The 114477-nt window shown below is 38.8% G+C and overlaps 1 protein-coding gene across 2 annotated transcripts; it reads right to left on the bottom strand.

The window, feature by feature from the left end:
* Window positions 1–37903: 37903 nt before the first annotated feature.
* On the bottom strand, window positions 37904–112109 carry IRF3 (interferon regulatory factor 3). Of its 2 annotated transcripts, XM_053690845.1 has the most exons (11): window positions 112049–112109; window positions 110223–110292; window positions 103379–103544; window positions 93514–93697; window positions 92883–92983; window positions 90745–90808; window positions 88631–88807; window positions 71490–71561; window positions 55464–55829; window positions 40805–40923; window positions 37904–40717 (listed from the first exon to the last, which is right to left on the bottom strand). In XM_053690845.1, exons 3-11 carry the CDS (start codon window positions 103541–103543, stop codon window positions 40550–40552), a joined length of 1416 nt encoding a protein of 471 aa, XP_053546820.1. In that variant the 5' UTR covers window position 103544; window positions 110223–110292; window positions 112049–112109; the 3' UTR covers window positions 37904–40549. The 2 variants fall into 2 exon arrangements, with proteins under 2 accessions (XP_053546820.1, XP_053546821.1); XM_053690846.1 differs by lacking the exon at window positions 110223–110292 and having other exon boundaries at window positions 112049–112103.
* Window positions 112110–114477: the final 2368 nt, after the last annotated feature.

The following is a 114477-nucleotide window of genomic DNA, read 5'->3' as shown; positions in this document are numbered from 1 at the left end:
TCCCCTTTGAAGGAGAAGCAATGCACTGCTGGTAGCTAACAGAACACATTGGGTGAGCCAATGACAAGAGGTATACATATGTGCAGCCTCCAATTAGCAGCGAGCTCCCAGCAGTGCGTTGCTGTTCTTGAGCCTACCAAGGCACACTTTTAAGCAAAGAATACCAAGACAATTAAACACATTTGATAATAGAATTTAGTTGGTAAGTTGTTTTGTTTTTAATTGCATGCTATCTCACTGGTTTTCAAACCTGTCCTCAAGCCTGCCCAATAGGGTCCACATGGATGAGAGCAGGTAAAATAACCATGTTCACTAATCAGCTGATTGTTTCACTTTTGCTCTAGTTCAGAAATCCTCAAAATCTGGCCTGTTGGGGAGGCCTGAGCCCAGGTTTGAAAACCCATATACTCTATCTGAAGCATGAAAGTTTAATTTTGACATTACTGTCCCTTTAAAATAAGAAAAGAGGGCTGTGCCGTCAGAAGTAGATGTGATTTGTTCATAGTGCATTGCAAGTAGAAAGGCTCTCAAGGTTACACTCTAAAAAGGAAATTGGTACTAATATAATGTGACTTGAAAGACAAGAATAAACAATTATGATTCTGATAGAGTATGTAATGGTACTTTATTATAAATAACGTGTTGTAAACATATCTCTCAAATATGATGCACCTCCTCTTGATGCTAGAAGAATTGGCAGCTATCTACCTTGCTGGTACATGTCTCAGTATGTATGGTCAATCTAAAAAGATGATGCACCTCTTCTTGGTGCTAGAATTGGCAGCTATCCACTTTCCTGGTCCATGACTCAGTATGTAAGGTCAATCCACAAAGATGAGTCCCAATAACATAAATATACATAAACCAAAGGGCACATGTTGCAGTTTCCGTTCCATAAACCAACTCTAGAGCACAAGCTGTTAATAAAACCACAAAGTTGTCCTCTATAAATTAGCTTCACAGAGCAGCTATAAAACTCAGATAGACAAGCGTCACAATAATGGCAAGGTCACTCTGTTAACACCTAGCTGAATCACAATAACAAATATGGTAGAGGCCTTTTTTTCTGTTTATATCTGTTTTGAAAATCTTACCTATGTAGTACGCTTAGGAGCTGGTGCTTGGTGGCTACACACATATGCCTCTTGGCATTGGCTCACCAGATGTGCTCAGCTAGCTCCCAGAAATAAATTGCTGCTCTGTAACTGACTTTATTATGAATTTAAACCCTTTGAAGGGGTTAAACACGGTTATATACAAGCAAACAGAGCATTTTCTTTGTGTTTCAAATGCTTTTAAAACCTTGAATATACACTTACCGGCCACTTTATTAAGTACACCTTGCTAGTACCGGGTTGGACCCCCTTTTGCCTTCAGAACTGCCTTAATTCGTCGTGGCATAGATTCAGCAAGGTGTTGGAAACATTCCTCAGAGATTTTGGTCTATATTGACATGACAGGATCACGCTGTTGTTGCAGATTTGTCGGCTGCACAACCATGATGCAAATCTCCTGTTCCACCACATCCCAAAGGTGCTCTATTCGTTTGAGTTCTGGTGACTGTGGAGGCCATTGAAGTACAGTGAACTCATTGTCATTTTTAAGAAACCAGTTTGAGATGATTTGAGCTTTGTGACATGGTGCATTATCCTGTTGGAAGTAGCCATCAGAAGATGGGTATACTGTAGTCATAAAGGGATGGACATGGTCAGCAACACTACTTAGGTAGGCTATGGCGTTTGAACAATGCTCAATTGGTACTAAGGGGCCCAAAGTGTGCCAAGAAAATATCCCCCACACTGTTACACCACCACTAGCCTGAACCATTGATTCAAGGTAGGATGGATCCATGCTTTCATGTTGTTTACGCCAAATTCTGACCCTACCATCTCAATGTCGCAGCTGAAATCAAGACTCATCAGACCAGGCAACGTTTTTCCAATCTTCTGTTGCCCAATTTTTGTGAGCCTGTGTGAATTGTAGCCTCAGTTTCCTGTTCTTAGCTGACAGGAGTGGCATTTGGTGTGGTCTGCTGCTGCTGTAGGCCATCTGCTTCAAGGTTCGAGGTGTTGTGCGTTCAGAGATGGTATTCTGCATACCTTGGTTGTAACTGTCAGTATATGGCCGGGTTATAATACAATTTATTTAAACATTATTCTTTAAAACAAACCCCCAATAAAATGCATATATGAAACAATTACAATTAATATAAATTTCTAAATTCTTTATATTACTTAAATTTATAAACACATTGAATTATATTTATAGAAAACCAGGTATGAATCAAACTATACATGCTTAAATTGTTACAATATTCTTTACAAAGCAAACCAAATGTACCTTTATAATTAAACTTATTCACAATTGAATTGCATTACATCACCACAATGAAATACTAAAGTATGGGCCACAAACTTTCAGACAAGTACAACTAAACTACTTAGCCTACAATTGATCCTATATAACTCTAATTTAAAACAGAAATTATATATAAAATATATTTCTCTGAGCTGAAATAAACTCTTTAGCAGCAATAAGGCAAATTCTAAAATATATATATATATATATATATATATATATATATATATATATATATATATATATATATATATATATATATATAGCAAATAACTTAATACACCCCAGAGAGAATTTTCTCCTAATAATAATAAGCCTGCCTTAGAAATATGCAACACAAAGGAGCTTTGTTTGGCAAATAAATTATTTAGCAATAGTGACTAGTTAAGACTACACAGGACTATGGATATAACTTAAAATACAAATTGTGCCCTTTTAAAATTACTAACTGCAATCTAGTTATAGTTACTAAATACCTTTGATTTAAATATTTTATATATATAAATATATATATATATATATATATATATTTATATTTATCAATCGCGTATACTTCACAAAAAATAACCAAATAAACCAAATCGATATTTCAGCTTCCAGAACTTCTTGTTTCACCTCATATGCATAAGGGTATTGCAATATGGATAATAAAAGGTAGCCCAGTTTTGCTTATAGTGACTGTGTTCCAAAGCCGCAAAATTATCAGTCAAAAGTTCAGCAAATAGTCAGCCAGCTATCCCATCCTCTTGTATTGAGGTTATATCACGTGCTAATCCCCTCCCTTTATTATTCTAATCATCGATGAAACAATATGATAGGCCCTTCGGAGCTTGTCTCTGATTTGCCCTTGCAGAGCTTGTCTCTGATTCGCCCTTGGATCTGAACATCTCATAGGTTATTTTGGGAAACGCCTCCCTGAGCAGCCAAATGCCTTTTGGCTGTAATACCGTTTCTGATCTATATGTGACAGCAGACACCCAGGAATGTAGCCCCACCATGAAATATTGCTAACAGTCTAATTATTTAACCTTTAAAATGTTTATACAACATATTATAACCTCTTGTATTAATAAATCATATGTTTCATATATGGTCCGCACAGTGTCATTTTCTCTGATCATTTTAAGACCAAAAGTGAAAATATTCCACTTATAATATATTAAAATGCGTTTAAAAATATTTTCTATGAAACAATTTAAAAAGATTATAATACCTTCATCATGGATTCAATTACTTTCTCAGTTATCATCTTAATATGACATACATACCTTCAGATCAGCAAACATATGTGGTTTCATTTATTTCTATTCCATATAAATATTTCATACCTGCATATTTCTTGCTGAGAGTGTAAAACACATGACACTATTTAAAACACATACCACATATGTACTTATTAGATGCCTGAAAAATATAAGAATAGGCTATCCATTAAATCTATTACAAAACTGAAATGCATTTCTCAGATCCATGGAGTTGTACATTTTTATACAGTATTAAAAATTATCCCAGTTGTATTCTAAAATTAATTTAACAGCCACAATGCAATATATGTTTCTGCTGGCTAAATTTTCATCTAGACGTAACTTAGAATTCAACATAACAGGAACAATTTAACACCTAGGTGATATTTAGTAATTTCTTCAGCTAAACTGGTTTTCTCTGAATCTAATTAAGCTTCAAAAGAAATCCTCAAACATCATGTCTCTTGACATATGCTTCTCTCAGATCAGAAAGAAATGGTGAGGAACTTCAAAAGGGCTTCTTGTGTCTGATCTAAGATTTGCAATACACAGCCATATGGATGACCATCTCTTTGAAATAACTTGCCTTTTCCTAATTGAACCAAATGTTTATTCCTTTGTTCTCATTTGGATGTATTGTAATCAGGAAAAAGGGGGCTGTTTCACCCAGCCAAGACCATCTCATATCACATTGGATTTTTAGCTACAAAATGAAATATTAGATATCTATGATACATCTGTAGTTTATTTAATGTTACTCACAGATACCCTGACATAATTCCCCCTTCCAATTTTCAATGGATGTAGGATACATGTATTGGAATTGGCTTACAGTCCGTGGTATTTGGTGAGTGTATTGACAGTATGCATCATAGACAGCCTTCTATGAAGAGAGTTCGCTCATTGGCTAGGTATCTTTAAACTACAATATTTCTTTAGTGCATTTGGGGATATGACATTTCATTCTCCCTCTATGATTTGTAGTTGGGATCTAGGATGGCACACTCGCAACTGATTAATATGGACCTATTTATCCATAAAATTATCATTTTTAGGGATTCTAATTTTATAGGCGACTGGAGATATTTTGTCAGTAACGACAAAAGGACCCTTCCATGATGGAAGAAATTTCTTCTCCTTAACCTGATCTCTTCCAAAGTTATAAAGATAAACTTTATCATTTATTTCATATTCCTTTTTGGACGTTTTGAGATCATAATAAATTTTAGTGGCAGTTGCAGCTTTCTCTAAGTTCCTTTGAGCAAATGCAAAGGCATATTGCAGGTGCTTTCTTAGGTTCTCCACACATTGATGTGTATTGGCAGCGTTTATCAAGTTCTGGTCTGATGTACAGTATAGTAGATGCTGAGGGAGAACCATTCTTCTACCAGTCATCAACTCAAAAGGTGACATCTTAGTAGCACTTCTTGGAGTTGCTCTTAATGCCATTAGGACTAGAGGCAATTTTACATCCCAGTCTTTACCCGTTTCACTCACAAACTTTTTGAGGATTTTCACAATGGACTGGTTGTAACGCTCTACACCACCACTTGAGGCAGCTTTATATGCAATATGGAGCTTTCTTTTGACCCCTAGTATTTTCCACATTTTGGTCATTACTTCGCCAGTGAAGTGGGTTCCCCGATCGTATTCGATTCTCTGGGGTAAACCAAATCTGGAAAACACGTGGTTGATGAGCAAAGCTGCGCATGTTTCAGCACTATTGTTAGGTGCACTGATGCACTCTACCCATTTAGTGAATAGGCATGTTACTGTTAGCATGTATTTGTTACCTCTAGATGACCTTGTTACTGGACCAATAAAATCAATTTGCATATCTGACCATGGCATTACCATTCCCCTTTTCTACAATGGCGCTCAATGCGTGGGTGCAGTGGGTTGGAACTGTGGACAGATTAAACAACCTTGACAGTAGGTTTGAACATCCTTCAACATATATGGCCAAAAGGCGTAATCACACAATATCTCATACGTGAGTTTGGCATCACGGTGGCCAGACATGGGAGCATCATGGGCATGTTGAAGCATGAGACCTCTGAACTTTGCCGGTACCACCCATTGCTGGTTACTATTTTTGGAGGTTCTAATTAACAAACCATCCTGTAACTTGAATTGTGACCTGGATTTCATTAAAGATTCTAAGCACTTCCTTGCCAATACAATCATCTTTTGAGATGGGGTTGCTTTCAGGATCTTCTATGTGTTTATAGAAGATGCCTACAATGGGGTCTTCTTTTTGACTAGTGATCAGGTCCTCACTAGGAGAATCCTGACTCCATTGTACCAGGTTAGGCTCACTCTGTTGTTTAGCCTGGTTTCGGGTAATGGCTTCTACCTGAATTGCACCCATTAAAGGGACACTGAACCCTTTTGTGTGATTCAGATAGAGCATGCAATTTTAAGCAACTTTCTAATTTACTCCTATTAGCAAATGTTCTTCATTCTCTTGGTATCTTTATTTGAAAAGCAAGAATATAAATTTAGATGCCGGCCCATTTTGGTGAACAACTTGGGTTGTCCTTGCTGATTGGTGGATACATTCATCCACCAATAAACAAGTGCTGTCCAAGGTACTGAACTTTCTTTTTTAAATAAAGATAGCAAGAGAACAAAGAAAAATTGATAATAGTAGTAAATTAGAAAGTTGCTTAAAATTGCATGCTCTATCTGAATCACGGAACAAAAAATTTGGGTTCAGTGTCCCTTTAAGTGGTCGATATTAAGGAGTTCTCCAGTTATGGCTCCTTGTTTGGCTAATGAATCCGCAAGATCATTGCCTTCCTTATCAGGACCTAGAATCCTGGAATGACCCTTGGTCTTTTTCCAGTGTATGGTTAACCCATTGGAAACCACTAGATTATCAATTTCGCAGAACAACATGCCATGCTTGACTGGTTTGTTGTTAGTTTTCTGCATGCCATTTCTTTTCCAAGTTGGCAGGTATTCAACAAAACTGTCACGCACATACTTTGAGTCAGAAATGATCACAAATTCATGAATATCGTGTTCAATAGCCATCTCAATGTTTTTTAGAACAGCAGATAGTTCTGCAACACGAATGGATCTTGGTCCAATGTTGAAACCTACAGAAATGTTTGGGAATCCATTTGCCCAAGTTATACCAATGCCAGCGACTAATCTGCGCTCATTATCAATAGTGGCATGATAAGAACAACCATCAACATATACCCAAGGTAATGTTTGACAATGGTCCTCATTATATATTTTATATGGGGAAAGCAATTGTTCCTCCAGAAAATCATCTTTTAATAACTCTTCCCCATGATCCTTAGCAGTACAGTCGTGGAGCTCAGCAAGCCCCTGTGCAACTGGATTCTTTTTATTCTGCTTGTAGCGAATTTCTAAAGGCCAGCCTTGTAAGGAAAAAGTCCAAGCTGTTATGCGGCTATTAGACAAATTCCCATCTCTTATTCTCTCACTTCAGATATAGCAAAGGCTGGTGATCTGTTTCAACAATAATTTTCTCGCCCTGTATATAGCTGCGGAAATTTTGCAGAGCCCATACAGTAGATAAGAGGGCTTTTTCGCAATCGCTAAATTTTATTTCTACTGGGGATAAAGTTTAAATTCATGTCCTGAATTTATGTATCCAAATGGGAGTCTCTGGAATGCATACTGGACCTTTTGGAACGAGAATGCCAGCTTTTACTGGTCCTCCTCATGTACCTTTATGGTCCAATATCCCTGTGCACAATCAATGACAGTGAATATTTTGGATCCTTGCATCTGCGCTAGGCACTGGTCAATATATGGCACAGGCCAGCCAGACATGTACACTAGCTTGTTTAGCTGTCTTAAGTCGGCACACAAACGCCATTGTCCATTGGGCTTAAGAACACCTAGAATAGGATTGTTATAAGAGCTGTGCACCTGTCGGATAATACCCCTTTCTTCCAGGTTCCTTATGATTTCTGCAAGAGAATCATATGAGGCTAAAGGAAGTCTGTATTGTTTGACAAAGACAGGTGGTGCATTGGGATATGTTTGGATTCTTCCAATGTGCAAGTCTGTAGTCCCACAGTCATAAGAATCCCTAGCAAAAATATCCTTGTACTCTATCAGGAGTTCTCGTAGCTGTCAGCGTTCATCATCACTGGAATAGCCATTAGCTAAAGATATTTGCTCTTCGACTATTTGCTGAAATCCTGGAAAGATTTCAGGCTGTCCTATTTCATAGGCTTCTTCTAACCTACTAGTGAGATCCCCTTGATTATAATTTCTATCGCCCCAATGACTCTGCGTATTGGGGTATATTTGTTCTTTGATTGGCTGATCAAATACTAGAGAGGCTTCTTCAATTTTACAGATGCCTTCCTCTGAGCTGAAGGGATAAATAGACTGAATTGTAAATAGTCCCTCTGGCATAGATGCAAAGGATTGTTCTATTAGTTGTTCTTCAGTTAAATATCCTTCAGGTATTATCCCAATTACAATATTCTGGAATCCAAAAGTGTATTAACTTGATTCCAGTGCATATCCTATGGTAGTTCCCTTGGATAAGGTGATATCCTGTGGGGTCATGTTATGCACAATAACATGTAGTGGAATAGTTGCAATATTTACCATAGTAGTATGGGTCATTGTTATACCCAGATTTTGTATTCTATGGGAGAGGCAAATTAGTGTTTCAGAAGTTTTTAATTTCTGACCTCTCTTTACCTTTAAGGATAAGAGGAATTTGATTTCAGGGCTGCATTTTCATCCTGAAATACTTCAGGGTCCCCCTTTAACCTGCTCCAGAGGCAAGAGTTAATCAAATCTATTTGTATGGCATATCTATGTAAGAGATCATTGCCAATGTATATTTGATTATGGGGAGTATTTGAAACTAAAAACAGGTGCTTTGCTGATTTATTACTTATAGAGATAGATAATAAACATTTAGCTGTGATGTTATAACTTTCACACCTGTCATCTAGGTCCTGGACCCAGAGATCTTGGGGAGAAAGATATTTAATCATTTTAGGTTCAGCTATTTGCGGCAATAAGCCTTCGCTTATGTAGCTAGCTTCCTGTTTTAAGTTCAGTTTAGCATATTTGGTTTTACCAAGGTCATGCACTAGTATAGGGATAAATAGATCCTCTTTAACTCTCTCAATTCCTGCGAGGTATTGAGCGTGGCCTCCCCCTTTAGGGAACTTAGCACCCCCCTTGTGGAGAGATATGGTTAATACATCGCCGTCTAAGGAAATATTTGCTATCTTTCCAGGCGAAATTTTAAAAGTATTACCATCAGAGCCACTTAAAGGAGTCTGATCATCTTTTTGTAGGATAGTGATTTCAGGTATAGAGTTATTCCTGAAAGTAATCTCCACAGCATCTGGCTTCTCTTCCACCACGTGACAGTTATGTCGGGTGTGAGATATACCGGATCGCTCATAATAGGCCTTTTTACTTGTGACCAGATTACATTATTTATGCAATCAATTATGGTGCTTAATCACTTCAGGAGATCACTACCAATAATTTAACGATCAGTTGGCAGATCCACTATAATGACAGGGAGTCTTATTACCCTGTTCCCCAGACTTAGTTTTAACCATGCAGTACAGTAGACTTTTAGAGAGTCACCCCCAACACCTATTAGTAAAACCATCAAATTCTTTTATTTTAGGTTTGTGGGGTGTTAGCTCATTAAGCTGTGTGTAGTAGCTGTGGGATAAAATAGTTGCCTGAGATCCAGTATCAATTAATCCCATGATAGTGTTGGAGACTGAATCCTGGAGCTCAGCTAATACATAATATCTCCCTGCAGTTTCTACCATTTCACACATAAAATTGGCATTATAACACATCTGTGGGTTTCGCCACGTGTTACCTGAATCTGCCACGTTACCTGATGCAGAAGAAACTTCATTCTTACCAGTCCATCCCTCTGTAATAGGATCAACAGGGTTCCTGTGTACTGCATCTGTGGAAATAAGGTTAAGAGAATGATGCAAAGGAAGAGATTTGTTAGAGTTTCCAGGCTGAGGTTGCTCGTCATCACAGCTAAATCATCCATTTCCGGTCTGTAGGGAGAGAACAAGATTAGTACCATTATTGATATTTATCACTTTATTTGGTATATCTCTCCCCCTTCTCTCAGGTAATACTGCAGTATTTATGACTGTGCCTGTGGCCCACTGCTGGCCACTGGCTGTACCCCTAAAAAGGATTATTAGGGTTCTGAGCCGTCAAAACTTGACTCATATTAGTAAATAGTGTACATAATTTACTAACTTGTGTGCTGAGTTGACCCACTTGAATGGACAAGCTATCTTTACCCATGGACCAATTTTTTTTATGTCCCAGGGTATTGATTCCTGGATCCTTGGGATCCCTCAGAATCATAGCTATTGTTCCTAATTTGACGTGGTTGTCTTTGGGGTTCAACTTGTTCAGCGCTAATATTTTGGGGAGCACTATTTACTTGGGGTGTCTGGTTACCCTGAGAGAATTTTCGACACTTTTGGTATTTACTTTTACGGGGATGCCGATAACCTTGTGGGTTTTCATCTCTTTGGGGATAATTATTTACCTGGGTATGCCCCCCATCTTGAGCATAATCTCTCTGTGCCTCAGCCCGTGTTGGGGGAGGGGCAGAGTAAAAACATTGTGGGGATAGCCTGTTTTCTCGGGCCACCTCCGCATAGGTTTTCCTTTTAGACTCCAAATTGAGGGGGCTAGGCGAGACCCTAGTTTCTGCCACAATTTTGGGGTTGGGCTTTGGTTCACTTTTAACCCCCTTTTCACTGGACTGCCGAATAGAGTATAACTTTGTAGGGAGAGAACAAGATTAGTACCATTATTGACATTTATCACTTTATTTGGTATATCTCTCCCCCCTCTCTCAGGTAATACTGCAGTATTTATGACTGTGCCTGTGGCCCACTGCTGGCCACTGGCTGTACCCCTAAAAAGGATTATTAGGGTTGTGAGCCGTCAAAACTTGACTCATATTAGTAAATAGTGTACATAATTTACTAATTTGTGTGCTGAGTTGACCCACTTGAATGGACAAGCTATCTTTACCCATGGACCGATTTTTTTATGTCCCAGGGTATTGATTCCTGGATCCTTGGGATCCCTCAGAATCATAGCTATTGTTCCTATTTTGACGTGGTTGTCTTTGGGGTTCAACTTGTTCAGCGCTAATATTTTGGGGAGCACTATTTACTTGGGGTGTCTGGTTATCCTGAGGGATTTTTCTTCACTTTTGGTATTTACTTTTACGGGGATACCGATAACCTTGTGGGTTTTCATCTCTTTGGGGATAATTATTTACCTGGATATGCCCCCCATCTTGAGCATAATCTCTCTGTGCCTCAGCCCATGTTGGGGGAGGGGCAGAGTAAAAACATTGTGGGGATGGCCTGTTTTCTCGGGCCACCTCCGCATAGACTTTCCTTTTAGACTCCAAATTGAGGGGGCTAGGTGACACCCTAGTTTCTGCCACAATTTTGGGGTTGGGCTTTGGTTCACTTTTAAGCCCCTGTTCACCGAATTGCCAAATAGAGTATAACTTTGTACTCTATTTGATCAGCCAGTCCAATGAGCAGTGCTCATCAAAATCTCTAGCTAAATTAACTTTTATGTGCGGGGGCAATGCTTCAAAAAATAAATTTAGAAATTCTGAGCTTTCAAATATGGGGTAGTCTTCAGGCAATACTGTACACACTTTTCAGTACAGAAAGGAACTCTATAGGGCTTTGATTCGCGCCACATTTTAAACTATATACAGCTATTTTTGCTGCTGTTTTGGTGCGATATTTCCCAAACTCCTTTTTGGACTGATTTTGCGTTTCATTCCAGGAATGAATATTCAAATCCTTTAGTGAAGCAAAGAATTTGTGATGTTTACCCTCAAATACCCTGGGCAGAAATTCAATTTTTGACCGCTCACTAGTAACGTTCATTATAGATAAAGCATTTTCAAAGGCCTCTAAGTGGTCAATTATAGAAGTGGTTCCGTTTTTGGAAAATTTATGTACTGCATCCTTTAAGAAAGTAATTATTTTAAGGGTTTCATATACCATATTAGACGTATCTTGGGCTCTCCTAGGGATCTTATTTTTGGGTCTGGAGTACCCCTTATCTGCCCTATATTCACTATGGGGAGACCCCTTACGTATATTACTCCGCCCTCTGACTCACTACTAGAGATGCCCTCCCCACCTCAGCTGAGTTATAACAGTTCCCTGAATTTATAACATGAGGTGACTGTCTATTTGGGAAGTTTATTAGAGATGTTCAGGTGATATTTTCTAGTCAGCTTTTTACAGCTATGCTGCATCACTTTCAAGTGTTTAAACATTTGGGTATTATGGCCCTTTAATTATAAGAGGTATGCTTGTAGCCACCAATCACAAGCTAGTACCCAGTAGTGCATTGCTGCTCCTTAGCCTACCTAGGTATGCTTTTCAAGAATAGACTCCAAGAGAACAAAGTAAATTTGATAACATAAGTAAACTGAAAAGTCTCAAAATTGCATTCTTGTTCCAGGTAGAGCGCTTCTCTTTCTGTATTTGCATAATGACCCTGAGGAAGTCTCCCTAAGGGTTATAGGGAAACCAGACGTGGACTTTTTGCCCAACGTGCTTAGAGCAAAATGACTGCACCTCACTGACATGGCCCAAAGAAAGCTGAAATGGTTGCCATGTTCTTTGTGCTGAGGATTGCCTGCTATTTTGGGGCTGGACTGACCTTGTTAGGCGAGATTAGACTGATATATTTCAGGAAAAATCCCTGTGAAAACCACAATTGGGCTAAAAGAGACTGCTCCCAGGTGGTAACTTGTCAAAGAACAATTTGCTGAGCTGTTGGTCATTCCTGGTAGAGTGCCTCTCTTTCTGTCTGATAATGTATTACTGTCAGTTCACTTAGCATTATTTTAATATTTAAAAAAATAGGTATCGAAGAACTTAAATAGCTCATCTAAATTGACTTTTTTTTTCTTCCAAACAAGCTTTATTGTAATAAATATTCTGCATAACAAACGCACGGCTATAGTCCTTGATAGGTTTATAGTAGTTCATTCAAAAATCTGTTGGTAAGAGTTGAGCTTGTATTTACATAAACATTGAGCTTGTTTGCTAACATTTTTCTTTTTATAACTTCAACATCATTGGCATTGTTTACATTGCTATGATGAAATAAAGAACATACCTATCACATCAGATTAGTATATGTAGTGCAGTAAGAGTTATAATCCTAATTCTCTTAACACATCTAAGAAGGCTCTAACAAAGAGCCTGATGCGTGTGCTTGAGGGGGGGGGTAGTTAATGATGTAGTGGGAAGCAGGTTAGGAGGATGAAGGAAGAAGGGAGGGGAGAAATAGGAGGGGAAAAAGGGGGGAGGGGGGAAGAGTGTTTGAATGCTTGCATGGAGGCGAGAGGGGGTGTGATTGGCAAGGAAAGACTGCATGGAACAGTTAAAAGGCAAGGGTAGACATAACACCAAGACTATGTTAAAGATCTATGCCCTCCCAGGTCAGTTGAATGATTTTATGAGTTCCAATTTTACCAATTTTCAGGTAGTGGTATTTTTCCAGTTGAAGCAGGTCTCCAACCAGACTCTTCCAGTATTTGGCGATTAATCCTTTTGCTCTACTTAGCATCAGGAGCAAAAGAAGGTATTTGGCTTTGCCAAATACCTTGGGTAGATCGAGGTAAATTAAATAATTTGGTTTGAGTGGGATGGCGATCCCTAGAACCCTGCCAATTTCCAGAAGGGACGGATGTGTGGGCAGTTCCACCAAACATGTAGTAGAGTGCCTTCTTCTCCGCAGCCTCTCCAGCACTCTCCATTAGTGTTTGGGTAAATTATCTTTACTCATAGTGGAGTCAGGTACCAATGGCTTAGAAATTTGTAATGCATTTATTGTATTCTAGCTGAAACCGAGGATTTTTTTAGCTTTCTCAATTATTTTTAACCATTCTTTGGGATCTATCTCCTGACCTAATTCACTATGTCAAGGGTGTGTAAGATGGGAGATTGGTACCCCCTTTCATGAGTAGGAGTTTGTAGAGTAGTGAGATCAGATGGCTTGAGATCCGAGGCTTTGTGCATAGGCTTTCGTATGGTGTTTTTTGTCTGTTAAATGAAGACTTGTCTTTGTGGGTAGTGTAATAGTGAGTTGCACTACACGATACCATAAGGAAAATGTCTGTCCGTCCCAGTCCGCTAACTCGGCCTGTGTTTTGATTTTCCCTTGACTTAGGGTATGAGCTATGGTGGTATCTGCTAGAGGATACAAGCATCCAAGTTTGTGTTTCTTACTCTCTAGCCCTACATCTGGGTTTTCTCTTACAGGTGTAACAGGTGAGCAAGGGGTGGAAATGTAACTCTCCAACCGTAGAAGTTTATCCCACATTGAAAACACATCGTCCAGCAACGGGTATTTTTTAATCAATTCATGGCGGCGGGCTGGTGAGACCCAGGTTAAGGAACTAACATTCCCTCTCAGGAGTATTTCATTGTTGTCATTGTATCATTTGTGTCCATACCTTGTTCGTGGGGCAGTGACACCATTCAGTCAACCTTTGTAGGTTTATGGCCTTTCGGTATTCTTCCAACTGGGGGACTCCCAATCCTCCCTTTTCCCTGGGCAAGTAGATTGTTATTCGTCTGATTCTGGGTTTTATTCCATTCCAAATGTATGCTTCCATTGCTACTTGCATTTGATGTAACAAGTGAGAGGAAGTGGAAATGGGAATTGTTTGCAAAATATATAAGACCCTGGGCAGGATGTTCATCTTAAAAATGTTAATACGGCCCATCCACAATATGCTCTTGTTTTTCCAGCTGGAAATATCTCGCAACACTGATATACTTATGTCACGCAGCTCTGTCTCGGCGGCGGCTCGGCACTCTCCTCCCACGGCTGTTGCCATGGTTGCAGCGGTTGTTGTGGTATGCGGCGATGACGTCATCACCACACGCCGGGTCTTGCCTCTGATGCCACTTACCTGTCTGCTATCCTTGGCGCAACCCTGTGCCTATGTAATTACCTCCTTACTTCCTATACCTTGCCCAAGCATAGGTTGTCTTGTGCTCCCTGGGTGTTACTTTCTATTACTCTGTTTGCTTATGCTGGATTGCCTTACAGTTGCTTAACTCTGCTTGTCTGTGACCACTCTACCGTTTAACCCTTGAACTGCTGGATTGCCTTACTGTTGCTGAACTCTGCTTGTCTGTGACCACTCTACCGTTTAAACCCTGAACTGCTGGATTGCCTTATTGTTGTTGAACTCTGTTTGTCTCTGACCACTCTTCTGATTAAACCCTGAACTGCTGGATTGCCTTATTGTTGCTAAACTCTGCTTGTCTCTGACCACTCTACTGATTAACCCCTGTACTGCTGGATTGCCTTATTGTTGCTGAACTTTGCTTGTCTCTGACCTCTCTCCTGTTTTAACTCCTGAACTGCTTCTTCCTTGGATTTCCTGCCTGTTGCTGGATTTTGCTTTATTCACCACTCTCTGCATCAACCTTTGGTACCCTGAAGGATTGGACTGTCTTCCTGGTGCCTTCCTCACCCTCTCTGGGACTACTTCTCTGTTTCCTCATCTCTACTGTGAGTATTGGATTGCATCCTCATTTATTATTTCTTCTTTGTTCTGGAATATTTCCTTATCTTGCCACGTGATGCTGGGATAAGAAGACTACTGGCCAGGATTGGTCTGATAGGGAAATATCCCATGAGTAGTACCTTATACTTGGGCCATGGACCTAAATGAGGTAGCTAGAGCAATCTCACTTCAAGGACAAATGCTGGGAACCCACGCCTCACACCTGCAAAGTCTGGATTCCAAATTGCAGACTATTACTACTATGCTGTCCTCACTTGTTGCAGACAAAAACACTGCTCTTGTTGTCACACAGCCTACCCCTGCTGCTAGTACCGCAACCTCCTCTCCTGCTTCTGGTAGCATACCCCGGATACCATTGCCAGACAAATATGATGGCACTACCGACTGTAGGGGTTTTCTCAACCATTGCACTGCATTTCCACAATGACCCTCATACCTTCCAGTCCCATCAGTCAAAGGTCCCCTTTATTATTTCCTTATTGAAGGATAAGGCCATAGCCTGGGTCTCCCTCCTATTGGAACAAAGTGCTAAAGTCCTGAATACCTTCGTTTCTGCATTGTCTTCCGTGTTTGGGACCTCTGGTCGCACTTCTGCTGCAGAACACTCTCTCTTGGATCTCCGCCAGAGTAATAGATCTGTGGCACAATATGCCATTGAGTTTCGCACCTTGGCACGAGACCAGCTTGGGACTGCAGTGCTCTCAGAGCAACCTTCCGGAGAGTTCTACATGAACGCATCAAGGATGAGCTCATTTATCGTGATGTTCCTTCTATCCTGGATGAATTTATAGAACTTTGCATCAATCTGGATTCACGCTTTCAGGAGCAACAAGCTGAAAGAGAAAGAACTCACAGAATCCTGCTTTCTCGTCCTCCTACCTGTCTACCCACTAAACTGTCCTTCACCCCTCCTGCACCTCCAGTTGCTTCTTAGGAGGAACCCATGGATCTCTCTTCCCTTAAGTCCTCTGAATCTGAAAAACAGAGGAGATTAAGACTATGCTTTTATTGTGGTTCTAATTCACACCAACTCAAGAATTGTGACATATGGCTGGGAAAAGCCAATGCTAAGAGGATAGAAGGGGGGTACCTCTAAGCATGGCCACTACCAATTCCCCTCACTCTTCTCAGATCCTGGTACCCATTACCCTTACCTTTCTCCAGAACTCTGTCCATGTTCAAGCCTTTGTTGATTCTGAAGCAGCTGGAAATTTCCTAGACCACATTCCATGATTCACGCAGGTTTGCCTCTTCTTCAGAAAAAAACAGTGTCTCAAAATAACCACTCTGGAGGGCACTCCCATTGGATCAGGCCTAATCCATTTTAAATCTGCACCCCTAACCATGACTGTGGGAGTCCTACATTTTGAACAATTGCAATTCAATGTTATTCATTCTCTTGCTCAACCAGTTATTCTTGTTTTTTCCTTGGCTACGCAAACACAATCCACAATTCGATTGGACTGAGGGACAGTTGGCCTCCTGGGGCAAATCCTGTTTTTACTCCTGCCTTGCAAAGGTTACTCCATTTTATCACACCCCTATAGCCAACCTTCAGACTTCTTCTACCTTTCCCTCGGTATATGCAGAATTTAGCTGATGTGCTACCACCTCACTGCCCTTACAACTGCAAAAGTGACCTGTTTCCCAGAGCCCCACTCCCTAAAGGAAGGTCTTATCCGCTGTCTAAGGCCGAGACTAGAGTCATGGAGGAATACATCAAAGAAAACTTAGCTAAAGGCTTTATTTACCCTTCCTCCTCTCCTACTGGGGCTGGTTTCTTTTTTGTTAGTAAAAAGGATGATGGTTTGAGACCCTGCATTGACTACAGGACCCTAAACAACATTACTATCAAAAACTGCTATCCTATTCCCCTAATCACAGATTTACATGATTCACTACAGAGTGCTTGTTACTTTATGAAATTTGATCTTCGTGGGGCATACAATCTCATTCTCATTTTTTCGGGTCATGAATGGAAAACTGCCTTAAACACTAGATCCGGGCATTATGAATACCTAGTAATGCCTTTTGGGCTGTGCAATGCCCCTGCTGTCTTTCAAGCTTTCATCAATGACATCTTCCATGACCTTCTTTATCGTACTTTCATTGTTTATTTGGATGACATCCTTAAATTTTCCTCAAACTTAGAGGAACACCATGAACATATGAAACAAGTGCTTCTCTGTCTCAGAAATAATGCTCTGGTAGCTAAGCTGGAGAAGTGTAAATTTGATCAAGATCCTTGGGTATGTTATCTCTAAGGAAGGTTTTGCCATGGACCCTACTAAGTTAACCACAGTCCTAGAATGGCCCCAACCTACCACACTGAAGGAACTACAGAGGTTCTTGGCATTCTCAAACTATTATTGCAAACTTATAAAGATCTGACTAAGCGAAACAGAGATTGTAAGAACTGGCCTCCTGAAGCTATGGACGCTTTTGCTCTCCTCAAGAAGGCCTTTTGTGCTGCTGCTGTACTACATTATCCCGACCCCGACATGCAGTTCACTCTAGAGGTGGATGCCTCTGAGATAGGAGCAGGTGCAGTCCTAACCAAAAGGAACCCCTTAACCTCCAAATTACATCCTGTAGCCTTTTTTCCCCAAGCAATTCTCCCCTGCAGAAAGGAACTACGATGTGGGTAATCGTGAACTCTTAGCCATCAAGATGGCCCTTACTGAATGGCGACATTGGCTAGAGGCAACAAATAATAGTAGTAGCCCAAGCGCTAAGAATAGTAGCCTAATGCTCACTGCCAAAAAGTCCCCTAGCGGACTTAGGAATAGTATTGTTTAAAAAGTAGGAGGAAGTGAGCGCTAAAAGCTTACTTGGCTGAGCATATGATACAATTCTAGACTTTAGTGAAAAGTGATCACAATTTAATAACATAAAATAAAAACACGATTAAAAGAGGTATATGTTAAAATTAAAACATATTAGATAATAGAAAACAGTAACCTAATACTAACATGGATCCATAAAAAAAGGTAGAGCTATAAAAAATACAGTAAAAATACAATTACAATATAATAAATACCAAATGTAAATAAAATAAATCCTATAAGAACTGATAGGGAATCTCTTCCCTAGATACACATAAAAAGGTGCAGATAGCGTTTCAGAGATCACAGTGTGTAGAGGTCACAGTGATCAGAATTTACAACAGTAAACATACATTTAGAACGGTTAGTAAATTAGAAAATACGTCCAAACGGTCCAATATCTGAAAATCCAAAAGTTCAAAGTCTAATAACCCAACAATATAAAATAACGATGATTCCAAACAAGTGTGTGAGTATAAAAATATGGGGTAACCAAATTAATAACGTCAATGTTCTTTATCGGATGTCACTTGTATTTCTCTAATTTTAGAATTTTGTGATACTCTCAAATCTATCACTTTGTTAATCCAAGCCGGTTAATGATGGTATTACATATGTGATTAGGGGGCCAATGTTCCATTGACACTGTCTAAGATATGTATAAAAAACAATCAATCTTTAAAATAATAAATATGTGCGATCAAAGGGTCTGCTAGAGTACCTAGTGTTCTAGTGGGGACAAATTGTAGATAAATGATCGTGTACAATAAAAATGGACACTTATGAGATCCTATTATAGTGAAAGCTAGACATGATTAAATACGGTTTTCCATATCATGATAAAAACGGTTTGTATATTTTTTCATCAATTTTTTCATTTATTTCTATTTTTGTTCACTCTGGTACTTTGACCCAACACCTCCCATATAATATTTTCACACATATTATCCTAATTTTTGGAGTTCTGTTTAACACCTTTTGGAGTTTTTGTCAATTTTGATTTTTTATTACACACTCTTTTCGCTCATTTACAACACGATTTTTTGATGTTTTGACACACCTGGATTCACTGGATTGTTGACACGTCACAGTTTGGATATAATTTGGTTACCCCATATTTTTATACTCACACACTTGTTTGGAATCATCTTTATTTTATATTTTTGAGTTATTAGACTTTGAACTTTTGGATGTTCAGATATTGGACCGTTTGGACGTATTTTCTAATTTACTAACCGTTCTAAATGTATGTTTACTGTTGTAAATTCTGATCACTGTGACCTCTACACACTGTGATCTCTGAAACGCTATCTGCACCTTTTTGTGTGTATCTAGGGAAGAGATTCCCTATCAGTTCTTATAGGATTTATTTTATTTACATTTGGTATTTATTATATTGTAATTGTATTTGTATTGTATTTTTTATAGCTCTACCTTTTTTCATGGATCCATGTTAGTATTAGGTTACTGTTTTCTATTATCTAATATTTTTTAATTTTAACATATACCTCTTTTAACCGTGTTTTTATTTTATGTTATTAAATTGTGATCACTTTTCACTGAAGTCTAGAATTGTATCATATGCTCAGCCTATTAAGCTTTTAGCGCTCACTTCCTCCTCCTTTTTAAACGACATTGGCTAGAGGGTATTGCCAACCCCATTCAGATCCTTACTGATAACAAAAACTTGACGTATTTAGAAACTGCTCACTGACTAAATCCTCGACAGGCCAGATGGGCCTTATTCTTTTCCCGTTTTAACTTCATAGTCTATTATCTTCCTGGGACTAAGAGCAAAAAGGCTGATGCACTTTCCCGTCAGTTTCCACAGTCTAGTGATTCCTCTGAAGTTCCTCCCGAACATATCATTCCTCCTTCCTGTGTACTTGCTCAGCTTAACACCTCTCTTCTTAAAAGACTGCAACATGCTCAGTCAAGAAAACCTCCTGAAGCCCCTGCGGCACCTAAGATCCTTTTTGTACCTCCCATTTTACACATTCCTGTGTTATCCTGGGCTCATGATAGCAAACTATCAGGACATCCTGGTTTGACAAGAACCTATAAACGTCTTTCCCAACATTGTATGGTGGCCTACCATTAAGTCTAACTCTCAAAAGTATGTCAAAAGCCTGTCTAACTTGTGCTGCTTATAACACTCCCCAATCTTAGCCTCATGGCTTACTTCAACTATTGTCTATTCCCAAACAATCTTGGACACACATAACCATGGATTTTGTTGTGGACCTGCCTCCTTCTGACCATCATACGGTTATCTGGGTTGAATCTATCTCAGAGCCTATGTCAATTCTCTATGTCCCTACTGGCAACAACAATCCTACAGACTCTCTGCAAACATACATTTTAAAGATCCATTTCTGCAAACAAACATTTGAAGACCTCATTGCAACAACAATTCTACAGACTCTGGGTTTTAACATTTCCCCTCTCCCAGCTAAACCTTCCCCCCTCATACACCTACCCTTTATTAACAGATAGTTTTTAATTTAAAACTCTCTTTCTCACACAGACCTCATTGCAACAACAATCCTACAGACTCTCTGCATGCACTAGCCTGCCAAGCCTCCCACCCTGGTTTTTACAGCAATTAGGTGCAGCTGTCACTAATGATCCAGGATAGAGACACTACTTCACACTCACAGCCTCTGAACTGACACTTTATCATATTCTGTTACACTTTCCCAACCCTCATTTACTCACCACACATTTCACTCACTCTGTTTACACTGCCTTATATCAGACATATTTCCCTTCTCCCTCACCTTTTGTGTCCAATCCCTCTCCTTTAGATTGTAAGCTTGAGAGCCTCTCTACCTGTAGGCCACTTTGTATTAAAAGTTAACTACTACTGATTGTGCTCAAGGGCAGGGCATTCCTCTCCTTTTGTATAACTCAATTATTTCACCTACAATTGTACTTGTTTGTGTATTTAATGCATCCCTGTAATGTTCCATTATTTCTTGTATAGCGCTACGTAATCTGCTGGCGCTTTATAAATACCTGATAATAATAATAATAATAATAATACCCGATCTGGCAAAGAACACCCACTGGCACTTTTCTTTGCAATGTTCTCTATTTCAAGTCGCAGCGGGATATCAGCCTCATGTCTTTCCTCTTTCCACTCAGTCTACATGGGTTCCTGCTGCAGAACATCACTTTACTGAACTCACTGCCTTTTCAGTAGGTTCACGCGTCTTGGCCTCTACCCGACAAGTTCAATTACGTCAACCCTGTCATAAATTAGGGCCTAGATATATCGGTCCTTACATGGTCCTTAAAAACATAAATTATGACTTAACAGATAATTTCCTTTCTTTCAATACAGGGAGAGTCCACAGCTGCATTGATTACTTGTTGGAATACAGAACCTGGCTACCAAGAGGAGGCAAAGACACCCCAGCCAAAGGCTTAAATATCTCCCCCACTTTCCTCATCACCCAGTCATTCTGCCGAGAGACCAAGGAACAGTCGGAGAAATATCAGGGTGAAAAAGGTGCCAGAAGAAAACAAAATAAATTTAGGGCCGCCCTTCAGAGAACACGGGCGGGAGCTGTGGACTCTCCCTGTATCAAAGGAAAGGAAATTATCTGGTAAGTCATAATTTGTTTTCCTTCTAAATACAGGGAGAGTCCACAGCTGCATTCATTACTTGTGGGAACTAATACCCAAGCTACAGAGGACACTGAATGCTAACGGGAGGGCAAAATGGAAGACGGCACAAGTCTGAGGGCACCACAGCCTGCAACCAACCCATTCTCCCGATGCTGCTGCAACAGAAGTAAAAAGGAAAAATAATGTTTGGAGGACCAGATAGCCGCCCAACAATCAGAACCATAAAGATCTAATTCCCAAAAACCAAGAAGCCATCACAGATCTTGAACTGAGCCATAACCTCTGAGGAAGCTAGAAACCCAATGATTCCCCGGTCAAGTGAAAAAAACATAAATTATGCTTATCTGATCATTTTCTTTTCTTTCGATGGAAAGAGTCCACAGCTGGGAAATAAGAACCTGGCCACCAGGAGGAGGCAAAGACACCCCAGCCAAAGGCTTAAATACTTCTCCCACTTCCCTCATCCCCCAGTCATTCTGCCGAGGAACAAGGAACAGTAGAAGAAATATCAGGGTGAAAAGGTGTCAGAAGAATAAAAAAAAAGACGCCCCACATAAAAAAGATGGGTGGGGAGCTATGGACTCTTTCAATCGGAAGAAAAGAAAATTATCAGGTAAGCATAATTTATGTTTTTCTTCCTAAATGGAAAGAGTCTACAGCTGCATTCATTACTTTTGGGAGAACAATACCCAAGCTATAGAGGACACTGAATGCCAAAACGGAAGGGTACAATAGGCGGCCCAATCTGAGGGCCCCAGGCCTGAAAGCCCTACCCAACAAAAAAAAAAAAATGCTACGTCCGAAGCCGAGAAAAACAGAAAGGGAAAAGGCCCCAAGGACACTGACCAGCAGATAGCCCGGAAGCCTAGCTAGAGACCACAACATCAGACTCAACTGAACCAAAATTCCTCCAGGAGACACCGTCGCCCAACAGTCGGTCCCCCACCACACACCCTTTACTAGCGAAGGGAACCCCAGTCGAAACTCCCGAAGGAATAAGGCAAGGAAGAACCAAATGGAAACCGAAGGTTACCATAACGTCAGAAGAGGAAAACCCTGAGATGAAACCCAGCTCGCAAGACCTAAATGGGTCAGGACAACAAGGTGAGGCAACGCCAAATCTAAATAGAAACCACAAGGTTTAGGACCAGGTAGCAGAACAGAGAAAAGGTTCTCCCAACATCCTGCAAAGGATTGAAACAGTTAGCTAGCACACAATCAAGGCGCAAGCAGCAGCAGCTGGTTTCAAAGAGCAACCCCTCACTTGCCAGGCAGCAAGTCAACCAGCGGCTAGGGATGACTGAAAACGGAGGCCAAACATTCTCAGAACACTGAAGTATTCAGGCAAAATTACATGAAGCAGAACCAGGCAAGGTAAACACCTGAGTCAAGAACATGTAGCCATCCTCAGGATGACACAGAAGAAATACTTGCTAGAAGCGACTACCAAAATGTAAAGTACTAAACCTCCACTACAGAAGGCACACTCTAGGCAACCGAACCGCCAGACCTACACATAGGTCTCGAAATTAAAAGGAGAGCCCAGAACCTCAATGAGGATCAATGCGCCCCCAAGATCCAAAAAGAACAACAGATCTCAGGACCTAGCTCCAGCCAGGCCAGCCTAAGCCTCGGCAGGTCTGAAACCAGGGGACCAGATAAACCCCAGCTCAAGAAACGAGCGGAAAAGTGGCACATCCATTACAACAGTGCTCGGATGCCCCGAAACACCACATGGAGACTACTACAAGGCCGTAGACCTAGAAATCTAGCTAAAGGCCCAACATAGACTCAGAGCGGAGCCAGCAACTCTCCAAATGGGCAGAACAACCCAGAGAGCGTACCTCTCTCCGAAATGGGTTAACCCGTCTGTCCCAACCTCCTGAGACAGGAGAAGCATTAAGATAGGGACCACACTTCCGAAAGAAGGATATAAGCCCCCCAAAAAGACAAGGGGCCGGAAGGACAGAGCACCTGTCCTCAGAACACAGCCATAAGCTGAACCAAGAGAACAGATCTCCAACCAGGGCCGCCACTAGAAATTTTGGGGCCCCTGACTTAACCATTGATCAGGCCCCCCCCCCCTCCTTTGACATGTGCAATTTTTGACCAACTGACTAAAACGTATATGCACTTTACTCTTAAGTGTCTATTTAAACTTGGAAATGTTGTAAAGGTAGTAACATACACTGACACACACACACACACACACACACACTCACACATAAGGATTCACATATAGACACTCAGGCAAACACGCAAAGAAACTCAGAAACAGACACCCAAACAGACACTTAGCACTTGTTTACATTGACCTGACAAGTAATGAGGTAAACTACAGTTTTGTAAAAAAAGGAGATTTAGAAAACAAAATATGGAGTTCTTATTATCTTTTTGTAAAGGAAGATGCCAACTAAATGATGACAACAGCATGCAGTGGCTGAAAGGAAGGGCCCTGAACTGCCTAAACAATAATTTAAAGGTTAAATGGTAGATTGGTGACTTCCGGAAAGGTCTCATTAGTCTCAAAGTCTGTAGAAAGATGTAAATATTCAGTAGTAAGGTCAAAATGTCCTAAAAAGGAACAGACAATGGACACACACACACACACAAACTCAAACTTGCACATACACCCAAGGAAACACCAACAGAGGCAGCCTCAGAAAAAAACACAAAGACATACACACACACACAAAGACACCCACAGAAAACACAGAAATACATACATACACCCTCACAGAGACACCCACAAAAAATACACACCCTCACAGAGACATCCACAGAAAACACAGACATACATACACACACACACACACCCTCACAGAGACATCCACAGAAAACAGAGACATACACACCCACCCTCACAGAGGCATCCAGAGAAAATACACAAAGACAAACACACACCCACCCTCACAGAGACACCCATAGAAAAAGCTCAAAGACATATGCACACACCCTCACAGACATCCACAGAAAATGCACAAAGACATACACACCCACCCTCACAGAGATACCAACAGAAAAAAAAATACATACACACTCATAGAGACACAAACCAAAGCACAAAGACATAAACACAGACACCCACAGAAATACTCACAGGAGGAAACATTTATGCACCTTGCATCCCCTAAATCAACAGTGTGTGACATGCATGATAAAAAAAAATGCAGAAATTAAGAGATCACTTTTTAAAGAATCATATTTGTAAATGTGCAAACAAAAATAATTCTGTGAATTCAAAATTGTACATTAATGATCTGGGTAGATGGCTAGATGAAGAAAAGTACTTTTAAAAGGTTGACATATGTTTGTTTGATATTTTCCCCAACCAAGAGCACCACTTCAAATATAGTGTACAAATGTTCCCATCTGTCAGCTGTACTTGTGGATTTTGAAAATGCTGTACTCTATATGGTCTTGGTGGAACCATAAGCTGTGGTACTCATACCATTAGATCTGGTTAAATGCAGGATTTAAGCTTGTTGGTATGCATTTCAAAATTAAGTCAGCTGTAGAGTAAACTGAACAGTTTTAAGTTAACCTGTCTCATTTCCAACACTGAGCAATCTTAGTCTGAGAGTATAACATGTTATGCAGATGTAAAAATCTTAGATAAAATGCCTCCTTGTATCTGGAAAGTCCTTGCATAAAGGGGCAGTAAACTGGAATGTAATATATATCATTTGTGTATTGAGAAGGAAACATTTCTGCATGGTTTTAAATATAGAATTTCTACAGCATTGTCAAATAATCATAAATACACTGCTGCTAAAAAAATGTGTTTTTATGGACCCCTGGCCCCACCATACAACTACTACCACACTGAAGTTACAATCTTAAATTGCACAAAGAAATAAAAAACATTTGCTAAGTAAGTCCTACCTCCTCTGCAAATGAAAGTGATCTGCCGTCTGACTCAGGCACACACTGTACAAACAAAGTGCCAAGTCTGTCTCACATTGTGCATAGTGGTTTAGTGCACACTCAGAAATCCTCTCAAATGTTAATACTTTACTCCTTGTAATAACATTTCCCATGCTCAATTAGCACTCTGCTGTAGTACCCACTGGTGGCTGCCAAAATTTAAAAAAAAAAAAAATGTTTTTTTTTTGTTCTTGCCTCATGGGGCCCCCCAAGCCCATTGGGCCCCTGACAGGAGTCACCCCTGTCACCCCCTGATGGCGGCCCTGTCTCCAACACCCTGATCTGGAAGGAATCCCCTGAAGATTGAACTTGCTAGCACACAGATAAGGTGCCATAGCTGTGGTGGTTCCACAGCGAACCCTTTGTTTGCAGAGCAGCTAAGCCATCACACTATTTCAGCAAGCCGACCAAGGGAAACCGACCAATAGGCAAAAGGCAAGCCCAAGGAGCATCGGCACCTAGAAAAACCTGGCCAACTGAACCAGTTCAACTAGTAAACAGCTTGCTAGCACACAATCAAGGTGCAAATAGCTGCAGCTTATTTTAGACTGCAAACCTTCCGCTTGCTAGGCAGCTAAGCTAACCATCAGGCTACTACAGCTGGCTGTACACAGCCAAAGTTTCCTGTAACTGGGGAACCCCGGACCAGCTCTAGATCCTACCAGTCCGGTACAACCCGCAAAAGGATTCACCAAGGAAATGCTGAGTGAGAACCTCAGCCACCGGAAGAACCAGAGTGAGGAGAGGTCCGAGCCCCCAAACAAACAAGAACCCGGAAACTGAAATCCCCCATTTGATATAAAAACCAGACCCCCGGGAGATAATCATACAATGTCCAAGTAAAAAGACGAGACCACCCCTTGCCAGAGTTCAATGCTCCAAGGAACTAAGGAAGCAAAGAACAAGGGGAAACCTCAAGGACAAAGTCACTCGAACAAAAGTTAGTCTCCACATCACTCCCCTAAAAACAGAGGAGAAGATGAAAGAAGGATGCGGAGCATCCCCCAGCTCTGGGGAAGAAACCCTAAAACAGAGTTCAAGGAGACCACACTGCCCATGTCCCTACAAAGGAACCAATCTAGGAAGGGAACCAGGTCCCTCTAAGCAACCAGAGGAATAGACGAAGTCCGAAAGGTCTCAAGAAGAGAACCCCAGCAGGAACAAGTCCAATGACAATTCCAGAGCCTTAAAAGGCCAAACCTCCCAAAATGGCGGTAAGGAGGAGCTAAGCCCCCAATCCTCCCAAGAGAGGAAAGAAACTCTAGGCCCTGATGCAATCGGAGTAAAAATAGTGACGCAGCGGAACTCAACTGACCCGGTCAACCAGATTGAAGGCTGAATAAGGACTGACACAATCCTCCCTGCCATACGGATCCTTTTAGAGAGCTTAACTGAACAAGAAAACACACAAAATAATAATTGTGAGCACTCAGCGCCCCACCGGACCAGCCAGGCAGAACAGGCGCCACGTGTATGAATAAGCCACAGGACAGAAGATCTGAATCCCAGCAGGGCCACCCGCAGCTGGGGTCATAACTGTCAAGCTGCCTAAATCCTCCCTCAGAGGTGAAGGTAAAACAGACAAACATAGGACTAATATGTCCCTTAACAAACTTCCGAAGAAGCAACCAGAGAGAATTGATCCCAGAAGTTCCCGAATGAAACACATAATCGAAAATAAAAGGCATCCTAACCGGATAAAGGAAAATATAAGGCAACCCGTAGGTTAACGCCCAGGAAGAAAATAGGCATACCCGCAGGACCAGCCACACGGAACCCTGATCTGCCAACAAAAAATTGGGAAAGATCTCAAAAAGCAGACAATTTGGATTACGTCATCCCCTCATGTCTAATGAGGTGAGCCATTCGAAGTATAATACTGCGGATTCCCGTATCCGTTAAGGATAGGATCCTCTAATAACTCAAAAACGTGTCTGAGTAAAATTTGAAGACGCACTATTCTGTAATGAAAGGCACAATACTCAGGGACAGCTACACCCGCAGGGAACTGTATAGGCCCACCCAAGGCCGGTAGACCCGGGACAATCGGGCACGAGCACAAACGCAAATAAACATCTGGACTTTGCAGACGCATAATCGCAAAAAATATGTGAAAGCTAAAACGAGCTGCAACCTCCGGGGGGAACAAGCCGCCCTGTAAGGAGGGATAAACATAATCTTGGTTACCCGCATGTGTAGTAGGAGGGAGCGGTAGGGAACTCGCCTCTCGGAGGACAGAACCCCCAGAGGCGGATGGCTCAGCAGACCCCTGATTCCCCGAGCCTGAGGAACAGGGTGCTCTAATACGGCATATCGAACATAACTGATTCTTCACAAGACAAATAATTTGAATCTGAAATTTGAACAGTCTCAGCGTCAAAATCCTCCATAACTAGATAGAGAATTAAAGAATAAAGAAAAAATTTAAACGGCACCTGATACCCACAATTGCTGGGGCACTCACCACCTCCTAGAACCAGACACTAGCAGACTCTAATTTTTCAGTCACCACACGGTCAGAAATGCGGAAATGGAAGACCAGAATGTAAACACGTCCAGTCACAAGGTGAACCGTACAGTCCAAAAAATGCACGACCAACCATAAGGTCGCGTCACTACCAAAGGCCTTTGTGTTCAAAGCCAAAAGCCCAGTTAACACTACACATAAGCAGATTGAATCACATAACAACCCCCCCCCTGTTCAATAATCCCCCTCGGGAGATATTAACCCTCAATTTCAAGATACCAAAGGAGCCTCACTGAGACCCTATATATATGTACTTAATAAATCCCGCAAGATAGTTCCTTACGGAAAACAAAAAATTACAGTACATTCTTATGAAGTAAAATGAAACGATCTTACCGGAATCGATGCCGTGGAACAGTCACATGGACCCTTCAAGTGTGACAAATAGCAGCAACGCCTCCGCCATGGACTTGAGAGAAGAAAGCAGGCAGCAAAGCAAAGTTCGACAATGCTGATTGCTTGTGGAGCTGTTAATAAGGGTTTGGATGGTTTTGTTGAAAGACTCTCCCTGCATCTCCGGACTCTTTCATCCAGGCCCTCACTGAGAGACTGAAAGAATTACTTAAAGCTCCCGCCCCATGTCAAAGAGTACTACCCTCCATAAGAGACAAAACAAACTTCTGATACTTCTCTGCCAACCTCCTAGGACGAAAGGCAAAGAATGACTAGGGGATGAGGGAAGTGGGAGGAGTATTTAAGCCTTTGGTTGGGGTGTCTTTGCCTCCTTCTGGTGGCCAGGTTCTTATTTCCCAAAAGTAATGAATGCAGCTGTGGACTCTTCCTATTTAGGAAGAAAAAACACTCCTTCATTAACAATATAGAAGGCAACCAAGCCTCTGAAGTCCCAAGACCATCAAGGCAAGATTCCCTGAGGGAAAAACCCCTTTCCATTTAGAACAACAAAGGGGCAATGTCATGTAGAAAAACATCTACAGACGGAATAAATCACTGAAAAAGGAATTCAAAGAACATTCCTGCATAGTTAGAAAAATTAATCCGGTACCACCCCAAAAAAGAGACTAAGCTCCAAACCTGCCGACACTTCTCTGCCATCCTCCTGTGACGAAAGGCAAAGAATGACTAGGGGATGAGGGAAGTGGGCTAGGTATTTAAGCCTTTGGCTGGGGTGTCTTTGCCTCCTCCTGGTGGCCAGGTTCTGTATTTCCACAAGTAATGAATGCCGCTTTAGACTCTCCCTGTATTTAGAAGGAAAGACCATCTCCTGTTGCATACAAAGTGGCTTTGCTCAGAACCCTGTGCATACACCCAGTTTTCCACATCTCACTGCTCAAGCCCTACATCACAAACAGATAAACTCGACTGAGACCTCCTCCTCCGCTCTTGATTCATGGTGAAGCAGAATATAAGGTCGCTAAGATCCTGGACTCCAGATACAGGCGTAGGCAACTTCAATACCTTGTGCACTGGGTTACTCTGTGGCGGATCGTTCCTGGATTCCAGCCCATGATATGCATGCTCCATCTTTATAGTCTCCAGGTTTCATGCTACTCATCCCTCCAAGCTATCTTTGGGTCCCTGAGGTACCCTTTTAAGAAGGGGGCTGTGTCACGCCGCTCTGTCCCGGCGGCGGCTCGGCACTCTCCTCCCACGGCCGTTGCCATGGTTGCAGCGGTCGTTGTGGCATGTGGCAATGACGTCACCACTGTACGCTAGGTCTTGCCTCTGATGCAGCTCACCTGTCTGCTATCCTTAAGTACCTGCTATCCTTTAAGTACCTCCTCACTTCCTATACCTTGCCCAAGTATAGGTTGTCTTGTGCTCCCTGGATGTTATTTTCTCTTACTCTGCTTATGCTGGATTACCTTACTGTTGCTGGACTCTGCTTGTCTGTGACCACTCTACCGTTTAATCCCTGAACTGCTGGATTGCCTTACTGTTGCTGAACTCTGCTTGTCTGTGACCATTCTTCAGATTAACCCCTGAACTGCTGGATTGCCTTATTGTTGCTGAACTCTGCTTGTCTCTGACTACTCTTCTGATTAACCCCTGAACTGCTGGATTGCCTTTTGTTGCCGAACTTTGCTCGTCTCTGACCTCTCTCCTATTTTAACTCCTCAATTGCTTCTTCCTTGGATTGCCTGCCTGTTGCCGGATTTTGCGTTATTCACCACTCTCTGCATTACCCTTTGGTACCCTGAATGATCGGACTGTCTTCCTGGTGCCTTCCTCGTCCTGTCTTTGACTACTTCCCTGTTCCCTCATCTCTACTGTGAGCATTGGATTGCATCCTCATTTATTATTTCTTCATTTCTATGGGATATTTCCTTATCTTGCCACTTGACGCCTGGATAAGAAGACTACTGGCCAGGATTGGTCTGATAGGGAAATATCCCACAAGCATTACAGCTTATAATTGAGATCTACCAATTCCCCCACTTTAGATGTGAGGGTAATGTCCAGGTACTTCAGGGTGCGCAACTCTATTTTGATTGACGTTGTAAGCTTTCAAAAAGTCTAGGGGGTTCTGTTATGTTAAGAATTTCAGTCTTTCATATAAAATGCTGATAATAGTAGAGGAGTTGGTCTTGATGTGATCTTGGGTGTGTGCTGACTCGGATGTTCTTTTTTTTTTCTCTCCTCCTCTTTTTCTGTTCCCCTGGCCGCTTATTCTCTTGTTCCTCCTTTCCCTTCTCTTCTTTTTCCTTCATGGAATGCACTACTGAGTAATGCGCGTGAACATTTCATTAAATATACTTTTTGTACTGGGTTATGGAAAACATTGGTTCAATAGTACCTTAATTAAAATATGCCACAAGCAAAGCAAGGTTTGACCTGGATAAGCAAAATATTATTATCCCCAGCGTTTGATTTTTGTCACTAAGGTTCTAACTGATAATATATGTAACGCAATGTGAGATGTAACCTTACCATTTTATTGTATCTCCTTTATGTTGTAAATTTGCAAATGTTCATGAAATAAATCTTGTTTTTAAAAAAAAGAAAAAAAAAAAAAGAATTTCAGTCTTTAAGGGGTTCAGAAGAAAATCTGAGACTGCCCCATGTTCCGCAAATTCTGCAAGTGATGCCCAAAGTGTTGGTATGGTATCCGATATTGTTAAGAGAATGTCATCTGCATACATCGCAAGCTTATGTTCAGTATGACTTACCGTAATGCCTTTTATCTCTGTGTTAGCACGAATCTTGTTAGCTAAGAACTCTATGGTATGGGCAAATAGGAGTGGGGAAAGGGGGCATCCCTGGCATGTCCCGTTATTGATTAAGAATGTTTTGGAGAGAGTACCATTCACTCGCACTTTGGCATTAGGTGCAGAATACAACGAGAAGACATTATTGATTAAATTAGGGCCAAATCCAAGTTTGATCAGGGTCTGGAGCATGAATGACCAGTTTAACCAGTCAAATGCTTTCTCTGCGTCTGTTGAAACTAGTGCAAGAGGGATAGAATTAATGTGTGCGTGAGTGATTAGCTGGATGACTTTGAGAGCATTATCTCTGGCTTCACGGGCAGGGATGAATCCAATCTGGTCTGTCGAGACCAGCTGGGGTAGGAATTTGTTTAGCCTGTTGGCTAATACCTTGGCCAAAATTTTGACGTCTGAATTAAGCAAAGAAATATAAATGGATTTTTTATCTCCTATGTTAAAACGTTTATTGCCAGGATAATGTGGTGTAGTGCTGTCTACCAGCATAATATAAATTATAAATGTTTTATACATGAAAATGAATAAAAGAAAAAATGATTAAATAGCTGAAAACAAAAAGCACTCCTATATTTATATACATCTGTATGTCTAAATAGCCAGCTATTTTGGGTGGGGTACTTGCTGGCAACAATCACACTGCTGAAATGAGTGTGTCAACAAGGCCCTCAAATAGCCAATATTGAGCTTTAAATAATATAGATTTTTAAAGGATATACATCAAAGTCCACCCAATTTAAAAGAGTTAAATTATTTTCAGAATTTTTAAGAACATTCTATTTAACTTAAACCTTCATATCACTGATACAAGAGAGGGTAGCGTGCCGGTTCACTAAAAGTACTGTGCCGTGTGAAGGTTCCTTACAGTCACCTTGTGTCATTCCAATCACTAGCCACATTACAGGAAGGGTAATGCTAAATGCAGAACTCTTTGCTGACTGACAATATGTATAGAAGATAAAAATAAACAAAGATACATGGTTCCAAAAGGGTGTTAATGAAGATGAATGTGGTAATGTGTTAAATGGTTAGTCCTTTATTGTGAGGCTGTGCGTGCAAGAACTACCAATGGAAAGTAGGTGTCTTTATTTTATATACAGAACCATGCATAGAAAGTTAAGAACTCTAAGGGGCCGAATTATCAAGCTCCGAATGAACGCTGCTCCATAACTTGTCGTCTGCTCGGAGGATGCGGATATCAATCCGCCCGATCCTATACGATTGGGCTGATTGACACCCCCGCAAATCTGCAGGGGGCGGCATTGCACAAGCAGTTCACAAGAACTGCTTATGCAATGATAAATGCAGACAGCACTGTCTGCATTTATCGATCTGCGGCGGACATGATACGCTACATTATATCATGTCCGCTCGCACTTTCATAAATCGGCCCCTAAGACTAAAATTTGCATTTCTAAAAGGGACTTTGTAGCACTGAAGAGACTTCATAGATAATCACACAAGAACAGAGAACTGGGGCTATTTAGGACATTTGAGGTAAAATCTTTTCTTTTTACATATAGATTTTAGTATCATGTCCCTTTAAGTCTATAGAAATAAAGACTATTTTTATCTTGAGATCCTAAAAAAAAAACAACACTCAGCACACAGATATGGTTTTATTTAACAATGTAAAAGAACGTGTCTTTCTACAATAACTGAAGACTATGTTTTTATTACAGGACTGTGTCTCAGAGCTTCTTATGTCCATTCATCACTAAATTCAGATTTTCGATATTAACCTAACTTTTATAGTTATTGTTAAAGGGACATGGAAGTCCAAATTAAACTTTCAATACTCAGATAGAATCATGTTGTAACTTAGCCCTCTTTTATAAAAACATAGCTAGATACGCTCATGAGATTGCACGTCTTGAGCACTATACATTGTTGTAAACATTTCCGCCATTTAGTACTCAACAAGTGCATACTCCTGAACCTACCTAGTTATTCTATCTTATTAAGTCACGGAAAGGAGATACATGCACGCTCTACATTAATAATGAAACTTTTTTTCCAGGTCCCTTTAAAGGAATAGTAAATACCAAAAATGTTATTGTTTAAAAAGATAGATAATCCCTTTATTTACCATTCCCCAGTTTTGCATAACCAACACTGTTATAGATTAGTGCTGACTCTTAAATAACTCCATGTGCGTGAGCACAAGGTTATTTAGATGAAACACATGAACTAACACTCATTAGCTGAGAAAAACTGTCAAATGCATTCAGATAAGAGGCAGCCTTCAAGGGCTTAGAAATCAGCATACATATGAGCCTACCTAGGTTTAGCTTTCAACTAAGAATACCAAGGGAACAAAGCCAATTTGATAATAAAAGTAAATTAGAAAATTGTTCAAAATTACATGCCCTATATGAATCATGAAAGTTTAACTTGGACTTTAGTATCCCTTTAAATTTAAGCTACATTTTTACATGAACAAGAAAATCAGCCTGGCCTATGGCAGCCAGTTTGTAAAGTTTCATCTTAGTGTCTCTTTAATTAGCAAAGGTTGTGATTTCATACAAAACTGTAGTTGTATCCATTAAGCATCACTATGATTATTATTATTTTCCTATGTATGTATAGATGTCTTTTAAATTTCATAATGTTAAAAATACATTTTTTTTTCATTTCTAGTTTTCAACTTTTTTGAGAAATTCTTTGTATCTTTATAAATGGTATTTTTCATGCAAATTCAAGTTGTTACAGCAGCCATATACTTTATAATCCAAAATTTCTATTAAAACATATACAAGAACTAAACTTTAAGCGTGTGTGTCCTGCAGGTTTTTTTTTTAACAAACCAATGGCTAGATTACGAGTTTTGCGTTAAGCTGAAAAAGCAGCGTTAACAGGTCCTAACGCTGCTTTTTCACTACCGCTGGTATTACGAGTCTTGCAGGTTTAGGGGCACTGCACACTTCTTTGGCCTTACCGCAAAACGACTTACGTTAACTTCGTAAACCCTTTTTTCTATGGGACTTCCATAGCGCTGATATTACGAGTCTGTCCTGAGAGCCCAAAAAGTGAGCGGTACACCATCTACCTCCAAGATCCGTAACGCATTCTAAAGTCAGTAGTTATGAGTTTTACACTACAACGCCGTAGCATAAAACTCATAACTTAAGGGATAAAAAGTACACTAACACCCATAGACTACCTATTAACCCCTAAACCGAGGCCCTCCCGCATCACAAACACTATAATAAAAATTTTAACCCCTAATCTGCCGCTCATGACATCGCCGCCACTATAATAAACATATTAACCCCTAAACCGCCGCACTCCCGCAACGCAAACACTAGTTAATTATTAACCCCTAATCTGCCACCCCTAACATCGCCGCCACCTACATTATTCTTATTAACCCCTAATCTGCCACTCCGGACACCGCCGCCACCTACATTATATTTATTAACCCCTAATCTGCCGTCCCCAATGTCGCCACCACTATATTAAATGTATTAACCCCTAAATCTAACCCTAACACCACCTAACTTAAATATAATTTAAATAAATCTAAAGAAAATTACTATAATTAACTAAATTATTCCTATTTAAAACGAAATACTTACCTATAAAATAAACCCTAAGATAGCTACAATATAACTATTAGTTACATTGTAGCTAGCTTAGGGTCTATTTTTATTTTACAGGCAAGTTTGTATTTATTTTAACTAGGTAGAATAGTTACTAAATAGTTATTAACTATTTAATAACTACCTAGCTAAAATAAACACCAATTGACCTGTAAAATAAAACCTAACCTAAGTTACACTAACACCTAACACTACACTACAATTAAATAAATTAAATTAGCTAAATCAAAAAAAACAAACACTAAATTACAGAAAATAAAAAACAAACTACAGATCTTTAAACTAATTACACCTAATCTAATAGCCCTATCAAAATAAAAAAAAGCCCCCCCCAAATAAAAAAAAACCTCTAGCCTAAACTAAACTATCAATAGAACTTAAAAGGGCCTTTTGCGGGGCATTCCCCCAAAGTAATCAGCTCTTTTACCTGTAAAAAAAAAATACAAACAACCCCCCAACAGTAAAACCCACCACTCAGTAAAATCCTATCTAAAAAAAACTAAGTTCCCCATTGCCCTGAACAGGGCATTTGGATGGGCATTGCCCTTAAAAGAGCATTTAGTTATTTTGCAGGCCCAAAGCCCTAACCTAAAAAATAAACCCACCCAATACACCCTTAAAAAAATCTTAACACTAACCCCTGAAGATTCACTTACCGGGAGAAGTCTTCATCCAAGCGGCAAGATGTCCTCAACGAAGCCGGCAGAAGTGGTCTTCCAGACAGGCAGAAGTGGTCCTCCAGACGGGCAGAAGTCTTCATCCAGATGGCATCTTCTATCTTCATTCTTCTGGCGTGGAGCGGGTCCATCTTCAAGACATCTGACATGGAACATCCTCTTCAAACCAAGTCTTCTTCTGAATGAATATCTCTTTAAGTGACGTCATTCAAGATGGCGTCCCTTAGATTCCGATTGGCTGATAGAATTTTATCAGCCAATAGGAATTAAGGTAGAAAAAAATCAGCCAATATGATTGAGCTGGCATTCTATTGGCTGTTCCAATCAGCCAATAGAATGCAAGCTCAATCCTATTGGCTGATTGGATCAGCCAATAGGATTGAAGTTCAATCCTATTGGCTGATTGCATCAACCAATAGGATTTTTTCTACCTTAATTCCGATTGGCTGATAGAATTATATCAGCCAATTGGAATCTAAGGGACGCCATCTTGGATGACGTCACTTAAAGAGATATTCATTCAGCAAGAAGACTTTGTTTGAAGAGTATGCTCCGTGTCGGATGTCTTGAAGATGGACCGCTCCGCGCCGGAAGGATGAAAATAGAAGATGCCGTCTGGATGAAGACTTCTGCCAGTCTGGAGGACCACTTCCGCCGGCTTCGTTGAGGATATCTTGCCTCTTGGATGAAGACTTATCCCGGTAAGTGAATCTTCGGGGGTTAGTGTTAGGATTTTTAAAGGGTGTATTGGGTGGGTTTATTTTTTAGGTTAGGGCTTTGGGCCTGCAAAAGAGCTAAATGCCCTTTTAAGGGCAATGTCCATCCAAATGCCCTTTTCAGGGCAATGGGGAGCTTAGGTTTTACTGTTGGGGGGGTTGTTTGTATTTTTTTTTTACAGGTAAAAGAGCTGATTACTTTGGGGCAATGCCCCGCAAAAGGCCCTTTTAAGGGCTATTGATAGTTTAGTTTAGGCTAGGGGTGTTTTTTTTAATTTGGGGGGCTTTTTTTTATTTTGATAGGGCTATTAGATTAGGTGTAATTAGTTTAAAGATCTATAATTTGTTTTTTATTTTCTGTAATTTTGTGTTTTTTGTGTGATTTAGCTAATTTAATTTATTTAATTGTATTTAATTTAGTTAATTTATTTAATTGTAATGTAGTGTTAGGTGTTATTGTAACTTAGGTTAGGTTTTATTTTATTTTACAGGCCAATTTGTATTTATTTTAGCTAGGTAGTTATTAAATAGTTAATAACTATTTAATAACTATTCTAGCTAGTTAAAATAAAAACAAACTTGCCTGTAAAAACAAAACAAAACCTAAGCTAGCTACAATGTAACTATTAGTTATATTGTAGCTATCTTAGGGTTTATTTTATAGGTAAGTATTTAGTTTTAAATAGGAATAATTTAGTTAATGATAGAAATTTTATTTAGATTTATTTTAATTATATTTCAATTAGGGGTGTTAGGGTTAGACTTAGTTTTAGGGGTTAATACATTTAATATAGTGGCGGCGACGTTGGGGGCAGCAGATTAGGGGTTAATAAGTGTAGGTAGGTTGCGGCGACATTGGGGACGGCAGATTAGGGGTTAATAAGTGTAGGTAGGTTGCGGCGACATTGGGGACGGCAGATTAGGGGTTAATAAATATAATGTAGGTGGCAGCAGATTAGGGGTTAATAAGTATAATATAGGTGGCGGCGGTGTCCGGAGCGGCAGATTAGGGGTTAAAAAGAATAATGTAGGTGTCGGCAATGTCGGGGGCGGCAGATTAGGGGTTAATAAGTGTAAGATTAGGGGTGTTTAGACTCGGGGTTCATTTTAGGTGTAAACATAAAATGTGTTTCCCCATAGGAATCAATGGGGCTGCGTTACTGAGTTTTACCCTGCTTTTTTGCAGGTGTTATACTTTTTCTCAGCCGGCTCTCCCCATTGAGGTCTATGGGGAAATCGTGCACGAGCATGTACGACCAGCTCACCGCTGACTTAAGCAGCGCTGGTATTGGAGTGTGGTAAGGAGCACAATTTTGCTCAACGCTCACTTCTTGCCTGTTAACGCCGGGTTTGTAAAAACCCGTAATACCAGCGCTGCAGGTAAGTAAGCGGTGAGAGAAAACTGCTCGTTAGCACCGCATAACTCCTAACGCAAAACTCGTAATCTGGCCGTAAGATTCCCATACAACACAGCATAGTTTGGCTTGCAAACATGGCAGCACATAAACTCTAAGTAACACACAAGGGTGGTTCTAGACTTAAAGGGACAGTGTACTGTAAAATTGTTTTTCTCTTAATGTATAAAATGAATGAGATTTGCTTTTTAAGGTTTATTTGTGTATATGAAATAGCTGATTTTGTGTTTTGTAGCCACAACCTAATAAAATGGGTTGAGCTTGCAGTTATAATCAGATCTCATTACTTTATCACATTGTGTACATATACATGCTTCTTTTGCAAACCAAAGACCAATACTTTGAGAGAACAATGGATAATTAAAATTTTATTACCTTAGCTCTTCTATACCCCACTGGGAGTGTAATTTCTTCTGATGGCTGTGTTTATGCAGATTATCTTTAGCTTGGACCTATGGCCAGAAACTTTCAGAATAGGTGGGGATACCACAGGCTAAATCGACTATTTTAAATGCCAATATAAGGGTAAAGGAAAAATTTGTAAACAATTTAAAGGGACACTGAACCCAAATTTTTTCTTTCGTGATTCAGATAGAGCATGCCATTTTAAGCAACTTTCTAATTTACTCCTATTATCAAATATTTCTTCATTCTCTTGGTATCTTTATTTGAAAAGCAAGAATGTAAGTTTAGATGCCAGCCCATTTTTGGTAAACAACCTGAGTTGTTCTTGCTGATTGGTGGATAAATTCACCCACCAATAAACAAGTGCTGTCCAGTGTTCTGAACCAAAAATGTTCTGGCTTCTTAGCTTAGATGCCTTCTTTTTCAAATAAAGCAAAAGAAGTAAATTAGAAAGTTACTTAAAATTGCATGCTCTATCTGAATCAGAAAAGAATAAAATTGGGTTCAGTGTCCCTTTAATACACTCCAGCAGGTAAAGTGGATCATTGTGAACAAATTAAAGAGGAGACATTTTTTTTTTAGTAAACTGTCCCTTTAAAGGGACATGAAACCCATAGGCTAAAAGTGTTTTTTGTCAACTTTTTTTGTAGCAAGTACCCCTACAAGCAAACATTTATTTCCTATGTCCCCCAAATGCACATAGGAGTATCACGTGCATCACATGATTTCACAAACTTGTATTCGATCTATTAACCAAAAGAAAATATACAGGTGTCAAATCATTTTTTCTGTTGTTAGAAATGTATTTTAAAATACAAGTTTAAAATAAAATCTTAAATTTTAGCATATGATGAAGAAAGTAATATTTATGGTACAATGTTTCTAAGTCTAACGTCATTCCACAGTTTACCTGGCTCATGTTGCATTGTGTCTGCACATTTCACGTTCATATGGCACCTATTTCTGTGACACATTTTCACAGTTATACACTTTACATGTCACTTTGCCTGTAGCTTCATATTGGTGACACTCAACTCCAGTCCTCTAATGTAACTAACAGGCCAGATTATAAGGATTTCCCAGTCTGAGGTAATTTACCAACCTACACAGTGAAATGCTCCCAATCTGCCCTGTTAGATTAGGAGAGCTTGAGGGTGGCAATGAGAAACACCACTATCTGTGATATATGTTATGTTTACCATAGCTACGTCAGGACAAAAATTAATAATAATGGCAGTCCCTTGAGTATCCCTTGCCAATGCCCCCAGAGATATATGTACTACAGGTTGAGAAACTATGTGCTAAATCACTTGAAAGTGATGCAGCCGGAATGTATAAAGCTAACAAACAATATAACATTAACATTTCTAGTTACAAAAAAAAAAATATTTTACCTCAACATTCTGTATGCGCTCTGTGAGCAGTTATTCTTCAGCTGCTTGGTAAAAAAAAAACAGCCAATTAGCTTCATGAGTACTGAGTTTACACCTTGGTTTACTGTGATCTCATGGGATTTCACCATAATGTTGCAAGATTTCATAGTAAACTTACTAAAAACTAAGGAGGGAAAGTGACTGTAGCTGCACATACCTGATGCACGCTCCCTTGCAAGTCCCAGGACTCGCATCCTAATTAAATACTTTAAAGGGACACTGAACCCACTTTTTGTCTTTGGTGATTCAGATAGAGCATGCAATTTACAGCAGCTTTCTAATTTACTCCTATTATCATTTTTTTTTCATTCTCTTGGTATCGTTAGTTGAAACGCAAGAATGTAAGGTTAGATGCCGGCCCATTTTTGGTAAACAACCTGGGTTGTTCTTACTAATTGGTGGATAAATGCACCCACCAATAAACAAGTGCTTTTCAGGGTTCGAACCAAAAAATAGCTTAGATGTCTTCTTTTTCAAATAAAGATATCAAGAGAACGAAGAAAAAATTATAATAGGAGTACATTTTGAAAGTTGCTTAAAATTGCATGCTCTATTATTCACTAAAAAAAAAAAATTGGGTTTAGTGTCCCTTTAAGTCCTTTTACAGTGGAATGTGGTTACTGATAATATTTTGAGGTAAAATATCTTCCATTTTTACATCGAGATGTTCATGTGATACTCTCTAGCCAGAGTTATGCTGAATCACTTTCAAGCGACTCAATATTTGTATATCACGTCCCTTTAATAACGGCAGGAGCTAACAAACATTTCCACAATTCTACATATGAAGATAGTCCAAGTGGTGCTGGGAGTATCATCATTTTGTACGTCTGCATTTCTTATTAAATTCCTCCTTTTAATCATATGTAAAAAAAAGGTCTCTCATATGTATGGCTGTTTACACCTATGGGAAATGCTTAGAATCCCTCAGCACTCCCATAGAATTATCACTGGTAGCATATTGGCTATAATAAAAAACAAAGTGTTATTAAATGTCCATCATTTCTTGTAGATCTTTTAAATAGGGCAGCATGTCAGAAGCACTGGAGAATGACAGAGAGTCTGATATCTGTAGGTTTAATTCACTGCTCCTGAGCGAGGTAGCACCGCCTGAATAGCTCATAGTATGAAGAAGCTGCAGTGTTACTGGAGTTACCTAAATTAAACAAAATACAGATTTATTTAACTGTTTTTTAAGGGTGTTCTTGGGAAGTAATATGTATTTCATATTTATTATACTCACTTGCACCATGATTAACTTCTTCTGCCATGACCTCTCATCTGGCCACAGTTCCCCAAGGCAAATCCAAATGGAATATTGAGGAGATTCTCGCCTTGTTCCTTCAATGAAGCCAATCAGTTCTATATTAAAAATCAACTAATTATTATCTAGCCTCAAAGCAGCATGTGACAAGGATCTACAGTCATTTATATACGGGCTAGATTACAAGTCATGCGGTATATGGCATTTTTGCAATCGCCCAAACACTATATCATTTTCGCAATTGCGATAATCCGACAGGAAAAACAAAATGTATGCTTACCTGATAAATTTCTTTCTTTCCGGATATGGAGAGTCCACGACATCATCAATTACTAGTGGAAATATCACTCCTGGCCAGCAGGAGGAGGCAAAGAGCACCACAGAAAAGCTGTCAAGTGTTACTCCCCCACCCACAATAACCCAGTCATTCTAACGAAGTAAAATGGAAAAAGGAATAGCACAAAGATGTATAGGTGCCTGAGGTTAAGTAAAAAATAACTGTCTTAAAGGGACAGTCTACACCAGAATTTTTATTGTTTTAAAAGATAGATAATCCCTTTATTAACCATTCCCCAGTTTATCATAACCAACACAGTTATATTAATATACTTTAAACCTCTGTGACTATCTTGTATTTAAGCCTCTGCAAACTGCCCCTTTATTTCAGTTCTTTTGACAGACTTGCAGTTTAGCCAATCAGTGCCTGCTCCCAGATAACTTCACGTGCACGAGCACAGTGTTATCTATATGAAACACGTGAACTAACACCCTCTAATGGTGAAAAACTGTTAAAATGCATTCTGAAAAGAGGTGGCCTTCAAGGTCTAAGAAATTAGCATATGAACCTCCTAGGTTAAGCTTTCAACTAAGAATACCAAGAGAACAAAGCAAAATTGGGGATAAAAGTAAATAGGAAAATTGTTTAAAATTACATGCTCTATCTGAATCATGAAAGTTTTTTTTGGCCTAGACTGTCCCTTTAAATTAAAAGGTGGTGTTGTGGACTCTCCATATCTGGAAATAAATAAATTTATCAGGTAAGTATGCATTTTGTTTTATTTCCAAAGATATGGAGAGTCCACAACGTCATCAATTACTAGTGGGAACCAATACCCAAGCAAGAGGACACAGATGACTAGGGAGGGAAAACAAGTCAGGCAGACCTAAACAGAAGGCACCACCGCTTGAAGAACCTTTCTCCCGAAAGAAGCCTCAGCCGAGGCAAAAGTATCACATTTTGAAAATTTTGAAACAGTAGAGGACCAAGTTGCAGCCTTGCAAATCTGTTTCACAGAAGCTTCATTTTTGAAAGCCCAAGAAGAGGAGACAGCCCTCGTGGAGTGAGCTGTAATTCTCTCAGGAAGCTGCTAACCAATGGTCTCATAAACCAAACAAATAATACTTCTGAACCAGAGAGAAAGAGAAGTAGCAGTAGCTTTCTGACCTTTATGTTTTCCAGAGAAACAAACAAACAGGGCAGAGGACTGGCGAAAATCCTTAGTCGTCTGTAGGTAGAATTTTAGAGCATGGGCAACATCCAAATTGTGCAACAAACGTTCCTTATGAGAAGAAGGATTAGGACATAGAGAAGGAACAACAATTTCCTGATTAATATTTCTATCTGAAACCACTTTAGGAAGAAAACCCAATTTAGTACGAAGAACCGCCTTATCAGCATGAAAGATAAGGTAAGGCGAATCACACTGCAAAGCCGAGAGTTCTGAGACTCTCCGGGCAGAAGAGATAGCAATAAGAAACAAAACCTTCCAAGATAACAACTAAATATCTATGGAATGCATAGGCTCAAACGGAGCCTGCTGCAAAACTTTAAGAACAAGGTTAAGGCTCCAAGGAGGAGCAACAGACTTAAAGGGACAGTATACACTAATTTTCATATAACTGCATGTAATAGACACTACTATAAAGAATAAGATGCACAGATACTGATATAAAAATCCAGTATAAAACTGTTTAAAAACTTACTTAGCTCTCAGTTTAGCTCTGTTGAAAAGGCAGCTGGAAAGTCCACTGCAAGTGGGAAAAAAGACACTCCCTCCCCTCCCCCTTCTTTTGCATATGAAAAGTCCCTTTACACAAACAGGAGCAAGCTGGAGTAGGTATCTGACGGTATTCTCATAAAACTTTGAGGCTTGGTTAGGAGTCTGAAAATCAGAGCAATGTTTTTTAAAAATAAGCAAAACAACCAACTTTATGGGCTATATAAAAATAGATCATCTACAAAACATTTATGCAAAGAAAAAATGAGTGTATAATGTCCCTTTAAACAAAGGCCTGATTCTGACCAGGGCTTGACAAAAAGATTGCACATATGGCACATCCACCAGACGCTTGTGTAACAAAATAGACAATGCTGAAATCTGACCCTTCAGAGTACTCACTGACAAACCCTTTTCCGGACCTTCCTGGATAAAGGAAAAAATCTTAGGAATCCTGACCCTACTCCAAGAGTAGCCCTTGGATTCACACCAATATAGGTATTTACGCCATACCTTATGGTAAATTTTTCTAGTAACAGGCTTGGGAGCCTGAATCATGGTCTCAATGAAGGGCTCAGACAAACCACACTTAGACAGACCTAAGTTTTCAATTTCCAAGCAGTCAGCTTCAGAGAAGCGAGATTTGGATGAAGGAATGGACCCTGAATTAGGAAAGTCCTTACTCAGAGGCAACCTCCAAGGTGGAAGAGATGACATCTTCACTAGGTCTACATACCAAATTCTGCGAGGCCATGCTGGAGCTATTAGAATTACTGATGCTCTCTCCTGTTTGATACGAGCAATAACTCGTGGAAGGAGAGCAAACAGAGGAAACAGATATGCCAGACTGAAATCCCAAGGAACCCGCCAGAGCATCTATCAGGGCGGCCTGTGGATCTCTTGACCTTGAACCGTACCTTGGAAGCTTGGTGTTCTGCCGAGACGCCATCAGATCCAACTCCGGCACCCCCCATTTGAGGGTTAACTTGGAGAACACCAACAGACCAATTACCTCCATACATTGAGCCACTGATGGCCGAACAGTAGACTGCAGAGAAAGGCAAGAGGAGAGAATTTTGGATTTCCTGACCTCTGTCAGAAATATTTTCATAGATAGGGAATCTATTATGGTCTCTAAGAAAACTACCCTTGTAGCTAGAACAAGGGAACTCTTTTCTAGATTCACTTTCCATCTGTGGGAACGTAGAAAAGACAACAAGATCTCTGTATCAGAGATTGCTTGTTGAAAAGATGGCGCCTGAACCAAAATGTCGTCCAGGTAGGGCGCCACTGGAATCCCCCGAGACCTGATCACTGCCAAGAGAGCCTCCAGAACCTTTGAAAAAATGATGGGAGCTGTGGCAAGGCCAAACGGAAGAGCCACAAACTGAACGTGTTTGTCTAGAAAAGTGAATCTCTGGAATTTGTGATGATCCCTGTGGATGGGAACATGAAGATACGCGTCCTTCAGGTCTATGGTTGTCATGAACTGACCATCTTGGACCAAAGGAAGAATGGAACGAATGGTTTCCATTTTGAAGGACGGTACTCTGAGAAACTTGTTGAGACACTTCAAGTCTAGAATAGGCAGAAAACTTCCCTCTTTTTTGTGAACCACGACAGATTTGTATAGAATAGAATCCTAGGCCCTGTTTCTTTGCTGCAACTGGCACTATCACTCCCAGGGAGGAAAGATCCCGAACACATTTCAAGAATGCCTCTCTTTTAATCTTGTCTGCAGATAATCTTGAGAGGTGGAACCTGCCCCTGGGATGAAAAGTTTTGAAATCTATTTTGTAACCCTGAGATATACTATGTCCACAGCCCAAGGATCTGGGACATCCCATATCCAAGCTTGACAAAACAGAAAGTCTGCCCCCCACTTGATCCGATCCTGGATCGGGGGCAAACCCTTCATGCTGATTTAGACTCAGCTGCCGGTTTCTTTGATTGCTTCCCCTTGTTCCAACACTGATTGGGTTTCCAAGAAGACTTGAACTGTTCCTGTTTGGAAGAGGAAGACTTTCCTTTGAAGTTACGAAAGGAAGGAAAATTACTCTGACGTCCTTTAGGTCTATTCTTCTTGTCTTGTGGTAGAAAATACCCTTTTCCACCCGTAATATTAGAAATTATTTCTGCCACGCCAGGTCCAAACAAGGTCTTACCCTTGTAACGAAGCGCCAGAAGCTTGGACTTAGAGGTAATATCAGCTGACCAAGATTTCAGCCACAATGCCCAGCGGGCTAGCACAGTGAAGCCAGATATCTTGGCTCCCAGTTTAATAACCTGCATGATAGCATCAGAAATAAAGGAATTGGCTAGCTTGAGAGCTTTAATCCTGTCTTGGATCTCCTCCAAGGGAGTATCTACCTAAAGAGATTCAGACAAGGCATCGTACCAATAGGATGCTGCACTTGACACAGTGGCAATACAAACAAGGTAGCCATTGAAGAACTTGATGAACATACATCTTCTTCAAATAAGCCTCCAGTTTTTTGTCCATTGGGTCCCTTAAAAGAGGAGCTATCCTCTATAGGAATAGTAGTTCTCTTAGCCAGAGTAGAAATGACCCCTTCTACTTTAGGCACCCTGCGCCATGAATCTTTAAGTGAGTCAGCAACAGGAAACATCTTTTTAAAAACAGGAGATGGGGAAAAAGGTATCCCCGGCTTCTCCCATTCCTGTGCAATAATCTAAGTTGTACGGTCTGGAACAGGAAAAAATTCCACAGAGGAAGGAACATTGTAGTAGTTACTAGATTTCTTAGGGCTGACAATGACAGGCATATTGGAGTCGTCTAAAGTAGCCAAAACCTCTTTTAACAATACACAAAGGTGTTTAAGCTTAAATCTGAAGGATACTACTTCAGCGTCAGATATAGGAATTATACTGTCCAAATCTGAGATCTCACCCTCAGAGGCTACCGACGTATCCTCCTCATCAGATTTATGAGGAAAGGCAACCTGAGTAGCAGCAGATGAAACAGAAACCTTAGTATCTGAATCATTAATTTTCCTCTTGCATTTTCCCTTTAGCATAGTAAAAGATAATGCCGCAGACACCACAGAAGATACCTGAGCAGCAAAGTCTGCAGGCAAAAATACGCCTCCAGGAGGCTGAGAGGAACCACAGGGCACTGCATGTGACACCATTGAGGCTTGGGACGTTAGAGGAGAAGGCTGTGGCATCGCCTGAACAGCATCATCCTGAGAGAAATTAGGCTCAGCAAAAATAAGTTTATCTTTATTTTTCAAAGTCCTCTGAACACATGAGGAACAAAATTGCATAGGGGTAACAACTTGGGCCTCTAAGCACAATAAACACACATTCATAAGAGCAGACTCCTGCTCCATGTCAGACATGGCCACAAACCAACAGTTTGATGAAACAAAAATAAAAAGTGTTACTATCACTTTAAGAATCGTTATATTTAAAACGCAATTTCCTCCAAAAAATAAACTGCAGGTTTACTAAATTAACCCTCTTAAAAAGCCACCTCTACACCTCAGATTAACTGAGGTGTTCCTACCTGATCTCCAGAGAAAAAACGCTACGAGATGCCCACACGTAGATTGAAAAGGACTCTGAAAACGGCTCCTGACACGGACCGCCGCTCCGTTCCTATGCAAAGAGCGGAATCGCAGGCGAGTCACATGACCAGCTGAAGGGAACTGCGCTACACACAAAAGCGCACATTCCTAGCTGACAGTGACCGTTCACAACCGGAAGCCCAGCCTAACGCTACTAAAAGCGTTTACAATCTAAGTGAAAAACTATCTCTAAGAAAGAATTTTCCCCCAAGCTGCCAAACTGAGTGCCAATAAAATGTATAAAACCACATTTACACACACAGAATCCCTATTAAGTATAATATGAGCCAAAACTGTACAAAAGTAAAATAAGTAAGTTAATCCTTCCCATACAATGAAAATAATTAACCCCTCATGTCTCTGTCACGTCAGTGCCTGCAATCTAAAATCCTTTTAAAGGATCAATGAGTACCAAAAATTATTGCAGAAATATTTTAATGAAGTGCCAGTCTCCTACCTAGAATACAAAATGCACTTACCTGCAATATAGCTGGCCGGCAGGGAGACAGCTCACAAGGCGTGAAAGGACGCATACTCCTTATAGAGACCTGTGGAAAAAAAGAAAGAACAGAGTAAACCTACTCTGGCTTTCTATACCATGGGCAGCAAATATGTTAGGAAAACGCAGCAAGGCCCACCTCACAAGTTCCTAACTGCCACCACTACCCTACTGAAGAGATTAACGTGGACTATGGCTAGACCCAAAAAATCTTCAGAACTTCACTATACGTGTTTCTCTTTTCCCTGAGGTTCACCTGCTGTGAAATTACCATCGTGATTACCTACTCTAGGACATTTATCCTTTTTTGTGCACTATCACATTTGTTTTTGCTGTTTGATTATTTTTTGATTGTGATTTAAGCAAGTTTATATATTGTTTTTTTTATCATATATATATATATATATATATATATATATATATATATATATATATACTTACACATACTTACAACTACATCGTTAGCAATGTATCTATATGTCCTTTGGTGGCTTTTTTTTTCTTCTAACACCTGAGATCTCTTATCTTTGAACCCTTAAAACTTTTGTGTGCAATATTTTTTTTTAATAATATTTATTAGACAGTATTATTATAAATGTAACTGCACTTTGTAATGTGTTTTTGATGTGTTTTGTGACACTTTTTAATCTCATAAAACAATTAACCACAGCTCTGAGATCGCTTTAGGAATTGTAGCATAAATCTCGCTCAACTCGTAATATAAGCGCAATTAAAATGGGTTGCGAACAAACAATATCGCTTGCACAAAAACATTTGTGCCTCACTAGTAATCTAGTCAATAAAGTTTGCTATTATTCACCCTAATTCATAGGACATTAAAGGGACATAAAACACTTTGGGCTAGATTACGAGTGGAACGCGAGTGATAAGGTGTTTATTGTGGGTGGGTTTTAAGCTTGTATTACAAGTTGAAAGTAAATGCAATCACTTGAGTAAAAATTAAAGTTAAAAAATACATTACAAAGTACAGTAAAACTCATAATAACAAACATCTAATAAAAACGATTACAAAAAATATTGCACAAAAAAGGGTTAAAAGATATGAGATTTCAGGTGTTAGAAAAAAAAGACAGGCAACCTACTTAGTTTCTTGCAAAAGGATCACTTAGAATTTCTCACTGTAGCGCCTACCCTCAGGGAGATGAGAAAGCTGCCTCTTCTGAGCATGAGCAAAACAGATTTACTGTTCACTAGCATTATCTGGATAGTAAACCAGCTCAAGTTATTCTAGAAGGTTTATGACATCAAACTAGATATGCCTTCCCTTTTTGGCTAAGGCAGGAAGTAATGGACACTGCACAAATGAAGTAAAGCAAATAAATTAAAGGTAAAATCCTTTAAAATTATGAATAATACATAGTGCCATGATTTCTATTAGGTTTAAGCAACTGCTTTGTTTTGCATTTCTTTATTTTATTACCCCTACTGAGGCCAATAAGGGACACATTAGGTTTGTGATGTTATGTTTGCAATATGCTATTTGAAGTCTCAGAAATGCAAATATTGTGAAATTAACAAAAACAAAATTTATGCTTACCTGATAAATTCCTTTCTCCTGTAGTGTGGTCAGTCCACGGGTCATCATCACTTCTGGGATATTAACTCCTCCCCAACAGGAAGTGCAAGAGGATTCACCCAGCAGAGCTGCTATATAGCTCCTCCCCTCTACGTCACCTCCAGTCATTCGACCAAGGACCAACGAGAAAGGAGAAGCCAAAGGGTGTAGTGGTGACTGGAGTATAATTCAAAAATTTTTTACCTGCCATAAAAAACAGGGCGGGCCGTGGACTGACCACACTACAGGAGAAAGGAATTTATCAGGTAAGCATAAATTTTGTTTTCTCCTGTTAAGTGTGGTCAGTCCACGGGTCATCATTACTTCTGGGATACCAATACCAAAGCTAAAGTACACAGATGACGGGAGGGACAGGCAGGCTCTTTATACGGAAGGAACCACTGCCTGAAGAACCTTTCTCCCAAAAACAGCCTCCGAAGAAGCAAAAGTATCAAATTTGTAAAATTTGGAAAAAGTATGAAGAGAAGACCAAGTTGCAGCCTTGCAAATCTGTTCAACAGAAGCCTCATTCTTAAAGGCCCAAGTGGAAGCCACAGCTCTAGTAGAATGTGCTGTAATTCTTTCAGGAGGCTGCTGTCCAGCAGTCTCATAGGCTAACCGAATTATGCTACGAAGCCAAAAAGAGAGAGAGGTAGCCGAAACTTTTTGACCTCTCCTCTGACCAGAATAAACGACAAACAGGGAAGACGTTTGTCGAAAATCCTTAGTTGCCTGTAGATAAAATTTCAGGGCACGGACTACATCTAGATTGTGTAGCAGACGTTCCTTCTTCGAAGAAGGATTAGGACACAAAGATGGAACCACAATCTCTTGATTGATATTCCTGGTAGTGACCACCTTAGGTAGGAACCCAGGTTTAGTACGCAGAACTACCTTGTCTGAATGAAAAATCAGATAAGGAGAATCACAATGTAAAGCGGATAACTCAGAGACTCTTCGAGCCGAGGAAATCGCCATTAAAAATAGAACTTTCCAAGATAACAGCTTGATATCAATGGAATGAAGGGGTTCAAACGGAACACCCTGTAACACATTAAGAACTAAGTTCAAACTCCATGGTGGAGCAACAGTTTTAAACACAGGCTTGATCCTAGCTAAAGCCTGACAAAAAGCTTGAACGTCCGGAACTTCTGACAGACGTTTGTGTAAAAGAATGGACAGAGCTGAAATCTGTCCCTTTAAGGAACTAGCGGATAAACCCTTTTCTAAACCTTCTTGTAGAAAAGACAATATCCTCGGAATCCTAACCTTACTCCATGAGTAACTCTTGGATTCGCACCAATATAAGTATTTGCGCCATATCTTATGGTAAATCTTTCTGGTAACAGGCTTCCTAGCCTGTATTAAGGTATCAATAACTGACTCAGAAAAACCACGTTTTGATAAAATCAAGCGTTCAATTTCCAAGCAGTCAGCTTCAGAGAAATTAGATTTTGATGTTTGAAGGGACCCTGGATCAGAAGGTCCTGTTTCAGAGGTAGAGACCAAGGTGGACAGGATGACATGTCCACTAGATCTGCATACCAAGTCCTGCGTGGCCATGCAGGCGCTATTAGAATCACTGATGCTCTCTCCTGTTTGATTCTGGCAATCAATCGAGGAAGCATCGGGAAGGGTGGAAACACATAAGCCATCCCGAAGGTCCAAGGTGCTGTCAAAGCATCTATCAGAACCGCTCCCGGATCCCTGGATCTGGACCCGTAACGAGGAAGCTTGGTATTCTGTCGAGACGCCATGAGATCTATCTCTGGTTTGCCCCAACGTCGAAGTATTTGGGCAAAGACCTCCGGATGAAGTTCCCACTCCCCCGGATGAAAAGTCTGACGACTTAAGAAATCCGCCTCCCAGTTCTCCACTCCCGGGATGTGGATTGCTGACAGGTGGCAAGAGTGAGACTCTGCCCAGCGAATTATCTTTGATACTTCCATCATTGCTAGGGAGCTTCTTGTCCCTCCCTGATGGTTGATGTAAGCTACAGTCGTGATGTTGTCCGACTGAAACCTGATGAACCCCCGAGTTGTTAACTGGGGCCAAGCCAGAAGGGCATTGAGAACTGCTCTCAATTCCAGAATGTTTATTGGTAGGAGACTCTCCTCCTGATTCCATTGTCCCTGAGCCTTCAGAGAATTCCAGACAGCGCCCCAACCTAGTAGACTGGCGTCTGTTGTTACAATTGTCCAGTCCGGCCTGCTGAATGGCATCCCCCTGGACAGATGTGGCCGAGAAAGCCACCATAGAAGAGAATTTCTGGTCTCTTGATCCAGATTCAGAGTAGGGGACAAGTCTGAGTAATTCCCATTCCACTGACTTAGCATGCACAATTGCAGCGGTCTGAGATGTAGGCGTGCAAAGGGTACTATGTCCATTGCCGCTACCATTAAGCCGATCACCTCCATGCATTGAGCTACTGACGGGTGTTGAATGGAATGAAGGACACGGCATGCATTTTGAAGCTTTGTTAACCTGTCTTCTGTCAGGTAAATCTTCATTTCTACAGAATCTATAAGAGTCCCCAAGAAGGGAACTCTTGTGAGTGGAAAGAGAGAACTCTTCTTTTCGTTCACCTTCCATCCATGCGACCTTAGAAATGCCAGTACTAACTCTGTATGAGACTTGGCAGTTTGAAAGCTTGAAGCTTGTATCAGAATGTCGTCTAGGTACGGAGCTACCGAAATTCCTCGCGGTCTTAGTACCGCCAGAAGAGCACCCAGAACCTTTGTGAAGATTCTTGGAGCCGTAGCCAATCCGAATGGAAGAGCTACAAACTGGTAATGCCTGTCTAGAAAGGAAAACCTTAGATACCGGTAATGATCCTTGTGAATCGGTATGTGAAGGTAAGCATCCTTTAAATCCACTGTGGTCATATACTGACCCTTTTGGATCATGGGTAAAATTGTCCGAATAGTTTCCATTTTGAACGATGGAACTCTTAGGAATTTGTTTAGGATCTTTAAATCCAAGATTGGCCTGAAAGTTCCCTCTTTTTTGGGAACCACAAACAGATTTGAGTAAAACCCTTGTCCTTGTTCCGACCGCGGAACCGGATGGATCACTCCCATTAATAAAAGATCTTGTACGCAGCGTAGAAACGCCTCTTTCTTTATTTGGTTTGTTGACAACCTTGACAGATGAAATCTCCCTCTTGGGGGAGAGGATTTGAAGTCCAGAAGGTATCCCTGAGATATGATCTCTAACGCCCAGGGATCCTGGACATCTCTTGCCCAAGCCTGGGCGAAGAGAGAAAGTCTGCCCCCCACTAGATCCGTTCCCGGATCGGGGGCCCTCGATTCATGCTGTCTTAGGGGCAGCAGCAGGTTTCCTGGCCTGCTTGCCCTTGTTCCAGGACTGGTTAGGTCTCCAGCCTTGTCTGTAGCGAGCAACAGCTCCTTCCTGTTTTGGTGCAGAGGAAGTTGATGCTGCTCCTGCTTTGAAATTACGAAAGGAACGAAAATTAGACTGTCTAGCCTTAGGTTTGGCTCTGTCTTGAGGCAGGGCATGGCCTTTACCTCCTGTAATGTCAGCGATAATTTCTTTCAACCCGGGCCCGAATAAGGTCTGCCCTTTGAAAGGAATATTAAGCAATTTAGATTTAGAAGTAACATCAGCTGACCAGGATTTTAGCCACAGTGCTCTGCGCGCCTGAATGGCGAATCCGGAATTCTTAGCCGTAAGTTTAGTTAAATGTACTACGGCATCCGAAATAAATGAGTTAGCTAACTTAAGGGCTTTAAGCTTGTGTGTAATCTCATCTAATGGAGCTGATTCAAGTGTCTCTTCCAGAGACTCAAACCAAAATGCTGCTGCAGCCGTGACAGGCGCAATGCATGCAAGAGGTTGCAATATAAAACCTTGTTGAACAAACATTTTCTTAAGGTAACCCTCTAACTTTTTATCCATTGGATCTGAAAAGGCACAGCTATCCTCCACCGGGATAGTGGTACGCTTAGCTAAAGTAGAAACTGCTCCCTCCACCTTAGGGACCGTTTGCCATAAGTCCCGTGTGGTGGCGTCTATTGGAAACATCTTTCTAAATATTGGAGGGGGTGAGAACGGCACACCGGGGCTATCCCACTCCTTAGTAACAATTTCAGTAAGTCTCTTAGGTATAGGAAAAACGTCAGTACTCGACGGTACCGCAAAATATTTATCCAACCTACACAATTTCTCTGGTATTGCAACTGTGTTACAATCATTCAGAGCCGCTAACACCTCCCCTAGTAATACACGGAGGTTTTCCAGTTTAAATTTAAAATTTGAAATATCTGAATCCAGTCTGTTTGGATCAGAACCGTCACCCGCAGAATGAAGCTCTCCGTCCTCATGTTCTGCAAATTGTGACGCAGTGTCTGACATGGCCCTAATATTATCAGCGCACTCTGTTCTCACCCCAGAGTGATCACGCTTACCTCTTAGTTCTGGTAATTTAGCCAAAACTTCAGTCATAACAGTAGCCATATCCTGTAATGTGATTTGTAATGGCCGCCCAGATGTACTCGGCGCTACAATATCACGCACCTCCCGAGCGGGAGATGCAGGTACTGACACGTGAGGCGAGTTAGTCGGCATAACTCTCCCCTCGTTGTTTGGTGAAATATGTTCAATTTGTACAGATTGACTTTTATTTAAAGTAGCATCAATACAGATAGTACATAAATTTCTATTGGGCTCTACTTTGGCTTTAGCACATATAGCACAGATATCTTCCTCTGAATCAGACATGTTTAACACACTAGCAAATAAACTAGCAACTTGGAAATACTTTTCAAGTAATTTACTATAATATGAAAACGTACTGTGCCTATAAGAAGCACAGAAAAAGTTATGACAGTTGAAAATTGATAAACTGAAAAGTTATAGCATCAAATCTTTGTAAAAAACACACTTTTAGCAAAGGATTGCTCCCATTAGCAAAGGATAACTAACCCTGATAGCAGAAAAAAAATACAGAAATAAACGTTTTTTATCACAGTCAACTACAATCTCACAGCTCTGCTGTGAGTGATTACCTCCCTCAAAACAAGTTTTGAAGACCCCTGAGTTCTGTAGAGATGAACCAGATCATGCAGGGAAGACAATAAACTTCTGACTGAATTTTTTGATGCGTAGCAAAAGCGCCAAAAAAGGCCCCTCCCCCTCATACACAACAGTGAGAGAGATCAGTAAACTGTCATAAATTAAATAAAAACGACTGCCAAGTGGAAAAAATAGTGCCCAAAACATTTTTTCACCCAGTACCTCAGAAAATTAAACGATTTTACATGCCAGCAAAAACGTTTAACATTAAATAAATTAAGTGTTATTAAAAAGCCTGTTGCTAGTCCCTGCAAAATAGGCTAAAGTCTTATGCATACAGTATAATTCCAGTGAAGTGCCATTCCCCAGAATACTGAAGTGTAAAATACACCTAGCTCCAGGGTGGTGTCCCCAATATTTGTCTGGGTGTAAAGGCATGTCCAGAATCTCTCTGCTGTTCCTCTACCAGGCACTCTCAACACAGAAGCAGATTTCTTCAGCCGAGTTCAGATTTCTCCAACCGAATGACAATTTAATATTTTCAGCTAATTAGAAGAAGGTAGGGTCATCCTCAGAGCATCTAGAAGCAATCACCAAGTTCCACAGTTCTTCAGCTGATTTCCAACACCTCAAGCAATTGGAGTGGATACTCTATTTCAGCTTTGGAAGTAATGCCTCATCTATGCCTTTCCGGCAATTTCTTTCATTCCCTGTCTTCTCCAAAGGATACAAAGGGAATCTGCAACCATTATTTGCATAATACTCATCAGCTTCAGAGGCCTTGGTTCCCATTTCTACTGAGAATGAAAATAGCTCCACCATGAATCCTACTGCTATGACTGGACATGCTGCACCAGGGGCCCATTCTCCATCCAGAGCCATAATATCTGCAGTTGTTCGGTTCTTCCAGGCATATTCTTCCTCCTTTCAAATCAATTATGCCTACACGGGACCTGCCATTTAGGTTTTCGTGGATACACTTTTAAACAATTACAAGAGATATCTCCTTGGTTTCTGGCACTACAAACTGAATTTCTGGTTGCCATCACATGCTCTTTCTATTTGAGATCATTTAAGGCCACTGTTTTACTATAATTCTGTCCAAACAAACAGAAGATGTAAGGGAAACCACTCCATCACCTAGATGTAGTCTGTTGTGTTCATATTTATAGTAATAGAAGTCATTGTATACCCAAAATTGACTGTCTCTTTATCAGCCCAAGGGATTCTCATTAAAGTCAGGCAGCAGCAGACTGCAATTTCTAGAGCTTACAGACAAAATGCAGAAGCTGGTCCTGATGGGTTTAGGTCACATTGTACCAGGGCAATGGTTGCTTCTTGAGCATATTTGGCCGATGCTACTGTTGAGATTTGTTAAGCTGCAGTTTGGTGTCACCTTGTGTGGCATTACAAGCTGGATGTTTGGCAATATCGTTTGCAAAGCTGGGCTAAAAGGTTTTGTGTTCTATTATTTCTTAAATAAACATTTGATACATCTTTTGCCGTATACACTATTTAATTTGTTTCTGCACATTTCAGCAAACTGATTTTTATTCATCTCACTGGTATTTCCAGAGAGAGTCAAGATAACTAAAAATTACCAGTGAAGTATAAGTAATTTCTATATATTGCCTCATTTTCCTGGACAATACTACCAGGCTCCCTACCTTTTCTACTAGGTCAAGTTCTCTGAATGGATATTACTAGAAGCAGTTCTCATTAGTAAATATTATACAGTTATTATCTATAGATTTATAGACATATAGCGGTATCATTTGGTTGATCACTTCTAGTTTTCAGTGTTGTAGTTGTGAGACAACAAAACATATTATAAAACAATGATCTATGCATTGTGTATATCTTATAACACATTTAAAGACAAAAAAAAACAAACAAAACAAGAATCCAATAACTAATTAAATATTATAAATGTACTTAATACCTGGTATAAACTGTTGCACAGTGTACAGAACGCTGTAGTCATTTTTATCAATTGGATTTGGTTCAAATGTTTCAGGTGTTTCTGTCATACTCCAGAAGCTTCGGCATTTACCTAGCCTTTTTCCTAAGATTTTTCCATCTCGCACCTCAACTAGTATGCCTTCATTCAGGCTTTGTAGTAATTTGTTTATCTCTCTTGCCACTCCTTTGTCGGGTATAATTGAGGGGTCTGGTAGACTCACATCTTCCAGGTAGTTTTCTTGACTAGGTTGCTGTCTTGCAGTAATACAAAAGCCACAGGTGTTAGTAACCGGGCAGCTCTTAACCAATGTTCCTCGGTAAAAAAAATTCACTTCAAAATGTGTTTCTAGAAGAAACAAAAATATAGTTATAACATGTATAATTTAATACTAAAGTAGTCAAGTATACAATTGTATGGATGTTCAACTTCAGTCATCAAGGACCAGTAAAATATGAGATCATAAAGGTTCCCGGAATCTATAAATAGTAATATTAAAGGGACACTGAACCCAAATGTTTTCTTTCGTGATTCAGATAGAGCATGCCATTTTAATTAACTTTCTAATTTACTCCTATTATCAAATTTTCTTCATTCTCTTGGTATCTTTATTTAAAATGAAATAATGTAAGTTTAGATGCCGGCCCAGTTTTGGTGAACAAACTGGGTTGTTCTTGCTGATTTGTGGATAAATTCACCCACCAATAAACAAGTGCTGTCCATGGTCTGAACCAAAAAAAATAGTTTAGATGCCTTCTTTTTCAAATAAAGATAGCAAGAGAACGAAGAAAAATTGATAATAGGAGTAAATTAGAAAGTTGCTTAAAATTGCATGCTCTATATGAATCACAAAATAAACAATTTGGGTTCAGTGTCCCTTTAAGACTTACTAACCTAGGTGTCTTTACCACAATGCCAACTAAGTGACAACCTAGGGTAAGGGTGGTAAATCTAAAAGAAAATTAAATTATGGACATCCCACTGCCATACTACCTGTAAGGGATTGGAAATGATTCATGATACCATGTACAAATAATTAATCAAACAGTTAATGCATTAGCAGTCCATATTAAAATGTTGCTTTTAGACAACATATAATTCAAATAATATTGCAGGTTAGCTAAAGCATTGGATACTTGGCAAGAAAATTTGCTGCTCAATATGAGAAATTCTTATTATGACCAATACACAGATATGCTTATCAACACACTGTTGAATATATTTTTCACTGAGAGGTTTTGTTGTGGGTCTGTTCATGTCAAGTTCTGTCTGTGTCAAGAGAGAAAGGGGGGTCATAGCTGTGGGTAGGCAGCAGCTAGGGCTCGACACCTAAAAAACTGAGAGATTGGTTAGCAGAGTTGCTTCCAAGCAGAACAAAAAAATAAACAAGCAGTTGCTGAGAGGAGACTTTGCTGAAACATCTTTTAAGAAAGTGGTTTGTTGCCTGGTGCGATGAAGTTCCTTCTGTGTGTAATTGTAGTGATCTGTCTTCCTACCAGCATATGCCATCTTTAACAACTAACAAGACATTAATTACTCAAAGCAAAGTATTGCCTGATGTATACTCATTTCTTTGTTTTAGAATACGTTTTCAATAAAAAGTGATATCACAATATTCTCCCTTTTTCAGCACTATTAGGTACACTTGGCTCTCTCCCTGGTGCAAAACACTGCCAAAACCCGTGTTTCATTTGGAGTAGGGAGCCTACTGTGTATTTTTAAGTTATGGCTGAGAAACTACAAGTTCCAGCATGCTGCTTCCTAAGGAACAGATCACAACACATGGCTCAGGCAAAATAGCAGAAGCATATGACTGATCAGACAGGTAAGTGCAAATGCTGACACCAATAAGGTTTTGTTTTTATTTGCACTGCTACCAATTTATTCATCCCCTGCAAAAATACCAAAATGTATGCTTACCTGATAAATTAATTTCTTTCATGATGGTGAGAGTCCACGAGCCATCAAATGTGGGATTAAAGTCCAGTCCTACAAAAGGAGGCAAAACACCCCACACAAGAGAGCTTTAATCTGTCCCACTTTCCTACAATTCCTTAGTCATATAGATCATTCCTTAGTCATATAGATCAGGGGTCGCCAACCTTTTGGACCTCAGGGACCACTAAACTCACAATTTTGAATCCCGTGGACCACTAACATGAATTTTTTTTAAAAAGGTACAAACCTCTATAATGTGTGTGTGTGTATATATATATATATATATATATATATATATATATATAAGAATAATGTTTAACCCCTTAAGGACCAAGGCCTTTTTTCAATTTCTTTCCCTTAAAGACCAGGACTATTTTTACATTTCTGCGGTGTTTATGTTTAGCTGTAATTTTCCTTTTACTCATTTACTGTACCCACACATATTATATACCGTTTTTCTCGCCACTAAATGGACTTTCTAAAGATACCATTATTTTCATCATATATTATAATTTATTATTAAAAAAATTATAAAATATGAGGAAAAAATGGAAAAAAACACACTTTTTCTAACTTTGACCCCAAAATCTGTTACACATCTACAACCTCCAAAAAACACCCATGCTAAATAGTTTCTAAATTTTGTCCTGAGTTTAGAAATACCCAATGTTTACATCTTCTTTGCTTTTTTTGCAAGTTATAGGGCCATAAATACAAGTAGCACTTTGCTATTTCCAAACCATTTTTTTTTCAAAATTAGCGCTAGTTATATTAGAACACTAATATCTTTCAGGAATCCCTGAATATCCATTGACATGTATATATTTTTTTTTAGTAGACATCCCAAAGTATTGATCTAGGCCAATTTTGGTATATTTCATGCCACCATTTCACCGCCATATGCGATCAAATACAAAAAATAGTTCACTTTTTCACAATTTTTTTCACAAACTTTCGGTTTCTCACTAAAATTATTTACAAACAGCTTGTGCAATTATGGCATAAATGGTTGTAAATTTTTCTCTGGGATCCCCTTTGTTCAGAAATAGCAGACATATATGGCTTTGGCGTTGCTTTTTGGTAATTAGAAGGCCGCTAAATGCCACTGTGCACCACACGTGTATTATGCCCAGCAGTGAAGGGGTTAATCAGGGAGCATGTAGGGAGCTTTTTGGGGTAATTTTAGATTTAGCGTAGTGTAGTAGACAACCCCAAGTATTGATCTAGGCCCATTTTGGTATATTTCATGCTACCATTTCACCGCCAAATGCGATCAAATTAAAAAAAACTTAAAATTTTTCACAATTTTAGGTTTCTCACTGAAATCATTTACAAACAGCTTGTGCAATTATGGCACAAATGGTTGTAAATGCTTCTCTGGGATCCCCTTTGTTCAGAAATAGCAGACATATATGGCTTTGGCGTTGCTTTTTGGTACTTAGAAGGCCGCTAAATGCCGCTGCGCATCACACGTGTATTATGGCTAGCAGTGAAGGGGTTAATTAGGTAGCTTGTAGGGAGCTTGCAGGGTTAATTTTAGCTTTAGTGTAGAGCTCAGCCTCCCACCTGAAACATCAGACCCCCTGATCCCTCCCAAACAGCTCTCTTCCCTCCCCCACCCCACAATTGTCCCCGCCATTTTTAGTACTGGCAGCAACTCTGTCAGTACTAAAATAAAAGGTATATTTAGGCTTTTTTTATTTAAAAAAAGCATATTTACATATGCTGATGTGTAGGACCCCCCCCTTAGCCCCCAACCTGACTGATCCTTCACCAAACAGCTCTCTAACCCTCCCCCTCTGCCTTGATGGGCGCCATCTTGGGTACTGGCAGCTGTCTGCCAGTACCCAGTTTAGAATAAAATTATTGTTTTTTTAAAAAATGTTCCCATTTTCTGTAGTGTAGCTCCCCCCCCCCACCAAAGACCAACCCCCCACCCCCTCCTAGATACCTTGGATTGTTTGTTTTAAAACAATAAAATACCCCTTTCTCCCACTAATATAAACAAAACTTTTCTGTAGTGCAGCGGTTCCCACCCGCTCCCGCCCCGTGCACGCGCCCGCCTGCCGCCCCCCGTGCACGCGCGCGCCAGTGCGCGCCCCCATCGGTCACGCCCCCGATCCCACCCCCCTCTACATTACCCGGCCCATCGATGGCCGCCCACCCGCCTCCCAAGTCGGCTCCCACCCACCAACGATACTGGCCATCGATGGAGTGGCTCTCTCTGCATCGGATGGCCCAGGGGTGTTATTGCAGGATGCCTCGATATCGAGGCATCCTGCAATAACCGGAAAGCGGCTGGAAGTGAGCAGGATCGCTTCCAGCCGCTTTAAACCCCTAATGTCGTACAGGGTACGTCGCTGGTCTTTTAAGACCAGGTTGTGTGCGACGTACCCTGTACGACATGTGTCGTTAAGGGGTTAAAAAGACACAAGATTTCCAAGTTACCTCCACAGTTAGGAATTATTCAAAACTACTTATGATCATGGACAGACTTCGGAGTCATAAATTAAGTTTATATCAGAAAGCTCTCAAAATGGATGTGAGCTAACCACAACTGATATTTCTGGCAATTACTATAATATAATATATATAATATATAGTATGGCTGATCTGCTGGATGGCAATTACTGTAATTCAGGTGGAATACAAATATTAGAATGAAAAGTAATTAATATTTAATTTAAAAAAAGAAGATGTAGGGGAGGAAGACCAACAGTGATGTAAGTCCATCTGAAGGAATTAGGAAAAATACTACAAAGAGACAGGTAAAGGGAAGAAAATAAATGAAATATAAGAGAGTATTTTTTTTTAAGATTTTCTTTTTTTAATATACTTTAATTCCACTATTTCAAGCCAAGACTATACCAACCTCTGCTGGCTTTAGAATGGAAGCAATTTACTCATAGCAGCACGCTGCGCGGGAGGAGTTAAAAATACAATCTAGCTACGCAAGTTGCGCAGTACTACGCAGTGTGCATAGGGAGATTGTAATTTAACTCCTCCGTTGGTTTTCACTGATGTCCAGCCAGGCACTGTAAGGAGTTGCGGCACAACGGGGGTGACACCATCAGAGGAGATGAATTCCTGCTTGATGGTGTCAAGGACCACCAGTGGTCCACGGACCACTGATTGGCGACCACTGATATAGATTACCAAGAGAAAGAAGAAAATAAGATAGTAGGAAAGGAAAAGCAGTGTAAAAGCAGTGTAAACTGGTGCTGCCGCCAACTCTTATGGAAAAAAAAAACCAAAGACGGGTTTCGTGGACTCTCACCATCATAAAAGAAATTAATTTATCAGGTAAGCATAAATGTTATTTTTTTCATAAGATGGTGACAGTCCACAAGCCATCACATGTGGGAATCTATACTAAGCTGTGAAGTCCATGAAAAGTGAAGGGAAAAATAGTTAAGGCAGCTAGAGGTACTAGACATGCACTGCAGCCTGCAGAACTTTCTTACCAAAAGCAGCCTCATAAGAGACAAAAGTGTCACAATGGTAGAATTTGGTAAACATATGAAAAGAAACCCAAGAAGTGGCAACCACTCTGGAAGAATAAGCAGTAATTATTCAGGTGGAGACTTGACCGCAACTAGGTACGCTACACAAATCAAAGCTTTAAGCCACGCTGTCAAGGTGATTGCAGTAGCTTTATATCCCTTGCAGGGGACCTGAGAAATGGATAAACAAGGAAAAAGAAATTCTGAATTATTTAGTGGCTTGAAGATAAACTTTAAAGGTCCAAACTACATCCAAGTTAAGAAGTGATCTCTCTTTAGCGTTTTTGGTTTTCTTTTTGGCACTGGGCAGAGTGATGGGACTAAACGTTCCTAATTGACGTCTTCAGAGCAACTTTAGGAAGGAAAGAATAAGTTTGTTCTTAAAACTGCTTTATCCTGATAAAAAAAATCAGGTAAGGAGAATCACAAGATCACTCTTGCTCTTTTGGTGAGCATATGGCTAAGAGAAAGAGAACCTCAAGACAACAGCTGAATGTCCTGACTATGCATAGGGTGAAACAGCAGAATCTGAAGCTACACTCAAAACCAAGTTAAAGTTTCACAGGGGGGAAGCAGGCCTTATAACTGAGCTGAACAAGCCTCTAATAAAGGCTTGAATGTCAGGAATAATATAATAATGAATAATGCAACTTTATTTTGTCAAATGAGCATATTGTTTTATGTTTTTTCTTCCCATTGATTTACCCCTACCCCCCAAATAAAAGAACTCTTTCTAACCAATCACATACTAATACGCAGATATAGCATAAACTGTGGAGTTAAGGAAAGAGACTGGGGTAACCTGCCCCCATCTATTCCCTTAAGGTGGTGTAGCACTGATTAGTTATTCAGTAATAATTTATTTAGCAGCTATTTAAACAAACACTAGGGGTTAAGTAGTGTAGGGGTTATTGTGGTTTAGGGGATAATAGTGTAGCAGGGTAGTTTGCGATGGGGGATGTGGCAGGTGTAGGGGGTTAATAGCGATGGGTGGTTATGGTGGATTAGGGGTTATTTTTGTAGGCTGAGGTATGATTATTTGGTTGTGTGATATATTTAAAAGGTATCCTTTACATCATCAATGTAGGTGGCGATGCTGCTTGGAATATATCACTAGCATCGCCACCTATTGAGATGTATAATTAAACACCTCTCGGCGATGCTGCCATTAAACACTGGTTTCAGCCGCTTGGAATATCTTTTTTTTGGCTTTTTTGACATGGCAATAGATCCATTTTAAATATCTTACAGCCTTGTGGAACTTTCGATCATCGGGGCCTGAGAGAGAAGGTCCTTTCTGCAAGGAAGACACCAAGGTTGGCTTGAAGACAATTGTACCAGATCTGCATACCAAGCCCAGTGAGTGCAAATAAAATCACTGAGGTCCTTTCCTGCTGATAAAGGGGGAGGGATAGTCCTACTTAACCCCTTAACGACCGAGGACGTGCAGGGTACGTCCTCAAAAAAAAGGCAGTTAATGCCTGAGAACGTACCCTGCACGTCCTCGGTTTGGAAAGCAGCTGGAAGCGATCCTGCTCGCTTCCAGCTGCTTTCCGGTTATTGCAGTGATGCCTCGATAAGGAGGAATCCTGCAATAACTTTTTTAAGCCATCCGGTGCAGAGAGAGCCACTCTGTGGCCCTCTCTGCACCGGAGATCGGTGGTTCCCTGCGTTGGTGGGTGGGAGCCGGACCGGGAGGCGGGTGGCGGCCATCGATGGCCCTGGTTATGTGCAGGGGGGGCGGGATTGTGGGCGGGGATGAGCGGGGGCGCGCACGGGCGCGCGCGCGTGCACGGGGGGGGCGGGGGCGGGCGCGTGCACGGGGAGGGAGCGGGTGGGAACCGCTACACTACAGAAAATGTGTTAGCAAAAATGTTTAAATGCCCTAATATTTGTTAAAAAAAAAAAGATCAGCAAGGTGGTGGGGGTTTGTCTGTGTGGGGGGGGAAGCTACACTACAGAAAAAACACAAATAAATATAAAAAAGCCCTTTTTTTTTGCAAACTGGGTACTGGCAGACAGCTGCCAGTACCCAAGATGGCCCCCAATGAGGCAGAGGGGATGGTCAGAGAGCGATTTTGGGGGGGATCAGGGAGGTTGGGGGCTAAGGGGGGGATCCTACACCCTAGCATATGTAAATATGCTAAAAAAAAATTATTTATTTTTTTAAAAAACCCTTTTATTTTAGTACTGGCAGACTTTCTGCCAGTACTTAAGATGGCGGGGACAATTGTGGGGTGGGGGAGGGAAGGGAGCTGTTTGGGAGGGATCAGGGGGTGGGATGTGTCAGGTGGGAGGCTGATCTCTACACTAAAGCTAAAATTAATCCTGCAAGCTCCCTACAAACTCCCTAATTAACCCCTTCACTGCTAGCCAGAATACACGTGTGAGGCGCAGCAGGATTTAGCGGCCTTCTAATTACCAGAAAGCAACGCCAAAGTCATATATGTCTGCTATTTCTGAACAAAGGGGATCCCAGACAAGTATTTACAACCATTTGTGCCATAATTGCACAAGCTGTTTGTAAATTATTTCAGTGAGAAACCTAAAATTGTGAAAAATGTAACTTTTTTTTCAATTTGATCGCATTTGGCGGTGAAATGGTGGCATGAAATATACCAAAATGTGCCTAGATCAATACTTGGGGTTGTCTACTATACTACACTAAAGCTAAAATTAACCCTACAAGCTCCCTAATTAACCCCTTAACTGCTGGGCATAATACACTTGTGGTGCGCAGTGGCATTTAGCGGCCTTCTAATTACCAAAAAGCAACGCCAAAGCCATATATGTCTGCTATTTCTGAACAAAGGGGATCCCAGAGAAGAATTTACAACCATTTATGCCATAATTGCACAAGCTGTTTGTAAATAATTTCAGTGAGAAACCAAAAGTTTGTGAAAAAATTTGTGAAAAAGTGAACGATTTTTTGTATTTGATCGCATTTGGCGGTGAAATGGTGGTATGAAATATACCAAAATTGTCCTAGATCAATACTTTGGGATGTCTACTAAAAAAAAATATATACATGTCAAGGGATATTCAGGGATTCCTGAAAGATATTAGTGTTCTAATGTAACTAGCGCTAATTTTGGAAAAAAGTGGTTTGGAAATAGCAAAGTGCTACTTGTATTTATGGCCCTATAACTTGCACAAAAAGCAAAGAACATGTAAACATTGGGTATTTCTAAACTCAGGACAAAATTTTGAAACTATTTAGCATGGGTGTTTTTTGGTGGTTGTAGATATGTAACAGATTTTGGGGGTCAAAGTTAGAAAAAGTGTGTTTTTTTCAATTTTTCCTCATATTTTATATTTTTTTTTATAGTAAATTATAAGATATGATGAAAATAATGGTATCTTTAGAAAGTCCATTTAGTGGCGAGAAAAACGGTATATAATATGTGTGGGTACAGTAAATGAGAAAGAGGAAAATTACAGCTAAACACAAACACCGCAAAAATGTAAAAATCGCCTTGGTCCCAAACGGACAGAAAATGGAAAAGTGCTGTGGTCATTAAGGGGTTAATAAAGAGCACTATGATAAAATCTGTAGCGAACTCATAGAAGACACTAAGACGTATAAGAAATGTGTGAGGAACCCAACCAGCTTTTATAAATTAGAATTAAAAATGATTTTAACTGAAGCAAAGAACAATGGGATTTTAAATGATAAAGAATTTGAATATCTTTTACCACAACACCCTAAAATTCCCTTATTTTATATTTTACCTAAAATTCATAAATCTATAATAGACCCACCGGGTCGACCAATAGTATCAGGTATAGGGTCACTAACTTCAAATTTATCCGAATACGTCGATCTATATTTACAAAAATATGTGACTAAATTGGACAGTTACCTCAAAGACTCAACAAGTGTAATAAATCTTTTAGAGAATATTACATGGGATGAAAACATGTGGCTAGTTACCTGTGACGTAACGTCACTTTATACGTGTATACGACATATAGATGGTATAAAAGCAGTAGAACAATATTTGGAAAACGATAAAGAAGTAATAGTACAACATAGAAATTTTATTTTAGAAAGTATTAAATTTATTTTAACACATAATTATTTTTACTATGAAGACTCTTTTTATGACCAAATCTGTGGAACAGCAATGGGGACCAGGTTTGCTCCAAGCTACGCAAATCTTTTTATGGGATCTTGGGAAACAGAATTTTTAACCAATGTAGCGGCTGGAGCGAACCTGGTCTCCTTTAAAAGGTATATAGGTGATAGTTTAATGGTATGGAGAGGAAATACATCTCAATTTGAGTCTTTTTTTAACAAAATGAATGAAAACGATTTGAACTTAAAATTCACATATGAGATTAGTAAAGAAAAGATAATATTTTTAGATTTGGAAATTTTTATTGATAATGACAAAATTAAAACAAAAACACATTTTAAACCAGTTGATAGTAATAATTACATACACGCAAAAAGCTGCCATTTACCAACTTGGAAAAATAATATACCAAAAGGTCAATTATTACGCATAAGAAGAAATTGTACAAGTGAAATGGATTATTTAGATCAATCCACCATCCTTAAAAATAAATTTACAGAAAGAGGATATAAAAGTGATGCTATTGATAAAGAGATCAGTAAAATACAACAAATAAATAGAACAGACATCATACAAAGGTCAAAAAGAGAGAAAATAAAAACAGAAAAGAAACCGTTTATACCATTGGTTACCCAATATAATAACAACTATAAGGAAGTAGAGAGGATCATAAAAAAACATTGGAATATTCTAAAATTAGATGAAAAACTAAGAGGAGTGATAGGTGAAGCTCCAAATATAGTATACAGAAGAGCTAATAACTTGAAAAACAGACTAGCACCAACAGATTTAAGAAGAAAAAGAAATATGAAAAAGGATAAAGACCTCTTGGGAGAAGATCTAAAAGGTTTTTTTCCATGTCTAGCATGCAAAGCGTGCAGGCATTCTGAGAAAAAGAAAAAATTCCATTCGAACGTTACTGGTAAAGAATATGAAATAAAGTCCTTAATAAGATGTACAGATAAAAATATTATTTACCTCATCAATTGTAAATGTGGAAAACAATATATAGGAGAGTCCACAAGACCCGTCAGAGAAAGAGTGAGGGAACATATCTTATCAATAGAGAATGCTACAGAAAAAATAAATGAAGACCTCCCTGTACCAAGACATTTTTTAGCTTGTAATAATTGTAATCTGAAACATTTTAAATACATAGCCATAGATAAGTTAAACCCAGATTGGAAGGGTGGAGATGTACAAAATGAGCTTTTAAAATTGGAATATAAGTGGATATATGAGTTAGAGACCAAACACCCGAAAGGACTAAATATAGACTTCCACTTAACCCCCTTTCTACATTAACTTTTAATTTTTAACCCAGATTAAGGGGGAACTCTAACTATTAGGATTAAATAAGGGAAATAAGTCTGGTAGAGAAACAACAAAAATAGAGCTTCAAACACTAGAAATATCAACTGGTATAATTGACTTATATATAGCTCAGTGGAGAGAATATCACTCTCCCAACTGTAAGACCACGAGTTCAAAACCAATTTAGGAAATATATATATTTTTGAACGAATATTTATTTATGACTTCAAACAATACAAATAAATAAATTTTGATTACAATATATATATGAAAATACTCTCTTACTATGCTGTTTCTGTTAGCCCAGTGGTAAGACCACCATCCTTCAAACCAGGAGTCTATGAGTTCAATTCCCAACTAAGAATTATTATTATTATGAGTTTCAATTTTATATTGGTATGTATTTTTGTGGTCATTTCTTATAAAAACAGTAGAAATGCTGTTTTAATAAACCCAGATTAAGGGGGAACTCTAATTATTAGGATTAAATAAGGGAAATAAGTCTGGTAGAGAAACAACAAAAATAGAGCTTCAAATACTATAAATATCAACAGGTATAATTGACTTATATATAGCTCAGTGGAGAGAACATCACTCTCCCAACTGTAAGACCACGAGTTCGAAACCAATTTAGGAAACATATTTATTTTTGAACAAATATTTATTTACGACTTTAAACAATTCAAATAAATAAATTTTGAAGAATAGATATAAATATTTATGTTTACTATACTGTTTTATTGACAAGCATTTTAGGTTTCTTCGTTCCCTTCCATTTTCATCGAATTGATAAATTGATTTATATTTAAATCACAATTATTCAATTAAATTTTCAGACTATGGTCTATAAAATAGCAGGATAGATGAGGCTAAGAATCAAAATCGCTTGAGAAAGGCTGCAGTAGCGGCTGAAACGCGTAGCGTTCAAACTTTTCCAATTCTTGAGGACACATCAGTCTGGGGATATCCACTGTGAGGATACCGAGTCACTGTTAAACAGGAAGTGACGGATGACTGTATGAGACGGACCGGCCTGGGATTTGAATCAACCACCGCTAGCGTGAGAACAAGACGCTACTAAGCAAGGGAGCGGTTGCCTTCAAAATAAAAAACTCTATGTGGACCTAGGATAACGCTCCTACCTGCAAATTTGAAAGTAAGACTTATTTTAAATTTCTCCTCATGAAGGATTACATTGAAATAATAGCTTATACCGGTATTTGCTGAATACATCTCCTGGAACTTATTATATGACAATTATCTTTCTAAATATTTTTGGGAAAGTGATTCTTGCCTTATCCTGCTAGAAGTGGACAAAAAGTATATACAGTACGAAGAAACACAAGGAATTGAACTGCTATAAAGATACACCACAAAACAGCATAATCATTGAAATCTATTATATCTGTCATATGGATGGTTTTTAATCAAACAACAACATTAGAACAATTACACAACAACATTTGAACAATTACACACATTTTATTTATTAACTAGATACTATATTTATATATTTATTTTTTGATTTATTGCATATATTGCTCGAATGGTTCCCTTAAGTTACTGATGCAATGTGTCCAGTTTATTAAAAGATTTATTATATAAACCTAAGTTAGATTGGCCAATCAAATTTTAAAGTTACAATTTGTATCTGTATTATATCAACTTTTTTTATGTTTATATCTGTTCTTTCCAATAAAATTGTATATATATGTTTTTAGTATAATAATTTTAGAATAAAACTAATTTTAAGGATTATTCATTGTCTCAAAAATATTTTAATAAACCATATTTTATAAATTTTACCACCTCAAATATTTATTTACAATTTAGTTTAGTTGTATATTTTCACTTTTAGACAATTAGTTTTGTCCTGGACACCCAAGATAAAATTAATTAGGCGCAACCTGGTTTTCTGTTTTTCCACTGTATCCACTTAATATCATTTTTTTAAAGGTTTTATTGATATAACTGGGTTGTTTAGTGAAACTATAGTTCACCACTAGTACTAATATCTTACATTCGCCTTACATCCTTTCCTTTTTTACCCTGGCTATTATCCTCCATAGTAAAACAAAAAGGTGAGATATGTAAATTAGATTGAATGACCGGAAATCACTACTGCATCTAATAGATTTTCTTGTGGATTGTGTAAGTCAAGCAAGAAGCTATAAGGTCTATGTCTGGTCTTCCCCAACAATTCAAAACATAGCTCCTGATTTAAAGACCATTCACCGGGGTGAAGTTACGGACAATTGAGGAGGTACACTTCCCTATCGTCCACACCTGGAATGTGAACAGCTGAAATCATGCAATGATGCCAAAGTTAGAATGTGGGCTTCCTCTTTCATTACTAAGGCACTTTGAGTACCACCTTGGTGATTGAAGCAAGCCAATACAGTGGCATTGTCTTACTGAAACCTCAGAAAAGTCTCCAGTCTTAACATGGGCCCTTAAGATTCTATGGAGCTATAAGAAGTTTATAAGAAACCTCATGTCCCGAGGAGACCAATCTCCCTGTACCCATTACAAATGGAGTAAAGAGGCACCCTAAAACAAGATTGGTTAGTCTGGTGTGATCCTTGTGAACAGAGATATGGAAATAGGCATCTTTCAAGTCTATGGTAGACACAAATTGACCCTCCTGAACAAAAGGTAATATAGTGTGAAACGTCTACATTTTAAAGTAATAACTGTCAAAAAGGTCAGAGATGTCACACTATAATGCGGAAGCTGCTGATATGCAGGCTACACTTAAAGCTGGAGGAAACATATAGCCTGCTATCTGAAAGGACCTTGTGAGGAAGCCTTAAAGGGACATTAAACCCAAATTTTTTTCTTTCATGATTCAGATAGAGAATACCATTTTAAACAACTTTCTAATTTACTTATATAATCTAATTTGCTTCATTCCCTTGATATTCTGTCCTGAAAAGCATATCTAGATATGCTCAGTAGCTTCGGATTGGTGGCTGCACTTATTTGCCTAATTTGATTGGCTCACCAATGTGCATTGCTATTTCTTTAACAAAAGATATCTAAAGAATGAAGCAAATTAGATAATACAAGTAAATTGGGATGTTGTTTAAAATTGTATTCTCTGTCTGACTCATGAAAGAAAAAAAATTGGGTTTAATGTCCCTTTAAAGTTTTCTGGCCATCAGATCCTACAAAGAAGTACTGGCAGTCTTCCTTATCAAAGTGGAAATAGCACTGTCCATCTTTGGAATAGGCCCCCAGGGCATTCAACCCCTTTGCACAAACGTGACGGCCCGAGGGAAACAACGATTAGTGGATTGCAGATGAGTCATCTGTCAATCAATTGCTGAATATGGCGGGCGGAGGAACGGCGCTTATCCTTATAGTGTTACAAGTTAAAAATCTCAGAAGATAAGTACAGTATATACAACACATTTGATGAATAAAAGTCTCATTCATATTTTAAATTCTATCGTATGACTTGAGCTAATATGCTCAAATTTACATTCACTTTAAACTTCCATGATTCCAATACTTTTAAATTCACTTCTATTTTCAAATGTGCTTTGTTCTCTTGGTATCCCTTGTTGAAAAATAATATGCACATATCCTACACTAGTGGGAGCTGCTGCTAATTGGTGCTTGCACACATTTGTCTTTTGTGATTAGCTGACTAGATGTGTTCATCTTGCTACCAGTAGTGCACTGCTCTTCCTTCAGCAAAGGATAACAAGAGAACAAAGCAAATTTGATAATGGAAGTAAATTAGAAGGTTGTTTAAAATGTTGGGGTTTCCTTTCACTTTAAAAACACAGTGCAGGATTTTTGTTCACTATTTTAAAAGGGCATAAAAGTTAAAAAATATAATGCTCTAATGTGTTAAAGCATTTATTGCGCAATAGTTTGCATATAACTGTGTTTAACTCCTGCACAGGGGGATTTAAAACATAGTTAATTCCAGCTGCGAAACAGCAATGCAATACTGGGAACGGGATGAACACATCTACTGAGCCAATGGGAAAAGGCATATGTTAGTAGCCACCAATCACCAGCTAGCTTCCTACCTATTTATCTGAACCATAGACGTTTTACATCTTTTTATTAAAGTGTAGAAGCTAAGTGGTTATATTGTAGCAGATGATAACAAAGAGATAGCTTTCTTTAACCAGACTTGTGGACTATACTATACTTGTGATTCTTTGTCATTATTTTGTTTTTAAAGGGGCATTAAAAACATTGATATTGTAATATAAAATGTTTTGTTTTGTGTATTGCAGCATCCTCTTTCTTTTCGTGTCCCCTCTTTCTCTAATTTCACTCTGCAAATTGCTCCCTCTAGTAACTCATTTATATGTCACTAACTGTCCTCAGCAAGATAAGAGGCTTTAAAATATGAAACCTGGGTTTCAACATGGCAGCATCTACAGGTGGCCCTCGTTTTACAACGGTTCAATTTACACCGTTTCAGAATAACAACCTTTTTTTCCAGTCATGTGACTGCTATTGAAAAGCATTGAAAAGCAGTGCATTTATTAAAATAGCCAGTAAGTGGAGCTGCCCGCTTGTGTTGCAGCAAAGCCAAACAAGCTGAAATTAATCAGTTTAACTAGACCTGAGCTATCGAGCAGATTTCAAAGCAACAAGATCTTCCTGTCTACAAATCAGTCCAGATTTGAATGCATAGAAAGAACTGTTTGCAGAAAAATGCAAGTGAAGTCTGTGTTGTGTGATTATTTTATTAGGTTTATAATGCTGTTTAGCAAATGTTTTTGTTCATTTAACTTACTTTAATTATATATTCTGTGTTGTGTGATTATTTTATTAGGTTTATAATGCTGTTTAGCATTTAAAGTCTTCATTTCAAAGCTTTAAAAATAATGTATTAGGTGTTACTTATGACAATTTTGAGAGGGGCCTGGAACCTATCTCCCTCACTTCCCATTGACTTACATTATAAACTGGGTTTCAATTTACAACGGTTTCGATTTACAACCATTCCTTCTGGAACCTAACCCCGGCGTAAACCGAGGGCTACCTGTATTGCTTTAAGAAGGCTTTAACTTTACACATTTTTTTCAGTACGCAAACAACTTATATAATTGATCAAAATACATATTATTATTTTCAATCTAGTATCTGCGTTGAATGCATCATTATGAATTACTTAGCAAGTCACTGGAGGGTAACGTACTTACCAAATGTATTGTTAGGAAAAAATTGAGAAATCGCATCTGGCAATGTTTGCTGTACTGGAGTCTGGTGAAACTCTGTAAAATAGCAAAAATGTAAAATGTAAGATATTTAGAATGTGCTCTTTGGTTAGAGTTTAATGCATCTAATAGCATAACAGATTTTGTTTTAAAAAATAATAGGTGAGAGGAAGCATAAACTGACAAATATGCAAATACATGAACAGAATTAAAGGGACACTGAACCCAATTTTTCCCCATCATGATTCAGATAGAGCATGCAATTTTAAGCAACTTTCTAATTTACTCCTATTATCAAATTATTTTCATTCTCTTGGTATCTTTATTTGAAATGCAAGAATGTAAGTTTAAATGCCGGCCCATTTTTAATGAACACACTGTGCTGTTCTTGCTGATTGGTGGATAAATTTACCCACCAATAAACAAGTGCTTTCCATGGTCCTGAACCAAAAAAATAGCTTAGATGCCTTCTTTTTCAAATAAAGAAAGCAAGAGAATGAAGAAACATTGATAATAGGAGTAAATTAGAAAGTTGGGTCTGCACTTGATACCTATCATAAAAAAGGACGACTGACTTTGTATTATCACAGACATTTTTAGATCTTTATAGATAATAAATTTCCACTGGAATAGGGTCCTCAATTTCCCTTGTATTTCTTTGATAAATTTTGTCCGGTGTCTTTTATCTTTGTACCCACGGACAGCGCTGAAGAATTTGTTGGCGCTTTATAAATAAAGAATAATAATAGTGCTGACCCACATCATCATCAAACAGCACTACATTAGTCGGTGTTCCCTGCATTGTTTATGGAGTGTCTATACTTCCCCAAACTGAATGGACAGAATCACTATGATTTTTATCTGCGCTGACCTTGCATACCCATAAACACAGGCTTACAATAAGTGAGCAAACATTATGGTCAGCTTTGTGTTGACAGTAGACAACCTTGTCTTTGTTCAATACTATTAGGTAATGTAATTAGGTTTTCCACAAATTCTTATCCTTGTATGGCAAATATTATGAACAGCAGCAGTTTAGAGAGGTTCAAAATCACCTTAAAGGGCCACTAAACCCAAACAAAATTCTTTCATGGTTCATATAGAGAATACAAATTTAAACAACATTACAATTTACTTCTATTATTTATTTTGCTTCATTTTTTAGATATCCTTAGTTGAAGAAAAAGCAATGCACATTGGTGAGCCAATCACACTTGGCTTCTATGTGCAGCAACCAATCAGCAGCTACTGAGCATATCTGGATATGCTTTTCCGCAAAGAATATCAAGAGAATAAAAGAAATTAGATAATAGAAGTAAATTAGAAAGATGTTTAAAAATGCATTATCTTTCTAAATCACGAAAGAAAAAATGTGGGTTTCATGTCCCTTTAAAGGGATAGAAGGGTCAAAATTGAAATGTGCATCAATCTTGTGAACTGCTGGTGCAATACCGTCCCCTGTAGATTCGCGGACAATTGTCCGCTAGCAGGGGGGTTGATTTCTGTCCGCGGCCTCAGAGCAGGCGGACAAGTTATGGAGTAGCGATCTTTAGACCGCTGCTTCATAACTTCGGTTTTCTTCTGTTTCCGGCGAGCCTACAGGAGCTTGATAAATGTGCCCTGATTTCTGCTCAGAAAGCTTGCGCTGACGTTTATTGCGCTAGTGAGACTTGTCTACTCCATTCGTTCCTTACAAGTCACTGCAGACACTCTAAGAAGATGCCGTGTTTGAATGCTGGTGCACAGGCACTCACAGCATATGTGTGTATGCCACTGAAAAACAGTAATAACTTTTACTAGTATTACAAGTATTTTTGCTAATGGAAGTATATTGCAAACACATTTCTATTTAAAACTGAAATTCACCCATACACATTTCAATTTTGACCTTTCTATCCCTTTAATCTTTAAGATTGCACCCTTGTTGCTGACTGGACTTCTTTTATCCAATTTGTTTTGTTTTCTTGATATCCTTTGTTGAAAGGGATACCTAAGTAGATTTAGGAGCTGCTGATTGGTGGCTGCAGGTATATGCCTCATGTTATTAGCCCACCAATGCATTCAGCTAGCTCCCAGTACTGCATTGCTGCTTTTTTTTTAAATGATACCAAGAGAATGACACAAATATGATAATAAAAGTAAGTTAGAAAGCTGTTTAAATTGTATCTATCTGACCGATGAAAGAACAATTTTGGGTTTCAATTCCCTTTAACTCTGAAAGCTGTTGGTTTTCCTAAATTCCATTGAGTTTTTTAATGGTCGCTGCTATGTTTAAGTCCCCCCCCCTTATCTATCTCTTCAGTTGGTGACAATTAGGGACAGATATAAAAATCTGACAATAAAAGAGACAGCAAACAAGGCTGTGTAGAACATAGGATTGTTACAGGGACACTCAAGTCAAAATTAAAAACTTTCATGATTTAGATTTAGAATTTTAAACAACTTTCCAATTTACTTCCATAAACAAAAAGTGCACAGTCTTTTTATATTTACACTTTTTGAGTCAGCAACTCCTACTCAGCATTAGCAAGAACTAACAAAATATACGTATATGCATTTGTGATTGGTTGATGGCTGTCACATGATACTGGGGGAGTGGAAATAGATGTAACGTTGAAATGTGTCTACTATTCATTTGAAGTTCAGGCTAAGAGCTTTTGCATTGTCTTTTTATCATGCATATGTTGATTATGCAAATCTACTATATTTACTGGTCCTTTAACCCCTTAATGACCAGCGACGTACCCTGTACAACGTTGTTCATTAAACCCTTAAAGGGACAGTATACACCAATTTTCATTTAACTGCATTGGACAGACACTACTATAAAGAAGAATATGCACAGATACTAATCTAAAAATCCAGTATAAAACCTTTTAAAAACTCACTTAGAAGCTCCCAGTTTAGCACTGTTGAAAAGGTTAGTCTGAAACACCCACTGCAAGTGGTACTAGACCAAAAAAAGCAGACACTCTACCCTCCCCCTTCCTCTGCATATGAAAAGACTCTTTACACAAACAGGAACAAGCTGGAGGAGGTATACATCAGTATTCTCCTAAAACTTTGGGACTTGGTTAGCGCAATGTGATTTAAAAATAAGCAAAACTATAATTAAAAAAAAAAAGATGTATAGGCTATATAAATGGATCATCTACAAAACATTTATGCAAAGAAAACTCTAGTGTATAATATCCCTTTAAGGACCCTGTACGACGCTGTAATCCTGGGCGTCTCTCTGCCATAATCTTGCTAAAAGTAGCGAGATAGCACTATTTCTGCATGCCCCACGAGTGGGGCAGTGCAGAAATAGAGTTGCAAAAGGTACCGATGCAGAGAGGGACACTCTGTGAGAGAGAGCTGTTTGAGAAGGATCAGGGGGTGGGAAGTGTCAGGTGGGAGGCTAACCTCTACACTAAAGCTAAAATTAACCTTACAAGCTACCCAATTAACCCCTTCACTGCTGGGAATAGCAAAAGTGTGGTGCGTCGCTGAAATTAGCGGCCTTCTAATTACCAAAAAGCAATGGCAAAGCCATGTATGTCTGCTATTTCTGAACAAAGGGGATCCCAGAGAAGCTTTTACATTCATTTGTGCCATGATTGCACAAGCGGTTTGTAAATAAGTTCAGTGAGAAACCTAAAGTTTATGATAAAGTTAACTTTTTTTTTTATTATTTGATCACATTTGGCGGTGAAATGGTGGCATGAAATATACCAAAATGGGCCTAGATCAATACTTTGGGTTGTCTACTTAAAAAAAATATATAGTTTTTATAGGTAAATAAAAAAAAAAACAAGGCTCTATTTCTGTTTAAATGTAGTGATGGCAAAAATGCTAAAAATGCTCTGTTTTTTTTGGGGAAGTCTAAGTCTGAAATGCCCGATTAAATTAATTAAATTAAAGGATTAAAGTAATTTTCTAACAGAGTTTCCACACAGCCTTGTTTACACAGTTGTTTTATTGCCTGTTATATATCTATCCATAATTGTCCTCAGCAGAAGAGATAAAGAGAAAAACGAGCACACCAATTACTTTATAGAAACTTAACCTTTACACCATAGCTTTATTATTTAATAAACTAATGTAACTGTAAAAAACTACATCTATATACTATTCTCAGGCTGATCCTTGCTTTGAATACATCATTCTGTCTAGCTTGTATTTACTGTTTAATATCCCTTTAATGTAGAACACATAAGACTTTATCACCTTGTAGCCACAAATGCACAAGCTTAGGAGAGGAGGTAGTATGATAGATCAACATGTCACACTTTTAACAGGGTATTACAGATAAGGAGTTAAAGGACCAGTTCACTCAATGTAAAAGGTGTTATTTAGCAGCAATATCGCAGTAAGATTAAAAGGAAAGTAGAGCACTGGTTGTTTTTTTTTTTAGTTCAAAATTTAATATTTTTAACTTTTTAGTTTGCTTCTTTGCGTTTCAGCTCGGCGACCCTGGAACACCCTGATCAAAGGGTTGTGCTTCAAAAATGTCTAACCCTGCCCCTTGGCCTATCAAATTGCTTTATTCAATTTTATGCTAAATAGCAGAGAAGCGCGACCGGGGGCGCGCTTCAAAGGAATCCAAGTGCATTCCTCCAGAGCACAAGACACTAATAGCGCTACATTCCAATATTACTCTGGTGATACTTAGGCTAGCGGTGCCTATATTATGTCACTAGAAACCGAGCAGTCAAACAAACAAATCCTTATATGATCCCTGTTAGTAATGTGGGGACTAAGGGCTAGATTTATCAACACTGAGGCGTACAGGGGCGCGTATACGCGCCCCTGTACGCCTCAGCTCGGCTATGGCGGGGCGAAATTACCCGCAGGTAATTAACATTGCACACGAGCGCAATTTTGCGCTTGCGTGCAATCCTGCCCCCTGCCCGCGCACAGCCAATCACGCGCGGGCAGGAGCTGTCAATCTCCTCGGTCGGACTCGACCGAGGAGATTGAATTTCGCCACAATAGAGGTGGCGTAGATGTTAGGGAAGCAGCGGTCTGGTGACCGCTGCTTGATAAATCCCGGCGAGCAAGTTCTTGAGAGAACTTGCTGTCGTAGGGGCTTAATAAATCTAGCCCTAAGTAGTGTTACGTGAGGGCTATAAGAGATAACCTGCAAGCTGTATCTGAAATTCACAATACACTGCTGACCGTAATTCACAATACACTGCTGACCGTTTCAATCCACATTACTAACAGGGATCATCTAAGGATCTGCGAGAGCTCGTCTTACCTTCAATATAAAGATGATACTGAAGTACAGGAGGGTGCCTTCTGAGACTGCGCAACAATTCCGGGCACAAGGAAAATAACAATGCAATGATGAACACGGATGCGCTTTTATTCAGTGCTCGTCTGTGTTCACAGTTCTGGATGACATCATTTTGAGGGTGGGTCAAAACCGCGAAGCAACTTAGGGCTAAACGTACGTATTAAAAAGGCAAGAAAGGGTATAGACAAGCCTGTTGAAATTTATTTTATTAAAAAAAAAAATATCTTGTTGAAGGTAAAAAACATAATTTATGCTTACCTGATAAATTCCTTTCTTCTGTAGTGTGATCAGTCCACGGGTCATCATTACTTCTGGGATATTACTCCTCCCCAACAGGAAGTGCAAGAGGATTCACCCAGCAGAGCTGCATATAGCTCCTCCCCTCTACGTCACTCCCAGTCATTCGACCAAGGACCAACGAGAAAGGAAAAGCCAAGGGTGAAGTGGTGACTGGAGTATAAATTAAAAAATATTTACCTGCCTTAAAAACAGGGCGGGCCGTGGACTGATCACACTACAGAAGAAAGGAATTTATCAGGTAAGCATAAATTATGTTTTCTTCTGTTAAGTGTGATCAGTCCACGGGCCATCATTACTTCTGGGATACCAATACCAAAGCAAAAGTACACGGATGACGGGAGGGATAGGCAGGCTCTTTATACAGAAGGAACCACTGCCTGAAGAACCTTTCTCCCAAAAATAGCCTCCGATGAAGCAAAAGTGTCAAATTTGTAAAATTTGGAAAAAGTATGAAGCGAAGACCAAGTTGCAGCCTTGCAAATCTGTTCAACAGAGGCCTCATTCTTGAAGGCCCAAGTGGAAGCCACAGCTCTAGTAGAATGAGCTGTAATTCTTTCAGGAGGCTGCTGTCCAGCAGTCTCATAAGCTAAACGAATTATGCTACGAAGCCAAAAAGAAAGAGAGGTAGCGGAAGCTTTTTGACCTCTCCTCTGCCCAGAGTAAATGACAAACAGAGAAGACGTTTGTCGAAATTCCTTAGTTGCCTGTAAGTAAAATTTTAGAGCACGGACTACATCCAGGTTGTGCAGTAGACGTTCCTTCTTTGAAGAAGGATTTGGGCATAAAGAAGGAACAACAATCTCTTGATTGATATTCCTGTTAGTAACTACCTTAGGTAAGAACCCAGGTTTAGTACGCAGGACTACCTTATCCGAATGAAAAATCAAATAAGGAGAATCACAATGTAAGGCTGATAATTCAGAGACTCTTCGAGCCGAGGAAATAGCCATTAAAAATAGAACTTTCCAAGATAACAACTTTATATCAATGGAATGAAGGGGTTCAAACGGAACGCCCTGTAAAACATTAAGAACAAGGTTTAAACTCCATGGTGGAGCAACAGTTTTAAACACAGGCTTAATTCTGGCCAAAGCCTGACAAAAAGCCTGGACGTCAGGAACTTCTGACAGACGTTTGTGTAACAGAATGGACAGAGCTGAGATCTGTCCCTTTAATGAACTAGCAGATAAACCCTTTTCTAAACCTTCTTGTAGAAAAGACAATATCCTAGGAATCCTAACCTTACTCCAAGAGTAACCTTTGGATTCACACCAATATAGGTATTTACGCCATATCTTATGGTAAATCTTTCTGGTAACAGGTTTCCTAGCCTGTATTAAGGTATCAATAACTGACTCAGAAAATCCACGTCTTGATAAAATCAAGCGTTCAATTTCCAAGCAGTCAGCTTCAGAGAAGTTAGATTTTGATGTTTGAAGGGACCCTGTATCAGAAGGTCCTGTTTCAGAGGTAGAGACCAAGGTGGACAGGATGACATGTCCACCAGGTCTGCATACCAAGTCCTGCGTGGCCACGCAGGTGCTATTAGAATCACTGATGCTCTCTCTTGTTTGATTCTGGCAATCAATCGAGGAAGCAACGGGAAGGGTGGAAACACGTAAGCCATCCTGAAGTCCCAAGGTGCTGTCAGAGCATCTATCAGGACTGCTCCTGGATCCCTGGATCTGGACCCGTAACGAGGAAGCTTGGCGTTCTGTCGAGACGCCATGAGATCTATCTCTGGTTTGCCCCAACGTCGAAGTATTTGGGCAAAGACCTCCGGATGAAGTTCCCACTCCCCCGGATGAAAAGTCTGACGACTTAAGAAATCCGCCTCCCAGTTCTCCACTCCCGGGATGTGGATTGCTGACAGGTGGCAAGAGTGAGACTCTGCCCAGCAAATTATCTTTGATACTTCCATCATAGCTAGGGAGCTTCTTGTCCCTCCCTGATGGTTGATGTAAGCTACAGTCGTGATGTTGTCCGACTGAAACCTGATGAACCCCCGAGTTGTCAACTGGGGCCAAGCCAGGAGGGCATTGAGAACTGCTCTCAATTCCAGAATGTTTATTGGCAGGAGACTCTCCTCCTGACTCCATTGTCCCTGAGCCTTCAGAGAATTCCAGACGGCAACCCAACCTAGAAGGCTGGCGTCTGTTGTTACAATTGTCCAGTCTGGTCTGCTGAATGGCATCCCCCTGGACAGATGTGGCCGAGAAAGCCACCATAGAAGAGAATTTCTGGTCTCTTGATCCAGATTCAGAGAAGGGGATAAGTCTGAGTAATCCCCATTCCACTGACTTAGCATGCACAGTTGCAGTGGTCTGAGGTGTAAGCGTGCAAAGGGTACTATGTCCATTGCCGCTACCATTAAGCCGATTACCTCCATGCATTGAGCCACTGACGGGTGTTGAATGGAATGAAGGGTGCGGCAAGCACTTTGAAGTCTTGTTAGCCTGTCCTCTGTCAGGTAAATCTTCATTTCTACAGAATCTATAAGAGTCCCCAGGAAGGGAACTCTTGTGAGTGGAACGAGTGAACTTTTCTTTTCGTTCACCTTTCATCCATGTGACCTTAGAAATGCCAGCACTAACTCTGTATGAGACTTGGCAGTTTGAAAGCTTGAAGCTTGTATCAGAATGTCGTCTAGGTATGGAGCTACCGAGATTCCCCGCGGTCTTAGTACCGCCAGAAGAGCACCCAGAACCTTTGTGAAGATTCTTGGAGCTGTAGCCAATCCGAATGGAAGAGCCACAAACTGGTAATGCCTGTCTAGGAAGGCAAACCTTAGGTACCGATAATGATCTTTGTGAATCGGTATGTGAAGGTAAGCATCTTTTAAATCTACAGTGGTCATGTATTGACCCTCTTGGATCATAGGTAAAATTGTCCGAATAGTCTCCATCTTGAACGATGGAACTCTTAGGAATTTGTTTAGGATCTTTAAGTCCAGGATTGGTCTGAAAGTTCCCTCTTTTTTGGGAACCACAAACAGATTTGAGTAAAACCCCTGTCCCTGTTCCGATCGTGGAACTGGATGGATTACTCCCATTAACAAGAGCTCTTGTACGCAGCGTAGAAACGCCTCTTTCTTTGTCTGGATTGTTGACAATCTTGACAGATGAAATCTCTCTCTTGGAGGAGAGTATTTGAAGTCCAGAAGGTATCCCTGAGATATTATCTCTAGCGCCCAGGGATCCTGAACATCTCTTGCCCAAGCCTGGGCGAAGAGAGAAAGTCTGCCCCCCACTAGATCCGATCCCGGATCGGGGGCCCTCAATTCATGCTGTTTTAGGGGCAGCAGCAGGTTTCCTAGTCTGCTTGCCCTTGTTCCAGGACTGGTTAGGTTTCCAGCCTTGTCTGTAGCGAGCAACAGCTCCTTCCTGTTTTGGTGCAGAGGAAGTTGATGCTGCTCCTGCTTTGAAATTACGAAAGGAACGAAAATTAGACTGTCTAGTCTTGGCTTTGGCTTTGTCCTGAGGCAGGGCATGGCCTTTACCTCCTGTAATGTCAGCGATAATCTCTTTCAACCCGGGCCCGAATAAGGTCTGCCCTTTGAAAGGTATATTAAGCAATTTAGACTTAGAAGTAACATCAGCTGACCAGGATTTTAGCCACGGCGCCCTGCGTGCCTGAATGGCGAATCCTGAATTCTTCGCCGTAAGTTTAGTAAGATGTACTACGGCCTCCGAAATGAATGAATTAGCTAGTTTAAGGACTCTAAGCCTGTCCGTAATGTCGTCCAGAGTAGCTGAACCAATGTTCTCTTCCAGAGACTCAATCCAGAATGCCGCTGCAGCCGTGATCGGCGCAATGCATGCAAGGGGTTGCAATATAAAACCTTGTTGAACAAACATTTTCTTAAGGTAACCCTCTAACTTTTTATCCATTGGATCTGAAAAAGCACAGCTATCCTCCACCGGGATAGTGGTACGCTTAGCTAAGGTAGAAACTGCTCCCTCCACCTTAGGGACCGTTTGCCATAAGTCCCTTGTGGTGGCGTCTATTGGAAACATTTTTCTAAATATCGGAGGGGGTGAGAACGGCACACCGGGTCTATCCCACTCCTTAGTAACAATTTCAGTAAGTCTCTTAGGTATAGGAAAAACCTCAGTACTCGTCGGTACCGCAAAATATTTATCCAACCTACACATTTTCTCTGGTATTGCAACTGTGTTACAATCATTCAGAGCCGCTAACACCTCCCCTAGTAATACACGGAGGTTTTCCAGTTTAAATTTAAAATTTGAAATATCTGAATCCAGTCTGTTTGGATCAGAACCGTCACCCACAGAATGAAGTTCTCCGTCCTCATGTTCTGCCACCTGTGACGCAGTGTCTGACATGGCCCTAATATTATCAGCGCACTCTGTTCTCACCCCAGAGTGATCACGCTTACCTCTTAGTTCTGGTAATTTAGCCAAAACCTCAGTCATAACAGTAGCCATATCCTGTAATGTGATTTGTAATGGCCGCCCAGATGTACGCGGCGCTACAATATCACGCACCTCCCTCTGAGCGGGAGATGTAGGTACTGACACGTGAGGCGAGTTAGTCGGCATAACTCTCCCCTCGTTGTTTGGTGAAATTTGTTCAATTTGTACAGATTGACTTTTATTTAAAGTAGCATCAATACAGTTAGTACATAAATTTCTATTGGGCTCCACTTTGGCATTGCAACAAATGACACAGGTATCATCCTCTGAATCAGACATGTTTAACACACTAGCAAATAAACTTGCAACTTGGAAATACAATTCAATTAGAATAATATTAAAATGTACTGTGCCTTTAAGAAGCACAGAAGATCTATGACAGTTGAAAATTAATAAATTGAAACAGTTATAGCCTCAATCCTTGTAAACAACACAACTTTAGCAAAGGTTTAATCCCATTAGCAAAGATAACAAATTCTGAAAGCAGGAAACAAATTACAGAATAAACGTTTTTTATCTCAGTCAAACTATAATTCTCACAGCTCTGCTGAGAGAAATTACCTCCCTCAAAATAAGTTTTGAAGACCCCTGAGCTCTGTAGAGATGAACCGGATCATGCAGGGAATACAATGAGTTGCTGACTGAAATATTTGATGCATAGAAAAAGCGCCAAAAAACGGCCCCTCCCCCTCACACACAGCAGTGAGGGAGAACAGAAACTGTCAGAAAAACAGATTAAGCAACTGCCAAGTGGAAAAATAGTGCCCAAACATTTATTCACACAGTACCTCAGCAAATGAAAACGATTTTACATTCCAGCAAAAACGTTAAACATAATCTCTAGTTATTAAACAGCTTTATGTATTTCTTACAGTGTAATTCTAGTGAAGTACCATTCCCCAGAATACTGAAGTGTAAAGTATACATACATGACATTACATCGGTATGGCAGGATTTTCTCATCAATTCCATTGTCAGAAAATAAAAACTGCTACATACCTCTATGCAGATTCATCTGCCCGCTGTCCCCTGATCTGAAGTTTACCTCACTCCTCAGATGGCCGAGAACAGCAATATGATCTTAACTACTCCGGCTAAAATCATAGCAAAACTCTGGTAGATTCTTCTTCAAACTCTGCCAGAGAGGTAATAACACACTCCGGTGCTATTTTAAAATAACAAACTTTTGATTGAAGATATAAAACTAAGTATAATCACCATAGTCCTCTCACACATCCTATCTAGTCGTTGGGTGCAAGAGAATGACTGGGAGTGACGTAGAGGGGAGGAGCTATATGCAGCTCTGCTGGGTGAATCCTCTTGCACTTCCTGTTGGGGAGGAGTAATATCCCAGAAGTAATGATGACCCGTGGACTGATCACACTTAACAGAAGAAATTTGTATTTATTGTTTCGGACTGGCATACTTAAATAATAAAGTACTTTCAATTAAAAATAAAACATTTTTTGGGTGAACTGTCCCTTTAAATAGGAAAGCTGTGGAGGATGGAATATGCTTCCTTAAAGGGACAGTCAAGTCCAAAAAAACCTTTCATGTTTCAAATAGGGCATGTAATTTTAAACAACTTTCCAATTTACTTTTATCACCAATTTTGCTTTGTTCTCTTGGTATTCTTAGTTGAAAGCTAAAACTAGGAGGTTCATATGCTAATTGTTTAGACCTTGAAGGCCGCCTCTAATCTAAATCCATTTTGATAGTTTTTCACCACTAGAAGTCATTAGTTCACATGTTTCATATAGATAACAATGAGCTCATGCACGTGAATTTACCATGGAGACAGCTCTGATTGGCTAAACTGCAAGTCTGTCAAAAGAACTGAAATAAGGGGGCAGTCTGCTGAGGCTTAGATACAAGGTAATTACAGAGGTAAAACGTGTATAATTATAACTGTGTTGGTTATGCAAAACTGGGGAATTGGTAATTAAGGGATTATCTATCTTTTAAAACAACAAAAATTCTGGTGTTGACTGTCCCTCTTTTTTTGTTGTTGTAGATAATCCCAATTCCCCAGTTTTGTCTAAGCCTCAGCAGACTGCCCCCTTATTTCAGTTCTTTTGACAGACTTGCAGTTTAGCCAATCAGAGCTGTCTCCATGGTAAATTCACGTGCATGAGCTCATTGTTATCTATATGAAACATGTGAACTAATGCCCTCTAGTGGTGAAAAACTATCAAAATGGATTTAGATTAGAGGTGGCCTTCAAGGTCTAAAAAATTAGCATATGAACCTCCTAGGTTTAGCTTTCAACTAAGAATACCAAGAGAACAAAGCAAAATTGGTGATAAAAGTAAATTGGAAAGTTGTTTAAAATTACATGCCCTATTTGAATCATGGAAGTTTTTTTTGGACTTGACTGTCCCTTTAAGGGAACCCTTCAGTCACAGGATACCTGGCTGAACAACTTTGTGATTGATTCAGAATATTGTGCCCTAAATATGTTATACAGGTGGCCCTCGGTTTACGCTGGTTCAATTTGCGCCGTTTCAGAATAACAACCTTTTTTTCAGTCATGTGACTGCTATTGAATAGCATTGAAAAGCAGTGCACTAATTAAAATAGCCAGTAAATGGAGCTGTCCGCTTGTGTAGCAGCAAAGTTATGCAACTTAGCAGACAAAAATTGATCTGTGCACACAGAACAGACCTTAGCTATCGAGCAACAAGATCTAGCAGCCACTTCCCTATTATCTTCCTAACCAGCTGCTTGAGGTAAGGGTGCCTAACTGCCTATTAATAACTGCAGATTGAAATGCATAGAATAGGTGCAGACTCAATATTATCTAACATGCTAACAATGCAGAGAACTGTTTGCAGAAAAATGCAAGTAAAAAAACGTTTTTGTTCATTAGACTTAGTTTGATGATACAGTCTGTTGTGTGATTATTAGCAAATGTTTTTGTTCATTAAACTTAGTTTGATGACACAGTCTGGTGTGTGATTATTTAATTAGGTTTATAATACTGTTTAGCATTTAAAGTCTTCATTTCAAAGCTTTAAAAATAATGTATTAGGTGTTACTTATGACAATTTTGAGAGGGGCCTGGAATCTAACTCCCTCACTTCCCATTGACTTACATTATAAACTGGGTTTCGATTTACAACCATTCCTTCTGGAACCTAACCCCGGCGTAAACTGAGGGCTACCTGTTTTTGGGCTTTTTTTTATTTTTATTTTTTTAAATATTTCTTTTATTGAGGTTTGAAAAGCTGTTACAATGCAAATAAGAATTGCCATAGCTCAGTTAATACATAGAAAAGGATAATCTTCACAGCAAAAGAAAGATGCATGTTCTACATTACAAACAATACCAATAAACAGAAGGCAAATATGAATAAAACCTCTCTTTTTATAATTATGTGAACCTCCACAGATATAAAAAGGACACTTATGGGCCTGTGTGAAGTGACAATAAGGGTTGGAGGTTAGCTAATATGTACATATAAATTAACAGCTTGCATAAACTATTAGTTGGGTAGATATAACTAGAAGGCTTAGATCTGTTATTGGGTATAATTGAGAAACTCAGGTTCTAGCTAGATAGCATAATCAATGAATATACCAATTAGATTCACATGGCTAACAACTAATGCTGACTATACAGATATAGCATACATACAGTATCTCACAAAAGTGAGTACACCCCTCCCATATTTGTAAATATTTTATTATATCTTTTCATGTGACAACACTGAAGAAATTACACTTTGCTACTATGTAAAGTAGTGTGTGTACAGCCTGTATAACAATGTAAATTTGCTGTCCCCTGAAAATAACTCAACACACAGCCATAATGTCTAAACCGTTGGCAACAAAATGGAGTACACCCCTAAGTGGAAATGTCCAAATTTGGCCCAATTAGACAATTTCCCTCCCCGGTGTCATGTGACTCGTTAGTGTTACAAGGTCTCAGGTGTGAATGGGGAGCAGGTGTGTTAAATTTGGTGTTATCGCTCTCACACTCTCTCATACTGGTCACTGGAAGTTCAACATGGCACCTCATGGCAAAGAACTCTCTGAGGATCTGAAAAAAAGAATTGTTGCTCTACATAAAGATGGCCTAGGCTATAAGATGATTGCCAAGACCCTGAAACTGAGCTGCAGCACGGTGGGCAAGACCAAACAGTGGTTTTAACAGGACAGGTTCCACTCAGAACAGGCCTCACCATGGTCAACCAAAGAAGTTGAGTGCATGTGCTCAGCGTCATATCCAGAGGATGTCTTTGGGAAATAGACGTATGAGTGCTGCAGCATTGCTGCAGAGGTTGAAGGGGTGGGGGGTCAGCCTGTCAGTGCTCAGACCATACGCTACACACTGCATCAAATTAGTTTGCATGGCTGTCATCCCAGAAGGAAGTCTCTTCTAAAGATGATGCACAAGAAAGCCTGCAAACAGTTTGCTGAAGACAAGCAGACTAAGGACATGGATTACTGGAACCATGTCCTGTGGTCCGATGAGACCAAGATAAACTTATTTGGTTAAGATGGTATCAAGCGTGTGTGGCGGCAACCAGGTGAGGAGTACAAAGACAAGTGTGTCTTGCCTACAGTCAAGCATGGTGGTGGGAGTGTCATTGTCTGGGCTTGCATGAGTGCTGCCGGCACTGGGGAGTTACAGTTCATTGAGGGAACCATGAATGCCAACATGTACTGTGACATACTGAAGCAGAGCATGATCCCCTCCCTTCGGAGACTGGGCCGCAGGACAGTATTCCAACATGAATAACGACCCCCAAACACACCTCCAAGACGACCACTGCCTTGCTAAAGAAGTTGAGGGTAAAGGTGATGGACTGGCCAAGTATGTCTCCAGACCTAAACCATATTGAGCATATGTGGGGCATCCTCAAATGGAAAGTGGGGGAGCGCAAGGTCTCTAACATCCACCAGCTCCGTGATGTCGTCATGGAGGAGTGGAAGAGGACTCCAGTGGCAACCTGTGAAGCTCTGGTGAACTCCATGCCCAAGAGGGTTAAGTTATTTTGAGGGGACAGCAAATTTACACTGTTATACAGGCTGTACACTAACTACTTTACATTGTAGCAAAGTGTCATTTCTTCAGTGTTGTCAAATGAAAAGATATAACAAAATATTTACAAAAATGTGAGGGGGTACTCACCTCTCAGGATGTTACTGGGTAACTGTGAGTTATTGCAAGGGGTGTATTTCTAGATGTAACCAAAAGTCACAGCTACGCATATATGAACTGACATTAGAGTCAACAAACATCTTCCTACCCCTAATTCACAGATTCAGGCACATAACTATAATACAAGACATTGAGACACTGGGGCATATGTATCAAGCTCCGTATGGAGCTTGATGCCTCGTGTTTCTGGCGAGCCTGCAGGCTCGCCAGAAACACCAGTTATGAAGCAGCGGTCACAAAGACCGCTGCTCCATAACCTGTCCGCCTGCTCTGAGCAGGCGGACGCACATCGCTGGAAATCAACCCGATCGAGTACGATCGGGTTGATTGACACCCCCCTGCTGGCGGCCCATTGGCCGTGAGTCTGCAGGGGGTGGCGTTGCACCAGCAGCTCTTGTGAGCTGCTGGTGCAACGCTCGCCGTATTCAGCGATGTCTGTCGGACCTGATCCGCACTGTCGGATCAGGTCCGACAGACATTGATAACTAGGGGCCACTATGTGGATTAAGAAACCGGACCATAGTATTACATATAAGAAGGCTGTGTATGTATGAAGGTTAAGGTGAGCGTATACAAAGTGAAATCTCTCTACCTGATTCACCTCTTGGAGTCTGACCCTCTAGATATATGACACTTAAGATAGGAACATATATGTACATTTTAAGGCGAACAAGCTTAACCCGCATCGTAGCATAAGAGATTTATGAGCGTACATGTAGTGTGTTCCACTGTCTCGGCAGTTGGGACACAACTTGGAATATATCATTATGTACTATAGTATGGAATGGATAAACCTAAGTAGATCTATTATTAAACAGGTCAAGCTAACAGTAAATATCCTCATATATTGAGCAGGCAGTAAAACATATTTTTTGAGCAATTTAGTACCCACAGAGTCCCTGCTGTTATTTATGATATGATGTAGATGATCATTTCCATAATCTATCAACTATGGAGTCGCTTGGGTGCTGTTCCAGACAGGAGACCATGCTTAACCTACTCCAACTTTCGGTCTGACTTAAGAGCTCTGCATCATTTGACTTACTTTTTCGCTATGCGATAAAAAAACAGAGTGAGAGAGCAAGGCTTTCACGTGGTGCTGAGGAATATTGAGACCGTGGGTATAAGTCACCGAGTATTGCAGCCGGACGCCTTCGGTCAGCTTGGGCATAGTCCCTGGAACTAAAAATGGTGCATTTCCAAATAAGGTAGATTGACTCAAGACTTTGGAGGCTAACAGAGATATAAATGAGCGGCGTGACATCTGCTGCATTTAGGTTTTCTCAGACGGTCTTATCTTCAGTGCTACTGACGTGTTCAGCATAGGATTGTGTATTAGGTTTGACCGGGATAATGTCGCCCATCGGAGTCGGGTGGTAGTGCTCCACCTGTATTGTATCTATCCAGGGAGTTTGAGCTTGTGAATCCTCTTTGGGTTTCAAGTATAACGAACATTGCAGCAAATAGGCGGATTGGATCAACGTGGAGAGTTGTTTCTCAAAACTCTAATATATTCTCAATAACGTACTGTAGGCTCTCCATTGTTGTGTGGATGCAGAGATAATCAGTATGTCTTTTAAGCCTCATCTGCCGCTATTCAGTAGAGGTATGGTATATCTGATTGTTTGATTCAGCTCTTACAGCTGCTGGGGGGGGGGGGGGTTAAACACAGTGCCAGGCCGGGAATAGGCCTCCGCTGCACACCTCGTCTATTCTGGCATGCCTGGCTGGAGTTTTAAATGAAAAGTCCAAATACCTTATCTTCACATATTAACCTGCACAAAGCACTCTGTATAGACTTGGATGACAGGTCTAATGGGTGATAAGCAACGGATTTACCAGCTCCATAACTCAGCCGATTTTATAAAGCAGCCATCTTAGTCGATGGTCGGACCCGTTCCCTATTTGGGCTAATTGTATAATTTCCCAGAATGCTACATACCAATTTGTTCATTACTGGGTGTATATGGTGAAAGTTCCTGGTAGACCGGATTTTCCTCTGAATCGTTTACTGGGGAAGATGCAGTTACATCGAACAAGACTTTCTCTAAAATAGAAGAGTTATAGGGACCCACAGCATCCATAGCATTCTCTGGGACATTAGGAGAACAGTACAAATCTGCAAAACAAATAAAACAAAAAGGATGTGTACATATTGCTGCTGTATGTCACAAATGCTCACCTGATAAAGACAACACATAACATTACATCATTTCACCAACATCATTGGTAGTTCGGGGGTCACTGAAGCATGTCCCCCTTCTCACCACAAAATGAAAAGGATTGCTAATGTATATTAACAAAAAGCTATTGTAGCTGCAGTATTGTATTTGACAGTCCAACAACTTTTCCAGTTCCTGGAGAAGCAAGGAAGCTCGGATGAAGTTATCAGCAATTCATCTAATGGCAACAGAAGCTAGAGAAGATATTTGATAGGTGAGGAGGATTTTGCTACCCCTTCACAAGTATTTTGTATTTTGTTTTTATCTGATCTGCTTCATTAACTGTGGACACACACTTCACAAATCAAATGCACAAGTTGATAACCAATGATTGCATTACTTAACTATATGAATGTTCTTATTGGTGTGCTGCCCCTTTAAATGAAGCAGCTGTTTATACTTGTCCCCAGCATCTATGATTAAGCGCAAGTATGCGTGAAACATGTTAGACTGCTGTCTCCTTCCCTGTTTGTTTGTGACTTTGTTCACCTTCATGTGTATTTTTAACATTGGAAATAAATATACCGTTTTACTGATGCTCAGTAGCCTTCCACCTCTTCTTTTTAAGATATTTGATAGTTAAGTACAGTGCATGTCAGCTGCCACTGAATTAATGCAAATAATATTTGTTAAAAAAAAGTACATGTGTACTATGACTCCAGCATTAACCACCCCAATCAGAAATAATTGCCAGCTGGTTGACATTATTTTGTAGCTGGGTGGGGGCAGTGTGATACTTTGCAATACTGCTAATTTAATTTATTTTTAAATGTTACTTAAGCTAACAAAGCACACATTTATTACATAATTTAAAAATAATTGATTTAATGATCTTTTGTGCAATAAACAATGAAACAATTTAATATTAGCTCATTTTAGTTTAATATTAGCATAAATTTCAGCGGGATGGTCAGTAAAATCAGCCGGGTGGTGTGCCCATTTAACAGTTTCTGAGGAGATGAGTGCATCCTGCATTTAAATATAAGACACAGGAATGGTCTTTTTAGTAGGGAGAGGAAATATGGTCACCTTCGCAGACAAGACTATGTTTCTAAATAGACCGTTTATCAATTTGCAGCACCATTCTAATTTCTCATTTGGCAGTAGAGACAAATGCACGGGTGGGTGCCTACTTTATGTTGGGCACATTTCTACCAGATTTCTCATTTGGCAGTGTAGACAAATGCACTGGTGGGTGACTACTTTATGTTGGGCACATTTCTACCAGGTTTCTCATTTGGCAGTGTAGACAAATGCACAGGGTGCCTACGCTCTGTTGGGCACATTTCTAACTGGTAGTGATAAACTTTTACTGCACAATTGGTAGACCAGTCATTTAGCAAATATTTTTTTAAACAAATATATTTTTGTGAGCTCAACATTGATGGGTCAAAAAATGTATCAAGTTCTCAAGTAGAGGACCTGTCAATTTGCAATCTCCACTTGCGATGCATCAACGCTTGGCGAAATTGAGAGCTCTCTTATACAATCCCCCCCCGTCAAACACCTCAATCTTGCTTGTTCAGGGTGAGATCTCCACCACTTCCAAGGTGGCGAAAACGTTAAGAAGTAGGAACTGCCTCTTAAATTTATAGATGCACCATAATGTCTTAAAAGTGTTAAATGTAGCTTTATAAATGTATCTTTCTTATTACCCTGTGCCTAAGGGCTCCAGTAGTATGCATCTGTCAATTCATCAACCTAAATATTTAATTTTAAAGACCATAAAACAATCTTATAATTAAGGACAAGAGTTATTTATAAACATCCTCTATAGATTTTGCACAGTCTGATGGCCTGTACATCATACATGATATGCATTAAATCTATTTACCTTCCCCATTTTGGGAGAGTTGCAAATGCATCATATTTTCTGACAGATCTGATCCTTGACGAAACTGAAAAATAAAAATGTGAGTAATCTGTTATCATTTACATAATTAAAAACTCCCCCCCCCCCCTAGATTTCACCACTGATAACACTTTTGTAAACATATTACAAAATTTTTTTTTTTTAAAGCTAATTAAACTCAAGAGGTTTCTATCATGGATATGAAATTGACTAATTGTCTAACTCCATGTATCTTCCAAGTTGGAGATGAGCAATGCCCACGCACTGTGTGTACTCTGCATACAACGTTCACTCTAATTATTTTGAGCACTGTGCACAAAAAATTGGCCTTTGCTATTTTGGTGAGGACATTTCAAGAGGTACAAAATTAGCTACGTGCCAATCTTACATTAAGCAAAATACAGAAAAAGTTACTCACTCATAGATAAACACACACATTATCTGCATTCATTTTCCGTTATGAAGTTGTGTGAAGCGTTGAAGACATTTATCCAAACAAAACGTACATATGAAGAACAAGATTCCCTCCTGTTGTTTGGTTAGTAATTGGAATTTAGCATAATATTGTATTATTGAATTTTGCGGCGGTATACAAATAAATGAAAATAATAATAATTACAATAATGAAAGAATAGTGTCTGCAAGCTGTATATCCAATTGTTTTGTGGCGACCCCCATCTTAAGGAGAACAGGTGTAGAAGTATGTGTGCATACATACAGGTGTAGAAGTATGTGTGCATACATACAGGTGTAGAAGTATGTGTGCATACATACAGGTGTAGAAGTATGTGTGCATACATATCCAAAATAAAGGAAGGCACTCTCCAGATATGACAAAGGGTAATTTAATCCCAAGTTTGGGATTAAATCCGGAGAGTGCCTTCCTTTATTTTGTATCTATTGAATATTTGTTGTGCACCCCGGTACTTTATGTTTACCGTGAATGCTAGGCCTGGTGGTGTTTATATATATATATATATATATATATATATATATATATATATATATATATACAGAAACATTTCCAAAATAGAAAGCGGCACTCACTGGATTTGTATTTCAAAGAATTGCTTCAAGCTGGACTCCCTGGTGGTTGACTACTATGTGAGCGTGCCTGCCTTTTGGAAATATATATATATATATTTAGCAAAGTCCTGTGTAGGAATGCACACCATATATTTAGTAGCAGCTGCCAGGGTGCAGTGTCAAAACAGTATGTACTATGCAAAAAAGGCAGCACTCACTGGTCATTTGTAAGTAAAATTTAGCTTTTAATAATACAAAAAGTTAAAATCTTGGGAAAAACATGACGTTTCGATGCCTAACTGGCATCTTTTTCAAATGTCCCAAAAGGTAAATCCAAAGTGGTCACACCAGCTATGTGGTGTGCCCCATGAGAGCATGCTGGTGTGACCACTTTGGATTTACCTTTTGGGACATTTGAAAAAGATGCCAGTTAGGCATCGAAACATCATGTTTTTCCCAAGATTTTAACTTTTTGTATTATTAAAAGCTAAATTTTACTTACAAATGACCAGTGAGTGCTGCCTTTTTTGCATAGTATATATATATGTATATATGTGTGTGTGTATGTATATATGTCTGTATGAATTGTTTTACATAAATTTCAATGAAACACTATAGTATATAACGAAGTGAAACTCTCCACTACCGGAGCTTTAGCTCACCATCAGCTTAGCGCTCGAGCGTTAGATAACATTAGTTTTTCTGCAACCTCCTTAAAATTCTTTCATGGAAGAGATATAGAGCAACTGTGCTGACAAGATGTTAGAGCGCTTTAGAATATCACTTGAGCGATATTACTTTAAACTTGCAATATGAGAGCAAAAATAGAAGCCTTATTGGCTTAACTTGATTGATGTTCACACACAAAAGTGCTAATATTGTGGCGCTCCACTTGTAACCTGACCCTTAGATATTTGGATCAGAGCTCATAAGGAAATTATTTACAATTGAAATTATGTGCGCAGATTTGGTTATAGGAAAGGGTTCATTGATCTAACAGCCATATGTATATTTATTTTTGTCTATGCTTTGGACCAACCATGGGTGCTGCTAGGTTTTAATAAGATTAAAGAATACAAGCATTGTAGACCAACCATAGAGAAGTTGAAGCTGTTTTGGGAGTTGACCGGATACAGATGATCAGATGACGGGCTGACACCATCTCCAAAATTATGATCTTCAGAACATGTATCACCTGCCGGGAGAATAAAAAAAAATGTACTTCACATACTTAAGATTAAGTGAGGTCCCATAAAATAGGGAATTCATCATTCCCCTGCTTAAAGAGAAATTAAACATTGATTGGGTTTGAGTAAAATTGTTTTGTTCCACACTCCCTAGGGAAGGCAAAATGCAAAATCTGTTACCTTGGTTTTCAAAATGTTGCAAATCGCCTAAACTATTTGATTTGGAGGTTACTGGTTTTGGTTTTGTTCTTTGGCCTTTTTAGGGAGAGTGGTACAAGTAACATTTTATATACAAAAGCAAGATGTTTTTAATGTCCTTTTAATTCCACTGTCCAAATGTCATTCAAATAAAGAAAGAAATCCCTAATCACAACTCACTTCTGAAACTGGATATGCTACTTGTGTAATCTTCAGAAGAGGAGGAGATAATGCGCTAATACAGGATGAAAAGCCAATCAAAAACAATGATGCATATTCTACAAAATGTCCCAATGTATTCATTTCCTTTCCTACTTTCTATAGACATGAGAGTTCTTACTTTCAACGCTGTTTCCTCTTGAGATTTCATAGATTTTGCAAGGATTACTGGAATCTGAGCTGTTGTCTTTGATAACTTTAATGTCTACTTTGCGGTTGAGCGCTGAGCGAAAATTTCTCTTCCACACGGCTGGGTTGGGATTTTGTTTACTGGGATCATAAGAACCACTAGTTATAGCCCATGCCTGGAGAAAGAAAAAAAAAATAGACACACACAGATTTAAATATTTTTTTAAAAGTTCAACTAAATTTGACATAAAACGATTTAGGGAATATAATCTGAAATACCATTATATGAGTTATAGAAGGTTAAAGGCAGAAAAAGAAGCTAATTTTTAGAGTATTTCTTCTCAAAAACCTACATTAAAATGGATTTTCTGCTGCTATTTATTACAATATTATTTATAAAATAATGTTGAAAGTAGGCAGTTTGATAAAGGGGCAGGAGCCTGGAAACGTTGCTCTGTAATAAAGGCACTGTTGCCATCTTTTGAGTGCCACCGGTGTGTTGTTTCATGTTACTTGTTACTGGACTTTGGAGAGGGAAGTCCCCCTGGTGTGCACCAACTTGAATTGTTGGAAATATTAAGGATAAAGTGAGTGCTGGTCCTGTTTGTCTAATGAAAGTAGGCAGTTGCCTAGTGTGTAGGGATTAAGGATGTGCTGCTCGGTCACATTTTCATAGCACCTAATCCTATGTGTCAATAAATATACCTTGAACATCATAGTAAAAAATTACTGCATTATTATATATGTCAGGGTTGCTCTATTTGTGGCATCCGCTGACACCGATTGAATTACTTATACACATCAACTAAAGTCCTTAACTTACATATATGTATGAGATATAACATTCATAAACTTCTCCCTTTCTTTTCACCTCTCAAATTCCAAGTTTTATGTTTATGCAGAATTAAAAAGAGTAAAAATGAACCAGTATGAAGTGTTAGCCCCAAACATTGTTTACTTTAAATATTTAATCCAAATATATTATAAATCCTTGCGTACAAGAACAGTGTTACAGGTTTTATTTCTTTGTAAAGAGCAAATAGAACCTTTCCAACAAATGGGTCAACTCCAATCTTTCAGATGTTGGAAACAAACAGGTGACCCCCTCTGAAGAAGCGTTAAGTGAAACCCGTGTCATGGGATTGTTTGGAGAGCTGTCTCTCTCTCTTTTTTAATTTTCTTGCTTAAAACAGTTTATGATAAACTAATAGAATTCAAATAGGGTGCAACTGAATGTCCAAATATAAGCAACGTCTAACAAGTAATGAGAGCTGCCACATCCCAACACAGCATTGTATATTAGTATAATACTAACGATCCCCTGCATTTGCAGGAACATATAATTAACGTTAATCTGAATGTGCTACAGGGAAAGATAAAAAAAGACAGCTCCTGCTATTGAAGGAGCTTAGCCACTCAGGGTGACTATAGCCATATCTATCACTTCTACTATGAAAATGTAATAATAGTAAGAGTAAATTAAATAGTTGTTTAAAACAGCATGCTCTATCTGAATCATGAAATAAAAACTTTAGGTTTCATGTCCCTTTTAGATGCGACTATACAAACCTTGTATAATTATAAATGAAACAGTCCATTCTCTCCTGTAGTTTTGTTTTTTTTAATATCTTTAAAAAAATCATGCAAGGATTAGAAAATTGCCAAGCAAATATGGCCAGGGTTATTTGTCATAAATAAATAAGAAAATCTGTCACCATGATCGTGTAAAAAGTATAGATTTTGTAGTTAGAAAAAGGCTAAAGCATACTTTATATTTATCATTATAAATGTTAAAGAGCAACAATGCAGCATTGAACAATAAAACGTACATAGGTAAAAAGATAGCGGTTAACATAAAAGCAGTGGTGCATAATGACAAACCACACATAGAAATAAAGGTCAGTTGCTTAAAATGCACAACAATATGAGAAGGCTCACACTCAGGGGATAAACAGACGATCACTTAGGGTTGCCACCCCAGCTATGTTTTCCTGTACAGCTATGAGTCACACATGCTGCAGGGTGTGCCAGGGGCAATGACAGGTCTAGCAGAACTATTTACGGATCTCCTTGCAGAATGTATAACTCATAACTGTCCTGGAAAACATGGCCTACAATCCACTAGTGACTTCCAAAGAGTTTAAAAATACTGGGCTACATTTTTTTTTAGGGGCTTTGGTTCACATTTATCAAATCTATACTCCTTTAAACTGTTTACTTTTGTTATATCTTCTACACTGATGGGAATTCAGTTTAAGCCCTGTAACTGATTTGTATATTTCCTGAATCATCTACTCTAACTTGATATTACTTTTATTCAATAAAAATATTTAATATATACTAGTAACTAGGCTACAAATCTTCTAATACTATACTGTACGATACTAAACTACACGATCAAATAAAATAACAATACAAAAAGATCATTATTATTAAAATAAATGAATGCTTCCTCAGGTTAAAGAGAAATGAGAAGATCAAAGAAAGGAAGTCCCAGTAGCATAAAATAAATCCTTTATTCTTGGTTCAAATAAAATCAAACATGGAGATGCACAGCAAAGACGATGTGGAAGGTGCTGAGGGCGCAGCACTAACTGGCTTACATGTTTCGGAAATGATCCGTAGTCATAGCCTGTAGTGCTGAGCCCCACACCTGTTTAAAAACACTTCAAACAAATGTGATAGGTTAAAAGATACAACAACGCCCTCAAACTAAACCTGTGCACACCTGATTAATCACTAAATGCCTATACTGATCACACTAAATTAGCATACTGGAAGGATGTAATGTCGATAGTCGAAAAACTGGCAGTAGTATATACATGAATGGACAAAAAACTTTAAACAATATACTGCAAAATGATTAGATCAGGGACTGTATATGTGTGCCTGGATCTTACCAATAAACGTGTCATGTACAAAAATGCAGAAAATAAATGGATATGTTCCACTGAACTATATGAAGGCTAGACACCTAGCCTGCAATTATGAACATAGATAAAAATGTAGATATCTAATCTAATTATAAAGTAGATAAAAATGTATATACCTAATAAGTGATAGGGTAGATAGTTTGTACTGGTAATGCTACGTGTATATCTAATCAAATGATAAGGTAAATAGTGTATACCGGGAGTGCCATGCTGACACCTATGCTGCATAGTGACTTTAAATATACTATGAATAATAACTAAAGAAATGTCCAAACGGATAAGCCCAAAAAGTATAATAATGGGAAAATCCAATAACAAATAGTTCATTAAGACATGAGAATAAGGCTATTCAATGTGGATGTGAATGCCTATAAAGTACAAATTCTTAGTTGAGAGAATCCTAAAAATGGACAAGACTTAGATATATTAGTCATTCAGGGAACAAGATACCATAGGAAAAAATGGGACAGTGTAAGTGGGCACTGGATAATGGTCTAAGCTGACACCTACATGTTACTGGGTTAGATAAGAATAGATAATAGTTTGAAAGATGGTAAAAAATTTGCCTTGTTCCTGATTAGAGCCTTACCTGCACGGAGTGTGGCGGATGTGAAGCGGCTGAGGTCTGCCATAAGTACCCCCAATCCGCACAACACGGGTGAGTGAAGTTTAACGTAACGTTTTATTTGGTTTGCCTAAGAGTGCTGGTTACTAGTTACAAGCATTGCAATTGTTTATTAGACAAAGTATTATTTGCCTGTTCAGAGCAATTACCTGGGGCAGCTCGCAACCAATAGACATTTCTCATCATTCTGTTCTACACATATTGGCAACACATTTGGTGCACATACTTTGAATTTTTTCGAAACAGTTAAAGTTTGAACGGCTGGCACTACAATAAGAGTTTCTCTTTATCTATTAGTTTAAAGAGAAATGAGACCCAACATTTTGCTTTCATGATTCAGATCAAGCATGCAATTTTAAACAACTTTCTGATTTACTTCTTTTATAACATGTTCTTCATTCTCTTGGTATCTTTTGTTGAAAGTCAGGGATGTAAGCTCAGGAGCATGTCTGGAGAACTATATGACAGCAGTATTGCAAAAATGTTATCCATCCATGTTGGCTTATCAAATGTGGTCAACATAGTTACATGTAAGCAATGAAGCACTAATAAAGTGCTCTAACACAGTATGGCATGTCCCTTTAACATGTGTGGTTTATTTAATGTTTGTAAGATAATGTGCAGTAATTTGTACAGGACGATGGAGGACTTAGGTTGGAGGTTACTATATTTAATGTATGTTGTATGGTGAAACCTACCTTATTTCTAGCTTATAGAAGAGTCAGTGGTTGACAACTTCACATTCATACTTATTCATTGCTGCAACCTTTAGGTTATTTGACGTAATCAGGTGTGTTCTTGCCCATGGGAAGACCTCTAGGCTATAGCCCTTACTTCCTGCGCACATGTCAGATGTTGTAAGTCTTGATATGTCTGTTAAGCTTGGTAGACAGCCAACCATGGCACATTTAGAATGCTAGGTTATGCAAATAATATTATGATTATTTATAATAGCTATAAAGGTTTAAAGGGATATTAAACCCACATGTTTTCTTTCATGATTCAGATAGAGCACGCAATATTTCCTTTGTTCTCTTGGTATCTTTATTTGAGAAAGCAGCAATGTAAGCTTAGGAGCCAGGCCATTTTTAGTTAGCACCCTGGGTAGCGCTTGCTGATTGGTGGCTACATTTAGCCACCATTCAGCAAATGCTACCCAGGTTCTAAACCAAAAATAGGCCGGCTCCTAAGCTTAAATCCCCCCCCCCCAAATAAAGATACCAAGAGAATGAAGAAAAATTGATAATATGAGTAAATTGCAAAGTTGCTTAAAATTGCATGTTCTAGATGAATCATTAAAGGGACAGTCTACACCAACATTTTTATTGTTTTAAAAGCTAGATAATCCCTTTATTACCCATTCCCTAGTTTTGCATAACCAACACAGTTATATAAATACACTTTTTACCTCAGTGATTATCTTGTATCTAAGCCTCAGCAATCTGCCCCCTTATTTCAGTGTTTTTGACAGACATGCATTTTAGCCAATCAGTGCTGGCTCCTAGGAACTCCACGTGCATGGGCTCAATGTTATCTATATGACACACATGAACTAACACCCTCTAGCAGTGAAAACTGTCAAAATACCCTGAGAGAAAAGGCGGCCTTAGAAATTAGCATATAAACCTCCTAGGTTTAGCTTTCAACTAAGAATACCAATGGAACAAAGTAAAATTGGTGATAAAAGTAAATTGGAAAATTGTTTAAAGGGACACTAAACCCCAAATTTTTCTTTCGTGATTCAGATAGAGCATGCGATTTTAATCAACTTTCTAATTTACTCCTATTATCAAATTTTCTTTGTTCTCTTGCTATCTTTATTTAAAAAACATGATTTTGATGCATAGGAGTCGGCCCATGTTTGGTTGAGAACCTGGGTTATGCTTGCTTATTAGTGGGTAAATGTAAGCCCCATGGTGCTGAACCTAAAATGGTCTGGCTGCTAAGCTTTACATTCCTGCTTTTAAAATAAAGATAGCAAGAGAGCTTAGAAAAATTGATAATAGGAGAAAATTAGAAAGTTGATTAAAATGTCATGCCCTATCTGAATCATGAAAGTTTATTTTGGACTAGACTGTCCCTTTAAAGACATTTGGGTTTAATATCCTTTTAAGTAAGTAACTGCTGTGATATTGTTCTAAGCAGGGTCTTCTGAGGGTAAAACAGTTTTTTTGGCTAGGGGAGGAGGTGAGTGGTAGTTGAGGAATGAGCCACATCAGAAATCAGTCACCTATCATAACAGCATACTGACGGGGTGTAATTTGATTAAACAGGACTGCCACTATGTTGTCATAGGGAATGGAATGTAAACATCACCAGCAGAAATAAGTCTTGTGGAAAATACAAAAATAAAACATGGTCTCAACCTTACCTACAATTTAACATTCCACTAAAGCGTTTTATTTGCAGTGACTGAAAAACAACATGTTTTGGAGACAAGTGACTGGAAATAATGTTATCCACTAATTATATTTAAATAACATTCAGGTAGATTACAAGTTATGGGCATAAGGGGGTGAGAAACGAATGCAAACAGCCGGCTTGTGCGTGCGATCTAGTTGCGTTGAGATCCATACCACACAAAATACAAGCGCTGTTTTGACGTGCTTGTGCACGCTTTCCCCATAGACATCAATGGGGAGAGCGGGTTAGAAAAAAACTAACACCTGCAATCGCAGAATGAAAAGCTCCGTAACGCAGCCCCATTGATGTCTATGGGGGGGAAGTTACGTTTAACACCCTAACATAAACCCCACGTCTAAACACCACTAATCTGGCGCCCCCGGCATTGCCAACACCTACATAATGTTATTAACCCCTAATATGCCGCTCCCAATATCGCTGCCACCAAAATAAATCCATTAACCGCTGAATAAATCCATTAACCCCTAAACTGCTGCTCCCGATATCGCCGCCACTATATTAAAGTTTTTAACCCCTATTCCCCTGCACCCCATCGCCCACACTATAATAAATCTATTAACCCCTATTCCGCCACTCCCCATCATCGCCGCCACTAAATAAAGTTATTAACCCCTAAACCTCTGGCCTCCCACATCACTACCCATAAATAAACCTATTAACCCCTAAACCGCCAGCCCCCCACATCGCAACAACCTAAATTAAACTATATTAACCCCTAAACCTAACCGTAACCCTAACACCCCCTAACTTTAACATAATTAAAATAGAGCTAAATTAAAGTTACAATTATTAACTAAATAATACCCATTTAAAACTAAATACATACTTACCTGTAAAATAAAACCTAAGCTAGCTACAATATAACTAATATAACTAATAGTTATATTGTAGCTAGCTTAGGTTTTATTTTTATTTCACAGGTAAGTTTGTATTTATTTGAACTAGGTAGACTAGTTAGTAAATAGTTATTAACTATTTACTAACTACCTAGTTAAAATAAATACAAACTTACCTGTGAAATAAAACCTAAGCTGCCTTACACTAAAAACCTAACATTACAAAAATAAAAAACCTACCATTACAAAAAATAACAAACGAAATTATCCAAAACAATATAAATTATTCCTATTCTAATACCCTTTTTAAAAAAAACACCCCAAAATAAAAAAAACATAATCTATAATAAACTACCAAGGGCCCTTAAAAGGGCCTTTTGTAGGACATTGCCCTAAAGAAATCAGCTCTTTTTTTTTACAAAAGAAAACCAAACACCCCCTAACAGTATACAAACCCCCACCACCCAAACCCACAAAATAAAAATAAAGTAAAACCTAATCTACCCATTGCCCTAAAAAGGGCATTAGTATGGGCATTGCCCTTAAAATGGCATTCAGCTCTTTTGCTGCCCATTAAAAATAAAAAAGGGCTATTCTAAAAATAAAAACCCACCCCAAAACAGAAAAAAAATTACACAAAATAACAATTGAATTATCCAAAATAATAACAATTATTCCTATTCTAACACCCATTTTAAAAAAAAACACCCCAAAATAAAAGAAACCTAATCTATAATAAACTACCAATAGCCCTTAAAAGGGACTTTTGTAGGGCATTGCCCTAAAGAAATCAGCTCTTTTTTGAAACAAAAATACAAAGACCCACTAACATTACAAACCCCCACCCTCCCAAAGCCACAAAATAAAAAAAAAAATATCTAAAAAAACCTAATCTACCCATTGCCCTGAAAAGGGCATTTGCATGGGCATTGCCCTTAAAAGGGCATTTAGCTCTTTTTCTTGCCTTTAAAAGGGCATTTAGCTCTTTTAAGAAATGCCCAACCCCTAATCTAAAAAAAAAACCACCCAAAAAACCTTAATAAAACCTAACACTAACCCCTCTTTTGGTACTCACAGTTACTGAAGTCCTGCTTGAAGGATCTTCATCCCGGCGGCTCCATCTTCATCCAGGCATCTTCTATCTTCATCCTGGGTCCATCCTGAAGACATCGGGCGCGGAGCATCCTCTTCATACGGTCGCCACCGTATACTGAATCTTCAATGCAAGGGAGCCTTTTCAAAATGGTGTCCCTTGCATCCCTATTATCTGTTTTGAACAGCCAATAGGATTTCAGTAGCTCTCATCCTATTGGCTGATTTGAATTTCCAAAATCAAATCAACCAATAGGAATGCAAGGGATGCCATTTTGAAAAGGCTCCCTTGCATTGAAGATTCAGTATACAGCGGCGAGCGTATGAAAAGGATGCTCCGTGCCCGATGTCTTCAGGATGCACTCGCTCCGTGCCGCCGGGATGAAGATAGAAGATGCCGCCTAGATGAAGATAGAAGACGCTGTCTGGATGGATGAAGACCTCGCCGCCTGGATGAAGACTTCAGAAACTGTAAGTGGATCTTAGAGGGTTAGTGTTAGGATTTTTTAAAATTTTTTGGGTGTTTTTTTATTTTAGTTTAGGGTTTGGGCTTTTCTTAAAAGAGCTAAATGCCCTTTTCAGGGCAATGGGTAGCTTAGGTTTTTGTTAGAGTTAGGTTTTTTATTTTGGGGGGTTGGTTGGTTGGTGGGTTTTACTGTTGGGGGGTCTTTGTAATTTTTTTTACAGGTAAAAGAGCTGTTAAACTTAGGACAATGCCCTACAAAAGGCCCTTTTAAGGGCTATTGGTAGTTTATTGTAGGGCTATAAGATTGGGTGTAATTCTTTTTTATTTTTGATAATTTCATTTGTTATTTTTCGTAATTTAGTATTTTTTATCTTTAGATACTTTGTAATTTTTATAGTAGTGTTAGGATTTTTTAATGTGTATTTTAGTTTTCTTTAATTGGTAGTTAGTTTAATTTTAGTTTAATAGTTATATTAGTTTAATTGTCAGTTTAAACTTAGTTTTTTTAATTTGACAGGTAAGTTAATTTAAGATAGGGAAATTGTAATTTTAATATAAAGTTAGGGGGGCGTTAGGTTTAGGGGTTACTAGTTTAAATTAGTTTATTGCAATGTGGGGGCTTTCAGTTTAGGGGTTAATAGTTTAATTGAGTATATTTCGTTGTGGGGGTCTTGCGGTATAAGGGTTAATAGGTTTATTATAGTGGCGGCAGAATAGAGGTTAATAACTTTAGTATAGTGGGGGCAATGTGGGCGGATGGCAGATTAGGGGTTAATAATATTAAAATAGTGTTTGCGATGCGGGAGGGCAGCGGTTTAGGGGTTAATAACTTTATTATAGTGGTGACTATGTCGGAGAGCGGCGGAATAGGGGTTAATAAATTTTATTAGTGGTGGCGATGTTGGGAGCGGCAGATTAGGGGTTAATAACGTTAATATAGTATTTGCGATGAGGAAGGGCCTCGGTTTAGGGGTTAATAGGTAGTTTATGGGTGTTAGTGTACTTTGTAACAGTTTAGTTATGAGTTTTATGTAACAGTTTGTTGCGTAAAACTCATAACTACTCATAACTACTGTCTCAGATGGCAGTACGGAACTTGTCGTTATAGGGTGTAACGCAAGCTTTTTAGCCTCACCGCAAAACTCGTAATGGCAGCGCTATGGAAGTCCCATGAAAAAACATAATTTTTACGAGTGCGGGACTGACGTTGCGTTACAGGCTAAAAGGCTTGGGGTACAGCTATACCGACAAGACTTGTAATGGCTGCGTTGCTGTTTTAACACTGAAATAACCATTTTTTTTTTAAATTAATGGAAACTCTTTTAAAGGAAAGACATGAATCTTTCCTTCAAACAACTTAGAAGACAATGGACAGCATGGTTTCACTGCTGGAAGATCAGAATTAAAACACAAATGTAAAACTCGTAATCTAGGTGTATGTAAATAAAAATGTAAACAAAAACCCAGCATTTTCTTTTCACCTCAAATATTTTGACATCCTCCTCACATCTGTCCTGTCTCAGACCATGTTTCCAGGGGATACAGAACTGTGTCCGTTCTGGGTTGATCCATGCAAGACCAGGGTATTTTTGGCTGTCAATTTGGCTGATGAGCCAGGGAACAATGCGTGGCTTCTGAGAACTCATCCTGGAAAATATAAAAAAAAACAACAACAGATTAAAACAAATAAAACAATTACCGTAAACGAAATGTATTTCATGATATTGTGAGGTTTGAGACTATATTGCCTTGCACATCAAAAATATCTTATTACATTATAATAGACTGAAATGGCCATTAGGAAAGAAATGTTGGAAGTAAATGAAAAAAGCTGCAAAATGAATACTTATCTTCAGGACAACTTTGTGCTCACGCATCTAGATTTTAAATTAAAAATGCCGTTTCCTAGAACTCTATGTCTGGTGCCATTCTATTTCCCCATAGAGCTGTACCAATGTTTTGAACTAAGTGTAATTCAAAAATGAAAACTTGTGACTAACTTGCTTCTGAAAGGCACAAAGACAAAAAGTATTCACCTTTTCTAGTCTACATTTAAAGTCCACTTAAAGGGACATAATACTCATATGCTAAATCACTTGAAACTGATGCAGTATAACTGTAAAAAGCTGACAGGAAAATATCACCTGAGCATCTCTATGTAAAAAAGTAAGATATTTTACCTCACAATCTCCTCAGCTCAGCAGAGTACGTTCTGTGTAAAAAGTTATACTTCACCTGCTCCCAGCTGCAGGTAAAAATAAAAAAAAATGAAGAAATGAACAGCAGCCAATCAGCATCAGCAGTGCTGAGGTCATGAACTCTTACTGTGATCTCATGAGATTTGACTTAACTCTCATGAGATTTCATAGTAAGCTTCCTTTACCTGATTGGTGAAATAATATGAGAGTTCACGAGGCTCATCCTTTCAGCTGTCCTAGGACAGACATACTAAAATGCTGCTTAGAAATCCTTTACAATGGGAGGTGGCTACTGAGGAACTTTTGAGGTAAAATATCTTTCTTTTTGACATAGAGATGTTCAGGAGATATTTTCTAGTCAGCTTTTTACAGCTATGCTGCATCACTTTCAAGTGTTTAAACATTTGGGTATTATGGCCCTTTAACAAAAAAGGCCTGTTCAAAACTGAAGGGACATTAAACACTAAACAAATGATAAAAAGAGTGATGCATTTAAAAAAAAAAAAAAAATTAGTCTGAGAATAAAATGTATTTTTTAAAGTTTCATTAGCTGTTTAAATATTGACAAAATAAGTGTAAAGTTAAAACAATTAGAGCTGCCATGTTATAACTTAGGTTACCTTCTCTGCTGAGGCCAATTAACAAAAGTTACAAATAGGTCACTAGAGTGTGCAGTCAATGGCTGTGTGAATATAAGTGTTCTGTACTACTATTTTTAACAAGAACTGAAAAGTTCACAATATCAGAATGGAATTACAGGAAAATGGGACAAAATAAAGTATATTGCAGACTTTTTCTTTTATATACATATATATATATATATATATATATATATATATATATATACACATATATATATATATATATACACGATTTATAATTTTATATTACCATCGCAAAGTGTTTAATGTCCCTTTAAACAGCGTAGTCATCTCCTTGATAAAATCATCTTTTCTTCTTCTGAAAGCACCAAAGGCCAATGGCTTAGGCACTTTCCACCATCCTCCAAACACGTATTCCCATGAATTACTCTTGTATTGCATTGGGACTGGCTGTAAGTGCCAATAGCTTAGGCACTTTCCACCATCCTCCAAACACGTACTCCCATGAATTACTCTTGTATTGTATTGGGATTGGCTGTAAATGCCAATGGCTTATGCAGTTTCCACCATCCTCCAAACACGTACTCCCATGAATTCCTCTTGTATTGTATTGGGATTGGCTGTAAGTGCCAATAGCTTAGGCACTTTCCACCATCCTCCAAACACGTACTCCCATGAATTACTCTTGTATTGTATTGGGATTGGCTGTAAGTGCCAATGGCTTATGCAGTTTCCACCATCCTCCAAACACATACTCCCATGAATTACTCTTGTATTGTATTGGGATTGGCTGTAAGTGTCTATACTGTCAAACCAGAAGTGATAGAGGCATAATTCCCTGGCGTATGCATTTGGAGTGTTATGGGCTTGAAGTATAAATGCAGGAATAATTTGTGGTTTATCTGTTAGAATAAAGTAATGTACTACTATCTTCATTCTGTTAAATATCTAAATGCTAGAGGAATGTAACTGAACATGATTGAGTGAATTATTGTTTATTTCATTTTGTCTGCAGTTACTCTGTGCTAATAATTACAAATGTGTTTTTATGTATTTCTCTGTAATCCTGAAATAAAGGATTTATATAGCTTTAAAATAGTTTTAAGTAAAGATAAATTAAATGAAATACAAATACATCATAGAACTGTATAGCGATACATTCAAGGACAGACAAAAAAAATATATGTATATTTTTTGTCTATACTTAGTGATGTCATCAGATTAAACTAAGATACTATAAATATGTCTCTTTGTAGCCAGAAAGGCTAGCTTTTGGAGATAAGCAACCCCTAAGCATCCCTGTAAGTTTGCAATATAGCCTCTTTAAAAAAATTACATATGTAAATGGACTTGTAAAGAAACAGTTTGAAAATATTCCATTATAAGAACCCTAACATTTGTATTTTTTCATAAGGGTCCTCTTTTAAAACTGCAGTATGGCAACCATATATCACCTCTCTTTAAGAGTTGACAATATGGGGTAGATTTATCATACCCTGAGCGGACATGATTCGCTATAGCTGGAAAAGATTTATTGACAATATCATTATCATTTGGAACAAAAATTAAAACCAGTTTGATGAATTTGTACACTCTTTAAACCAAAAGAATTGGAACTTGAAATTCACAAAATTATGGAACCATAAAGAAATAAATTTCTTAAACATCACTATCTTCTTAGAAAAGAATGAAATCCAGGTGGAAATTTACACTAAAGACACAGATACAAACGGGTACCTACATGCCACAAGCAACCATCACAAAAGATGGATAAATAACATACCATACGGCCAATTCCAGCGTATTAAACAAAATTGTTCTAGAATAGAAGATTTCGAACAAGCAGCTGGAAGACTAAAACAAAAATTCTATAGTAAAAAGTATAACAAAGGAACCGTGGACAAAGCGATAAAATAAAAGAAACAGATAGGGAGAAATTACTCACAACAAAAAACAAACATAAAGATGACAATACAAATACCAATAACCACCAAAACTCAACAGCAAACCAGATACCCGGATTCATAACCACTTTTAATAATGATTCATAGGACATAGAAAAAGTACTAAAGAAACACTGGCACATTCTAAAAAGAGATTCTTTTCTAAAAGAAACCCTATCAAAAAACCCTAAAATCACATACAAGAAAAATTTAAATTTCAAAAATATATTAGCACCGACAAAACTTAAAACAAACTAAACTCCCAAAACAAGAAAACTGGTTAAATACAAAAACCAAAGGGTTCTATAAGTGTAACAGAAAGAACTTTACATGCTGTGAGCACATAAGTAAAAATAAAGAAGACAACAAATGGATCACCGATGGAGAAAATAACAAATTCGAAATAACAAAATTCATGAATTGCAAGTCGCAATATGTGGTATATCAACTCACATGCAGTTGCAATAAGTCCTATATTGGAAGAACCAAAAGAACACTAAAAACAAGGGTACTTGAACACATAAAAAGCATTACCAGCGAAGAATCTGAATATAGAATAGGAACTCATTTTGAAGAATACCATAAAACAAATGCTAATGAGTTTCAAATAAAGGCAATAGAACATATTCCACATACAGAAGGAACAAACAGATTATTACAATTAAGAAAAAGGGAGACTTATCGGATTTACAAACTCAAAACCAGAAAACCCTGTGGTCTAAAAACAGATATAGACCAGCATTAGCAGCATTTCTATGACCCCCCACAAAATAATAACAATTTCTTCAAAAAATCACAAACTAACAAAAAAAGTATATAAAGCACAAACAAATTAACAGACACCCATAGTGGAGATAAAGAAATACCTGATACTCAAAAGCTCAGTTCTGTCATTCAGTCTAGTGACATCTATTTTATTTTAATTTCACTTGAATTTAATTTAATTTTACTTATTTATTTATAGCAAGAAGGTGCAATACTATTTATATACAATAATTTTAAGTGATATATATATATATATATATATATATATATATATAAGCATAATCAGTCAGATTCTGAATCCCTCTTTCATAGCTTTAATAAATAAATAGCTTGTTAATACACAAATAAACAAACAAATCTCTATTTTCACAATGGTTTCTAATTTTAATTTTATCAACTCCATAAATAAAAGAGATTGACACTAACACATTCAAAGATCTTTTATGCAAAATATCCAAAATAAATTTCCAGCAAAATAATCGTAGGTAAAAAAAATTCAATTAGGACTGCAATTAATCAATCAACAGACAATGGCACATATCACTCTCTGTTCAACTAATACAGAGTAGTACCTGGGGGGTGTTCTACATTCCAACATTTAGCGGATTCTAAATCGAGTACAATAACTCTGAAATAAAAAAGACAATTGCTGGAACAGGAACAAGAAAATTAGAACGGGATTCATTACAACCTATCCCTGTGGTATTTCCAGGTGAGGGGATAATACCGCTTTTTATTGTTATTACACATCGCTATATCTCATGGGACACATTCATTTTTGTTTCATTTACATGCATATGAGGAAATCGTCATCTTTTATCAAGACATTTCATACCCCTTCTCACTTAGGTGAAAGTGAGAAATCCTCCAGCAGCCAGGAAATTCCACATAGTAAATATATAACTGAGTTCAGTTAGGCGCTATTTCAACCTCTGCTTGACAACATTATATAAAATGTATGTATATAAAAACTTAAATACAAAATATAAATTTTACAATATCAATAATGTTTTTTGCTAACCCTAGATTGCAAACTAGCCATAGAATACAGAATTAACCGACACATTTTTATGTGTTTCCGGCTGACATCTGCATTTAAATCACACTAAGGGGCCTATTTATGAAAGGCCTGTCGGACATGATCCGACATTGCGGATCAGGTCCGACAGACCTCGCTGAATGCGGAGAGCAATACGCTCTCCGCATTCAGCATTGTACCAGCAGCTCTTGTGAACTGCTGGTGCAACGCCGCCCCCTGCAGATTTGCGTGTAAATCAACCCGATCGTATTAGATCGGGTGGAATTGCGGCGATGTCTGTCTGCTTCCTCAGAGCAGGCGGACAGGTTATGGAGCAGCGGTCTTTAGACCGCTGCTTCATAACTGGTGTTTCTGGCGAGCTTTCAGGCTCGCCAGAAACACGGAGCTTGATAGATAGGCCCCTAAAATACATAGGTCTTCCTAACAAACATGTATGTAAATGTGTGCCCATAGTTAATATGACTCTTCTTACAGATAAGTAAAGTACTTAAAAGGAACCCATTTGCCTGTTCATCTGCAGCATTATTTTGATTCAGATATACATAAAGCAAACTTAGGGTTAAACGAACGCTTGTAAATCTAGATCCTTTTTTAAACCCTTAGACTGTAAGGAATTTAATTATTAGATCTAACATTTATCGCGTTGTCGTAAGGCTACTAATCTAGTAATTGTGCGATGGGATCTAGTTGATTATTTTTATTGACAGACCTTTGGGGTTAGAGTTGTAAATTACTATGTTAATATCAAAAATAAATTTAAAAATCCCTATGGGACCTATTTATCAATGTGCGAGCGGACATGATACGAAGTAGCGTATCATGTCTGCCACACATCGATAAATACCGACAGCATACGCTGTCGGCATTTATCATTGCATCAGCAGTTTATCATTGCATCAGCAGTTCTTGTGATCTTTAGACCGCTGCTTCATAACTTCTGTTTCCGGCGAGCCTGAAGGCTCGCTGGAAACACGGAGCTTCAAGCTCTATACCGAGCTTGATAAATATGCCCCTATATATCTAAATAGTGATTTTCAATTTATTTTTGATTTCACTATTTTTTCATTAAATCTTGTTCTTATGGATCTCTTGGTTCTGGCAATGTAAATCAGATTACACGTGCAGCTCAGTAGATATAAAACATGGCTGGAGCTTCAAGTGCATGTGTATTTGACCTCTTTAATTATCTCTGAATCATGAAAGGTATCACTTTTAGATATGTGACTACACATGTTGCACTTTGAAATGCCGCATCTTCAAGTACCATGTGATCTAGAAAGCCAACGAGTAGTTTGTGTGTCTGTTTTATTTGGTATAACAGGAAGTAGTTTTGAAGGGTCAGGGTCATGATTCTTCTTGTATGTAATTAAAGGTTTGCCCCCCCAAAATTGTACCCAAAAAGGAATCAGCCTTAAGGACTGCCCAATGCTTGTTTAGAATAGACTTGATGGTCTTAGTCCCCTGACTATAAGTAGTGATGAATTTAACAGGATTATTCTTATAGTCTTTCTTGCCAGAAGTTCCCATCTTGGTTCTGTACATATTACTAACTTGTGTCTTTGTTTCTTGCAAAACCTTAGGGTCATAACCCTTTTCCAAGAACCTTGGATCCAATCTACCCATTTCTTTCCAAAATCAGTATCACCTAATTTCTTTTAATACTTTGGAATTCGCCAAATGGAAAATTATTCTGCCACTTGGTAAGGTGGCCTCTTTTCGCATTCAAAAACCCTGTGGGTTGTCTGTGGGTTTGTGATAGTTTTTCACAGCTACCTTACCCTCAGAATCGTGGCTGAAAGGCTCTAGCGAGTGAAAAGCAGGCACAAATGGATTCACACCTGGCTGCACCTATAACAATAAATATAATTATTTTGAATATTATTTTTATAATTAATAATAATAAAAATTCTTATCATCATGGGACTCTATTACAGCATCCCTCACCATTTATCAAACACAAATAAACTGCTATGAAATGCACTAACACTGTGGAAAAGATATCCTCACCAAAAAATAACTTGGGTTTATGTTTAAAGACTATTACATAACTGGCTCTACATTGTACATGGAAATGAAATGGACAGTGTGCACCACACCTAAGATTCTCTTACATGCTGAGAAAGGCTATATATATATATTTATATATATATATATAATTTACAAGCACTGTTTGCATATGGTATAAAAACAGCTTCAAGGACTGAACTTTTGTAAACTTTACTGTTACATAAAAAAAGAAATATAGTTACAGTTTATTTCACCAATAAGCCACATGACTTGACGCATTTCATTCTGAAGGCATTTCATCAGTGTCACATTAAATTGTATGTACTGAACGTGTTATTTCTGTTTACATTTTTTAACTTAAAAATCTACAAAATTGAGTATAACAAGTATTAAATGTTTAAAAAAAATAAATGCTACACAAAAAAGAAAAAAAAAAACATACTGTTGCTGTACCAGATATGAACTTAAAGTGAAGGTAAAGTTACCTATATGCCGAACTGTATTAGTAATTGGTGTTCAAAAATAATATGACTTTCATTCATAATTTTTGTCAATTTTGCTGCTGAATAAAATTATCGCCGTTTTTACTCACTTATTTTCTGTCCGCAAATTCAACCCGTTGCTTGTTTGTTTTTTTCCTTAGTTGGTCACGTTTTTTGAGTAGCCTATTGAAAACCTGGCCGTTAGGCGGCCGTCAATTGTCGTCATCCGCCTCCTGGATGACCTGCGCATGCGATATATATATTTTTTTATCTTGGAACCCAGGCACACAAACATTTTGCGCATGCGTATTCTTATTGTGCCTGAATCACCATATTACATAAAAGGATTCGCTGATTAGCGCACGGGCAATAAGGGGTGAAATCACAGATTTACACAGGCGCAGTTCAACGGAGCACTGTGAACACGCCTTTGACTGATGTTTAGAGCGTGTGGGACCAGAAAATAAGGAAATAGTGGCTGGGAGGAGTCAACATCGTAACGGTGGTGAATAAAAAAAAATCTTTTATTTCATAAATGTAAAAGAAATTGGGATAAAAAGTTAGCGATCTGCTTACTGAATGCTTGACAAATTCATTATTGTATTCAGAAGGTTTAAACTTTACCTTCACTTTAAATATTCTCAATTTCTCATAAGATAATTACTGTATTTGGAGGCACATAACGCTTCTCATGCATCAATTGTCCTAGATTTACTAAGAATTCTCCTAGATTTACTAAGAATTCTCCTAGATTTACTAAGAATTCTCCTAGATTTACTAAGAATTCTCCTAGATTTACTAAGAATTCTCCTAGATTTGCATAGACAACAAACTTTCATTTAAAATGTCTCAAAGTGATCTTATTTGGTCTCAGATATTATGCACAGAGTATGCCATCTGATTTATAAGATTCATTGTTTTGATCTTCTATGAAATCTTTGCTGAAGCTTTTGGTTTTTCAAGCATTATATACACAGTAGCTTCAAGATGCTGAAAATAGTTTTACACAAAACATTTACAAAACCACTCTTTGCAGGACATTCATATGATTTCTTATTGATATGTAATAATGAACTAGATTTCTTATATGAAAGAAATTAAACGAGATACTATACCTTTTCCTCACACAGCTGCTTTCAGTTTCACAGACTGCTGCCTTCTCTTCCTGGTTTTTACTCTAAACCCTTGTGACTGCTCTTCAGACTTTCGGTTGGCTGAAGCCGATGCTGACCTCACTGTGGAATTTCCACAATTTGCAGCTGCCTAAGAAGCTGGCACTAGGGGGCGCTGCACACCAAATTAATGTTATGAAGCAAATACAATTACAATTCTAATTTGTTTTATGCACTGACATTTAAAAAACAAAATACACGACAAAAAAGCAGAAATATGTTAGTTTTATGTTTTACAACTAAATGAGTTTAGCTAATGTAATATAATTGGAATAACAGTATTACATATACTTTTGTATTTGACCTTATAAGCAATACTGTTAAAACTGTAATATGTTCATCAAGAATTACTGATCTATACTAAAAAGGGTTTGATTTCTTGTTTTATGGAAAAATAAATAAATTAAATGAAGGACCATAAAACACACAAAATAATTCTAAGCTAATGTCCATAAACATTGGTCAATAAGGTCTTTCTACTGCCAATGTAGACCTCATGGTTTCTTCTTTACTCACCGTACAGAAAGAGTTCACTATTAAAACCATTAAAGGGACAATCTACTTTTTTTATTGCTTTGCATAATCAATATTGTTATATTGATTATACATTATAACCTCTTAGATTGCTTGTTCCTAAGAACCTGCAAGCCACCTCTTATCTCAGTGCTTTTTATTAGCTTTTAACAATCTTGCACTACAGGCAGACAGTACGAATTAATGTGTGCCATATAGACAACATTGTGCTCGCTCCAGTGGAGAATAATGGGCTCACAAGAGCCAGCACTAATTGGCTAAAAATGCAAGATTATAAAATGCTAAAAAAAAAAATGAAATAAGGAGCAGTCTGCAGTGGCTTAGATATAGGTAATCATAGAGTATGTTAACATAACAGCGATGGTTATACAAAACTGGGGAATAGGTAATAAAGCGATTATATATATTTTTTTTTTAAAAATAACAATTTTCAAGTAGACTGTCCCTTTAAATTAAAATGTTTCCTAGGTCAAAACTGGCTCCTTCAGACAACTGAATTTACCCCTCTCTGGTAGCAGTAATCACCCATTGACTTGAACACATTCAGAATCTGATACTTTGTAAGGGAATTAAAAAACGTAATTCTAATACTCTGCAACCAATAAACATTTAACCCCTCACAAAAAAAATGTCCATTTTCAAATTAAGATGTGATGACCTTCTAGAAGTAACACATTTTATGTAAAATCGCAATTAACTTCCTGATACCATCTGTGTAGCTTTCTCTGCCATATATAAATTAACACACACAAAGCCACTCTGTGGAAGATTTGAACCTATTTTTTATTTAATGTGGGGATCATTTAGCCATTTGTATATCACATAGCTTATGTAATAAATCAAGCTATAGACCCATAGATAAACCCCATAGTGTTGTAAGCACTTGTGATTAACTTAATACTTTTATCATTCCAAAAAGGGCGTACGTAGCAGCTGTCTAGGTACCCTTGTGTATCTAGTTTGTTGACATTACAATATCCCTACTATTATCTCGATAAAGCAAGTGGTGCCATCAGTAAAACACAGAGCATTAAAGTGAAGGTAAATTTAGATGAATCGGTGCCCGGTTTTTAATAATCCTATTAAAAACAAGGGCACTTTAATTCATCAAAATTGACATTTCACTTGCTTTCTTCAAATACTTACCTTTTAATCCTGACAGCCGTTGCAGAGCTTCCTCCGCTCGTTGCAAGCCCTCTTCGCAGGTCCAAAATGATGAATCCGGCTTCCTCCAATCACAGAGTTGCCTCAGGCCAAGATTTCCCTGGGGGGGAAAGCCGTGATTGGAGGAAGCTGGATTCATCATTTTTGACGTATGAAGAGGCTTCCGATGGCCGGGCGAATCACTGGAGCGGCTGTGAAGATTAAAAGGTAAGTATTTTAAGAAAACGAGTGAAATGTCAATTTTGATTAATTAAAGTACCCTTATTTTTAATAGGATTATTTAAAACTGGGCACCGATTCATCTAAATTGACCTTCACTTTAAATCATTTGCCTGATGTAAAGTGATATGGACTTCCACGTTTTTTCTAGGTTTACATATTTCCTTCATTTTTACAAGTGTGCGAAAATATTGTCATGTGTTAAGCCTAAACCTACCCCTATGTTCATATAAAATTCTGCAACCTGGCAGAATTGTTTTATCTGTGCCACCTTCATCTGTAATTGACTCAAATAATAATTAAAAAAATAAAAAAATAATAAAAAAATAATAAAATATTTTTTTGACCCTGTATGCCTAGGTAAGTGGGTCAAAAAGCTGAGTCCATTAACAGCAGCATATGGCAATCCAAAATGGACTCAATGTAAACTGAGAGCAAATTTATTTTTATTTTTT

This window comes from Bombina bombina, chromosome 8, assembly GCF_027579735.1.
Source record: "Bombina bombina isolate aBomBom1 chromosome 8, aBomBom1.pri, whole genome shotgun sequence".
NCBI lineage: Eukaryota > Metazoa > Chordata > Amphibia > Anura > Bombinatoridae > Bombina > Bombina bombina.
This window is presented reverse-complemented; position numbering and strand designations above follow the sequence as displayed.

Excerpts from the sequence above, each read along its gene's own strand:
- IRF3 (XM_053690845.1), bottom strand. The coding sequence starts at position 103,543 with ATGAGTTCTCAGAAGCCACGCATTGTTCCCTGGCTCATCAGCCAAATT. Across the intron at positions 93,698-103,378 it reads AGGATGTCAAAATATTTGAG|GCATGGGCTATAACTAGTGG; the intron begins GTGAAAAGAAAA and ends TTCTTTCTCCAG. Across the intron at positions 71,562-88,630 it reads ACCCAGTAATGAACAAATTG|AGTTTCACCAGACTCCAGTA; the intron begins GTATGTAGCATT and ends GCTATTTTACAG.